The sequence below is a fragment of the Nannobrachium achirus genome, assembly GCF_963921795.1.
Source record: "Nannobrachium achirus genome assembly, chromosome: 5".
Classification (NCBI taxonomy): Eukaryota; Metazoa; Chordata; class Actinopteri; order Myctophiformes; family Myctophidae; genus Nannobrachium; species Nannobrachium achirus.
The window spans coordinates 75,556,607-75,683,088 of NC_137814.1; the positions used below are offsets into that span (position 1 = coordinate 75,556,607).

Genomic DNA, 126,482 nt, shown 5'->3' on the forward strand with positions numbered 1-126,482 from the left:
TTGCTATAATGGCCAAGGGCCATTGTTAACCCTTAAGTTCTGTTCAGATTCACTACACCTTCGTTCTGTTCGGGTCATTTTGACCCGGTGGATATTTGGTTTAAAAAAAACAACACTAATATAAATTTTAACTTAAAAAATCATCATGATACATTGACTTTGACTCAATACCAAACAATTCATATGATATATTTGGTAAATGTTTGCATTTCTGCTTTGCTCTATCACATTAAACACTGAAAGAGCTAGGCGTTTTTACTGATTTAGCTGAAATCCATGTAAAAAAAACTACTTCATTTAATACTGGGCAATATTGCTCATGCTTATAGGAAGGGGGGGAGGGTTCGGAATGGGGCTTCGGAAGGGGGGTGTTAGAAGTGGGGGTGACTGTGTGTCTGTGTTTTGGCATAATACTGTGTATTTCTGTGCTTCCGGGTCAAAATGACCCGAACAGCACTTAAGGTTCAAAAAATATGAGGGGGGTGTAGCATGGGTGTAGTGCAAAAATATTTTTTTTACATGTTCATCTCAGAAGAATCTTTAAGGCCAGTGAGTTTCAGGTGGAAACATTTTTAACTTCTACCTTTTTTTTCCAAATGAAAATGTAAAACGGGTCAAAATGACCCGAACAGCACTTAACACCTTCTAAGCCAAGGGGAGCCCCTTAATGTTAAAACCGTACTATATCGCACATCCCCCCAGGGACTCTCAGTCACGTCGTACATTCCCGGACTTTGTCTTTAAAACCGGAATAAAAGCTTTTGATCCGAAAATCGGCGATCGTCTAACCTTCCCTAGTCACCACTCGTGCACTGATAGCTCATGCAGACCGTGCATGAAGCAGAGGTGACGTCAGCGCCTCTCCTTCTCCAAGGCACCTTCCACCCATCCGTTTACTGTCTACACACTCGAGCTCCTCCTGCAGCCATGCTTGGGGCTATGCTAGCGAAACTTTTCAGTTCTGTTCTTCAGTCACACATGGACTATTTGCGGGGACATTTACGTGAAAGGATCGCGCACGCGAAACGCACGGGGACATCGACGATCGGCCAAAACCCCCATTCTATCCCAACGGAGATCGAGAAAATCATGGTGAGTTACTGGCCTGGGGGGAAAAAAAAAAGAAAAAACAGCGGCGCTGTTCAAGATGGAGGGGCTGCGGGGTCATGTTTATAAACATAATATTATGTCTCAGATCACAATACAATAATAGAAATTTCACGGCTAATCTACCAACCACCATTCTATTTCGGATTGCAACGTGTTAAGGGTTAAAGGATATTTTTTTTCTATTGGCACTCACTAATGTTCATCATAAGATCTAATTATTTCGGTCTACTGGTGAGCGGGGACATCAAAGCCATCAAAGCAGCGGTTTAGTGGTTTGAAAAAGGGATGAAAAGTGATGAGTCATCACTTTTCACACATTTGAGGGGGCCGTTTTAGCCCAAGGAATGTTTTTGTGCAAAACAGATGCTTGCAATGGATTCAGAATCATGAAAAAAAACCCTAGTTTGACCCCTCATATGCTACTTAAAGCATATTATTTTTTACCTTTTTTTCCCTGTAATGTAAAGTTAATGGGACATCGACTCTAGCGGGTGATAACATCAATTAAGCTACTTCTCAGAAAGGGTTATCATACCAAAACGTAAACTAGAGACATGTAGGAAGACAAAAATTTAAAAAACGTACGTTCACCTTGGGTGGTACCAATTTGTGAAAATATCAGTATTTTCCACGGTCTAAATGATGTCCGGGTGTCTCTTCAAAAAGACCTTATGTGGTACAATGTTTTATTGTATGATTCATGTGGGATATTATTCTAATAACTCCTCATTGCAGCCTCACTGAAGCTTGTTTTAGATATTTAGGCTTTTAAGTTTTCATGTTTAAATTTTATATTGTATTCAGATTGTATTCAGGCATCAAGTCAATATTTGTAGACACAATCAACTGTAGATTTAGTTGACTAAAATCTTGATGATATTCAGTCAACTAAAATATGGAAAGTAAATGGAAAGTTATTCAAAAGACAAACAATCAAAACGTATTGTCAAAATCATCGCTGTTTTGAAGTCTTACTAGACTGTCATAAACACATTAACTCATTTGATGCCCACGTGGTGTCAACACATCAATCTCTTTGATGTCTACGTGTGCCCATCGATGCGTTTGACGCGTTGTACAGTAAACTATACTGTACTGTAGCTACTGTACTTGGCTACCGCGGTGATGAAACAAACTCCATTTCCAAAAATGCAGCGCGAAATCACGTGACCAGGAAGTGCTGTTTGCCTCGTTCACTGCCCTGTAAAGCTGCTGCACAAACATGCAGTTTCCCCTGGATCTTTTCTTTTTTTTTCTTTTTACGTTCAAAACGCGGCCTTCTCTACCGGCCGTCACACAAACGCTGTGGCGCAGGATTGTTAAAAACCGGTCCTGACTGAAAGAAAAGGGACACACGAAATAAACAGGACATGTTTGGATTACATTTACTCGGATTACTTTTCTCGCCAGGACCTCGAAGGTAGGCAAAATTGCGGGTTGCCATGGGCACCAGCAAATTAACCCTTGCATTCATCGCAGGCACCCGCTGTGTTACTTAAAGAATTCAATACCACAATGCAGAAGGCTGGTATTCAGGATTTACTCAAGTAAAAGTACAAAAGCATTCGCGTCAAAATGTACTTAAAGTACCAAAAGTAAAAGCACTCGTTATGCAGAACATCTTCCATTTCATGTTTTCAAAATGTATCAAATCTTCTGTGCGTTGTGAGCTTGTAGATCGTCTATTTTCAAATAGCTGAAGGGGTTAATGTATGTTTTATAATAATAATCTAAATCTACAAAGTAACTAAAGTTGTCAAATACTGTTAGTAGATGTAATGGAGTAAAAGTACTAAAATATGAAAATGCTCCAGTAAAGTTTAAAAAAATACCTCAAAATTGTACATTAGTAATTGAGTAAATGTACCTAAGCCCCTTTTCCACTGGCCCAACTCCACACCACACCACTCCACACCACACCGCCCACTTGTGCCAGGTTTTCCACTACAAGGACCTGGGTAGAGTGGTGTGAAAGTGGTACTAAACGTGGTACTAAGAAGTATCCAATCCAGAGTAGGTCTGAGCTAGGCCAAACAGGGCCAAACACTTCATAATGACTGATCACTCACTGACTTTTCATTTAGACCACCAGGATATAGTTGGAATACATGATAATAGATTCTATTGTGTTATAACCACTGTTATAATCTATTATAGTGTATTATAATTATTATAGTAATACATTAATACTTTATAGTGTATTATAATCACAGTTATAATCCATTATAGTGTATTATAATTTAGCATAGTTGCAATACAAATTTATATTTTATTATAATCACAGTTAAAAGGGTAAATTTGTTTCTTACCGATAGGGGTACTTTTGTGTAATGGAAAATGTATTTTTATGTGGTGTGGTGTAGTGTGGTGTGGTGTGGTGTGGTGTGGTCTGGTGTGGTGCCAAAGCTGCAGTCGAAAAGGGGCTTTAGTTACTTCACATCACTGCTGGCAGATACTGTTGTCCTGTGAAGCAATTAGTTTAGAAAACACAATTTTACTTTTCATCTAAATGTTTTATTTTGTTTCAATAACATCATTGCATTAATTGACGTAACATTGAAGTCTCAACGTAAACACAAGATGCATTGGTTTAATTTCCGTGAAGATAAAAACAATACTTTTGAAATGAACTTTCATAGGATATAAAATAAATGGGAAATTACATTTCATAAGATATAAAATGATAAGATAAACAGTTTTTACAATGTTTTCAACATGCTACCATTGTAGTCCATGATCAATAATGTGTTAGGGCATTAACGAAAAAGTCGACAAGTCGACTCAGTCGACTTCATTACACAAGTCGAAGTTAAAAAATATATATATTGTGAAAATAGCCGATCTACATGCTCACAACGCCTCGCGATGCGAGGCCTTGTGAGCATGTAGATCTGCTATTTTAGAGGTATTAAAAAGTCCTTAAATTGTCACTTAAATGTGAAGATACCCTCTATACACTTAAACTTTATGTTGGTTTGTTTACAGTTGAGTGAATCATCTGGGGACCCCCCAACATAATTGGGGGGTCGTGTGTGATGTGATGACGTCATCAAACGACAAAATCAACTTCAACTCGACTTTTTACTGAGTCGAGTCGACTTGCAAAAATCACAAGTCGTTAATGCCCTAACTGAAATATAAATAATAAGGGTAATAATAATAATCTGTTAATACTTTGTGCTTGTAGATCGGCTATTTTCAAATGGTCAATATATAAGTATTAATGGTTACAGTGGCTACAGTGAATTTGATGTACATGAATGTTGCCCGGACCCCACTTTGAGAACCACTGTATTCATGATCTATGAACCTGTACAATATTCATGTTTAAATGTGTTAGACACACAGAGTCCCCCCCCCCCCCCCCCCCCCATCGCTATGGAAACCTAACCATATTGATTCTGTAAACACCCCCCCACCCCCGACCCGTTCTTGATTATTACTTTATGATACAACACCCTGTCTGTCTGTCTGTCTGTCTGTCTGTCTGTCTGTCTGTCCTCACACAGACACACAGAGGAGTCAGTGTCAAACATAAACCCAGCATAGAGAGGTTCAGTGAATGTGTTCTGGAAGGTGTACAGGTGTGTCAGTGTGTCTGAGGACACTGTGTAGAAGGACAGAGTCCCAGCAGGACAGTCCACATACACTGCTGCTCTGTTGACCTCCTGACCCCTGTGACCCCCTGCTGCTCTGTTGTAGTCAGAGGGACGGAATGGGGGGGCAGTGATCCTACTATTGTGTTGGACACCGTAAAAGTCTCCATGGTGAACATCACTACAGAACAGACCCCAGGACTGCTCATTCCTTCCAAGCTCACAGTCCTCACCGTTTCCTTTCCTGTTGATTCCTCTATAGGTCAGTGCTATCTGAAGCTGTCCACTCCACTCTACCTCAAAGTATGACCGTCCAGTCAGACCCTCTGTACACAGAACCTGGATCTTTATATCAAACCTGTCATGATGATCAGGATATGATTGATCCTGTTCCACCCGCATCACCTTCCTGTTGTTGTCAGACAGAGAGAGGAGCCTGTGTGCTGTGTTTGTGTCCAGAGTGAGACGATGGGAATCTGATGAGAAAACAACAAACATTAAACACACGCGCACACACACGCACGCACGCACGCACGCACACACACACACACACACACAATGCAATAACTGATGTGCTGTGAGCTTGTAGATCTGCTATCTTTAAATAGACAACATGTAAAATATGGATGAAGACGTTAAAATGAGAGTGATGCTGTTTCACCACATTTTGCTGGGGACCCCCTGGAACCCCCGAAGACCCCTGGAACCCCTCAAGTACCCCCTGGAACCCCCCAAGGACGCCCTAAAGTTTTAACCACTTTAACCCTTCATTGACTGGTGTCTCCCAGGGCTCTATACTTGGTCTGTTCAGTTTTTTCCTCCACACTCCAAATCTTTGTTGAAAATAGCTGATCTACAAGCTCACAGCGCGTCGCAGCATAATGCGTTGTGAGCTTGTAGATCTGCTGTTTTAATGTTCATGTATTAAGACATGTCCAACATTGGGATGCAGGGTTTAAATGGTTTAAAGAAGGTTCTTTGGGGAATCATTTGTGGTTGAGAGCTTGTAGATCTGATATTTGGCGTAGAGGGAAACAGAGCCCTGAGGAACTCCAGTCAGTGACGTGGGTTTAAGTGTTTAAAATACACACTAAAATCATTAAGATAATGTTTTATTCATTATAAATCAGTTCCAGATTGTAGCTTTAATTAACCACTTGAACCCTAGTGACCCTATTCTGGAATAATGATTCTAAAATAGCAGATCTTCAAGCTCACAACACATTGTGAGCTTGTAGATTAGCTATTTTATCCCTTCCCTAAAACACCCTGAACGATGCTCCACACGTCCCAGACTCTTCTCCCTTCCCTAAAACACCCTGGACGACGCTCCACACGTCCCAGACTCTTCTCCCTTCCCTAAAACACCCTGGACGACGCTCCACACGTCCCAGACTCTTCTCCCTTCCCTAAAACACCCTGGACGACGCTCCACGCGTCCCAGACTCTTCTCCCTTCCCTAAAACACCCTGGACGACGCTCCACACGTCCCAGACTCTTCTCCCTTCCCTAAAACGCCCTGGACGACGCTCCACACGTCCCAGACTCTTCTCCCTTCCCTAAAACGCCCTGGACGACGCTCCACGCGTCCCAGACTTTTCTCCTGAATGTATTAATGGACACCTTTACAATGTCACAGGTTCCATAGGGGAGATCAACTTACTACACCTTTAAAAAGACATCGTTGAAGGTTTTTATAATATACCTTGACTACAGGGAGGGAGGGGCCAACAGAGTATACAACAGTGTATGACAGACAGACAGACAGACAGACAGACAGACAGACAGACAGACAGACAGACAGACAGATACTCACAGAGTTGAGGTTTAATCCAGTCTTCTCCTGAATGATTCACACTGTAGAAAATAGAACAATGTTAAACACAACACCTACCTAACACTATTATCTCACACACACACACACACACACACACACACACACACACACACACACTCACACACACACACACACACACACACACACACACACACACACACACACACACACACACCAGTGTCTCCAGTTCAACATTGTAAGGAAACGCTGCACTAACCAACATGGACACAGTCCAAGTCTACTCACTTCAGAGTCTCCAGTTCAAAATAGTAAGGAAACACTGCAATAACCAACATGGACACAGTCCAAGTCTACTCACTTCAGAGTCTCCAGTTCAACATTGTAAGGAAAACACTGCACTAACCAACATGGACACAGTCCAAGTCTACTCACTTCAGAGTCTCCAGTGCAGCAGAGAGCTTCTTCAAACCAGAGCCTCCTAAGTGGCTGAAGTTCAAGTCCAGCTGTTTCAGATGGGAGGGGTTGAAGGTCAGAGCTGAAGCCAGAGAAGAACAGCCTTCCTCTGTGAGCCCACAGCCTGACATCCTGCAGAGAAATCCATATTTAACAAAGTGCTGTTGATGTTCAAGAAGAGATCCACACAGAGAGAAAACACACTATTTATTTACCTCAGGATCTGCAGTCTACACTCTTCACTCTTCAGTAGAGCAGAGAGTTGGTCCAGCTGTGTACCCGACAGGCAGTTGAAACTGATGTCCAATTCTCTCAAATGGGAAAGATTAGAGCTGAGAGCTGAGACCAGGATGTTGAATCTTGTCTGTGTGATGTTACAGCCAGCAAGTCTGAAATGACAGATTATAGATCTGGATGAGTTTTGGAGTAGAGACCAAAGAGATGGAAAAAGAAAGCAGGCAGGAATAATGTGAAGTTAATCATCGTAATCGTAAACTTCCAAAAGGCAGAAGCAAGTTAACAACAGATGATCTAGCAAACTGACATAGAGGACAGACAGACAGACAGACAGACAGACAGACAGACAGACAGACAGACAGACAGACAGACAGACAGACAGACAGACAGACAGACCTGGTTAATTATCAGGTGAATCACAAGTTTCAAGTTTTAGATCTCAGCATGGCTCTAATAACTGTACCTTATATTTATTTCTAGTCAGAGTGGGTTACCATGATATCAACCTTATTGACTAAACTAAACACAAGAAGAGTGATTAAAATGACTCTGACTGCTGTGTTTACACCAGTTTGACAGTCAGTGATTGTTTAAGTGGATGTGATAATTCCCTAGCAGCCATGATGGATCACTTGTTGTGATGAAACTTGGACCGTTTCATGATTCTGGTCAGTGTGGAAGACCATCAAGTGAGCTTTATTCACACTCTTCTAATTATAATTAAACAATAAATAATAAAACAGAACTAATCAAAATAATGCTGGTTATTCAATCTGACCTCAGTATCTCCAGTTCACAATGTGGACTCTTTAATCCAGCAGAGATGATCTCCACGATTGAATCATTCACGTTGTTATAACTGATGTCCAATTCTCTCAGATGTGAAGGATTAGAGCTGAGAGCTGAAGCGACAATTTCAAAGTCTGGCTTACGGAGGTCAACACCAACAAGTCTGTAAATGTAGATTATGTCAAATCAGAGATTATCATAACATATTAGATCACGTTCATTAAGGAGATTAACTATGAGAATGTAAATCTAGTTGTCCAGATATTAACAGGTCATGTAAGAACAGGGAACCAGAAAACGAAAAAGTGAAAGACTAGCCGTGAGTCACGGCTAGTCATCTCGGGTGGATTCATTATTCACTAGAGCTTTTATTACGTTTTGTTTTGTTTTTTGTCTAAAATGTAATAAAGCCACAAAAGCATCTCAAAATATCTAGGCTACATTTCACTTAAACGCCAGAGCTTAACTCTGCATGTAAATAAGACTTTTTTAAATTAATGTGAGAGATCGGGAGATAATTTTGTTGGTCCTCCCAGAATATGGCTAAAATGCTAGTCCTAGCCAGCCTGTGTTAGCCCTTTGTAGCCAAATGCGGTAATATCGAGACTCCATTACTTAGCGATATTTATTCCGGTATTTATTCCGTTCATTTAATGCCACGTATGTTCCAAATTAACCATGTTATGTTGTTATAATGATTTAATCTATTATTTATCTATTATTTATTTAATTATTATCCGGTTTTCTTCTTCTCTGGTGTGGAAAACATTTATGTTTCCTGCCTGCAGGCGTCTGTGATTGGCTTCGACTCGTGACGTATGTGTTTTACTTCCGCAAACGGTGCAGTCCTTTGTCGTTGAGTTAGCTTAGCATTGAATAGAACAGTGTCATCGTAAAACATCTAGTTTTAACGTTCAGAGCGTTTTTTTTTTTTGGACAATAAAACATTGACAGGAATGACAGCCAGGGGAAAAATCCATCAGAAGGACACATGGAATGTAATCATTCCCTCTGTTACGACCCATGGCTCGAAAGAGTCGAACATGACGCACTCAGATACCAGTTTGCAAAATATAGATTGAATTTATTTACAGTGAGGTGAGTCTAGGTGAACAATTACAAGGTATTATTTTCTTAACAATGATAAAATACAGTAGCAAAAATAGACGTCTAGAACTACTACAAGCTCATTAGGTTAAGGCGAATATTGTAATAAGTTAGATAATGTGTCTAGGAGTATAGGGAAGCGGCCGAGCCGTTCCCTAGGCGTTGGCTTTTAGCCCAAACAAAAGATAACAAGGAAACAAACTACTTACAGAACCAAAAATAAATAACCAAAGCAAAACAGTGGAAACGAAAACAGGGTCTAACAGAACTAAAGAGAACGTTGACTTTCCTAAGGCCAATAACACAATATTAACCTAACAAAAGAAACAAAGATAATAATAACAATAATAATAATCACGGCCAACGATCGTGACACCCTCGACGTCGGAAAGTTGACTTATTAGACTATTCTGGATGACTGTATATTAGTGGCTAACGGCTAACGCTAACGTTAGCTAGCACTAGCTGCAGGCTAACGCAGGCATCGTATACCCAACTCTATTGTTGCTCTTCTACAAGCTCACAACGCAAGGCGGTTAAGCCTGTAGATTGTGGTTTATTATCAGATCAGATCCTTCTGACTGAAGTTACACAAACACACTTTTTAGCACATTTAGCTGACCAATTTCGATGGTCACAAGTTATGGTGTTGCGCACGTAGCTTCCCTTAGAGCAACGTGGACTGATGAAAACGGGTGCCCCATAGAACTTTGTGCCACTATAGGAAGAAATACTTTACTTTTCTTATTTACTTAAGTAAAAGTATATGCCCACTGCAATTTGGATATAATCTGTTACAAGTAGAAGTCCGGTATTAAATAAATATATTTTTAAAATAGCAGATCTACAAGCTCACAATGTGAGCTATTTTCAAATGGCCCAAATGTGTATAGGCTACAATAACAGCTGAAGTGGTTAATGTATGTTTTGGGCTATTAAAATCAAAATCTACAAAGCAATAACTAAAGTTTAAAACATTCATAAACCACTTTAGCCCTATGTTATACCAAGGCTATTTGAAAATAGCCGATCTACAAGCTCACAACGCATTGCGGTGCGACGCGTTGTGAGCTTGTAGATCTGCTATTTTCAAACATTTTGTACTTTTACTTTTGGTACTTTAAGTACATTTGGATACCAATACTTTTGTACTTTTACTCAAGTACATTTTTAATTCTGGACTTTTACTTGTAACAGAGTGATTCTACATTGCAGTATTGATACTTTTACTTAATTATAAAATGTAGGTACTTTTTCCACCACTGTGTAAACGTTTGTGTTCTCATGCCAATAAAGCTTCTTTGAATTGAAGATTGGCTCTCTACTTCCCCATGTGGTGGAGTCAGGTCATTGCAGGTTAGAAATGTATTTAAAACTTGAATATCTCAAAAGTACTATTTCAGCATGGCATCATTCTATAAGCCATATCTTCAAAACTGTTGGGTCAATCTCCACAACCAATATATCATTTTGTAGCTATGATCCCCAGCTTTCAAATGAAATGAAAAAATGAAAATGAAAAAAAGCTATGAACTTGTTCTGTGATGTAATTTAGTAATTCCTCATAAAAATCTAAACCTAGGCATTGACAAAGCTGTTTTAATTTTGGTAGCAAATTGTGATGTAGTTTTAAGTCATATCTAGTCATCTAGAATATTTTAGTTGATTTACTATCATAAGACTAAATATACAGTCTATAGTCGACTAAAATGTATTTTGGCAGGCTGTGATGGCTTCGTAATGCCCGATTTGCTGCATGCCAAAACTAGCTAATTTACAAACTCATCTACAAGCTGACATGTCTGTAACATGTTGTGAACACATTTATAAAGGTTTGCTGTCTGCCTCCATTTGCTTCAATTCTTTTTTTTTATTTTTTATTTTTTTTTCATTCACCATAAAGAAATGTTGTACACACTCATAGCTTTTATGCTAGAGTGAGTTGTTAATGTGTGTATCTTCACATTTAAATGTTTATTTTACATACATTGGAGCAACCCTACAGTATAATATTTTAATTTAATAAAATTTTAGTGTAATTTTCATGTGATGACTATAATATTTTCATTCTTAATAATAGTATTGTTTTTATATATTATAAATGACAGTCATCATGTGATTAAACATGTTAAAGGGACCACAATGGAAATAAATCTGGACTTCATTGTGCCTCCTCCTCAGATGGTTTTAACTGTACTGTTATTGATTTTAAAACAAACTAAACTAAATTAAACGCATTGTTTATAAGGCCATGTACACCCCTCCACTAATGGGATGGTCCATTTCTCAGGTGGTATGGTCCATTGTCATTGTGAATAAGGCAGTAAACTTGACCCTGGCAACTACAGGGCAATCTCAATCCTTAGTTCCATCTCTAAGGTAATGGAAATCAATGTCTATGAACAGGTGGCTAAATATCTTGAAGAGAATAAACTGATCTACGAGTTCCAGTCTGGCTTCAGAGAGTCCCATTCCACAGATACATGCCTCATCTATTTGAATGATTACATCAAATGTGAAATTCACGATTGCAATTATTGCGGCATGAAGGCATTTGACACCGTCGATCATTCTATTCTGATTGAAAACTCAAAGCTATTGGTCTTGACAGCACAGCAGTGAGATGGATGCACTCTTACTTGGTGGGGAGGGAACAGATGGTGGAAGTCAACGGAACCCCCCTCTCAGTAAACTGTGGAGTACCTCAAGGGAGTATACTTGGACCACTTGTTGTTCTTAATGTACGTAAACGACATGTCATCTGCTGGTGACTGCAATCTGTTTCTGTTTGTGGATGACTCGACTCTCCTAGTCTCAGGCAGAGACATATGTGACTGAGGCTGGTGGAAACGTCCAAATGTCGGCAATTTTAAAAGTCAGAAAATGCGAAAATAAGATTGATTTAAAATTTTCTTTGTTTTTCGTTTTTGTATATAATTAACAGTTTGAATATAGAAGAGGGTTTTCATTCCATAAGATATCTTTGTTAAGGTCGGTATATGAAAACATTAGTGTAGCAAAGTTGCCTTGCTTTGGGAGAGCTTTACTGCTGAGGCGGAGAATGGAGCTCTTTAGACTTGCATAGCGATTTCACGGGAGCACGATTGGTTTAAGGAATGCATTGTCTCGTATTTCAGCATGCCCATACAGCGTGCTATCTGCTTGTAAACAGTCTACACACAGTAACTAACTTCATCTCGCTAATGTTAACGGTTTGCTGAAGACAGTATTCTGGAAGGATGTATTTTTTTATGTATACATCGTGATCTCAGTCGCTCTCGGACGCACAAAGAAAACGTGGGGAAAAAAGAAAAGAAAAGCTGCCTTCTCTGTCCTGCGGGAAAAACCACAGATCTTCTCGTAATGGACAGCGTATCTCACATCTCAGCCTCTCGTCTGTGGTAAAAAATAAAACCCCGCCGCTCACGAACGCTTCTTACCTTTTGTGAACATTCTGTCCAAAAAGTAAAGGTCCTATACACTTCTCTCAACTGTTTACCTTTCAAGCGTGGAAGAAAATCCAATCAGCGTGTTGAAATAAAGAGTTTATATCGCTCGTTTGGTCAGCCGGTGCATTATTTTCCCCACTATTATTCGTTGTGTCTATACCACGTGACCAGGGGAGGTAGCGTCTCTAAAAACAAAGGACCGGCTGACAAAATGAGCGATATAAACTTTATTTCAACAAGCTGCTTCGATTTTCTTCCACGCTTATGAAGTAAACAGATGAGAGACCGGCATAGAGATACGCTATCTATAGCGTTAGCTTCACGCTAGCGCTGGCTGTTTGTTTATTATGAGAAGCAGTGGCTAACGGCTAACGTTAGCTAGCGCTAGCTGCAGGCTAACGCAGGCATCGTATACACATCTTCTACAAGCTCACAACGCGAGGCGGTTAAGCCTGTCAGAACCGTCAGATTATCCTTCTGACTGAAGTTACACAAACACTGATGATGTTACATGTAGCACAGTTAGCCGACCAATTTCGATAGGTCACGAGTTACGGTGTTGCGCACGTGCATTCCCGTAGAGCAACGTGGACTGACGAAAACTGGTGCCCCATAGAACTTTGTGCCTTTGTGGTTAATGTATGTTTTGGACTATTAAAATCAAAATCTACAAAGCAATAACTAAAGTTTAAAACATACATAAACCACTTTAGCCCTATGTTATACCAAGGCTATTTGAAAATAGCCGATCTACAAGCTCACAACGCATTGCGGTGCGACGCGTTGTGAGCTTGTAGATCTACTATTTTCAAACATTTTGTACTTTTACTTTTGGTAATTTAAGTACATTTGGATACCAATACTTTTGTACTTTTACTCAAGTACATTTTTAATTCTGGACTTTTACTTGCAACAGAGTGATTCTACATTGCAGTATTGATACTTTTACTTAATTATAAAATGTAGGTAGGCCTACTTTTGTAATACACTATTTTAGTGAAAAATAAAAACTACAAAAAGAAGAAAATGACAGGATGAGCATATAAGGAGGGAAGGAGGTAGAAAAGACCACTGGCCACTATTTCTGACATGGCTGCAAGCACTATAGCACAATATATTACCACAGGTCTACTACTAAATAGTAGTTTTAAATAATTGTAGTGGAATAAAAGTACATTTGAAGTTGACAGCTATACCACTGTGGGTGTGGTTTGACTTGGGGGGAGTGATTTAGGGGTGTAGGTAAGTACCTATTGTCCCTCCCATTGTCACACCCACTTCTGGCTACCTAGAGGTGTCAAAATGTTCCTTGCATTCAAATGGCTTTTTAAGCACTTTGGGTTTTATGGTGCAACAAGTTTAAAATGTCCATAACTTCTTCAAATATGCTCCAATTTCAACAAATGATACATCATATGAAAGCTTAGATTCTGTACTTGGATAATATGTACAAAAAGAAATAATAAGAATAAGAAAAATAACCAATGCAGACATAAGGAACAAAGTACCAGACCTAGTCACATATTGCAGGTTGAAAAGGCCCTTAACTGTGAACTAAACATGATCTGCACCTGGCTCAATGACAACAGACTCTCAATTCACCTAGGTAAAACTGAATGTATCCTCTTTGGATCTAGTCAGAAACGTAGCCTAGTTGAGAACTTCACAATTAAAGTAGTTGACACTGTGATAGAAAGAAAAAAAACAAAACACATCTGCTACCTGGGTTGCATCCTGGAGGCTAACCTATCCAGTGAAAAAATTACTACCAAGGTAATCAATAAAGTCAACCAACAAATTTGTTTCTTGCAAAGGGTTGCCCCGCTGATCAATATTAAATCCCGAAAGACACTAGGAGGTGCTCTTATTGGCCCCTCATTGATTAGTCCTTGTCTGGTATCGCGACGCCCCAGCTGCCTTAAAGTTAAAGCTCCAAACAGCCCAAAACAAACTAATTAGGGTTGTGCTTGGACCCACCTTACCGATCATCACCACGAAAGCGTGGGGTGGCTCAAAGTAGCTGACAGAGTACAGCATCTTGCAATGGGCCTGGTGTACAAGATACACTACACCTCCAAGATACCCATGTACCTGACAAACTACTTCTTAAAGGTCAAGGATGTTCACGATCACAACACCAGAGGCAGCTCCACTAATCATCATAAACGTAGATTTAACACTAAACAAGGCTCTAACTCGTTCTCCTGCTATACCATCAACATGTGGTTGAAAGCCTTAAAGGAGAGCAAATCCCTAGCCTCCTTCAAAATTGGTATGAAAAGTCACCTTCAGACAGCTGCTACCCGTGACTTGTAAATAGACTAAGCCCCCATGCTCCCCCCCCCATTTTCTTTTTTCTGCCTTTGTATTTGATGTTATGCTTTTGAAACTGATATTATCCTAGATAAAGTACTATGTTCTATCCGTCTGTCTTTCAATGTTATCTGCGATACATAAAGTGTGGTTCCTGTGGAAATAAGCCTCGGCTTTCTAGGATCTCCTTTTAGTTGACCTTGTACCAGTGATTTGTACTGTCATGAAACTGTACTTTTTTCTATTGCAAACTTCTAATAAATCAATCCAATCAATCAATCAATAGTACAGAGGACTTGAGTTGTCCTGTTCTGTGTGGCACCATGTTCCTTGTTCCCTGTTGGTGTGTATTTTACACTCTGTTTTACCTGGCTTTAAGACTAGCCTTTATTTATACATTCACAGGATACCACCTGTCACTATTTTAACTGAGACCTGATTATTATTGGATATTTTACGTTAACTAGCACTCTCCACTGGGTGAAAAGAGAGATTATCGGACGGGTATACTGCATTCTATGACAGGTATATTCAGTAAATAAACCGGCATAAACATGAGATAATCAGCCAGATAATCAGTCATATTCAGCTCGGTATATAGCCGAATTGTACCACTACTTAAGTATTCGTGAAACCCTGCTGTGGCTGCTGTCAGAAATCTCACCTCAGAAGTCCCAGGATTTCTCACTGGTGGGAGGGAATTTTTCCCCCTCCCTATACCTGAATTTCCATTGAGCATGTGCACTAAGCCAGCTGTGATTGGATGTGATCTGTGGGTGGTGTGTGTGTGTGCGCGCGTGTGTGTGTGTGTGTGTGTGTGTGTGTGTGTGTGGGGGGGGGGGGGGGGGGGGGGGGGGGTATTCATGGACCCCCCTCCACATTGGGTCCATTATATATTATATATATTATATATTATTGTATATTTGTATTCCAGTTAATCATTATTCAGTATCCCAATTTTAAAAAAATAGCAAAATAGCAGATCTACAAGCTCAAAGTGATATTCTAGTTAATCATTATTCAGTATTCCAATTTAAAAAAAAAATAGCAGATCTACAAGCTCAAAATGGGTTGCACTCACTGTGTCACATAGAATTAATTTATGAACAAATAGGCATCAGTCAGGTAAATTGTTTTTATTGAGAGAAACACAACAGAAAAGCATAAAGTTACAAAATATTTAGATGGTGCATACATGGTGTCAGTTTTCAATTACAATTGTGGGGATCCTTGACATGAAAACGCATGTATATCAAAAAACTAAATAACAGCAAACCACATCTAAAAATAATAATAATAATAATAATCTAAAAAGGTGTAAATAGTAGTAAGACGTAAAAAAGATGAAAAAATAAAGGAGTGCAAAAGGCAAAAGAGCAACAGGAAAAGAAAAGAGCATCCTCAGATGTACATGTGCAAAAAGTTTGACATATTCTATACGCCAACAGCATATTTTTCCAGTAGTTGCTACTGTACTGTAGGCTACTGCCCACTGAGCAAGTTGGGGGTTAAAACGCGTTCAAATGACGTCTTCGCCGTAACCGGACGTCTAGCTAGATCCGGTCTGTGACGAGTTTAAATTTTAAAGTTTTTTCAACGGCTATACATAGACTAGACATTGTATCACCGTCATTTAAACACGGTTAGCGGCCGCCGAAAGTAGTGAAAATGTAGTGAAAATGATGGCAGCCAGCAGGGTTTAAAATCATTATTCCTTGGTTCTGAGAGCCATATGCTACCCGAACCACCGCAGCTGATCGTATTTGTAATGATTTCTTACACTGTTATTATTTGACACTGGGAGTTGACGGGGTTCGAACTCTGGACCTTCTGTTAATGAAACCTGTGCGCTACCGCTAGACCACGGCACAGCTTGTTACTTATGTGTATTCCAGCAGCTATTAGTAGTTGACATATCGCCTCCCGCTGTTCGTTTGAGGTCGGTGCATTTTGTTTGACAACACAAACTAACTTTATATTGATGCATAGCTATAAAACGATTTTATTTAATCATTATCGTATGGTGGGGGTGGGGAGACATGCAGTCTTGTGTGTTTGTGTCTGTTGGTGTCAGAATGAATTATGTAACTCAGAGAAGTAATAGTATGCTGTCATAGCAGCACCACGGCATTATGCCATTATTTATTACACTTTTAGAATTTTTCAAAGGTATTGCCCAGCACGTCTTTTAGACGGCTATAAGATGTGCAATGGCTCAGTGGATGCAATCAACTATTAAGGTAGAACCGGGAGATACTGTTAGCATCCGATAATGAACAACTTGATAAAAATGTATTAAAAAAAAAGATGGTCTAACACACGTTTGTCCTAAACGGTGATATATCGTTTAAATGGAAGCGTTCAGATGACGGCTACAACTAAACTAGACTATATAGTGAAATTGGCTCTTAAAATTACTTTAGTCCAATATTTGAAAACCAGGTGTGGATATTAAAGCTGTTTTTTTAATCAACAAGTATGGAATAATGGATTAAATGTAATCAGCTACAATCGGTCTATAGACAGACTGACGATAGACGGTTCAAATGAGGGCTAACCATAACCATTGGTCTAAATGACGGCTAGTGTTTACTGGGTGTACTTAACTTTTGTAAACATCTTCACAGTGTGTTCTATGTGCAACAGATTAATATTCAACTTCACAGTATGCAGCATTCAGAAAACATTTGTAGAAGAAACAACAAATTGTAAAAAAGGGAAAAAAATGGTAAAATGGTGGCGTAAAAAATGTTCAATTTCTAAATTAAAATGTAACAGCGACTGACAACAGTTCTACTCCCACAAATGGGACAATAATTACAAAAATGAGCAGTTCTGTGCAGTGTATCGCTGGCTGAACAGTATCCCCATTTCCTCACCGTCCAAACTGGACAACATAACCATTTAAGTCATGGTACTGTTTAAGAGAGCCATGAATGGGCGGTGCTCTCCCAGTGCTTCTCGGTGCATGCACGTTGCAGAGAGCGGAGAGTTGAGCATCTCTTTCCGGAGGAGGTGAGACGATCCACACCGCGCGCCCATCAACTTCAGCATCCTCCTCGTCTGACATCAGCTCCCAGCATGCATGCGACCACACAGCTCTTTCTTCATCTGTCTCCAGATATGCACTCCTGGTGGTCAGCAACAGCTCTTTCTTCATCTGTCTCCAGATATGCACTCCTGGTGGTCAGCAACTGTAAAACATAGAATAGCAATTAATTGTATGTATTTAATTACCATTATTACATTGATACAACATATAAAACATAATAACAACTTAGCTAATGTGTCTTTTTACTACAATATGTGATATTATTTAATTGGTTTAATTACACAGTGATACAGCAAAGAACAACAAAGAACAAATAGTTATCTTTCTTGTGGGGATAGTTTGTGTTTGTTGTTTTCCGAGTTGTGCAAACGTCTTACAGATTCCTATAACAAAGAGAATGATTCACAAAGTTAGTTAAGAATAAAGGCCTCCTCGTATTTGGTGGACACATACATGTCCAGACATGCAAACAGCCCCAAGGTGAAAAAGGTGACACATTTTCCAGGGGATAAAATGTGCGCGAAATTTTGGACCTTTCTTTACTGAATTTGCACGTTTCTAACTCGGTTAAACAATGACTTACTCATACATATCATACATATGCAGCAAAATTGGACTTGTTGCCTACCACCACCAATTGTTCTAGATATAATAAAGAAAATTAAATCTACAATAATATAGCCTACAGATATACCGGTAGTTATAGGAATATCCTAATATTTAGGGACTATCCTAATATTTAGGGAATTATTTAGGTGACAACTTTTTTTGGTGCAAAATTGTTTGCCGCGCGGAGCAAAATTTCTGACCTTTTTTGGGTCAGTAGGTTGAATTTGCACGATTCTAACTGGGTAAAACAGTGACTTACTCATATACAATACATGCAGCAAAATTGGACTTGTTGCCTACCGATTGTTATATCTAGATATAATGAAGAAAATTATAAATATAATATAGCCTACAGATATAGTTATAGGAATATCCTATAATATTTAGGGACTTGTCTTTAATAGACAGGCATAGACAGAGACACAATGCACGCTGTGAGCTTGTAGATCAGCTATGTTCTATCTTACTTCTTAAATAGGCCAGTGTTTTCTAAGATAATTTCTTGGATTTTTATTTTATTTATTCATGAAATTAGAAGGGGAAAAAAAACATTTATTTATTTTAAATCATTAAATGTTATTCTTTTTGGGGGAGAATGTTTTTTGAATGTTTTTAAATGATACAAAACTAAATGTAGGAAACCAAACATTAAGGGACCCATAAAAATGTTTTCGCGACCCACAAATGGGTCCCAACCCAGTGCTTGGGAAACAGTGTTGTAAAACCACAGATGATTGTTGTATTCTCCGCTTTGAGAACTGTCTGTGACTCTGCCTCATTTTTCTCTCACCCTCTCTCTGCCACATCTTAAAATAAAAGCGAGAAATCTCTGTTCTGTCTAATAAGAGGCAGATGGAACGGCATGATAGCGTTGATTTAGCGTTAGCTCTGCTCTGGTCCAAAGCGACAGTGGAGTTCTCCACTAACGCTATGGACCACAGCTAATTTAGCGTTAGCATGTAGCAAAACTATCGCATCGCCGTTGAGGAAAATCAACAAACGTAGGCTATAATCGATTATGTCACGTCACCGCATCGATGTAGAATAGCGACCGCATCGTGACACAAGCGAAATAAAAAGTCCAATCCACAACTACACCACACTATCAATCTCAACGACAACCTAGCCAAGTTTATTTACTGTTCTCCGTTTGAGCTCTCCGCTCCGTCTGACTGGCTGCTGAGCGCTCCGCTCAGCTGCACTGTGTTGACGTCACAGGCAAGAGAAAGCGAGCGCTTGATTTGTTCAAAAATAAAACGACCATATCCCCCATCCACCTTCACTACTACTGCACTGACACACCGGACGGAGCCAAGAAGAGAAAAAAGCGCTCCTCTTCTCACTGCTGCTCAACGCAGCCTAGATGACATGACACCCCCCCACCCCCCCAAAATATTTTTACATCGAATCTAAACGAATCACACAAACGATCAATTTGGATTCAAAATGGCAATTTTCGCCGAAAAGCTACAAGTTTGCATGCCTGCATGTCATGTGGAGAACAGACAGACACTGTTAATGAGAACCATGTTAGTTGACTGGCCCAGTAAAGTCACCCCACCCCCACCTAGCAGTGGTCATTTACATTTACAGTGACAAAGGGGACGGTCACTATCTGCTAACTGTCTAAAAGAGCTTAAGTGAGTTCTGTCTCTGATGCCAGTGTCTCACAACTGTAAAATAATAGCAATTAAACAATTTGATGAATTAGAATTATTACTGGAACACAAAGGTCTTACAAACAGTTCCTTTTAACTTACTCTCATTCTTTTTGGCTTGGCTTCTTGGCGTTAATCTTACGGCCTCCTGCAAACAACATAAAAATACAATATAATAGTACAATGGTATAGTACAATGGTACTAGGCTGACATTTGTCAAAAAAGTGCAGAGGCTCACAACAATTGTGATGCATTGTGAGCTTGTAGATTGGCTATTTTGTTGAAGAGATTTGGTGCAGAGAGACAAAAAAATTGACCCACAATGCATGCAATGCACTGTTTAAGTGGTTAAAACCCATAAAAGTAGTTAAAAAGGGCTCCAGTCCACGGTTTGAAAGAAATGGTCACTGATAAATACAGACAATATGATGTGAGAACAACAAGCAATACAACCTAATTTAATCTAATCTAATCAACAATGTTTGTCCCCCTTAATTTGGCAGAAAACAAAACCCTATTTTATTTAGCTGCTATGCTTTGAGAAATGGTTACATGTCTCTACTATTACCTTTCTCTAACATAGACTACTTACATAGAATTACATTTGTTGCAACTTACCGAACAGTTTGAAAATGATCCATTAATTTAAGTAACACTTCTCCTCTCTGTCTTCTTCAGCAAGCAGTTACTACTGTCTGCCAGAGAGCCAGACTGCAAGGCAGTTTGAATTCAAATGTTGTAGCAAGAAACCTGATTGGTCACATTTTCACACTGATAAGGAAAGTGATTGGTTAAGACAGAATAAAGGAAGTGCCTGGTCTGAGCTACTGTACTTGGTGTTGGTCATGGTGTCGTCTGAACCCAGATCAGAAACAGCTTCTGTTTTATGTACAGTAGACTTTGAAATAAATAGCTGATCTACAAGCTCACAATGCGTCATGATGCAACACATTGTGAGTGTGTAGATCGGCTATTTTCAGCAAAGAGGTGTGTTGTAGAGGGGAAAAAGAACGAACTAAGTACAGAGTATAAGGTCAAATCTATTAAGTATTGATGGTTCAAGTGGTTAAATAACAGGGACGCGATAGGCACGAAGAACGTTGAAGACCCCTGACTTAGACCAAATGAGGTTCCAGTCAATTTGCATGCCAATCCTGTACTGTACAATACTATACTGTACCTCTTATGATGTTCAAAAATAAAGACGTATTGTATCATACAACTGTTTCTAATTAGTCATCATTGAATGTCATTATAGTACATGAGATTGCAAGTTTCTACTTTTTACAACATTGTAATTAATTGAAAATGTGAGTTAAGGCAAATTACGCCCTATACTTTATACTCGGGATATACAAGGCAAACTAAAATGTGTCTTTTTGGGAGGGGGGCTGTTTGCCCTCCTCCCCTTTCTTTAAACAAATAGTCAATTTGTAGGTCAAAGGAATGAACCAGACCCCCTGGTGTGCCTTTGTCTAGCTGGGGGCAGGATATCACCTATAATGACCGAATACAGAGGAATATGCCAGAATATCTCTCCAAAAGTATATATCCAATAATGTGGGTATATGCCCAGTATACCTGTAAAATAACAGTCATATAATCTGCCAGTATATGTCAGATAATCTCTCTTTTCACCCAGTGCTCGTATCAATCTAGTTTTAGATGTGATGGTAGATTGATTCTCTTCTAATACGTTTTCTATTCTCATGACTACTAACCGAGCCTTTCTGGTGTTCCTCACAGCTGGGATCAGGTTGATTTTCACCCCAGTTGTTGTGTTGTATTTGTCCAGGTCCAACTCATCCAGAACCTCCTCTGACGTCAGCAGCATGAAGGCCAGGGCTGAACACTGGCTCTCAGACAGTTTTGTCTTTGATCTGTCCCCTGACTCCAGGTACTGTTGGATCTCCTGATGAACTGAGTGGTCGTTCATCTCCATCAAACAGTGGAAGATGTTGATATATCTGTCAGGAGAGAGATTTGCATCATCACGTTTTATCTCCTTCAGATTGTTGATGGCTCTCTGGATCTCATCTTGTCTGTTGTTCTCTATCTGACCCCGCAGACATCCTAACAGACTCTGGTTGGACTCCATTAAGAGGCCATGGAGGAAGCGGACAAAGAGGTCCAGGTGGCCATTTTTACTCTTCAGGGATTCTTCAAAGGCTCTCTTTAGGAAGTCAGACAAGGAACTGACATCATCTCCCAGGAATGTCTTCAATACCTCTGTGCTCTTCTGTGTGTAACAGTGGAACAGGTAGACTGCAGCCAGAAACTCCTGGATGCTCAGATGAACAAAGCTGTAGACCTTTCTCTCAGATTGAACAGTCTCTTCTTTGAAAATCTCTGTGCACACTCCAGAGTACAGCGAGGCGTCTTTCACATCAAGGTCACACTCTTCCAGGTCTTCTTGGTAGAACATCATGCTACTTTTCTCCAGATGTTCAAACGCCAGCCTGCCCAGCTTCAGAAGTAACTCCTTGTCAGCTTCCAAGAGCTGCTGTTGATTTTCTCTCTGCTGTTGCTTCTTTCTCTGTCTCTTGTTTGGTTTTGTTTTCTTGGTCTTGTCATACTTCAGATTCTTCCTCTTGGTCTGGACCCACAGGAAGTGGCCGTACATCTTAGTCAGGGTCTTGGGCAGCTCTTCTGTCTCGTCTGTCTTCAACATGTCCTCCAGAACGGTAGCGGTGATCCAACAGAAGACTGGGATGTGACACATGATGTGGAGGCTCTTTGATGTCTTCACGTGTGAGATGATTTTGCTGGCCAGCTTCTCGTCACTGAATCTCTTCCTGAAGAACTCCTCCTTCTGGGGGTCTGTGAACCCTCGTACTTCTGTCACCAGGTCAACATATGCAGGAGGGATCTGATTGGCTGCTGCAGGTCTGGTGGTTATCCAGAGGAGGGCTGAGGGGAGCAGATTCCCCTTGATGAGGTTTGTCAACAGCAAGTCCACTGATGATGTCACTGTGACATCAGAAACAATGGCATTGATGTCAAAGTGCAGTGAAATCCTGCTTTCATCCAGACCATCAAAGATGAAGCCAACCTTCCAGACAGCGAGCTGCTCTGCTGTGACCTTCTTTAACTCTGGGTGGAAATGATGGATCAGTGAGAGAAGACTGTGCTGCTCATCTCTGACCAAGTTCAGCTCTCGGAATGAGAAGGGAACCAGAAGAATGACATCTTGATTTTCCAAACCCTTCGCCCAGTCCAGAGTGAACTTACGCACAGAGAAGGTTTTTCCAATGCCAGCGATGCCCTTGGTCAGAACTCTTCTGTTGGGTTTATCTCTGCCAAGGAGGAGGGGCTTAAAGATGTCACAGCATTTGATTGGTTTGTCATGGAGGGTTTTCTTCTTGGAAAGTGTCTCAAGCTGCCAGACCTCATGTTGGGTATTAACCCCTTCACTCTCTCCCGCTGAGAGGTAGAGGTCTGTGTAGATGCTGCTGAGGGAGGGCACTTCAGTGACGTATGTCACACGATCAAGTCGGTTCAAACCGACCTTATAAACATTTAAATCCTCCTGCGGACTGACACCTGCTATGAGAAGACAATGAAGACATTTTAAACATTCAGCCTAATTCATAACTTTACATTGAAAATACCATATTGTTACAACTATGTATTAAATACCCTCAGAAATGTACACTTTTTAAAATAAAAACTATATATCTTTAATAACAATAACAATAATAACTAGAAATACTTTTCCTACGAAACAGTGTGGGCTCACATGAAACACCATATATGGGCACAATGTCTATATATTTTTTTTCTATATGTTTAGCATCAGTATTTGGACATTGATACAAGAATACAATGTGGACATTGAGTCCGATGTTGTTTTCTGCTTATTAAACATTTCATTCATTAATATGAAATGTTAATTAGTGTAAAATGTGTACAGTCTTACTTTGTTCACTTGTGGTTTGACTGGATGTCTTCTGTTCAGGTGTGGTTCTGAGTCTCTCTCTGTGGAGATGAAGACAATATGATATAGATAATAGATAGTTTAATATTATATATGTGTCCCAATTTGGCTGGGAGCCAGTCATTGGATTTTTATTCATTTTCATTTTTTCATTTCATTTGAAAGCTGGGGATCATAGCTACAAAAATGATATATTGGTTGTGGAGATTGACCCAACAGTTTTGAAGATATGGCTTATAGAATGATGCCATGCTGAAATACTACTTTTGAGATATTCAAGTTCTAAATAAATTTCTAACCTGCAAATGACCTGACGATCTCTCACATTAATTAAAAAAAGTCTTATTTACATGCAGAGTTAAGCTCTGGCGTTTAAGTGAAATGTAGCCTGAAATGTATGAAATGCTTTAGTGGCTTTATCACATTTTAGTGAGAAAAAAAAAAAGGGTATTTTCAGTCCCTGTCTAAAGCTGTACTTTCCAAGATGACTGGCCCTCAGTGAGATTGGGACACATATATATATATATATATATATATATATATATATATATATATATATATATATATTATTTAACCAGTGAGACACCCTAAGGTGGAGAAGCGTCGCTGCAAATGGGCCTGGGTGGAGGCAGAATGCTGGGCGAGTGCTGGCGCTTTGGCATGGGTGCAAAAAAGTGCAGAAACAAAGGCCTGGTTGGTTGTTTCAAGTTGGCATTCCCAGATATGGGCTTAATATTGATGACATCAGGGATCTCCATATATGGGCATAAAGGGATTGTATTAGTGTGGGCATCATCTGGGAATGTCATATGTACTTAATATTGACGTTTTGGGGCTGGGTAGGGCTAAAAAGTAAGGCCAGACATAGCCTGGTTAATAAACCAGACTGCACAACACCACCCCCTGTTGGTAGTGGTGGTGTTGTGTAGTCTGGCCCTTCACATTAAATAAGCTTTTTCCACCAGCCCTCAGAAAGGGCGAGCCAATCAGGGCTGTAGGCTTGGGGCACGTGGTGGGTGGTGGCCTGGTTCAAAACCATTCAGCCAATCAGGCGAGTCTGTGTGTATTCAAACACATTCCCCCCTCCACTCTTATTACAGACATCAAACAGATTGTAGTCTTTGATGCTTTCAGTGACTAACGAGACACTTGTGTGGCTCAATCAATTACAGCAGCTCACAAGCCCTATGAAGTTCAGAGGGAGCAATTAAGAGCAAATCAACTTAACATTTTTTTAAACCACCCCTTGGAAATGAAAATTCTGCTCCCGAGTCCAGACTAATATCCGACACGCAGTGAGGAATTAGTATGAGCAACGCCAGGCTAGGCCAGACACAGTTAGGACCTTCATTTTCGGGGAACGCTGAGCTTGTCGAGTCATCATTGTGATGTCAACAGACAACAGGTCAGTGAAAATTTATTCTGTCTTGGCCATACCGGTATATGGAGTGTGACATCACACCATATATGGAGCGCGACATGAATGTGTGACAGACATGATCTGCAGGTTTTTGTAATAAATGAGACCTACTGTCGCAAATAACCACTAAGATACTTTGTCCTTCAATGAACGGTGCCGATATACTTTGTACAAGCTCGTAGAGTGCTGTGATGCCATGTGTTGTGAGGTCGTAGATCTACACGTTTGGCTATGTTTTTTCTAGTTGTATATCCAGTATATAGTGTTCTTATAGACTAGACCTAAATGTTAGTGTTGTATAAGTGTTCTTATAGTCTAGACCTAATAGTGTTGTATATACAGTATATAGTGTTCTATAGACCCAATAGTTAGTGTTGTATATACAGTATATAGTGTTCTATAGACCTAATAGTTAGTGTTGTATATACAGTATATAGTGTTCTTATAGACCTAATAGTTAGTGTTGTATATACAGTATATAGTGTTCTATAGACCCCTAATAGTTAGTGTTATACAGTATATAGTGTTCTATAAACCTAATAGTTAGTGTTGTATATACAGTATATAGTGTTCTATAGACTTATAGACCTAATAGTTAGTGTTGTATATACAGTATATAGTGTTCTATAGACGTATAGACCTAATAGTTAGTGTTGTATATACAGTATATAGTGTTCTATAGACCTAATAGTTAGAGTTGTATATACAGTATATAGTGTTCTTATAGACTAGACCTAATAGTTAGTGTTGTATATACAGTATATAGTGTTCTTATAGACTAGACCTAATAGTTAGTGTTGTTGTATATACAGTATATAGTGTTCTATAGACCTAATAAAATGTGAGGTGAGATGGTATAGCGCCACCATGAGGCTGAATCAAGCTCAGTAGACTGGCTGTAACTTAGCATGACATCACATTGATGTGTATAGTGTATAGTAAGGGTGTAACGATACATTTTAACAGCGATACGATACGCGTCACAATACATGGTTAACGATGCGATACATGAACGATATTGGTTCATTCGTGGCAATACGATACGATTTGATTCAATGATTTAAAAGCGATATAGTAACTATTTAGCAAAGAAATGAAATCTGTGTAAAACGTGTACAAAATCTATTATTATGGAAACGCTATGATTCTCTTGCAAATACATGGACATTATATTTCAACACATATGGACAAACTCACCTTGACACAAACACAGAGATTAGCCTACACACATTTATCGATAGACCAAGAGTAGGCCTAGCTATATGGAATGGAAAGGTAATTAGATCCCTCTTTCTAAATTCCCTCTTAAAATTGCCAAATACAAGGCACAAATACTTACTTTCCATACAATCAATTATTTGTATTGCAACACGATTCGATACCGATTACCGCATTTTAAAACGATACGATACGATACAAAGTCAAAACGGTACGATAGTTTGCTTTTGCAAACGATATAGTAGAACATTGCAAATTAAAAAAGATTTTTCGATTCAGTTACAATTAGGCCTGGGACAAAATATCGATATTTCGATATACCGCGGTATTATCGCCCGCGATAATTATCGGTAACATGCCGGGCAAATATCGATAATTTATTAGAACGTCCATGAGCTCTATGAATTCGCCTGGTTGCCACAGAGTGCAGTACTTTGCTGCTGCTGGTCCTCCGGTGGCGCTAATCAAATAAACAAGGCTCAAATCGGCCGGGCGGAAGTACACAGTCTACTACAGCTTCTGCCTTGGTGAACAGTAAACACAACAGCGTGGTAGTAGTAGGCTACTAGTAGCAAGCTAACTGAATGAACGAGCGAACACACACACAGAATGGCGGCGAACAGCGAGAGGGAGAGGCAAATAAAAGATCCACCGGCAAAGTTCCATAGTAAAGTCTGGACCCACTTTGGCTTTTATGAGAATGATGACGGAACACTGGACAAAACACATGCAATCTGCAAGAACTGCCATCACAAGGTAAAATACACCAGCAACACTTCGAATCTGCAGAGCCACCTTGACCATCATCATCCCGATCTAGCGACGGGGGTCAAAATAGTTAGCCCAAATGAGCCTACGATCACTGACTCTTTTAAAGCGAAAGCAAAGCTCCCCTTTGGGTCTCCAAGGCATCAAGATATAACCAGAGCTATCGGCGTGTTCATCTGTAAGGACCTACGTCCGTACAGTGTCGTGGAATGCGACGGTTTTGTCAACATGATGAAGGTACTCGAGCCAAGATATGAGATCCCGTCTCGTAGACACTTCACTGAAACCGTCATCCCCGCATTGTATGCAGAAACCAAAGCAAAGGTGGAAGAAGAAATGACGTCTGCTGAGCGAGTTTCACTAACCTGCGATGGTTGGACTTCAAGAGCCACTGAGTCTTTTCTAACCCTTACTGGTCACTTTATTGATGTGGACTGGCAGCTACAAAACTACGTCCTTCAAACTCGGGAGATGGACGAGTCTCATTCTGGCGTCAACTTGGCAAGAGAGCTAAAGAAGGCTACAGAAGAATGGAAGCTCACAGACAAAGACCCAGCCGTGGTTACCGACAACGCGTCAAATATGTGCCTCGCAGTTGAGATTACTGGTTATCAACACATTCGGTGCTTTGCTCATGTGTTGAATCTTGCCGTCCAGCGTGCCCTAAAGCTGCCTAACATTGCTCAACTGCTTGGGAAAGTTCGGAGGATTACAGCCTTCTTCCACAGAAGCCCCCCAGCAGGTAAAAAAGGCCTAATATATTTAACATTTTTCTTAATATTGTATGAATGAATGAATGAATGAATGATTTTATTTTGTCTGGCTGCCTCGCAGCTCAATCCTTATTATTCAGACACAATTTACATAACGAATAAATACACAAAATAAAGTAATACTGCATACTTACGAGTGGAGTGGCACACTATGTCTATCATTTTATGTATGTATAAAAAACGTTTTGTATTTTATCATTTTAAAAATGGAAAAAAAGGAGGTGTTGTGTGCTTGTAGATCTGCTATTTTCACTAGTTTTGTGTGACAGTCTTGTGTGATGAAGCAGGGCTTTACTGAACTGTACTGTCAGGTATTTTCCTATGCAAACTAGTACTAATACAGTATTCAATCAATCAGCTGCAGCCCTGAAGAAGAACCAGACCTGTCTTGGCCTTAAACACAACAAGCTCATCACTGATGTTGTTGTCCGCTGGAACAGTGCCTATGAGATGCTCCAGAGGTTCCTTGAGCAACAGCCTGCTGTCACTGCTGCCCTCTTGTCTCCAGAGGTAAGTTGCTTAATTCTATATTGTGAATGAATTGTATGAATCATCCATAATGTGTGATGTTTGTTGTTTAGAACATTGTGATAATTAGGTTACAGCCTAACATATTAATAAATAGATAAATAAATAAATAGTAACAGCCTACTATATGTATACATACTAATTTACATGAATTTAGAATACATAATAAAATGTTAATACTGTATTTTATTTTTCTTTAACAATGGTTTTAAAGGAGGTTCCATTGGGTTCTGTCCTGTTCTTTATTTTTATTAACAATGGTTTTAATGGAAGTTCTATTCTGTTCTGCTCTGTCCTGTTCTTTCTTTAAAGGTCAGAAAGAATGCTACTGACGTCTGCAACCTGACTGAAGGAGACCTGAGCAATGCTGAAGCAGTTGTTGAAGCCCTGGAGCCAATGCTGGTGGCAACCAACAGTATGTGTGAGGAGAAGAGCGCCACAGTCTCCATCATCGCTCCTCTTCTGAACTGCGGAGTGACATGGCCAGCTCTGGTGCGGATCCCCCTGTTGTCAGAGGGCTGAAGAATGCCATCCATGGAGATCTAGCAAAGCGCTACACGTCTGCCAGGGACAAAAGCTTCCTCTACGTGGCAAGTGCCTTAGACCCCAGGTTCAAGGATATGCCTTTCTTGCCACCTCGAGAGGTGGAGGAGACCTATGCCATGGTGGTGTCAAAGGCTGCTGCCATTATGGTAATTACAACAGTGGCAACACTAAACAGCAGGTCATTTAAATTGTATTGTGCCATTAAACCAACTACTGTTGGATATACATCCAATACAATATTTGAAAATTAATAAAAAATGTTTGATTTTATGTGATGATGTTTTCATTGTGTGATATACAGTAATAATGAAGGTGTGCCACTCTGTGCCAATGTTTTTTTGTCTTACAGGAGGAGGATGCAGAACGCGAGCGAGGATGTGCAGACTCGGAGGTGACTGCTGCGGCTGAGGGGAGTGCTTCTGCTGCTGCTGTGGGCAGTGCTGCTGCTGAGGGGAGTGCTTCTGCTATGGAGGAGGATGCGCCACCACCACCAAAGAAGCAATCTGCGCTAGATCGCCTTCTTGGAAAAACTTTCAAGACTGTCAGTTCTCCCCCCTCCAGGTTGACACCTACAGCCACTGCTGAAGAGGAGGTCAAGCTGTACAGGGAAGCTAAATCCCTCGAACTGGATGGTGATCCGTTTGCTTGGTGGAGAAAGGAGGCACACAGGTACCCACTCCTGGCAAAGATGGCCAAAAGGTATCTGTGTGTCCCTGGAACTAGCGTTCCATCGGAGAGAGTATTTTCCACTGCTGGTGACATCATCACCGCTAAGAGGAGTGCAATCACTCCTGAGCACACTGATCAGCTGGTGTTCCTTAAAAAAAAGATTGTCATTAAAAAATAAGGAATTTGGCTTAATGTGTGCAGGTTAGACAAAAGGGAGGTCTGGTTTAGTATGTCCTCAGACTTTCATTTAATTGTATTCTTGTTTCTTTATTGTTATACTTTACTTGCAATAAGAACTGAGATGGATCCAAGTTTACGTAGAGCAAGGTGTTGAAAATACTTGCAAAGCACTGAAATGGGTCCAGTCCAGGTTTACATAAACAGTTGATAGTGCTACTGTTCAGAAAGCACTGTGTCCAGGTTAACTTGGCATTTAATTGCCAGCACTTTTTAGTGTCAAGTTTATTATTTATATATTTTTCTCTTATCTTTGTTCTTATCTTGCACTGAAGACTGTAAATAACTAAAAGTTTAAAAGAAGTTACTGATGTTACTTGATAATCTTTACTTATTATCTTTCATCTTGATGTGAAGAACTACAATAGGCCCACATTTAAAACAATGTGTGATCCTTGCCTGCTAAGCATTGAAATCTGTCCAGGTTTACAGTATGCTATGCTCATTGCTCAGCGCTTTCTGTCCATCTTATTTTATGTTTCTTTTCAATTACATTGTTACTACATTTTTAGTTATGGATAGTACGCATTGTTTGTTATGGACAGACAAATTGTGGGCAAGTTGCAATGTTGCAGTCAGTGTTTGTTTAGGGTTCTGTTGACTCTGTAAGGAGGCAAGATGTAAGGAGGCAAGATGCACTGACATATGTTTGTTGGTACAATAATGTGTACGATTATGGAATAAATGTGTAATTCCAGATTTTTGCCTTTATACTTATTTTTTTCATTTTCAGTTACAGATATCGTGATATATCATTGATGACATTTCTTGCAATATATCGAATACCGCAATATATCGAATACCGTGATAATATTGTTATCGAGAGCCTAATATCGTGATAGATATCGTATCGTGAGATACCAATATCGTCCCACCCCTAGTTACAATATCATTACACTACTAGTGTATAGTGTTGTGTATAATATGTAGGAGGATTGACATACTGTGTGTGTGGAGGTCCAGGTTCACTGAAGACAGGAGGATTTTCCATAGACCGGTCACTCACACAGCTGGCTGTTGGAGACTCTGCTCTGTGGTGACTTCTGGAATCATAGAATCATCATGATGTCTATGTGTGCACCTGCCTGTATTGTATATGAGGATTCATACTGTGTATCTGGAGGTCCAGGTCATTACTGAAGGAAGGGGGGTTTCATGTTCATGTACATAACAGTTCTCCAGACAGATTCAGATACATGTACAGACAGAAAGACAGCCATGTATAGTAGTACAGCTTCACCACTGAACAGCACATAGTATAATCTATCCACAAGTTTCCAACATCCCATCGTGCATTGCGCAGAAGGGAGCGGCATTTCCGGCGTCGCAGCCGAGTGTGATCTACAAGCTCACAGCCGTTGCGTCTGCGACGCGATGTGAGCTTGTATGTCTGCTGTTAACTGGAAGTGTCCCGCAAATAATTCTACAGTAAATTCTCACGGAAACAGGTGGATAGGTAAGCAATGGACAAGGAGGACTGACTCTTGACTGTTAGTCTTTTTATATATGCACATCAGCACATGTAACTTAGCACAAGAACAGATTGTCATGTTGTAGTGTTTTTTGATTGATTGAAAAATGTATTAGAAGTTTGCAATAGAAAAAAGTACAGTTTCATGACAGTACAAATCACTGGTACAAGGTCAACTAAAAGGAGATCCTAGAAAGCCGAGGCTTATTTCCACAGGAACCACACTTTAAGTATCTCATATAACATTGAAAGACAGACGGATAGAACATAGTACTTTATCTAGGATAATATCAGTTTCAAAAGCATAACATCAAATACAAAGGCAGAACGGCGGGTAGCAGCTGTCTGAAGGTGACTTTTCACACCAATTTTGAAGGAGGCTAGGGATTTGCTCTCCTTTAAGGCTTGTGGAAGGGCGTTCCACATGTTGATGGTATAGCAGGAGAACGAGTTAGCGCCTTGTTTAGTGTTAAATCTACGTTGATGATGATTAGTGGAGATGCCTCTGGTGTGTGTTGTGATCGTGAACATCCTTGACCTTTAAGAAGTAGTTTGCCAGGTACATGGGTATCTTGGAGGTGTAGTGAATCTTGTACACCAGGCCCATTGCAAGATGCTGTACTCTGTCAGCTACTTTGAGCCACCCCACTCTTTTGTGGTGATGATCGGTAAGGTGGGTCTGAGGTGGAAGACCAAGCACAACCCTAATTAGTTTGTTCTGGGCTGTTTGGAGCTTTAACTTTAAGGCAGCTGGGGCGTCGCAATACCAGACAAGGACTCCGTAATCAATGAGGGGCCCAATAAGAGCACCTCCTAGTGTCTTTCGAGATTTAATATTGATCAGCGGGGCAACCCTTTGCAGAAACAAATTCGTTGGTTGACTTTTTTGATTACCTTGGTAGTCATCCAGTTTTCACTGGATAGGTTAGCCTCCAGGATGCAACCCAGGTAGCAGATGTGTTTTTTTCTTTCAATCACAGTGTCACCTACTTTAATTGTGAAGTTCTCAACTAGGCTAAGTTTCTGACTAGATCCAAAGAGGATACATTCAGTTTTACCTAGGTGAATTGAGAGTCTGTTGTCATTGAGCCAGGTGCAGATCATGTTTATTTCACAGTTAAGGGCCTTTTCAACCTGCAATATGTCTCTGCCTGAGACTAGGAGAGCCGAGTCATCCGCGAACAGAAACAGATTGCAGTCACAAGCAGATGACATCTCGTTCACATATATTAAGAACAACAGCGGTCCTAGTATACTCCCTTGAGGTATTCCACAATTTACAGGGAGGGGGGGGGGGACAGGGTTCCGTTGACTTCCACCATCTGTTCCCTCCCCACCAAGTAAGAGTGCATCCATCTCACTGCTGTGCTGTCAAGACCAATAGCTTTGAGTTTTTCAATTAGAATAGAATGATCTGGAGGTCCAGCATGACCATGCCGCAATATTTGCCATCGTGAATTTCACGTTTGATGTAATCAATCAAATATATGAGGCATGTATCTGTGGAATGGGACTCTCTGAATCCAGACTGGAACTCGTAGATCAGTTTATTCTCTTCAAGATATTTACCTACCTGTTCATAGACAATTTTTTCCATTACCTTAGAGATGGAACTAAGGATTGAGATTGGCCTGTAGTTACCAGGGTCAAGTTTACTGCCTTTTTTGTGCAGGGGGGTTACCTTAGCTAATTTGAAGTCCTGGGGGACACAACCCTGCTTGATAGATAGATTAATAATGTGGGTAATGATTGGGGCAATGGTGGCAGCTGAGTCTATGAGAAATTTGGGCCGATTTTGTCATGGCCAGCGGCCTTGTATTGAGATAGGGTGCGCAGTTTTTTAAACACTTCATCAGTTGTCACCGTGGCAAGTTTAAAGTTGTCTTTGCATACCCCAAGGTTCCTGTAGAATTTCAAGATGTGCCTAACACCAAACAGCCCAGCGGGCAGTTTATTGACCAGATTTTTGGCCATGGAGGTGAAGTAGATGTTGAAGTTTTTGGCTACATCAAGACTGTCAGTGAGGAGGGTGATGGGAGTTTGGATGGATATGTTGCTGGCTTATGGATCTAAGTTTAGCGCCACAGCCTAGCTGGGTTTTAAATAGCTTCCATAGGTCTCGTGGTTTGTGGATGTTTTCCTTGACTTTCTCATCCAAGTAGTTTTCTTTTTGTCCGGTTTCTCAGTTTATTAGCCTCTAAACTGACTATTTGGAGTTTGGCTTCACCCCCACCCGTTCACTTAGATCAGCCAACACAGGGATGCTGACAGAACCCTCGCTAAAAACTCCTGGCCCCCAAGTTGTGGAATAAACTCCCTGTCGCACTTAGAACAACGGACTCACTCGCTAGCTTTCGCCGTGGACTGAAGACTCACCTTTTCAGACTCCACCTAAACCCTTAGCACTACAGAAAAATCAATGACCATACATGAAGCTAGTTAGCATTTGTTTTGTTTTTAGGTTTTTTAGAACTTTGATTATACTGTGTTTTTGTTATATTGTTGATGATGTACGGACATATTATCTTGTTTATTATTGTGATGTTATCTGCTTATTGTAAGTCGCTTTGGATTAAAAGCGTCTGCTAAATGCCTAAACTGTAAACTGTAAACTGTAAGGTGTTTATTGGGGCCTTTTTTTAGTTAAGTGTTTATTGTAATCCGCCATACTTAAGTCAGTCAGTCAGTAATTAATGTTCTTGCAAATTTCGGCATGTGATAACTGCCGAACGATTTACGCCACCGCCGCAATATATACATCAAAACGTGCGGCTCGGCCGGGAATGGGGTGCTATTACTTTTCTTTCCGATTCGCGTTACCATTGAGACGTAATTCGCCAAAAACTACGCCAAAAAACCCCATTGAATTAGAATGGGGGAAATTTCGGCACGTAATAACTGCCGCACGATTTACGCCACCCCCGCAATATATACATCAAAATGTGCGGCTCGGCCGGGAATGGTGTGCTATTACTTTTCTTTCCGATCCGCGTTACCATGGCAACGTAATTCGTAAAAAACTACGCGCAAAAACCCCCATTGACTTTGAATGGGGGACTCCGAAAAAAAAACCAGAAACTTTGGCACCACATAACTCTGCCATACTTTTGCCTAGCAACGTCACTTAAACTTTATAATGCATACACAACTTTGGTCTTTTTCCGGCCAATAGGGAAGGGCTGTATTTGATTAAGCCCCGCCCCCTCTGTAACAGGAAGTGCCCTTTGCCAAACAGGAAGTGACCCTTCATCTCGTGAACCGTTTGTCGTACAGGCGTGTGGTTGGCGTCAAATGACTTGATTAAGAGTCCTTAACCTTAATTGGGGCCCATTTCGCCAAACAGGAAGTGCCCCTCACCAAACAGGAAGTGACCCTTCATCTCGTGAACCGTTTGTTGTACAGACGCGTGGGTGGCGTCAAATGACTTGATTAAGAGTCCTTAACCTTAATTCGGGCATATTTCGCCAAACAGGAAGTGCCCCTCACCAAACAGGAAGTGACCCTTCATCTCGTGATCCGTTTGTCGTACAGACGCATGGGTGGCGTCAAATGACTTGATTAAGAGTCCTTAACCTTAATTGGGGCCTATCTTGCCAAACAGGAAGTGCCCCTCACCAAACAGGAAGTGACCCTATATCTCGTGAACCGTTTGTCATACAGACGCGTGGTTGGCGTCAAATGACTTGATTAAGAGTCCATAACCTTAATTGGGGCCCATTTCGCCAAACAGGAAGTGCCCCTCACCAAACAGGAAGTGACCCTATATCTCTTGAACCATTTGTCGTACAGACGCGTGGTTGGCGTCAAATGACTTGATTAAGAGTCCTTAACCTTAATTGGGGCCTATTTTGCCAAACAGGAAGTGCCCCTCACCAAACATGAAGTGACCCTATATCTCGTGAACCGTTTGTCGTACAGACGCGTGGTTGGCGTCAAATGACTTGATTAAGAGTCCTTAACCTTAATTGGGGCCTATTTCGCCAAACAGGAAGTGCCCCTCACCAAACAGGAAGTGACCCTTTATCTTGTGAACCGTTTGTCGTACAGACGTGTGGGTGGGGCCATATGACTTGATTAAGAGTCCTTAACCTTAATCGGGGCCTATTTCACCAAACAGGAAGTGCCCCTCACCAAACAGGAAGTGACCCTTGATCTCGTGAACCATTTGTCGTACCGACATGTGGGTGGTGTCATATGAAAAACAATAATGTTAAAGCTTATGCAAAAAATGTTAATGTTAAAAAATTAAACGCGAATGCTAACACCAACCGCTACACAAGGTTGCACAGACTTAGCGAGCTGCAGGCACACTTAAAATTTCTTAGAAATTTTCTTTTCTAGTTTGTTATTACATTTGCGCTTCTCAGAGTATTTTTTGTCTCTGAGTTTTATTGATTCACATATATCCGAATTCCACCATGGCTGTGAAGGGGCTTTAACCCTGACCCTACGCAAAGGAGCCACTTCGTCTAGGGTAGTGTTGAAAACGGATTTAAAGCCCAGCCAGGCTTCATCGACCTGAGTGCTAGCTAGTACTGGGGACCACTCTGATTTCTTCAGTTTGAGATTAAAGGCTTCGCTAGAGTAGGTTTTGCGGTTTCTAGCTTCAACTGTTTTGTGGCCGTCAGCTTTGGACTTATGTATTTTACGGGTGCAGTAAATTATATCATGATCGCTTAGACCACCACATTCAATAGTCCCACTCGCGGTGACTTTAGATTTGTCTGTGGTTACAATGAGATCTATGGTGGTTTGAGAGTTATCTGTAACCCTAGTTGGCTTGGTGATGAGCTGAGTGAAACCCTGTTGATTACATAGTTTATTGAACTTTTTAAAGAGAGGAGCTTCTTTACGAAGCATGTCTATGTTCCAATCCCCAATAATGTATTTTTCAACATTGTCCACTGGTGCTAGGCTCTCCTCCAGTAACTCACAGAAATCATTTTGGTCAGGTGGTCTATTAATGGCACCGATTAGTATGTTTTTAGCTTTCTTAAGAATCACTTCCACCCATACAGTTTCTAGAGAGCTGTGTTGTAGGTCAGGGCGGGGGATAAACTTAATACTGTTATGAACAAACATGCATACACCACCACCAAATCTGTTTCTATCATTTATAATGACGAGTAGTTGTCAATTTCGATCTCAGAGTCAGATATAGAGTCATCAAGTTTGGTCTCTGAGAGGGTTAGAAAATGGACCTTACCTCCGAGAAACATTTGCTTGATTTGTTCAGATTTAGCAAACAAACTGTTAATGTTTAACAACGAATTAATTTCTACTGGCAAAAAGAAAATGAAAAAAAAAAAAAAAAAAAAAATCAGATGGTGTTGTAGTAGTCCTAATCACAGGAAAATGTAATGTTAAAAAATTAATAATGTTTTTGTAAGGTTTTATAGCCCTAAATCATAAATCATAAATCATGCTCAAATTTGCATTTTGGGGATATTTTTCACAATAATAACACATGTACATGTTCTAGACATTCTAATGATCACGAAAAACAATATTACAGGCATTTTACTTTACTTTTTGTGAGGAATAGCTTCAGTTAAAAAGTGAGATTTGTTCGTCCAGACGCTGGAATTTCAACTTCTCTGGGAAGTGTGAATGTCAGCCTCTGTGGGGCGTATTTATATGCAAATATCGTGGCCAATGGCATTGTAATACTAAACAATAGGATTTAACTAGAAAATACATTTTAAGTGTGCCTGCAGCTCGCTAAGTCTGTGCAACCTTGTGTAGCGGTTGGTGTTAGCATTAGCGTTTAATTTTTTAACATTAACCTTTTTTGCATAAGCTTTAACATTATCGTTTTTCATATGACACCACCCACATGTCGGTACAACAAACGGTTCACGAGATCAAGGGTCACTTCCTGTTTGGTGAGGGGCACTTCCTGTTTGGTGAAATAGGCCCCGATTAAGGTTAAGGACTCTTAATCAAGTCATATGGTGCCACCCACGCGTCTGTACGACAAACGGTTCACGAGATAAAGGGTCACTTCCTGTTTGGTGAGGGACACTTCCTGTTTGGCGAAATAGGCCCCAATTAAGGTTAAGGACTCTTAATCAAGTCATTTGATGCCAACCACGTGTCTGTACGACACACGGTTCACGATATATAGGGTCACTTCCTGTTTTGTGAGGGGCACTTCCTGTTTGGCGAAATGGGCCCCAATTAAGGTTAAGGACTCTTAATCAAGTCATTTGACGCCAACCACGCATCTGTACGACAAACGGTTCACGAGATGAAGGGTCACTTCCTGTTTGGTGAGGAGCACTTCCTGTTACAGAGGGGGCGGGGCTTATTCAATTACAGCTCATCCCTATTGGCTGGAAAAAGACCAAAGTTGTGTGTGCATTTTGTGACGTTGCTAGGCAAAAGTATGTCAGAGTAATGTTGGCCCAAAGTTTCTGGGGTTTTTTCAGAGTCCCCAATTCAAAGTCAATGGGGGTTTTTGGGCGTCGTTTTTTGCGAATTACGTCGCCATGGTAACGCGGATCGGAAAGAAAAGTAATAGCAACCTATTCCCGGCCGAGCCGCACGTTTTGATGTATATATTGCGTGGGTGGCGTAAATTGTGCGGCAGTTATTACGTGCAGAAATTTGCAAGAACATTACCGACCGACCGACCGACTTACTTAAGTATGGCGGATTACAATAAGTGTTTTGCCATTGCATTGCATGGCAGGCACACTTAATGATGATGTTAATGTGAAAAAAGAACAGGAAAACTAATTATAACATTTTTTAAAAAATGATTTAAAAAATGTTGCCAAAAAGCAACGCTGGGCCTTGCAGGGTTAAGTGCAAAATATGAATTCCTCTTTTCATGTGTGTATACTGTATACAGCAGGGTTCCCCAATTAGTTTTCCCCAAGGGCCGAATTATGTCTAGGGTACCAAGCCGAGGGCCACAACATTGAAATATGTCTAGGGTACCAAGCCGAGGGCCACAACATTGAATTATGTCTAGGGTACCAAGCCGAGGGCCACAATATTGAACTAGAAAAGAAAATTCAGGGTTCATATTTTAGATTGTAATTAAAGAATATAAAAGATGAGTGTTAAAAACTATTTAATTTACTTCTTTCTATTGTTTTTGAGATTCTTATTTCAGTGGTTGGGGGCATGCGTACCAGTGGCTAAATATGTCATTTTACACAGAATAAAGAATAAGCCCATTCCCAAGATAAAACGCAACCTTTCATGGTTGGATGTAACTCATGGGGGCTAGAAGTGTTACAATAAGCAAGCAGTTTTTTATTGCTATTTACATTGTCTAAAAATACATATTTAGCCACTTGTACGCATGCCCCCATGCATACGCATGCCCCACATTTTAGCACGGTAAAAGCGATAAACAATAGGAAATAGGAAACGAAGCAAATGAAAACATTTTAAAGGGATCCCTGGCTAATACGACAAATATGCCTTAATACATTATAATTGTCCTCTATAACTACAATATAACATTAAAAACACCTTAATTATTTTATTTCTTCTAGAAATAGTTAATCTTTCACTCAACAGGGGAAATGCCTGTCGCAATTGATGATGTCATAAATGTCATGTGTGATCTATTTATGGCATGCATGTGCAAATAAAAACAAACATAATACTTCCTATGGTTAATATGAGCATCAAATCAATATTTCAAATGTGTTTGTGTTTTTCTTTTTGCACATGCATGCCATAAATTCCATAGGGATAGACCACACATGACATTTATGACATCATCAACTTGCGACAGGCATTTCCCCTATTGAGTGAAAGATTAGCTATTTCTAGGAGAAATACAATATTTAAGGTGTTTTTAATTTTATATTGTAGTTATAGAGGACAATTATAATGTATTAAGGCCTATTTGTCATATTAGCCAGGGATCCTTTTAACACTCACTTTTTCTTTTCTCTAATTACAATCTAAACTATGAACCCTTGTTGTAAAAAAACAATGTTGTCCTTTAACATGCGAATACTCTGTTTGTTATAGTGTTTATGTTCTATAGTTGCGACCGTCAGGGAACAATTTACTATAGAAACGTGAAGCAGTTGGCCGTCACACTTGTTTTCCCGTCACACTCATGAGCTTATGAGTGTCACACTTATGAACATGTTCTGACATCACATTGTTGACTGTCATGCAGGGGTCTGGTGCAACTGATATACATCACTGGCCCTGAGGTGTCTTACTAGTAGTGTAATACGTTTAATAGGGCAATAAGTGTATAAGTGTCGTAGTCTCATAGTGTAATAAGTGTAATAGTGTCATAGTGTAATAGGCCAATAAGTGTAATAGTGTAATAGGGAAATAAGTGTAATAGTGTAATAAGTGTAATAGTATAATTGTGTAATAGGGCAATACATGTAATAGTGTAATAAGTGTTTTAGGGCAATAAGTGCAATAGTGTAATATAGGGCAATAAGTGTAATAGTGTAATAGGGCATATAGTGTGTATATTGTATAGTGTTATAGTTTGTATATTGTATAGTGTTATAGTGTGTATATTGTATAGTGTTATAGTGTGTACATTGTATAGTGTTATAGTGTGTATATTGTATAGTGTTATAGTGTGTATATTGTAGGCCTGTCACGATTCACTCAACTCACGATACAATTCGAATCACGATTCAAGGTTCACGATTCACGATGTCACGATTTTTTCAACACAAATTTATTTTCCAGAAAAATTACCCCCGAAAAATCCACAATTCTTACAATTCCAGTATTTTCTTTTCTTTTAACAATACTGTTCTCTTATGCTCTTTTCAATACAGTAGAACTATCAAATGACAAAAAACAACAATTACATTTCAGTTCACTTGTCTTAGTCTGGGGCCCCAGGGCAATAAAAGGACCGTTTGGTTCAGATTCTCGCAAATTCGCCAAATTTGGCACGTATGTTGTCCATACCATACTTAATCATTTCAAGATGGGTGCCAAGAGGGGCGCCCCATGGTACTGCCATATTGTGCAATCCAATATGGCTGCCACCCGAAAAAAAAAAAAAAAAAAGGCCTAGAATCATAAATTATACCACTTTTTAGGGGTTTTCTGGGTCGTAGAATCTGATTCTGGTGTTATTTCAATGATTTGAGGTCAAGATTACCCATCAAAGTTAGTATATAAAGGTAATATCGGGGTAGAAACCAGTATTTCTAGTGCGCCATGCCAGATTCTACCCCCAAAAAAGTTTTTTTTTTCATTATAAGCTATACTTGTATAATGTAGCAATGTTTCACAATTCAAAACAATATTGTCAAAACTGTTGATTGTTTATTATAAACAATAAACTAATACAAACAATTTTCAATTAAAACTGATATGTGCCAACAAAATCGAAAAAGAAAAAAAAATGTCAAGGGACACACAGCACAACATGTCCACAAGTCCAACTTCAACTGTAAGTAAACAACTGACAGTAGGGGACAATGTAATCAGAATAGTCTGTTTTTCCGTAAAACTTGATAAAATCAAAAGTTAGATCACAATGTCATTCACATTCTTTATTGTGTCTATCTTCTACGACAAGTCCTTTCAATGGTATGTGCAGGCCAGTGCAGCAGCAGTTGGTTCGGCCAAGTCATTCCCGGCACACCGTGTAGCCTGGGCACAGTTCATGAGGTGTTCCATTGTCTGGGGTTCCCCACACGTACACGCATCAGAGGTTAAGTTCCATTCCTTCATGGAAGCCTTGCACCTTCCTTCACCGACGCAAAGTCGGTTCAGTGTCTTCCAGACAGCCCAAGGTTGGTCATGACCAGTGGTGAGGCATTTGTCTGGGGCGGGTGGGGTGGTCTCCAGAGCCACACTGGTGTCCAGGAAACTGCTCCTAGAATGGAGCCGTTTCTGGGCAGAAGAGTATCTATGGAGTAGATGCTGGGTGACGATGGCCTGCTTTGTGCGTTCAACTTCTGTAGTGACTGTTCTGCGGAGGTCAGGGGGGAGGATGCCAGAGAGGCCATAAAGGCAGTGTGTAGGTGTGGCTTTGAGGCGACCACTCACTATGCTGCAGGTCTCATTGAGGATAGGATCTTTCATCCACATGAAACACCTTGTAAGGTGTGGAGTTACTGGCTGTCATCTCCGTTATTAAGGCACCCACCTTCGCATTTGCAGAGGATTGTGCATCGGACACCGATACAGTTGCATTTGCACCTTCCCATGCATCCCTTGAGGCAGCCGCAGCGCACAAGAAGGTCACATGCTGCTGATGCATCACTAAGAGTGGTCCACAGTGGTTGCCATGTGCCAGTGCCATCTTTGTGCCAGCCCCACTCACTGAAGTCAGGAATTTCCTGCTGGACCGAGGTTGCCTGATTCCAGTAGAAACTTGCCTGCAGTAGCGCTTGCTTGACATGCTGGAACAGTGCAGCTTGGGTAGGTGGGATGGTTTCCAGTGATTTACTTCCAGTGGTGAAGAGGCGATGTCTGGCCTCATATACACCAGCTGCACCACACCCCTTGTTTGAGAGCCACTAGTGTGTTGGTGAGGTCTGGTATGCTTCTCCAGGCTGCCCAAGCTGTCTTCTTGCCACATCCGAGAAACTGGGAAGTTGTGTCACACCCAGTTAAGCTGTCACTGGAAACCATCCCACCTACCCAAGCTGCGCTGGTCAAGCGAGCGCTACTGCAGGCAAGTTTCTACTGGAATCAGGCAACCTCGGTCCAGCAGGAAATTCCTGACTTCAGTGTGAGGGGCTGGCACAAAGATGGTACTGGCACATAGCAACCACTGTGGACCACTCTTAGTGATGCATGAGCAGCATGTGACCTTCTTGTGCGTTGCGGCTGCCTCAAGGGATGCATGGGAAGGTGCAAATGCAACCGTATCGGTGTCCTAGGCACAATCCTCTGCAAATGCGAAGGTGGGTGCCTTGATAACGGAGATGACAGCCAGTAACTCCACACCTTGCAAGGTGTTTCATGTGGATGAAAGATCCTATCCTCAATGAGACCTGCAGCATAGTGAGTGGTCACCTCAAAGCCACTCCTACACACTGCCTTTATGGCCTCTCTGGCATCCTCCCTCCCTGACCTCCGCAGAACAGTCACTACAGAAGTTGAACGCACAAAGCAAGCCATCGTCACCCAGCATCTACTCCATAGATAATCTTCTGCCCAGAAACGGCTCCATTCTAGGAGCAGTTTCCTGGACACCAGTGTGCCGCTGGAGACCACCCCACCCGCCCCAGACAAATCCCTCGCCACCGGTCATGACCAACCTTGGGCTGTCTGGAAGACACTGAACCGACTTCGCGTCGGTGAAGGAAGGTGCAAGGCTTCCATGAAGAAATGGAACTTAACCTCCGATGCGTGTGCGTGTTGGGAACCCCAGACAATGGAACACCTCATGAACTGTGCCCAGGCTACACGGTGTGCCGGGAATGACCTGGCCGAACCAACTGCTGCTGCGCTGGCCTGCGCATACCATTGAAAGGACTTGTCATAGAAGATAAACAGACACAATAAAGAATGTGAATGACATTATGATCTAACTTTTTGATTTTATCAAGTTTTACGGAAAAACAGACTATTCTGATTACATTGTCCCCTACTGTCAGTTGTTAACTTACAGTTGAAGTTGGACATTTTGTGCTGTGTGTCCCTAGACATTTTTTTTTCTTTTTCCTTTTTGATTTTGTTGGCACACATTGTTTGTATTAGTTTATTGTTTATAATAAACTATCAACTGTTTTGACAACAGTGTTTTGAATTGTGAAACATTGCTACATTATACAAGTATAGCTTATAATGAGAAAAAACTTTTTGGGGGGTAGAATCTAGAAATACTGGATTTTACCCCGATATTACCTTTATATACTAACTTTGATGAGTAAACTTGACCTTGAGGGGTAATCTTGACCTCAAATCATTGAAATACCACCAGAATCAGATTCTACGAAGCAGAAAACCCCTAAAAAGTGGTATCATTTATGATTCTAGACCTTTTCGTTTTTTTTTTCTTTTTTTTTTTCTTTTTTTTTTGGGTGGCAGCCATATTGGATTGCGCAATATGGCAGTACCATGGGGCACCCATCTTGGCACCCATCTTAAAATGATTAAGTATGTTATGGACAAGATCTGTGCCAAATTTGGCGAATTTGCGAGAATCTGAACCAAAATATCCCTGGGGCCCCTGACTATCTTCTCTTACAAGGAATCCTGTATGATTTAGATGTTCAATTCTTAAATGTCAAATCCTGTTCTTTTTTTAAACAACACTCTTACACTCTTTTCAATACTGTATCAAAGAATGCATTTTTTTGTGGTACATAGCAAGCCAACTGTACTGTAAACCAGGCACAAACTAAGGCATAATAACAACTCTTACCCTCTTTTCAAAATCAATAATTCATCAAAGTCAAGACCTAGTGTCTCATTGTGGATAGACTGTTCAAAGTCCCTGACTTTCTAACACACCATTCCACCTGCTTATATATTGAATGTGTCAATTCTTGTCTACCAGTAAGACTCCCTAATCGGGAGATAAGCGACCGTAGGTCTCGCTAGAAGAGGGCCATGTGAGAAATGAGGGGTGGGGTCTCCGCGTTGCCTTGGCGGACGAATAGGTACCGGCCCCAGCTCTCCCGGACGCTCCTAGGCCGAGTTAGGGCATTTTATGTGAGCTGCAGTGGAGGGGGTCCTCCACTGGGGGCGCCACCACTTTTGCATCCGTTCTGGAGTAGCAGGAGTGGGTGGTCCCCGGGAATTCCCCGTGAGCAGCCCCGTGGGGGTGGTCATTTTTGCACATTTGGTATTTTTTTTACACCTGGGGGTCCCCCAGGGACCTGGGGGTCCCTGGAACTCCGGGGGTCCTTGGAGGTTGTAGTTTGGCAGGTAAGGAGTGTGTGTGCAAAATCTGGCATGGATCGGGGCAACGGTTGCGGAGATATGAGCAGGGCAAAAGTGTGACGTCTGACGTGTGACGGACGGACGGACGGACGGACTGACTGACTGACTGACGCACGGACACCTGGTGGAGCTTTCTGTAGTAAGTGCGACCTACGGTCGCAACCATTCCACCTGCTTATATATTGAATGTGTCAATTCTTATTTTCACTAGAAACATTGTTTCCACATTGTAACCAGTGGCAGAGACAAGCATCTGTACGTAGCATTGTTGTTGTTAGCCCTTAGCACTGATTAGTGCTATGCTCTGTAGTAGCAAAGTAATGACACAGCACTCAACTAACTGCTCTCTTTGTCAATCGAAATTGCGGAACTCTGCTCTGTAGCTGAACGGAGGCACGCTGGCAGCTGTGAGTGGGTGAGCCTTCCTACTGTAGCTGCCTGACGTTAGACGTTGAACACGCAGAGACGTTGAAGAAGGAATGAAGTTTAACTCGAGTGCGCCCTCTGTTGGTCGAATCGCGATTCGTTTTTTAAAAGACAGATTTTTACCGTCCCCGAATTAAATCGATTTAAATCGATTTTTTCGTGAATCGTGACAGGCCTAGTATATTGTATAGATACATACTTTTTAGATGGAGGTCCAGGTTCATTACTGAAGTCTGGAGGTGTAGGTAGAGACCGGTCACTCTTCATAGACACACAGCTGGCTGTTGGACACTCTGCTCTGTGGTAAGAACGTCTGGAAACAAAATATTACAATTATCATGTGACTGAAAAAGTCACTTTGTTCAAAAATGTTACATCAAAAGTTTAGTTGCTATAACAGGGCCCTTAGTATGTATATTGTATAGTGTTATAGGACCTGATTCACTAACCTGGCCGTAAATAACGTGTAAATAAAGTGACTTCGGTGCTGGCTACACAAATATGAATCTTTTTCCAAATGCTATTTGTTTTGGGTTAGGGTTAGGGTTAACCCTTTCAGCCACACACAAACAGTGATTTCAGCTGTAAAAAAGATTATTATTTTACAGATTTTCAATAGAAGTTTCCATCTGAACAGAGCTTTAGTAATGTGTACATGTGACTTAACATGCGAATACTCTGTTTCGTTATAGTGTTTATGTTCTATAGTTGCAACCGTCAGGGAGCAATTTACTATGTGTGGCAGAGAGAGTCGCAGCCCCAGCCTGAAGGCTCAAAAGTCTGCCCTCTTTCCATAGTTAAATCCCTTTGGAGTAATGGTTAAGATATTGGACTTTCACGCGGGAGACCCGGGTTCGAAGCCGGGTGGGGAGGTTCGGTGCACCTCCGTTACATTGTTGCCGTGACCCGGATCCGGACTTCCCCGTAGGAGGAGGTCAAAGGGGGTGAGTGTGGCGGAGAGAGTCGCAGCCCCAGCCTTGAAGCCTCAAAAGTCTAGTAAATGCCCCCGTTTCATAGGGATATCACTTTGGACTAATGGTTAAGACATTGGACTTTCACGCGGGAGACCTGGGTTCGAAGCCAGGTGGGGAGGTTTGGATCACCTCCGTTACATATAGAAACGTGAAGCAGTTGGCTGTCACACTTGTTTTCCCGTCACACTTATGAGCTTATGAGTGTCACACTTATGAACATGAACTGGGAAGTTAACAAGTATTGATAATTATAGACCTATTGCACTGGCAAGCATCCTGTCCAAGGTACTAGAAGGTATCCTTATGGAGAGGCTCAATGAATATATAGATACTACTGACAACCAGTTTGGTTTTAAGAAAAAGCATGGAACAGATTTATGTATTTATACACTTAAGGAAATTGTCAGTCAGTACAGAAGATGCAACAGTACGATATTTATGTGTTTTCTTGATGCGTCCTAGGCATTTGATCGCATCAATCATGGTAAACTGTTTTTAAAACTAAAAGAGCGTGGTGTCCCCTTATATTTAATTAGGATCCTACAGTTTTGGTATACACACCAAACTATGCAAGCCAAGTGGGGAATGAGTACGTCAACTCCATTTCTGGTGACCAATGGCGTTCGCCAGGGAGGAATTCTGTCACCGGTACTCTTTAATTTGTACATGGACGATCTTTCTAAACAGTTAAATGAGTGTAAAACTGGTTGCATGGTGGGTGATAACCTTATTAATCATATGATTTACGCAGATGATTTGGTAGTACTGTCTCCATACAGTGCTGGCCTACAGCAGCTACTCAGGGTCTGCTCTAAATATGGAATGAGTTTTGACATAAAGTTTAATTCAAAAAAGAGTGTGGTGATGATCTCTAGAACTAAGGATGATCAGAAGCTTAGTGGTGGGAACGAATCATCGTTCGTTCGTTCACAAGATAGATTCGGTCATGATCGTTCAATCGGTCGTTCACAACTTACGGGAAGCGGGGGCGGGGGTATTGGAGCCGGCGTTGAGCCGGTCGTCACATCATTCTCGTTCAGAGCCGTGACCGATAATCAGTCGAGTTCAGTCAGTCAGTCAGTCAGTCAAGCACAAGCAGTCAAAAACACACCTCTTTCCTCTCTGCCTGACTGTTTCGGTCAGATGACAGACTCTGCATGCCTGGCCTGCCTGCTGCCTATATTGTGAACGTGACCTGACGAAGATGATGTATTGACATCGAAACGTCGCTTTTCCCTGCAGTGCCCTGAAAGAATAAAAATTGGAGTAGGCTTTTTCCACGACTGGTGCACGCACGCATATCAATCAAAAACATTCACACCGTCGCCGCACGCTCTATCATTATAAAACGGCCAACATCACTCAAAAGCGCAAATTAACATTTCACCCGTTCAGAGAATGAACGATTATCCCTTACCATTAGCATTACGTTCACACTTCATGAATTAACATGACACTGGCTCAATGGTCCATTGTATGAGATGAGATGTGTTACTGTAGGCTACAGTAGGATAGATTAATGCCATAGTGTTTTCTATGGCTTATCTTCTAGCATTCTTTTGTATAGAACTGTACCGCTTTTTTTGCAAACTTAATACAGTAGTCAGTCAGTCAGTCAGTCAGTCAGTCAGTCAGTCTGTAGTCTCGTAGGGTAGGCTAGTAATCAGGCTAGTAATTGAAACATCCCGTTCAAAGAATGAACGATAACACCCTTTTCACTCGCAGGCAGTCAGTTGGTCTCGTTCAATCAATCATCAGTCACAACTCTTCTCGCGGTCGGAGGCACTCTGTTGCTCAGTAACTGTAGGTCCCTGATTTCTGTTCCACACCCCCACGCACACACAGTCCTGCTTCTCTGAGGGAGAGCCCGCCTCCAGCCCACTACAGTGTCCAATAAGGAAAGAGGAACGGTGGAAAGGAGGGACGGAACGGTCGGTTGGGTCTGTCTTGTGTCTTCTCCGATACGTTGAATGAACCGTCTCTCTCTCTTTCTCGTCGCATTTGCAACTGAACGCCGTGAACGGTTGACCGGGTCTTTTCCGAATGGTGACCCGTTCGATTTCGTTCACCATAAAGATCCGTTCATTTGAACGGGTCATTCATGACCGACACATCACTACAGAAGCTCACCTTTCCCTCTTTCTCTTTAGCTGGTGAGGTGCTGGAGGTGGTTAAAAAGTTTAAATACCTGGGTCATGTTATCAGAGATGATCTCTGCGATGACGAAGATGTTCAGTGCCAGTGTTGTAAATTGTATGGACAAGCCAACATGCTGGCTCGAAAGTTTCATATGTGTACAGATGATGTAAAAATAGCTCTTTTTAAGACATATTGTACTCCATTATATACAGCCAACTTGTGTTGCCGATATAGCAGTGGAAAAATTAAGAAACTTCAGGTGGCATATAATGATGCTTTTAGAATTTTTCTGAAACTCCCAAGATGGACGAGTGCTAGTGAAATAACATACCAACCTTTCATGCGGTACTGAGGAATTTCATGTTTAAATTTATGTGTAGACTCATTGATTCAAAGAATGAATTAATTATGGTCTTGACGGATATCACACAGAGTGATATAAGATACACATCCTGCTTCTGGAAACACTGGAGGCAATGTTTATATGTTTTTTTTTAATGAATGTAAACAGTCTGGAACTGTATATATATATATACGTATTGTTTGTCTGTTTTTTGTATATATGTTTTTTATGGACCATGTGTCTGAAATAAAGTTAATCATCATCATCAACATGCCCATATATGGGCATGTTCTGACATCACATTGTGATGTGTAATAGTGTGTGTGTGATGTGTAATAAGTGTAATAGTGTCATAGTGTAATAGGCCAATTAGTGAAATAAGTGTAATAGGGCAATACTTGTAATAGTCTAATAGTGTAATAAGTTTATTAGTGTAATAGGGCAATAAGTGTAATAGTATAATTGTGTAATAAGGCAATATGTGTAATAGTGTAATAAGTGTCATAGTATAATTGTGTAATAAGGCAATAAGTGTAATAGTGTAATAGTGTAATAGGGCAATACTTGTAATAGTCTAATAGTGTAATAAGTTTATTAGTGTAATAAGTGTATTAGTGTAATAGGGCAGTAAGTGTAAAAGTGTAATAAGTGTAATAGTATAATTATGTAATAAGGCAATACGTGTAATAGTGTAATAAGTGTCATAGTATAATTGTGTAATAAGGCAATAAGTGTAATAGTGTAATACGTGTATTAGGGCAATAAATGCAATAGTGTATGTAATAGGGAAACCAGTAAGACTCCCTAATCGGGAGATAAGCGACCGTTGGTCGCTTATCTCCACAAATAGGCCAAAAAAATTGTTTTACCAATTATCAAGACATACGGGCAGTTGACAGTTTGCCATGGTTACTCATTGAAGTTGAATCTCCATATGGAGATAACCTACGCATCACACTAAGTCTGACCTCACCAGCCAATATTTGGGCATGAGCAACTTATGTCTCCATATATGGAGATATGATGACATCACACAGTCCTCAGCCGATGATGTGGCGTGATGTCATACAATACACAAACGAGCCCTACAGTATAAAGGGGCAATTCTTGCCAGGAAAGAAGCATTTCTTCGACTCAGACCTTATCGCCAGGGTTGGCTTATAGCAGCTGTCGGTAGGACCATATATGGATTCTGTTAGTGTGGATCTCCTAACAGGGCATCATCTGGGATACAATCCCTTTTATGCCCATATATGGAGATCCCTAACAGAATCCCTTTCATGCCCATATATGGAGATCCCTAACAGAATCCCTTTTATGCCCATATATGGAGATCCCTAACAGCATCCCTTTTATGCCCATATATGGAGATCACTAACAGCTAACAGAATCCCTTTTATGCCCATATATGGAGATCCCTAACAGAATCCCTTTTATGCCCATATATGGAGATCCCTAACAGAATCCCTTTTATGCCCATATATGGAGATCCCTAACAGAATCCCTTTTATGCCCATATATGGAGATCCCTAACAGAATCCCTTTTATGCCCATATATGGAGATCCCTAACAGAATCCCTTGTATGCCCATATATGGAGATCCCTAACAGAATCCCTTTTATGCCCATATATGGAGATCCCTAACAGAATCCCTTTTATGCCCATATATTATGGAGAAATCCCTGCTCTGAGTATCTGACATCAGTGTGATGTCACCTGTTTATGCCCATATATGGAGATCCCTGCTCTGCGTATCTGGTTGCTATGGTAAACAGTTGGTTGCTAGGGTAAAAAAACATGGTTGCTATGGTAAACAGTTTGTTGCTAGGGTAAACAGTTGGTTGCTAGGGTAAAACCATGGTTGCTAAGGTGGTTGCTAACGTACACTAACAAACCAGCAACAACAGACTGTTGCCACAGCAATGTACACAAAGGTTTGTGTACACATGTGGTGTGATGTCATACTGATGCGGAGATATGAGCAGGGCAAAGGTGTGACGTGTGACGTGTGACCGACCGACCGACCGACCGACGGACGGCCGGTGGAGGTTTTCATAGTAAACTGCTCCCTGACGGTCGCAATAAGTGTAATAGTGTAATAGGGCAATAATGCGCGCCCTAACGGTCGCCTCTCGCCCTTAGGGCATATAGTGTATATAGTGTTATAGTGTGTATATTGTAGGCTATAGTGTTATAGTGTGTATATTGTATAGTGTTATAGTGTGTATATTGCATAGTGTTATAGTGTGTATATTGTATAGTGTTATAGTGTGTATATTGTATAGTGTTATAGTGTGTATATTGTATAGTGTTATAGTGTGTATATTGTATAGTGTTATAGTGTGTATATTGTATAGTGTTATAGTGTATATATTGTATATATACATACTTTTTAGATGGAGGTCCAGGTTCATTACTGAAGTCTGGAGGTGTAGGTAGAGACCGGTCACTCTTCATAGACACACAGCTGGCTGTTGGAGACTCTGCTCTGTGGTGAAGACTTCTGGAATCATAAAATGTTACAGTTGGTTATCATGTGACTGAAAAAGTCAGTTTGTGGGGCGCCCGCTGGCCTAGCGGTCCAGGTGCATAACACATAGGCTCTGATGCCTGACAGCATGTTGCGGGTTCGAGTCCCGATCCCGACAGCTTTTGCTGCATGTCTCTCCCTGTGTCTCTCTCCATCTTTCCTGACTATCTTCACTTGATCTAGTAGACTGGTCTAAGACTGTCTGTAACTAGCAGTCTCTGCAATGAATGGCTTTAGCCTTCTTTGGCTGAATTTACTTTAAGTATACTAATAAGACACCTCAGGGTGACATGCGACCTCGCCCTAAAGGGCGTGGTTGCGCCAATTCTTGGCCATCTGGCCAGTGATGTATACCAGTGACCAGTGACCAGTTACTCATATATGGAGACCCCTGCATGATAGTCAACAAATGTCAAAACATGTCCATATATGTGACCGCTCGTGGCGTTTTCAGACACAACGGGGCCATGGTCATTTTTCTATTTTTTTACATATGGAGATCCCTAACAGAATCCCTTGTATGCCCATATATGGAGATCCCTAACAGAATCCCTTTTATGCCCATATATGGAGATCCCTAACAGAATCCCTTTTGTGCCCATATATTATGGAGAAATCCCTGCTCTGAGTATCTGACATCAGTGTGATGTCACCTGTTTATGCCCATATATGGAGATCCCTGCTCTGCATATCTGGTTGCTATGGTAAACAGTTGGTTGCTAGGGTAAAAAAACATGGTTGCTATGGTAAACAGTTTGTTGCTAGGGTAAACAGTTGGTTGCTAGGGTAAAACCATGGTTGCTAAGGTGGTTGCTAACGTACACTAACAAACCAGCAACAACAGACTGTTGCCACAGCAATGTACACAAAGGTTTGTGTACACATGTGGTGTGATGTCATACTGATGCGGAGATATGAGCAGGGCAAAGGTGTGACGTGTGACGTGTGACCGACCGACCGACCGACCGACCGACCGACGGACGGCCGGTGGAGGTTTTCATAGTAAACTGCTCCCTGACGGTCGCAATAAGTGTAATAGTGTAATAGGGCAATAATGCACGCCCTAACGGTCGCCTCTCGCCCTTAGGGCATATAGTGTATATAGTGTTATTGCGACCGTCAGGGAGCAGTTTACTATGAAAACCTCCACCGGCCGTCCGTCCGTCGGTCGGTCGGTCGGTCACACGTCACACGTCACACCTTTGCCCTGCTCATATCTCCGCATCAGTATATAGGGCTTGTTTGTTTATTGTATGACATCACGCCACATCATCAGCTGTGGACTCTGTGATGTCATCGTATCGCATCAGTATATAGGGCTTGTTTGTTTATTGTATGACATCACGCCACATCATCAGCTGTGGACTCTGTGATGTCATCGTATCTCCATATATGGCCATCTCCGTATATGGAGATATAAGTCGTCCATGCCCAAGTATGGGCTGGTGAGGTCAGACTTTGTGTGATGCGTAGGTTATCTCCATATATGGAGATTCAACATTCCAGGCAATGCTCTCTTCCCTGGTGAGAATTGCCCCTTTATATAGGGCTTGTTTGTGTATTGTATGACATCACGCCACATCATCAGCTGTGGACTCTGTGATGTCATCGTATCTCCATATATGGCCATCTCCGTATATGGAGATATAAGTCGTCCATGCCCAAGTATGGGCTGGTGAGGTCAGACTTTGTGTGATGCGTAGGTTATCTCCATATATGGAGATTCAACATTCCAGGTGTAACTATGGCTACCCGTATGACGTGAGAGGTGGAGGTTGTCTCCCGATTAGGGAGTCTTACTGGTAGTGTGTATATTGTAGGCTATAGTGTTATAGTGTGTATATTGTATAGTGTTATAGTGTGTATATTGCATAGTGTTATAGTGTGTATATTGTATAGTGTTATAGTGTGTATATTGTATAGTGTTATAGTGTGTATATTGTATAGTGTTATAGTGTGTATATTGTATAGTGTTATAGTGTATATATTGTATATATACATACTTTTTAGATGGAGGTCCAGGTTCATTACTGAAGTCTGGAGGTGTAGGTAGAGACCGGTCACTCTTCATAGACACACAGCTGGCTGTTGGAGACTCTGCTCTGTGGTGAAGACTTCTGGAATCATAAAATGTTACAGTTGGTTATCATGTGACTGAAAAAGTCAGTTTGTGGGGCGCCCGCTGGCCTAGCGGTCCAGGTGCATAACACATAGGCTCTGATGCCTGACAGCATGTTGTGGGTTCGAGTCCCGATCCCGACAGCTTTTGCTGCATGTCTCTCCCTGTGTCTCTCTCCATCTTTCCTGACTATCTTCACTTGATCTAGTAGACTGGTCTAAGACTGTCTGTAACTTAGCAGTCTCTGCAATGAATGGCTTTAGCCTTCTTTGGCTGAATTTACTTTAAGTATACTAATAAGACACCTCAGGGTGACATGCGACCTCGCCCTAAAGGGCGTGGTTGCGCCAATTCTTGGCCATCTGGCCAGTGATGTATACCAGTGACCAGTGACCAGTTACTCATATATGGAGACCCCTGCATGATAGTCAACAAATGTCAAAACATGTCCATATATGTGACCGCTCGTGGCGTTTTCAGACACAACAGGGCCATGGTCATTTTTCTATTTTTTACATTTTATGAAAGTACAGACTGTAAGCTTTCATATGATGTATCATTCATTGCAATTGGACAGTATTTGAAGAAGATATGATCAATTGAAACTTGTTGATCCAGAAACAGCAAAGGAGAGAAAATGCCCTTCAAAGAATTCTCATTTTAACACCTTTCCCTGGCCCAGAAAATGGGAGTGACATAGTAGTTAACCCCACCTCTAACCACTCCCCCACTAGCTGTCAACTGTCTGTCAATACTTGAAACACATTTCACAAGACAGGCCTTCAAGCCAGTAGATCAAATAATACTCATGAATGGTATAAAGTAATTAAGTAAATGTACTTAAGAAATCTACTTAAGTATAATTTTGAGGTAGGTATTTGTTCTTACTTATTATTAGTATTTCCAGTTTACAATACTTAGACTCTACTACACTGTGAGGTTGTAGATCTGCTATTTTCAAATTAGTATTTTATACTTTTTGAAAACAATTTGAAATGAAAGATGGCTACTTCATGATGTATTAATAGGCTACTTTAAGTACATTTTGAAGGAAATAGTTTTATACTTTTTCTCAAGTATTCTGAATACCAGACTTTTACTAGTAACACATATTTCTGCATTATAGTATTGATACTTTTACTTGAGTAAAGATCTGAGTACTTTTCCCACCACTACTCTCTTATTTCTTTGCCCAAAAATGCGCTATCCTCTCTCTCTCTCTAAGTGATGCTCACTTTACCAGTCGCTCTAATTCACCTGTCATCTCTCTCTCTCTCTCTCTCTCTCTCTCTCTCTCTCTCTCTCTCTCTCTCGCTCTCTTTCTCTCTCTCTCTCTCTCTCTCTCTCTCACGGGGAAGCTCGATCTTAGCCGTTGTTTTGTAACATGATGGAGACGGAGGGAAGGCGTAGGGCGTTGATTTTAAACCAATTGAACCCCGGATCCTTTGAGCTTAAACCCACCAAGCCATGACAAAGAAAGAGAGAGGGGGAGGGGGGAGAGAAAGATAAAGAGAAAGAAAGAAAGAAAGAAAGAAAGAAAGAAAGAAAGAAAGAAAGAAAGAAAGAAAGAAAAAGAAAGAAAGAAACGTTCCTCCTCGCAAACAAGCGACTCCTCTACAACTCAGTGAAGCCGGACTTTAACTTCGCCGTACGACATGTTGCATTCTGAAACTAGTTGATCTATACAACACGTTGCATTCGCGATGCGTTGTGAGCTTGTAGATCAGCTCTTTTCACCACGCTAAAACTTGCAGATCGAGTCACCGCCGCTGTGATTCAGGCAAGGTGTCCTGTTGTATTCCTGGTAGGCCTACATTCACAGCATTGTAACCCACCACTGATTCTCCCCTGTGTCACTGTTTTATTTTGCGTCGGGGAGCGCTCTAATCAGCGCATCGCCTGATTTTCGCCTCCGTTTACTGGCTGTCCTGTACATTAAGCTTTAAGCAAGCCTGTGTCACTGTTTTATTTTACGTCGGGGAGCGCTCTAATCAGCGCATCGCCTGATTTTCGCCTCCGTTTACTGGCTGTCCTGTACTGTACATTAAGCTTTAAGCAAGCGTGCTGATACAAAGTGAGTTGCAAACTAGCTATTATAAGAAGAAGATACATTGATACTGTTGTGTTTACTGTTTAGAAACACGTGTGCTTATGGGCGGTGCCGCGGTGCTCAGCCAGGAGGGAGAACAATAGGCAAGACCAATCGCAAGCACTATGTAAATATGCAGAGTAATGTTACACCCCCAAATAACTACGGAAAATGTCTTAAAACAGAGCCATGTTTCAGACTATAAAACGATGACTGTATGAATGTAAAACGCCTATCTCTTGTTATTAAAACCTTCATCAACATTCAAACTGTTTTATTATGCCTAGAAACGAAAAAGACAAAAAAATTAAATCTAATGCATTTAGTTCTATTGTAGAAATCCATTACCGCCGAGTTGTGTCTGAAAGCGCCATGAGCGGTCACATATGGGCATTACCAAATTTGGACATTCCCAGATATGTCCTTAATATTAATAACACTAGAAGCTGGGCCGCCCTTCGGGCGGCCCAGCGTCTAGTCGGCGACCTGGCCAACTCGGATCAATGTAAATAGGGAATGAATGCCCCGCCCTTTAATGCAAACCCCATTATACCTGTTTTCATAGGACCCGTTTTGACCATCTGTCTGCCTGTGTCCATTTATGCCCATATATGGCGATATCTGTATATATAGCGCAGGAAGAATGACGTAGCCAGTTCAGGGGGTGAGAGCTTAGGGGTTGACGGCGCGCCCCAGGTGGGCGGGGTCTTATACTCCGGCCCCTCACCCAGAGTACTTCAGGAGAGCTAACCTGCTTAGTGTCAGTTGCTAAACTCAACGCTGCAGGATGCACACAGTTGCCACACTTGTTGCTGCAGGTAGCTGTGCTGCTGCCCACCGCTCGGAGAGGGTGCCTAGCTGGCTGAGTATTTCTGGCTGTTTCTGCTACTTACTATCGCCTAATTCATGTTCTTAGCTGCCAAGCCATGAAGCTGTGATCTTGGCCAGGTTGTATGGGAAGTTGAGATTGTTATTCTGGTAATCGCTGAATTCTAAACTACTGTTCAAGGTTCATATTGTCTTGCTAACGTTGCTGGTGCCCAGCTGAATTCTGTACTTCAGTCGTTTGTTGCTAAAGCTAATTTAAAGGTGCTTACGGGCTTTGCTAACGTTGCTAAAGTTAAACTCAGGGTCATAGAAAGTTGGCTGTGGCTACGGGCTAATGCTAACTTATTTGTGCCCTGGTGGGCCTTTGCTGGGCTACCATGCGTTAAGGTAAACTCAGTCATTGGGTTTGTCGATAATAGCGACTGTGCTTTGCGACCGCGCGGGCCGTATCGGCTAGCGTGGAGCAATAGGTTTTATGTATAGTCAGCTAGGAGCTAGCTGGTGACTATTGTTAGCCGGCTACTTCGGTAAGGATGCTGTTAGCTGGTAAAACAACGTGCTAGCCATGTCAAGGCATAGAGCGGCGGCCCGCGTGAAAACGTGGCCCCCGTAGCAAGTTATGAATCACGCCAGGAGGATTCAGTTTGTAGGTTGCGGGTGTCTGTAAACGGCAGCATTCACCTAGCATCCGAGCTAGCCGAGTTCACGTCAAGCGGTGGTTTACGGCATGACGCTCGTCAGCGCATACTAAGCACTGGGGATGGGATATGTAGTTCTCTAGCATGTCAAGCTTCGGGGACATAGCGGGGAGAGAGTAGGCTATGAACTACAACTGGTGCGCGGGAGGGCTGCGTCCGCAGCGGGCTTAATTGTTTGGTATTGGGGCTGTTTTGCTTCAGCCTCTCCTTGGGTAACGTGTATATTGTGTGTATGGTCTGTTTAATATACATATGGCCTCTTCACTCGCGCACGGCTGGCCATCGCGGCAGCTGCTTGTCATGTGAATGAATACATTGCACGTACAAATGTGTGTGTCTCTTAAGAGACGGGTCTGTATAGAGCGGTGCACACACCGGACGCATTAGTGGGTTGCACATACTCAATATGTAGGCAACATGTGTTTAGAGGAGCGTTAATAAACGTGAGTCGCCTCTCTCGAGAAGCTGATAAAGGGTGTGTCTCGGCTCGGCCGGCGGGTAATCGCGAGGCTGGAAAACGTTTTCACTGGTACATAGTTTGTTCTGATTGTAGCATATTGGGCACACTTCTGCTGTGGCAATGGAGCAGCCACGTGTTGATACTGGAATTTGTTTGTCACTCAGCCCCTTGCTGGGGCGCTCTGGTCCGCGGCTACACCATCAGGGTGTGGTTACTGAATCAGGCTGGGCCTGCTTCCATGTTTCGGAGTTTCATGTATAATTGAATATTTGCTTCAAGCTAAGGCTATATAGTTGGGTCACCGCACGGCACATTGTATGTTCTAGCGGTGTTCCCGTAGCTGCTGCACTGGTTTATTTGCAGCTCAGGCTAGAGCGGCTACAGGTCTGTTGATGACATCAGGGTGTATTTCCAGGCGTCTTTCTTTGTCATGTTGCGCCAGCTGCAGCTGCTGCTAAGCATGGCTGTCTCGGAGGGGTTACTGGTTACTTGTACTGCTGACTTCTGCTTAAATCATGTCTTTCGCGTCTTTAGCTGCTGTCTACGCTAGGATCAAGGCAAGGTTGTAGGGAAACTTGGGATTGTGGATTCTGGTAAACTTTGCGGTGTTCTAGTACTGCTTCAACAAAGGTTGTGGGTCTCCGTTTATGTTGCTAATTCCCAGCTGATTTCTGCAGTGCAGTGCTGCTGATCCAATGCGACAGTTGTTGTTGCTAAGCTTATTTAATGTGTTTGTGCCGTTGTTGTTGTTGCTAAGCTAACTTAATTGTGCCTTCGCGGGCCATTGCTTGCTACCGTTCCGGCCAGCGTATGACTTCTTTACTAGTAGCAATTAGCTGGTAAAACAGCTTGCTATTCATGTTCAAGGCACAAAGTAATGGCAGAGCGGCGGAGGCTGCATGCGTGCAGCTAGCATCTTATTTTGCCTTTCCAGCTTGGGGCCGGAGCCGTCGCACAGCTGCCGTTTCAGCAGTTTGCCATTGCAGCATCGCAGCTGCTGAGTGTTTTCTGCTAACATGTTTGTCATTACTGCTCCAGTGTTGCAGCTTCAGGCTAAAGCGGCTAGGTTCAGCTAAATCGCGTTTTCTTAACAGGGTCCTGCTGCGGCAGCTACAAGGGCGCGGCTAACATCATGTTTATTTTTCAGGTTTCCTAACCCTAATATTATGTTTATTTTTCAGGTTTCCTAACCCTAACATGGGAACGGCAGTTCTAGCGCCAGCGGCGGGAGCCAGTTCTCTCGCCAACGACGGCTGCCCTGGAAGCACGGCGGAGCCAGACTCTAGCAGGTAAATAGCAGCGCATTTGCTTGTTCGGTTCCGTCAGGGTGCAGTCGCTCTAAGCTGGGGAAATTATGTATATCGGTTGGGCCACGCTTTGGCATTGCTTGACTTTAAAAGTCAAGAGGTGGGTTGTAGAGTTTCTTATGTGTGCGTCAGCAGACTCTGCAGCAGAACTAACTCACTTTTCCGTCCTTTATTTCCATGCTGAAACACCTGGCTGTCCGCCCGATGTCTGCCCCAACGACCCTCTGTTCCATGACGCACGCCTGGTTCGCCGCGAGACTGAGGGAGCAGGGCCAGAGTGAAGGTGTCGCGCCATCTCTCCACACGTCGCATTCCCTGCGGAGTGGAGTAGCTTCGGCAGCGGCGCTCCTGGCGCGGAGCAGCTTCGGCGGCGGCGCTCCTGGCGCGGAGCAGCTTCGGCGGCGGCGCTCTGGCGCGGAGCACCTTCGGCGGCGGCGCTCCGGGCGCCCTCGGGCCTCAGCTGGTCGTCAGCAGCAGGCGTCCGCTGCATCGGGTTCAGCAGGCTGGGATCCTCCGTGTGCAGCGGCGGAGGAGCAATCAAGCGGCGTGGGAACGATATGAAGCAGCCCCGTGGTTAATGGACTGATGGGGCCGAGGTACTCAATCAGACACGCGTCCCGTGGAGGATGCTCAGGTTCAGAAGGTTACATTATGCGGTTCTGCTTCGGTCGTGTGTTTTATTGCTGCCTCTCACATGTATTTTAATATGCAAGGCAAGGTGTCTTTAAGGTTATACCAGTATAGTTTGCTGTTCTGTTTCGGCGTATACCCGATATATTTGTGTGTTTTACGTGCTGCCTCTGCTGCGCTTCACAGGTCTTTTAATTAGTGTTATATTTAGTTGCTCCTGCCCACTATAGCATCGCTAAAAGTACACTAGAGCTACCTTTCTTATCATTGGTTGGCTTTAGGCAAGCTGCTAATATTTAATACTTCTGGTACTACTGCGTATTTCCTTGCTTGCTCGTTCTAGTATACAATAGCGCTCTAGAGTACTAGAGTTAGTCAGTATATATTTTAATTGCTTCGGCCCAGCAGTAATCGCTAAAATTACAGCAGAGCAACCTTCTCCGCCGTTGGTTGATTACGTGTCTGTAGAAGCTGTTCTCTTAGCGGTGTCCCTCGTATAATTGTGTTTCGCTTTTGCAAAAGCAAGGTGTGTTGGGGAGGGTGAGAATTAAATAGAATTAATAGGATGCTGTATAAGTCAGATTAATTAAAAGAGCTTTATTCTGGGTGCTGGGGTTTATAGTAAATGTATGCTTATAGTTGTTAGTTTAGTTATATGCGCTTCTGTTCACAGCTGTGTTCAGGCTGTTAGGCCCGCGGAAATAAATCATCTTCACTGATGGTTAGGATTAGTCATGGATTCTGAGCGTTGCGTGTTTTGGGGGGGAGGACTCGGGTCCTTCCTTTGGGAGTCTCGGATCATGTGACCGCGGAGAGCTTCATTCACGATATAGCTTAAACATTTATCGTGGCCGCGGTACATTGATCCGAGGGCCGAATCCATGGCCACTCTTAAGTTCCGCTATAGTTTAGTTATGCTGTATATATTCATGCTGCTGCTTAGGCTATAGGATGCTTCTTATATTGCTTATCTGTATGTGCTGCCTTTGTCATATGTATGCTGCCATTCTTGTCAATAAAGCTCATTCAACCTAAATGGTCTTGCCCCCTGAAATATAGCGCAGGAAGAATGACGTAGCCAGTTCAGGGGGTGAGAGCTTAGGGGTTGACGGCGCGCCCCAGGTGGGCGGGGTCTTATACTCCGGCCCCTCACCCAGAGTACTTCAGGAGAGCTAACCTGCTTAGTGTCAGTTGCTAAACTCAACGCTGCCCCACCTCCTTCCCCAACTCCACCTCAGGATTAGGCTTATCCCTTGCTGGGGGTCTCGGATCATGTGGCCGCGGAGAGCTTCATTCACGATATAGCTTAAACATTTATCGTGGCCGCGGTACATTGATCCGAGGGCCGAATCCATGGCCACTCTTAAGTTCCGCTATAGTTTAGTTATGCTGTATATATTCATGCTGCTGCTTAGGCTAAATGGTCTTGCCCCCTGAACTGTCTGTCTGTCGGCGTCCATTTTATGTCCATATGGAGATCACTGCAGTTATAGTTCTGGGTCCATTTTATGCCCATATATGCCCATATATGGATATATCTGTCTATCTGTGTCCATTTATGCCCATATATGGAGATATCTGTATCTGTCTGTCTGCATCCACTTTATGCCCATATATGGAGATCTTTGACCATCTGTTTGCCTGTGTCCATTTATGCCCATATATGGAGATATCTGTATCTGTCTGTCTGCATCCATTTTATGCCCATATATGGAGATCTATGCAGACACAGTGCCAGTTCCGGAAAATCCTGATGTCAGACATCAGAATCCGAACCTTTCGTGATGGTTCCAGAAAATCGTGTATCGGGTCGGGTCGAGGCCGAGCACTGCACTACCTGCTGCGGTGGGGAACGCGCGTGCCGAATTTGAAATGGGGAATGAATGCCCCACCCTTTAATGCAAACCCCATGAATGCCCCACCCTTTAATGCAAACCCCAATATACCTGTTGTCATAGGACCCGTTTTGACCATCTGTTTGTCTTTGTCCACTTATGCCCATATATGAAGATCTCTGCACACACAGTACCGGTTGCGGAAAACTCAGATGTCAGACATCAGCTCCGCATACGGGCATTCATTTTATTCCCATATATGGAGAACGCGCGTGCCGGTGGGACGAACGGTTCTCGAGATACGCGGATTACATACATACATACACACTCACAGAGATTTTTTGTTGACTCATGTGGCGTACGTGATGTCAGAGCCTTTTATGAAGTGATGTCACAATGAGTCAGCGCTTGCGCCGATTTCCTCAGAAATATACGCATACGGATTCCGAACGTTTCGCTCCGGTTCGGGAAAACCGCGCATCGGGTCGGGTCGAGGTCCGGAACTGCACTCCGCACCGCGGCGGGGAACGCGCGTGCCGAATCTGAAGCCGGTGGGACGAACGGTTCTCGAGATACTCACATACTCACAGAGATTTGTCGCATTTATAGATAGATAATATCCTTAATAATGTCCTTAATATTGGTAATATAGTAATCTCCATATATGGGCATAAAATATATGTTAATTAGTAAAGCCAAGCAGGGCCTTGGCAAGTTACTGGGGGGTTTGATGCCTGGGGATCTCCATATATGGGATTAAGGGGGTACCCTAACAGGGCATCATCTGGGAATGCCCATGCTGTATATGGATTTTTTTTTATTGTATCCTTTATTAATATTTATACATATACATATACATATACATATACATATACATATATTGTACATATATTGTACACATGGACTTAATATTAACGTTTTCAGCCTGGGATTGATGACATCAGAAATCTCCATATATGGGCATAAAAGGGATTTGGTTTCTGGGAATGACCATATATGGACTTTTTATTTTTTGCCTTTGCCATCTGGCCAGTGATATATATCAATGACATCAGGGATACCCATACAGTATATGGACTGTCACTGTGATATCACCTGTTATGTCATAGTGACAGTATGAATCTCCAGGGTTTGATCTTTGATGAGGTGATGTCACGTGACATCACTTCCTGTACGGAAAGACACGTGACATCACTTCCTGTACTGAAAGACGGACAAGCTACGACATTTATACTGCGAACTTCGGTCGCAATAAAGTATAGTTTCATACATGGGCAACTGGCGGCCCGGGGGCCACATGCGGCCCGCACCTTCACTTAATGTGGCCCACAGGTTAAAGGTGTATTCAGTGATAATGAAAGTGGCCTGGGGTCATCTTGTCACAGTGTGGAAATGTTTAGTTTTTTGTAGATTTTTTACCCCATTATAATGTTCTCGTTTTGATCATTAGACCCAATCACTGAATATCGGTAGGCCTACGTCTCCAGCTTCAGGATATGATACTGATTTACTACCAGACTGTGGCATTTTATGAGTTCAGTAGTTTACAATCTGGGCATTTAGCAGATGTTCTTAAATCAGAGCGACTGTGGTTCTCAAAACATTTATTTTGACCATCATAACTAAACATCATAACATAACTACGGCCATACTCTACCCTGATTGGTCAAGGACTGGCTGGCCACCCCTGAAAACAGAATCTAGCTATGCTCGTAACACAGGCCATGGTGGAAGTCCTTATATGGTCAGCACACATTCTAGTGAGGAGAATGCATGGAAAATGTACCAATTATATTTTTATTTGAACGGAATACAATCACTGAATATACCTTTAATATCAGAATCCTGATATATTACTGATTTCATCTGTTATAATTCCAAACATGCAAACATGACCCGCTTTAATTACTTCAGTCTGTATGCGATGCGCTCGCAACCAAGTCCTTACAGGGCTCTGGTTTCCAGAGCCGGAGTGGAGGTCCATGCTGTCTGATGAACATTAGAGCCGATCACGTTCTGTATGCAGTAGTGAACGGAGTGATGTTATTATTAGGTTCATCAAACTAAAGCCGCGCTCGCATTCTGCCGAGCTGCATGGGATGAGCATATTACGACGTGACTCATGTCCATTCTAGAAGCTGCCCGCCAACAATGAACTATTATGACCAAAACAAGCAGTAGCAGAAGCTTTGCTCCATTTTATTTTAGTGTTTAACTGTTCTGCTGCTGTAGACGGCGCTCACCGTCATTGAAAGGGTTAATACCATGGCGCCGTTGACGGTGAGGACTGTGAATCTTACTGTATATACAGTAAAGATATTATTACTTACTTAACTGTTCTGCTGCTGTAGACGGCGCTCACCGTCATTGAAAGGGTTAATACCATGGCGCCGTTGACGGTGAGGACTGTGAATCTTACTGTATATACAGTAAAGATATTATTACTTACTTAATGTCGCTCCGGTCCCGACCGCATCGGTAATGTCGGCGATTTGTTTACAACGCACGTTGGGCGTGCACGCGAAGTGAAGCTCCTCAATGTTAAGTCAATGGAGAGGCCCATAAAGAAACGTCATTTAAACAAAATAGCCATTTTGAGACATTTTGCAGCAGATCTAAATGTAAACAAGGCACAAGGCAGGGCGCAGCCATCTTTCCTCTTCTTGTCCCACACTGTCATGTGACTAGATGACGTAATCGTTGCCGTCAAGTGATAATCCAAAAAAAAAAAAACAACCCCCTTCCAGCCCTTCAAAATAATAGCGGCGGCCTATGGAGGAAACTGTGTGGCACCGAGGCACCAAGCAACCTTCAGATTAAGAGGCACTAATTGTGTTAATGTCGCTCCGGTCCTGCCCGCATCGGTAATGTCGGCGATTTGTTTACAACGCACGTTGGGCGTGCACGCGAAGTGAAGCTCCTCAATGTTAAGTCAATGGAGAGGCCCATAAAGAAACGTCATTTAAACAAAATAGCCATTTTGAGACATTTTGCAGCAGATCTAAATGTAAACAAGGCACAAGGCAGGGCGCAGCCATCTTTCCTCTTCTTGTCCCACACTGTCATGTGACTAGATGACGTAATCGTTGCCGTCAAGTGATAATCCAAAAAAAAAAACAACCCCCTTCCAGCCCTTCAAAATAATAGCGGCGGCCTATGGAGGAAACTGCGTGGCACCGAGGCACCAAGCAACCTTCAGATTAAGAGGCACTAATTGTGTTAATGTCGCTCCGGTCCTGCCCGCATCGGTAATGTCGGCGATTTGTTTACAACGCACGTTGGGCGTGCACGCGAAGTGAAGCTCCTCAATGTTAAGTCAATGGAGAGGCCCATAAAGAAACGTCATTTAAACAAAATAGCCATTTTGAGACATTTTGCAGCAGATCTAAATGTAAACAAGGCACAAGGCAGGGCGCAGCCATCTTCATCTTCTTGTCCCACACTGTCATGTGACTAGATGACGTAATCGTTGCCGTCAAGTGATAATCCAAAAAAACAAAAACAACCCCCTTCCAGCCCTTCAAAATAATAGCGACGGCCTATGGAGGAAACTGCGTGGCACCGAGGCACCAAGCAACCTTCAGATTAAGAGGCACTAATTGTGTTAAGGTAAATGGTATGAGAAGAAGTGTGGAATACGTTGGCGACAAGGCAGAGGTAAGGGACACTGTTTTTATATTCATCAATTTGTCCATGGTTTCATTCATTTCAAGTTAGCTGGGTCAATATCAAATTGCGGGAGTTTTCCAGTCCGAGGGATATATCTAGCATGTGTTTGCATTAAAAGTAAAAAAAAAACAAAAGCTTGTTATGTTCATTATGATCTTGTCTTTCCAAATAACCTAATCATTTACTGTGGAAACAATCACCTAATAATACAAAATAGCTGAATATCCCTAAAATGTCAACTAAATAATCGTCCCAATTTAACAACCACCACCTTCTAATTAGTTAAACAACAATAAAATTAGTTGAATCAAAATTAGTTTTGATCATTTTATGTTTATGAAGTTAAGATAATCATGTTACAATATGATTCTTTTTTGGAATATATCAAATATAATATGGAAAATAACAAATTTTGTCTGTGTCCGAGACATCACTGTCAACTAAGTTACCCATTACAAAAACCCCTCCCAAGGAGGTGTGTTATTTCCAAATCACATGACCTGCTCCACCTGATGTCATTTACTACTTTTCTTTTTTATATATTTTATTTTTGTTTGTTTTTTTCATTTTTTGACACACAAACACAGAAGACAATATACAAACAATACACATAGTAAACATTGACATACATGTAACATACACTTAAAAGTAGGGAAAAATAAAAATTCAAATCATGAAATAAATTAAATTAACTTGATTACATTACATACAGAACTAAAAACAAAACAAAACAAAAATAATAATAAATTGTTGAAAAGAAAAACGTGTTATTCTTTTTATTTTTATTTTTTATTTTTTGAGAGAGAGAGAGAGAGATACCGTCTTTGCCATTGTGGCACTTTATCTGTTTCGTGGTAATATAGAATATTATTAAGAATATTATAAGGGTGGGGAAAGGCATACTACAAGTGGTCAATCATATGGGGTGGTAAATTCTCCAGGTAGGTGAGGAAGGGTTGCCAGATCCTGTAGAACATGAATATATTGTTTCTTGAGGAGTAAGTTATTTTCTCTAAGGGTATACAGCTATTTACTTGTGTAAGCCACAGCCCGATTGGCAAGGGTTGTTCAGATTTCCATTTCATTGTTATGCATTTTTTGGCAATGGCCAATAAAATTTCTGTGAGCTTAGTAGCATATATTGAAAGATTGATATTTGAAAAGTTTCCCAGCAGGCATACCTCTGGCTCTGCTGGTACATCACATATTTTCTGCCAAAAGGGCTGTAATTTATGGCAGTGCCAGGTGGAGTGCAAAAAAGTGCCCTCTGCTGTCCCGCATCTGAAGCAGAGATGTGAAATGGTGGGGTTGTACCTGTGTAATTTTGACGGGGTCAGATATGTTTGGTGTATAAAATTGAACTGAGTTAGTCTATATCTAGAGTTAAGTGTACATGTGGCACCCTTTTTACATAGACTTCTCCATACTTCTGGGTCGATCTCTTTATCCAAGTCCCTCTCCCATCTATTTCTTGACCTATCCAGTCCTATAATTGGCTGGGACGCTAACAGAGCACTGTACACCTTAGAAATGGTTCCAATCATTATTTGAGCGTTGTGAAAGAAGGCCTCGATTGGTGACATCTCCGGGAGTTTCCATTGTTCTTGACAATTGGTTCTTATAAAATTTCGTAATTGTAGGTATTTAACTTCTTCGGTGCCATATTTAAAGTGGGACCTCTTATATTGCCGGTTCGCCAACAAAGGGTTAAAAAAATAGTGTGCACGCTGGTGCACACATTCGTGCACAGATCATGCACTATGCATGTGCATGCTTTTCACAGCTTTCAAACAAAAAAATCCGCTTGGAAATCCGTTCAGGCATTCAGGAGAAGGCAGCCCTTATGTTTTCTTCAAATGTAAACAAACATGGCTGCCATGTTTGAAAGATGGGGTTGGTATGGGGGTTAAACATGCAATTTCGCGATCGCGATCATGGCTAGTACACTGTTGGAGGTCCAATTTAAAAAAAAAAAAAAAAAAAAAAAAAAAATGTATTCTTTTTTTAAAAAAGACGTCCAGAAGACGTCTGGCAGGGAGGTCCATAGTTAAAAAGACGTTTTTATTATAGAAAACGTATTTTTTGGCAGGGTATGAGTTAAAAAAGTCTCTATCGGGCAGATTATATTTCTGTTTTAATTGTTGTAAAGTCATAAATGTTCCGTCTAAGTAACAATGTTCCAAATGAGTAATGCCCTGTTGGGGCCAGGATTCAAAGTGTCTATTTTGGTATAGAATAGGGATGAATCTATTTCCCCATAAGGGGGTTTTGTGTAGCAAATTTTTGTATTTTCTTTTTTTGTATTTTAGACCAGATTTGAAGCGTATGGATTATGAAGGGGTTTTTTGTGGTAGTTTTGATGTTTTTTTCATCCCATTTGTATACAATCTCAGATAAATTTTCTTCATTGAGATCCCATTTCTCCATGCTCAGCCATGAAACTGAAGGGTCATTATTGAACATTTGGGCCAAATATCTTGTTTGAGCCGCCAAATAATACAATCTGAAATTCGGAAGTTTCAGTCCTCCTGCGTATTCTAGAGTAAGTTTATCTAAAGCTACTCTTGGAGATTTACCTTGCCAAATGTAGCGTCTGATCAATTTATCTAATGAAGAAAAGAAAGCAGAAGGAACATGAATTGGGAGAGATTGGAAAATATACATAAACTTTGGTAATATATTCATTTTAATGGCGTTAATTCGGCCTAGTAAGGTAAGGGGGAGATTCATCCATCTTTTTAGGTCTTCCTCTACTTTATGAAAAAGTGGCTGTATATTTAATTTATATAGGTTCCCCAGATCCTTGTTCACCAATATTCCCAAGTATTTAATCCCTGTAGGTGACCACCTAAAAGGAAAACTCTGTTGAATAGTATCGTAGTTAGAGTCTGATAAGGGTAACATTTCACTCTTTTCCAGATTAATCTTATATCCGGAGATGGAACTATATATATCTAGCGTTTGTACTAAATGGGAGAGTGAGCTTTCCATATTTGTTAAAAAAAGGAGAATGTCGTCTGCAAAGAGTGATATTTTGTGCGTATGAGGACCTATTTCAAAACCACATATATTTGGATTAGCTCTTATAGCTTCTGCCAATGGCTCGAGAGCGAGCGTGAAGAGGGCTGGACTAGCCGCGCAGCCCTGTCTATTACCTCTGAATATTGAAAAGGAGTCTGAAGTAGTCCCATTAACTGTAATCTTGGCCTTAGGAGATCTATACAGTGATTTTATCAAGTCAACAAATAAGCTATCGAAACCAAATTTTTCCAGTACTTTAAAGAGATAAGGCCATTCTAGCCTATCAAACGCTTTTTCCGCATCAAGTGCTAGTGCAATACTGGGTATATTGCGCTTTTGGGCAAAATGCAAGACATTGAAGAAACGTCTGAAGTTAGTAGAAGAGAGCCTATTAGGAATAAATCCTGTTTGATCTGGGTTAATAAGACATGGAAGAATTTTCTCGAGTCGCTTACAGGTCATTTTTGTTACTATTTTATAATCTGTATTCAGAAGGGAAATTGGCCTGTAGGAAGCGCATTTCAATGGGTCTTTCCCAGGTTTATGAATGACTGATATAATAGCTTGTGAGAATGAGTCAGGAAACCGTTTCTCTTCCCTAGCCAAGTTAAGAACATCCAATAATGGTGAAATTAAAAGGTCTTGAAATTCTTTATAGAACTCGGGGGGGAAACCATCTTCTCCTGGAGATTTATTTGAAGGTAGGGAGTTAATGGCTTTGATTATTTCATTGCTTGAGAAAGGACTACTCATAAACTCTCTCTCTCTATCAGATAAACATGGAAGATTAAGAGGGGAAAGAAACGAGTCTATTTCCGGTATATCACCATTTGGTTGAGCTGTGTATAGGTCTGTATATAAATTTTTAAAGGCTTGATTAATCTCATCAGGGTTGTTTGATATTCTGCCGGTTGTTAACTCAATTTCGTTGATTAATCTCTTGCTTTCTTCCCTTTTTAACTGCCAAGCCAGCACTTTACCGGCTTTTTCCCCTAGTTCATAATATCTTTGTTTTGATTTTATCATAGATTTTTCAATTTGGTATGTATTCAAATTGTTATATTTAACCTTTTCGTTTACCAATTTTCTATACAAGTCTTTACTTGGAGTTCTCTGGTAAATTTTCTCAAGTTTTTGAATTTCTGATTCAATGGAATTTAGTTCAGCACCGCTTTTTTTCTTCAATGCCTTTGTATAGGAAATGATTTGCCCCCGTAGGTAGGCCTTAAGCGCGTCCCAAAAAATTAAACTATTAGGGGCAGTGTCTTTATTTGTTAATGTAAAGAAGGTTATTTGTTCCTTAATAAAATCTTTAAGGTCTGGTTGCTTAAGAAGTGTGGCATTAAATCTCCATCTATAAGATATTTTAACCTTGTTGGGCATAGAGATGGACAAAATCAAAGGGGAGTGGTCGCTCAGTAATCGGGGAAGGTACTGAGCATCTAACACTCTGTGGCATTGGAGGGAAGATAGCAAAAAAATATCGATACGTGAATGAGTGCCATGAGGTGGTGAGTAATAAGAGTAATCCCTATCACCTGGGTGTAACCTTCTCCAAATGTCAATCAGATTAAAGTCACTCATAAAGGAAATTGTTGATTTAGCGGCTTTAGTGAGGGGTAGTGGCTTATCAGAGGAACGGTCCAGTACATTATCCAAACAGAAATTCCAATCTCCTCCAATTAAGAGGACGCCAGATGCTTGTGCTATATGAAGAAAAATATTTTGGATAAAAGAGGGGTCATCGAAGTTAGGGGCGTAAATGTTCAATAATGACCAGTGTTCAGAGTACATTTGTCCCTCCACAAACACAAATCTGCCTGTGGGGTCAAGTATCTGTTTTGTGATCGTAAATGGAACATTTTTATTTATAAGGATTGCAGTTCCCCGTGATCTTGTATTAAAGGAGGATGCAACCACTTGACCCACCCATTCTCTCTTGAGTTTTTTGTGCTCTGCATCAGAAAGGTGTGTTTCTTGTAAGAATACAATATCCGCATTAATTTTTTTCAAATAAGAGTAGATCCTTTTTCTTTTTATTGGACTGTTTAGGCCCTTGACATTGAATGTAACAAATTTAACCGAATTCATAGTTGGAAACGTTTATGGTTGCGTAGTAGTCGTCTAAACCCCACTCTTTATCTATAGCTAAACAGATTTCCAGTATCACACGGCATTGGCATCTCTCAAAATAGGAAAAAAGGCTAAAGAAAACATTAATCAAAGTACACATAAAACACATAAAAACATTTACCCCACAACATGGCTCCCCTACTGAGCCAGGTTGTAAAAACCCATATCTATGTGGCATTCCGGTAATGCGACTTCTCCCTCTGACCTCCGTGCTGAGGTTCCTGTTTCTATTTATTATATATGAGTCTAATATCTAACCTACTTTGCTCTAGAGCTTAATAAGAAAAAGTTTAAGAAAAAGAATTAACAAGGGAGAGTTAAGGGTTCTAATTATTCAGGCCTATAGTAACCAATTCCAAAACATGGGGTAAGTATAGACATTTGGCCATTCTTGTACAATATTAAACAATAAGAATCACATGGTCTAGATACCCAAACCAACCTAAAAATAACTCTAATTAACTCCAATAACGTAACAACAAAATTTTTTTCTTTCTCCTTTAGTGTTTCTTTTCTCTTTTAATTTCTTATAAAGAGACAAAAAATAATAATAACAATAGTTAAGCCGTACACGATAGGGAGTTCCAATAGAAAAATATAAGCCTCGTGTACAATATAGGCTCGAAGTACACGCGAGCGTACACGCCCCCATAGTTATAATGGGGCGTGTACGCTTGCAACAGGGTGTCGTGTACGGCACCTGTGCCGACTACAATTTCCCAATGGAGGGCAGCAGAGAGCCATTTGTTGAGATCTAATAGGCCCATCCACATGTTTTACAGATCTAATTGGCCCATCCACATGATTTGTAGATCTAATTCCATCAGCAGTTCCATACCATGATTTGTAGCTCTAAATCCATCACCTGTCACATCCACATGATTTGTAGATCTAATTCCATCAGCAGTTCCATACCATGATTTGTAGCTCTAAATCCATCACAAATCATGTGGCTCTAAATCCACATGATTTGTAGATCTAATTCTAAAACCAGTCACATCCACATGATTTGTAGATCTAATTCTAAAACCAGTCACATCCACATGATTTGTAGATCTAAACCATACCACAATTTGTAGCTCTAAATCTATCACCTGTCACATCCACATGATTTGTAGATCTAATTCTAAAACTAGTCGCATCCCCATGATTTGTAGATCTAATTCCATCGGCAGTTCCATACCATAATTTGTAGCTCTAAATCCATCACCTGTCACATCCACATGATTTGTAGCTCTAAATCCATCACCTGTCACATCCACATGATTTGTAGATCTAATTCTAAAACCAGTCACATCCACATGATTTGTAGATCTAATTCTAAAACCAGTCACATCCACATGATTTGTAGATCTAAACCATACCACAATTTGTAGCTCTAAATCTATCACCTGTCACATCCACATGATTTGTAGATCTAATTCTAAAACTAGTCGCATCCCCATGATTTGTAGATCTAATTCCATCGGCAGTTCCATACCATAATTTGTAGCTCTAAATCCATCACCTGTCACATCCACATGATTTGCAGATCTAATTCTAAAACCAGTCACATCCACATGATTTGTAGATCTAATTCTAAAACCATTCACATCCCCATGATTTGTAGATCTAATTCCATCGGCAGTTCCATACCATAATTTGTAGCTCTAAATCCATCACCTGTCACATCCACATGATTTGCAGATCTAATTCTAAAACCAGTCACATCCACATGATTTGTAGATCTAATTCTAAAACCATTCACATCCCCATGATTTTTAGATCTAATTCCATCGGCAGTTCCATACCATAATTTGTAGCTCTAAATCCATCACCTGTCACATCCACATGATTTGCAGATGTAATTCTAAAACCAGTCACATCCACATGATTTGTAGATCTAATTCTAAAACCATTCACATCCCCATGATTTGTAGATCTAATTCCATCGGCAGTTCCATACCATAATTTGTAGCTCTAAATCCATCACCTGTCACATCCACATGATTTGTAGATCTAATTCTAAAACCAGTCACATCCACATGATTTGTAGATCTAATTCTAAAACCATTCACATCCATATGATTTGTAGATCTAATCCATACCATAATTTGTAGCTCTAAATCTATCACCTGTCACATCCACATGATTTGTAGATCTAATTCTAAAACTAGTCGCATCCCCATGATTTGTAGATCTAATTCCATCGGCAGTTCCATACCATAATTTGTAGCTCTAAATCTATCACCTGTCACATCCACATGATTTGTAGATCTAATTCTAAAACCATTCGCATCCACATGATTTGTAGATCTAAATCCAACGGCAGTTCCATACCATAATTTGTAGCCTTAAATCCATCACTTAATCCACATGATTTGTAGATCTAATTCTCAAACCAGTCACATCCACATGATTTGTAGATCTAATTCTAAAACCATTCCAATCCCCATGATTTGTAGATCTAATCCATACCATAATTTGTAGCTCTAAATCTATCACCTTTCACATCCACATGATTTGTAGATCTAATTCTAAAACTAGTCGCATCCCCATGATTTGTAGATCTAATTCCATCGGCAGTTCCATACCATAACTTGTAGCTCTAAATCTATCACCTGTCACAAAGGCTCTGGTGGGCTGTTTTGGGCTCTGGTGGGCTGTGCTGGGCTCTGGTAGGCTATACAGGGCAGTACTGTAGTATAGCCTAGATATGTTCATGTAAAACTATTGGCCGTGTACACTAAGGCATGTAGAAACTAGGGCCCGTGTACACAGTGGATAATCCCATCAACGAGGAGCTACAGGACTGGCGGGAGCCTTGAGCAGCCCGGTGGAGACTGCTGGAGTCTGGTGCAGTCCTGTGCACCCTGGTCTGGCCTATAACAGCCGGATCCAGCCTACTGTAGGCTAGTGAAGCCATCTAAGCTCTCCACTTCCCTAATCTATTCTCCCACTGTGCTGGACTTGGATGTGCTGGGCTGTGTTGGACTCTATCAGGCTCTGGTGGGCTGTTTTGGGCTCTGGTGGGCTGTGCTGGGCTCTGGAAGGCTATAATAATGGGCTCTGGTGGGAATTAGATCTACAAATCATGGGGATGTGAATGGTTTTAGAATTAGATCTACAAATCATGTGGATGTGACTGGTTTTAGAATTAGATCTGCAAATCATGTGGATGTGACAGGTGATGGATTTAGAGCTACAAATTATGGTATGGAACTGCCGATGGAATTAGATCTACAAATCATGGGGATGCGACTAGTTTTAGAATTAGATCTACAAATCATGTGGATGTGACAGGTGATAGATTTAGAGCTACAAATTGTGGTATGGTTTAGATCTACAAATCATGTGGATGTGACTGGTTTTAGAATTAGATCTACAAATCATGTGGATGTGACTGGTTTTAGAATTAGATCTACAAATCATGTGGATGTGACAGGTGATGGATTTAGAGCTACAAATCATGTGGATGTGACAGGTGATGGATTTAGAGCTACAAATTATGGTATGGAACTGCCGATGGAATTAGATCTACAAATCATGGGGATGCGACTAGTTTTAGAATTAGATCTACAAATCATGTGGATGTGACAGGTGATAGATTTAGAGCTACAAATTGTGGTATGGTTTAGATCTACAAATCATGTGGATGTGACTGGTTTTAGAATTAGATCTACAAATCATGTGGATGTGACTGGTTTTAGAATTAGATCTACAAATCATGTGGATGTGACAGGTGATGGATTTAGAGCTACAAATCATGGTATGGAACTGCTGATGGAATTAGATCTACAAATCATGTGGATGGGCCAATTAGATCTGTAAAACATGTGGATGGGCCTATTAGATCTCAACAAATGGCTCTCTGCTGCCCTCCATTGGGAAATTGTAATCGGCACAGGTGCCGTACACGACACCCTGTTGCAAGCGTACACGCCCCATTATAACTATGGGGGTGTGTACGCTCGCGTGTACTTCGAGCCTATATTGTACACAAGGCTTATATTTTTCTATTGGAACTCCCTATCGTGTACGGCTTAACTATTGTTATTATCACAGTGGCTTTTTCCTTGACCTTTCGAGTTAGGAGTGTCGTAGAGACACGAGACCGGGTTTGTTGGATTCAGCGTCAAAAAGTAAGTCAGAATAAGTGTATTTTATCCGAAAGAATGTGTAATCGTGTTGGTGGCGTGCAAATTTCGTGTCTTTTTCGCAATCGTAAAGGGTTCAAATTGTCGGAGAGACACGAAACCCATTCCATCGGATCAGGCATCCTTCAAATATGAAAAGTGTTTCCTGCGTGAAACAAACGTTTTTTTTTTGATTTTTTTATTGATTTTAAGGACAAAAATCCGGGTTTCGGTGTCTTTTTCGCAATCGTAAAGGGTTCAAAGTGTCGGAGAGACACGAAACCCATTCCATCGGATCAGGCATGCTTCAAATATGAAAAGTGTGTCCGGCCTAAAACAAAACATATTTTTTAGATTTTTTTATTCATTTTAAGGACAAAGGGCCCGTTTTGACGCCTAAAACGACCCTTTCCCTTGACCGTTCGAGTTAGGAGTGCCGTGTACACAGGATCTACAGAGCTGGCTGGAGTATGGAGCAGCCTGGTGGAGTCTGGTGCAGTCCTGTGCACCCTGGTCTGGCCTATTCAAGCCGGATCCAGCCTACTGTAGGCTAGTGAAGCCATCCAACCTCTCCACTTCCCTAATCTATTCTCCCACTGTGCTGGACTTGGATGTGCTGGGCTGTGCTGGACTGGACTCTATCAGGCTCTGGTGGGCTGTTTTGGGCTCTGGTGGGCTGTTTTGGGCTCTGGTGGGCTGGGCTGGGCTCTGGTAGGCTATACAGGGCAGTACTGTAGTATAGCCTAGGCATGTTCATGTAAAACTATTGGCCGTGTACACTAAGGCATGACTTCTATGTAAACCATACTATATGGACAGTTTTTTTCTGCATGTCACTATGATGGAAAGCATCTTCAGCCTCACAATAACCATATTGAGTTACCACATGATTTTGTGTGCACGCCACAGCCAATAGTTTTACATGAATATTTCTAAGCTATAGTACAGTACTGCCCCATACAGCCTAACAGAGCCCAGCAAAGCACAGCACAGCCCACCAGAGCCCAATACAGCCCACAGGAGCCCAATAGAGCTCCAGCACACCTAAGTCCAGCCCAGTCCTGCCAAGTAGGAGTATAGACCAGGGAAGGGGGGTAGTTAGATGTCTCCACCAGGCCATTACAGGCTGGACCTGGCTTGAATAGGCCAGACCAGGGTGCACAGCACTACACCAGACACATCACTGTGACATCACAGGTGATATCATAGGTGACATCACCTATGTAAAAGTCCATATATGGGTATTCCCAGAATCCCTTTTATGCCCATGTATGAAGATCCCTGATGTCATTGATATATACTATATCACTGGCCAGATGGCCAAGACATGGCCCATATCTGTGTGGCTGGTTCAGACAGGGATCTCCATGTATGGGCATAAAAGGGATGTACTATATACAGTACGTGGATCTCCATATATGGGTAACTGGTCCGATATACATCACTGGCCAAATGGCCAAGAATTGGCGCGACCTTTGCAAGGTCGCATGTCGCCCTGAGGCGTCTTACTAGTAATAAACATTATTTGTAGAGCACCTTTCATGACATGAAATGCTTAACAAGGCTGTACTTGGTCTCCACTTATGTTTTACTTCTACATCAAACCTCTTTGCCTAAAATAGCCGGACTGCAAGCTCAAGCTTGTAGATCTGCTATTTCCCTCAGAATAGGGGTGTAATGTACACCGTTCCCGTCACACAAAGATTCTGTTACAACAGAACTAAAGACGTTCCTATCACACATTCTGTTACAACAGGGCCCCCTGCAGTAGCTCTGAGGACCCCCTAGGGGTGCCGGACCCCCTATTGAAGACCCCTGACCTATCCCATAAATGGTAAATGGTGCATTTATATAGCACTTTTATCCAAGGCACTTTACATAGATTGTGCACTACATTCACCCATTCACACACACATTCATTACATTCACCCATTCACACACACACATTCATACAGCGATGGCAGAGGAAACCATCTTGGCACCAACCTGCTCATCAGGAGCAGTTAGGGGTTCAGAGTCTTGCTCAAGGACTCTTCGACATTAACTCAGGGGGAGCCCGGGATCGAACTGGGAACCCTTCGTGTTCTAAAGACGGACCAACATACTATTATGAGTGTGGGCAGATGTAAACAGGCATACAAGACAACACTATGTGATGTTTCTAGTTCATGGCAGGGCCGCTCCATTTGGTTCCATTAGTACACTCTGAGTTACATATACCCATATTAGGGTCCATTTGGTTCCATTAGTACACTCTGAGTTACATATACCCATATTAGGGTCCACTTGGTTCCATTAGTAGGGTCCATTTGGTTCCATTAGTACACTCTGAGTTACTTATACCCATATTAGTGTCCATCTACACCAGAACATGCCTAGGCTATACTACAGTACTGCCCTGTATAGCCTACCAGAGCCCAGCCCAGCAGAGCCAAAAACAGCCCACCAGAGCCTGATAGAGTCCAGCACAGCCCAGCACATCCAAGTCCAGCACAGTGGGAGAATAGATTAGGGAAGTGGAGAGTTTAGATGGCTTCACTAGCCTACAGTAGGCTGGATCCGGAGCAATAGCTTGTAGATCGGCTAATTGAGTATTTTCGCTGGGGTCCCTGGGGGTCCCTGGAGCTCCAGAGCTCCAGGGGTCCCTCGGGGCCCAGGCGGTGGCCCTGCCGCCGGGGACCCCCTGGGTGCCGTCCCCGTCTCTCCCGGTCGCTCCGGGGCCGAGTTAAAGCCTTTTTAGCGGACTGCAGTTGCAGGGGTCTGCCACTAGGTGGCGCTCTATGAACGGCCGTCTCCGGGCCGCCGAGGCGGACGCGTGGGTACCGGCCCCAGCTCTCCCGGTCGTTCCTAGATCGAGTTACAGCATTTTATTTGCGCTGCAGTGGCGGGGGGTCCTCCACTAGGGGCGCGACGGTGCGTCGTTCCGGAGCACCAGGAGTCGTGGTCCCCGGGAATTCCCTGTGAGCAGCCCCTTTGGGGGGATCATTTGGTCATTTTTTAGCTTTTTGGCGGTGGTCCCCGGGGGTCCCCGGAACTCCAGGGGGTCCCTGGCTACTCTGCAGTCCCAGGCCGAGGCCCCAAAGTCGGACAGGAGCGGAGGTGGTCCCTGATCGGTAGTCCCCGGACTCTGCAGTCCGAGGCCAAGGCCCCAGAAACCCCTCAGGGACCCAGAGAGGTCCCCGAACCACACTTTGGGAACCAGCCAAGGACCCCTTTGAAACCCTGTAGGGCCCCCCAGAGGTCCCCGAACCACACTTTGGGAACCAGCCATGAATGTACTAGGCAGTTGTGAACCAGCCATGGAAACCCTGGGGGTCCCCAAACCACACTTTGGGAACCAGCCAGGGACCCCCTGGAAACCCGGGGTCCCCACCAGGCTGCTCAAGGCTCCCGCCAGTCCTGTAGCTCCTCGTTGATGGGATTATCCACTGTGTACACGGGCCCTAGTTTTTAGTCATGAACATGCCTAGGCTATACTACAGTACTGCCCTGTAAGTTAGGCGATGAGCATATGCTATTCCTTTGGTCTTGGTTGCAAACACACCAACAAAACACAGTAAGTCCAAATGGAAAACAAACACACTTTGCTCTGAGCTCAAACATGCTTCTCTCCTAGTGAACTCCAAAGAAAGACTGAGGCCACTTGGCAGGAGGCACTGATCAAAAGACAGGCACTAATTGACCACACCTGGCTTGGTGACCTGATTGGTAGGCAGGTGATGGTTGGTGTAGTAGTGTGTTGACAGCAAGGCTTATACAGGCCAACCAAACTGTGTCCCTGGCAGGTGCTTGTAGATCTGCGAGGTGCTTGTAGATCTGCTGTATTGGGTTGAGCCCCCCTCACCCAAAAAATATTTATGGAATAAATACATTAAATATATATGAATACGTGAAGGACAACTGCCTACATGCGGCTTACTTTGAATATGGATGGACAGAAGTTTTAGATTTTTACAATATGTTTGGAGCAATTTATTACAGATTTTATGCCCCTCACAAGTTTGGATCATGCACTGTACACGGGCAATAGATTGTGATTCTGTCTGTACACGGTGGGCTGTTCCAATAGCTTTGAAAATAGCCTGCCACACTGTGGAAATGTGCTTGAACTGCAAGATTCCTAGCAGTTATAATAAGGAACACATAAAAAGGAATAAAAGATCATCCAGACGGCTGATGGGCGATCAAGTGGCGTCCATACGTAGATGGGGTCCCAGAGAACATGCAAAGTCCACCCCCTTATTTTTCACGCCCACAGGATCCATATGGTGGGCCATGGAAATTTGGTGCCGTACACCAGCAATAGCACTGGTTGTCGTGTACGCAAATAACGATAGGGGTAATAATAATAAAAAAAAGAAGAGAAAAAAAAATACATTGTAATATAAAGCCAAAGAGTAATACTTAGTAGAACATCTCAGATTTATTTTCTTCTATTTTCTCTCTTTTTTTTTTTTTTTTCCGTTATCCTTTAATTATAATTTTTTTTTGTTCTTCTTTCCTTGTCCTTTAATTTTTTTTTGTTTTTTTTAATTAAGTATTAATATAAGGGCAGTAAATGTTAGTAAATAGGACAACTCACACTCTAGAGTTGGAGAAATAATAGTAATATTGAGTCTGCATTTAAGTCAAGTATATATCTACACATATACATACAAATATACATACACGCATACAGGTTGGCTACATACATACATACATACATACATACATACATACATACATACATACTACAATAATCCCAAACAATTCTGGAACAAAATGAATAGCATATTAAATAAAGGCAATAAAAGTCCTAATCATATCAGAGTAAATAATGATTTAACTGATGATCCCTCTACAATTTGTAATGCGTTTAGCCAGCACTTCTCTTCTGTCTGCAGCTCACTACTATCAGACCCACCTTATTCTCATGCTCCTCCTAACATCCCCAGACGTGACAACTCTTTCTCCTTTAGAACAATCTATCCACGTGATGTTGAACGGGCTATTCGTGACTTGAAGTCAGGAAGTGGTGTTGGGCCAGATGGCTTGGATATGAGGTTCATTAAAATGGCACCTCATATTTTGGCATATCCTCTATCTGATTTATTTAACTTATCCTTGTCCACAGGAGAAGTCCCATCATCCTGGAAATGTGCCAGAGTCACCCCATTACATAAAGGCAGTGATCCTCACGATCTGAATAACTACAGACCCATTTCGATTATCAATAGCATAGTAAAAATATTTGAAAAATTGATCTTTAACCAATTATCCAATTACCTCAATGACTTCAATATCTTATCTCCATCCCAGTCCGGTTTCAGACCCAATTTCTCCACAATCACTACTCTTCTGAAATTTACGAACGATTTATTTTCATCATTTGGTGATAGCATGTCAACGGGTGCAATATTTATAGACCTTTCTAAGGCCTTTGATATGGTCGATCACTATCTCCTCTTGGATAAGTTATACGCTATTGGTCTTTCAAGACAAGCTTTATTATGGTTCAACTCTTATCTCCATCATAGACGTCAGTGTGTCTCATATCAGGGCTCTCAGTCAGACTTTGTCATCATGGATAAAGGCGTACCCCAAGGTTCATCATTAGGGCCACTGCTCTTCTCCATTTTTATTAATGACTTGCCTACAATTTGCTCTAACAGTCACATTCAATTATATGCTGATGACACAGTCATCTACTGCTCAAACCCAAATATCGCACAAATTCAGCAGACACTACAGGCAGACTTCAATTCTGTTCAGGAATGGTTCTATTTCAACAGACTGCTGCTGAACAGAAAAAAGTCAGTCAGTATGCTTTTCTCCCTAAGACCTGACTCCCTTTCCCTATCTTTCAAATTCTCAGATGGGACACCACTTGAGATGGTTGAGGAATTCAAATACCTGGGCCTCTGGCTTGATCCTCAGCTCTCCTTTAAGAATCATATTAATTCGACTATTCAGAAAATAAATTACAGCCTGAAAATATTATACCGCTCTATTCACTGCTTCACCCTTCAGACTAGAACAAGAATTATATCACAGCTGATTTTACCTATATTAGACTACGGAGATATAGTATATCAAAATACCACAGATACAATCCTTTACCCTCTTAATGTAACATATCACAATCTATGTAGATTTATCCTGAGATGCCCTTACAGAACGCATCATTGCTCAATGTACGAGTCCCTTAACTGGTTAAGTCCTAAATCTCGTAGACATTTTCACTGGATGCAGTTCATCTTTAAATGTATTTTCTCTAACTATCCTCCTTATTTGAAACAATATTTAGACCCATACACAGCCCCATACAACTTAAGGCATACAGTCCACCCATACTTTAAGGTACCCAGCAACACCACCCTGGTATGTGGCCGACGCGCATTTAAATTCAAAGCCCCGGCTGATTGGAATGACCTACCAAGCTCTCTAAGATCAATTTCCTCCCTTAACCTGTTCAAAGAATCTCTTTTCACTCACCTTCAAACACCATGCTCATGTTTCTAATTTTGTTTTGTTTTCTGCTTTTGCCATAGTTTTCTTTTGCTGATGTGGAATACATATTAATTTCACTATTTACGGGTTGAATTGGTGGGGTGGGAGCGGCTAACCTCTGGGAGAGACCCTGTCTTGTGTGTATGCATGGATGTATTATGTAACTGTGTTACTGTATGTAATGTAATGTCATGTAATGTATTGTTCTGTGTTTGCTCAATATGGACCCTCTCTAAAATGAGATGCTACATCTCAAGGGGTTTATCCTTCAATAAAGGTCATAATAATACATACATACATACATACATACATACAGCCATATACATACACGCATACATACAGGTTACATGAGACGTACATACATACTTGGTCACATGCATACACACATGCACACATGCATGCATGCACGCACTCCTGCACGCACACATGCACGCACACATGCACATACACACACGCATGCACGCATGCATGCACTAATGCAAGCATGGATGCATACACACATACATACAGGTAGTCCCCAAAATAAAATAATAGGTCTTAACAGCTCCAATGAGATTTTTTTTTTTTTTTTTTCCTTCCTTAATAATGTAAACTATAAATAAATAGATAAATCAGTGTCCTGGCCATACGCCTTGTTAAACTACATTCATTCATTTATTTTCAAACTATTTGGCTATACCAGGAACTGTTATTTAAGAAGAAAAAAAAAGAAGAAAAACTATACCAGAAAATAAATAAACCGTAATAAGTAAGCGCTGAAAGTGTCCAAAAATATTTTTTTTTTAACCTGTTAACAATCCTGTATAATTTGCAAAAAACGCCTATACACAACGTACCCAAAGTAAATTGATTGTTGTTTTTAAACCATTTGGAGTAATGCATTGGGCATGGTCTCATTTGGAAGGAAACATTTTGAAGTTTTACCCAGAAATAAATAATCACTCTGTGTGCAACTGACATTGAGTAATGCAAGTTTTAACTTACTGGAATAGCAGGTTTTTAATCCTCGCCTAAATATTTTCAGTAAATAGATGCCTGCATAACACTGCTATTATCATATAGGAGCTGAAAAACACAATGTGGACACATTTTGAAGCCTTACCTAGCCCAATTTCAAAGGACATGATAAAACTACAGAATATGAATATTTTACACGTGTTTTACTAAGTATAATTATGTTTATGCGTTTTCATTTGGATACATTTGCATATCATATAAAGAGGTAAAAAAAGGGCTAATAGACTGGATTTTTTTTATTTTAATTTTTTATTATTTGTATTTATTTATTATTATTATTATTTTATTTATTTATTTTACTGACAGCCCTAACACTCTTGGTCTGACATTCGGCGCGCTGCTGCGTATTTACGCACGTCCAGTGGTGCTGTTACGCAGGGGTTTTTGGGTATATAGTTCACTTCAGCCAAAACAAATTAGGCATCATTTTTCTATGAATTCTATTGGCTATAAGATGTGCCAGTCATCAGAACAACCTGTTGCCACTGGCTGAATCTATGGCACAGGAAACATGGCCATGCACCGCCTCTGAACACAGACCATTGGTTGCTATTGGGGGGATGGGACAGGACTAGAAGCTCCAATTGGGTGAAATGAAGTGTCAATCGTTTGGGGGCCATTTTGAGCTATGATTTTGAGAGAAAAAAAGGGGTTATACTGAAAATGTGGACTGGATTTAAATGCAAAACACCGTGAAGAGTTGTCTTTCGTCGTCATCATGTTTGTATGTCTGCCAATCCAGAACAGTGATGGCATGAAGGAAAACATGGTTTGGACTATTTTCAATCAATGGCTTGGATTATGTGTACTTTACACGAACTAAGAACATCATTATTGTGGAAATAGATCATGTTGGTGGACTAGAAACCATCTCTGAACGTGAGTTACAACTTTATCAACATTTGTTTGTTTATGTATGTCGGACTTCAACGTTGATAGTAGCGCGAGTTTTGATGCTACACACACGTGGTTTGCAGCTCTGTAATCACAAGACTTGTGGCTTTCTATAGATATGCGGCATGCCTGTGTAGGTGAAACACACGCTTGCGTGGACGTGAATGTTTGTCAAAGTACGGCCGTTGGGCCCGCCGGCGGGCCGAGAACTGATAACAGGACTAAAACTTTGTATTGTCAGGGCTTGATCCATTTTGATTCTAAACTCTAGTGTTCACTGTAAGCTTTGTGCATAGTCAGCATAGAACCTTCACGTTGTAGCCTGTGGCTGAGATTGGATGCTTCTGTATGGACGCAAGTGTCCATGTCTCCTCTTGTTGCTGAATTTGTTCTTAGCTAAGCAGATTAATGAGGGAATCGTTCACTTTGTGATGCAAGCATGAAACTTGGTACATATACACTTCGAATCCCACTCTTTTCAAAAATAGCGGTAGCCAAGCAAAATTTCAAGATGGCGGCCCCCGAAATCCAAGATGTCCGTCCAAAAATGTTGTTTTTCCTTTATAACTCAAATTGCATTGATTTTAAGACCCATACATGTATTGAAGTTGAATATAAAGATGGGCATTGCGGATGTTTCGGTACCAAAGACATGTCTGTATCTATTACGGATATTGAGATACAGCATATAGTTGAAGTAGATTAATAGCTAATTTCATAAGAATCGTTCACTTTGTGATGCAAGCATGACATTTGCCACAAATGCTCTCTAAGGGACCCTCTTATGGAAAAGGGCGCTGGCCACTCAAAATTCCAAGATGGCGACCGTTTTCTTCAAGATGGCCGCCACCTTAGCGGAGCAGATAGTGATATGATCTATCAGGACGTCATACAAGCATGAAAAGTGCCATGAACCGTATCCATACCTCACTCAGACACATGAAATGTGAAGATGTTCCCAAGATGTTCCCAAGATGTGTGTTTTGCCAAATAGTTTTAATCGCATTTGCAACTGCACAGTGCTGTGCAGACAAAACCCAATTTGAAACATTTGCACCTTCCGCTGCACCCTGATTTGCAGCCACATTTGTTGAGTTCTTGGCAACTCTCTGCAACTGGTGAATTGGCTGCCCAGAAGATCAGCCATTCTTCACCAAACCTCTTCCATCCCCAGTCAGCTGGACTCTGTGATTCTGGCTGATGCAGAGCTTGGTGTTCTACCCACAATACATGCTTATGCCATGAAATATAAGAGTACACACATTGTCTTTGATGTGTACAGTCCATCAAGCCTCAAAATGGAAACAAGATCCAAACGAGGCCAGGGAGGTCGACGCCAAGTGACAAACAAAAATAAAGTTCCTTCAAATTGGCACAATCTTCTCAGACATAATGATAACAAGACAGACCTCTTCCACTTTCTGGCTGACAAGATCACAAAGATGCACAAATGACTGTGCCAAACATGGTTGTTGTAACCAAGGGACCAGATGTCTTGAGCACCTCTGAAACCAGTTTGGTTAGTCTAAACAAATGTTTCCATGAAGTAGCTGATACACAGATCTTTGTACATGCCAGGCATGCCACAGAGGAGGGTAGCAAAGCCATCCTGATCAAATGATACTGACATTCTCGTCATAGGATTAAGCATCTTTCCCTCACTTCAGGTCCTTGGTCTCCAGCAGCTGTGGGTTGCATTTGGTCAGAGTCTAAGGTGGATTGGTGTACATGAACTGTACCGCTGTATTGGACCAGAAAAGACAAAAGGCATACTGTTCTTTCATGCCTTTACTGGTTTCGATACGGTATCCGCCTTTCGCAATAAAGGCAAAAAGTCTGCCTGGCAAACATGGGATATTTGCTCAGAGGTTTCTCCCATCTTCACCAAACTCAGCCAATATCCCATTGAACTTAATGAAGTTGACCTGAAGACACTGGAGCGGTTTGTGGTCCTTATGTATGGTCGATCAAGCACAGCTGTTAGTGTGAATTCAACACACTAAACGTGCTGCGTATCAGGCAAGCTGCATATGGGGTCAGTCCACCCAGCGTCAGCCAGAATCAGAGAGTTCAGCTGACAGGGGATGGAATAGGTTTGGTGAAGAATGGCTGATCTTCTGGACAGTAGGCCTGTCAGAATAGTTTTCGACTATAATTCGAATATTAAAGAAATGGATGAAATTCGAATACATAAATTACTATTCGAATTTAGTAATTGCCATTTATTAATTTAATGTAGGCCTATATTTACACGAAGACGCGGTTACCGTCCTCCCATTTACCGACAGTATTGCGGTAATTACCGCACCCCCGTATCTATTAATTAAGGTTCGGCGATAAGCCAAAATAGTCCTATCATTTGCCCAAAATTCACCGCTCCACGGTCCTATAAGCCCGAGTTATACTTCCCCGTACAGTACAGCACAGCGGCTCTGGCTTTGAAAGTAGCAGATCTACAAGCTTACAACGCGTCGCGTCCACAATGCGTTCTGAGCTTGTAGATCTTTGCAGTGTCGGATTTCACTGTGGCTTCTCAGACACTACACGCTGTGTGTGAACAATCACACGATGAGACGGGTAGAATAGATTGTGTGATTCTGTAAACTCACGTCGCAATTCACATTGATTGAGTGGTGTGGTGTGGTGATATAAACAAGTAGGCAGGTTTAGTTACCAGACTTGACAGAAAAGGTTGTAAAAACAACGACGGAGAACGCGCGCTGCTGCAATTGCAGTCAAAAGTAGTAAGTGACAATCCCTAGCGTCTAACGAGCAGCCCAGCACTAGTTTCGTTTTCGGTTTGAGTCCTCGCGCTCCGCCCCTATGAATGAAAAAGAACATACTTGTCATGTGGATTATGGAGAAAGTTTAACGCTGCTGCTAGGCTATGAGGCTACAGAGCTTCCAAACATGTGGTATGCGGCCCAGAACTGAGCGGCATGGAGCGCTTGCGGTCCTCGCTTCTCCCCCGTTTTAAAACTCGCTTGTTCTCATTAAAAAATAGCCTATTTTTGTCTTTTTTGACCGCGGTAAGGACCCTGACACCGCGGTAGGCCACCACGGTATACATTGAGTCAAAGTGCACTATAGTGCCTTCTACCGTGGTAATAGCAAGCAATCTGTGCTAGCCTGTGCTCAATAAAACACAATGAGCGTTATTCATTTTGTTCCTTTGTTTTATTACACGCAAACCATGGCAGTGATCTGTTGAAACAATAGCTTTGGCGTTTGAATAGGGCGCCCTCTTGGGGGCAGAACACGCATAATCAACGGGATTGATGTTCTGTGGACTGTATAGACTGCATAATAAGCTAAAATAATTAAATAAACTATTCGACTATTTTCGAAAATGAACAATAATGAATGAATGAAATTCGAATGGGATTTTGGAGGCCAACTGACAGGCCTACTGGACAGCCAATTCACCACTTGCAGAGAGTTGCCAAGAACTCACCAAATGTGGCTGCAAATCAGGCTGCAGCGGAAGGTGCAAATGTTTCAAATTGGGTTTTGTCTGCACAGCACTGTGCAGTTGCAAATGCGATTAAAACTATTTGGTAAAACACACATCTTGGGAACATCTTGGGAACATCTTCACATTTCATGTGTCTGAGTGAGGTATGAATACGGTTCATGGCACTTTTCATGCTTGTATGACGTCCTGATAGATCATATCACTATCTGCTCCGCTAAGGTGGCGGCCATCTTGAAGAAAATCTTGGAATTTTGAGTGGCCAGCGCCCTTTTCCATAAGAGGGTCCCTTAGAGAGCATTTGTGGCAAATGTCATGCTTGCATCACAAAGTGAACGATTCTTATGAAATTAGCTATTAATCTACTCCGACTATATGCTGTATCTCAAGATCAGTAATAGATACAGACATGTACTTGGTACCAAAACATTCGCAATGCCCATCTTTATATTCAACATCAATACATTTATGGGTCTTAAAATCAATGCAATTTGAGCTATAAAGGAAAAACAACATTTTTGGACGGACATCTTGGATTTCGGGGGCCGCCATCTTGAAATTTTGCTTGGCTACCGCTATTTTTGAAAAGAGTGGGATTCGAAGTGTATATGTACCAAGTTTCATGCTTGCATCACAAAGTGAACGATTCTTTTGAAATCACCCATTAATCTGCTTAGCTATCTTGAATACAACTCAGTTAATGACGAGTCAGTGGGGGGAAGGGGGGGGGGGGGGTGGTAGTCCTTCCCCCTCCCTGTGTCGTAAAGGAATACTGTCAGGGGAGGTGCTGGATCCAACTGAAGCAAAACAAAAACATAGCAACAAGGAGGAGAAAAGAAAACGTGGTGTCCCAAAGGAAATGCTCAGTGGAAAATAAACGAAAACAGCGTTGAGTTCGGGGGATGGTCAGCTCATGGTTAACTGACTACGACGTGATGGTCGGTTTAATTCGCTCATCGTAGTACGTCTGCGCCTCTTCAGGGGTGTTGAAAGTGATGCTTTTGCCGTCTTCCACAGTCACTTTAAGGCGGGAAGGAAACTGGAGTCTGAAGGGGATTTTTTGGCTCAATAATTCCGCCTTTATTCCTTTATATGCTGCACGCTTCTTCGACAGGGCAGCGCTATAATCGGAATATGCTCTGAGGATTGTGTTCTGATACCGAAACTCGTTTTGTCGAGCCCAGCGTAGAGCCCGCTCCTTGTCCTGGTAACGGAGGAAGCGCACCAGCATGGTTCTGGGAGCTGCGGCGGCATCGTTGCTTTTGGTAAAGCCAGTGCGATGACATCTTTCCAGTTCAGGAGGAGTGGGGAACACATCTGGACCCATTGCATCCATCAGCAGTTTTGACATGAATTTGACCGTATCCTGGCCAGCCTCGCTTTGAAAAGGTATGTTTGTCACTCGCAGGTTGGCCCTTCTTTGTCTGTTCTCGATCTGGTCTATATAATCCAGTAGATATGCGTTGTCTGCTTCAAGTTTACGGATTGCCGTCTCTGCTTTGTTGACCTTCTCGAAGTTGTCTCCTACTATGGCTTCGACTTTGTCCAGTCGGGTCTGCAAGCTGTTGAATGTGTCGTGTAGTCCATCTATTGACGCCTGCAGGGGCTTGATGGATTCTTGAATTAAAGTTGCCATGTCCTCTTTGATGCTTATGCGCTGTTTAGCCATCTCGGCAGTCATCACGGCAAGCAGGGTGCTCATGGAGAATGCGTCGCTGCCCCCACGTTTCTCTGGGCTTTTGTTTGCCGGTGTCATTGCAGTAGCCATTGCATTAGCCATTGCGGCTAGCTTTGAGGTGGTAGCAGCAGATCTTGTGGTTGATGGTGTAACGGTGGTTTTTGGATTAGTACCGCTCATTTCCTTTCCAGGCAATTGTTTGTTTAACTCTACTATGCAGGTTTGCTATAGTTGAGAAAAGAAAAACGTTCTTTGTTAGATATTAGATGAGTTTTAAGTCAGCGTGAAGCAGGAGTCCTCTGTCGCACGTCTGTCTCCTACACCGACATAACCGGAAGTGATTTACTTAATAAGTCATTTACTACTGATGAAAAGTCTGGCAAGACTCCAAGGCATGTTCTTTCTCCCCTGTCTTAGTTTTAATATAAAGTAGTGTGTGAGTCAAGGGTGTATTTATCACATGTCAACAGTGTTACTACAATTTTGTTATAAATAACTTTCAAATAAAAACATATTCGATTGTATATCTAATATTTAGAAGAATCTTTCTGTAAAAATGCCATCTGGTGTATGGTGATAGGCAGCCATGTTGATTTATGACATGAAAACAGCACGTTTTGTCAACTATGTTACCGTCAACTAAATTACCCTGTAAAGTGAAACTTAATGGACAAAGAGTAACATAGTTGACAAAAAGTCAACTAAGTTACGTGTCCAAAAACTCCCGCAATTTGATATTGACCCAGCTGACCTAGCTGTTTAGCAGCTAACTTTGGCTAACGTTGCTAACGTTAACAGATGAGATTAGTTTGAGATTAGATTTTCTATTTAATTGTAGCATGCTACATTCACAGCCGAGATTGAGGAGCGAGCAGCCTCTGTAAAAACATAAAAAAGCTCGGTTTGTCCTTAGCCAAACTGCTCGGTAAAAAGGAGGCTAAACAAAGCTAAACGTTAGCTAGCTGGCTACCGAGGGGTCTGGTCTACTCTGTTCCTTAAGCAGTGTTTCTTAAAGTGGTGTCCGGGGACCCCCAGGGCCGGGGGTCCTTTAGAGCAGTGTTTCCCAAACGTTTCAGCTTAATTGAGACAAAAAAGAAAGAGCGACGTTTGCCCAGCCAAGACCCAAACTAGTGAAAACAGCAGATCTACGAGCTCACAACACGTCGCAAAAGCGACACGTTGTGAGCTTGTAGATCGGCTGTTTTCACTACTTGGGTCTGTAACTCAAAGCATACAAATGGAACCAAATGGACCCTTATGGCTATGTAACTGTGTACAAATAAAACCAAATGGACCCTTAAAGCTATCGTATGTAACTGAGTGTAGAAATGGACCCTTATGATTATTTACCTCCGAGAGGGTACAAATGGAACCAAATGGACCCTTATGGGTTCCATTTTGTACACTGAGTTAAATAAAATTGATTTTACAATACATTTTGGGGTCTGATATAGAAATTCCATTAACTGGGGGTCCATAGCCTAGTGCACGTTAAACTGGGGGTCCTTGAAATCAAAAGGGCTGAGAATCACTGCTAGAGCCATACAAATCCTGGTATCTTTTCAAATGGGGGTCCATGGGCTAAATAAGTGTCAATTTGGGGGGTCTTGACATGAAAGCTGCTCTAGCTGTTTAGACTTTAATATGTTGATTCTACTGTTGCAACATCAACCATTGACAGGCCATACATCCAAACAGAAAAGTCTGATTGTAATAAACAACATTAAACTCACCAACATTTCAGCTATAGGCTATAGAAAGCTTGAATTATCATTGAATTATTCTCTATCTGCAGTGTTTGTTTGATAAAAATCCATTGTAGAGATGTTATGAGTTAGCTCTTAGTCGGTATGTATAAGCTACATTAATATTTATATGTTATGACATTGTGAGGTTAATACTGAAGCATCATGCAGAATATTAACTTGGCCATTGTCAAATAATTAAAGCTGTCTCACAAATGTATTGTAGTAGAATGTACAATATTTCCTTCTACCTTCTCCCTCAGACAAAAGGAAGTCGTTTGTGATCAACCTCACGTCTCCACAATCAGGAAGATGGCCAGCCCTATTCTTAGTGGATCTGGTGAGTTTGTGCAGACTACATTTTGCACTTCTTCTAAATTGCTTTATATTCACACACACACACACACACACACACACGCACACGCACACGCGCACACACACACCAATGACCGAGACAACCACATATGATACAAAGCACCAACCTGTTCAGTGTCTGACACACAAACACTTCAACTTATTGAATCAGATGACTTCCAAATCAAAGACGGCCACTCAACTGCTGTGATGCTAGATTTGTTAAGTTATGATTGCCACACGACCTGTCTTAGGCTGTAAAATAACATCTTGTCTTTTATCTTTATTTTGCTTTCCAGGTGTATGCGGAATCACTGGCGCTGACTTGATATCAACGTTCCTCAACTGTGGATAAGCAAGCCAGAGGCCTGATTCATGTTTACCGTTCCAAGCACACCACCCCAGTCAAGAGAAATGTAAGATAATAAAAAATATTTAGCTTTTATTCTAAGAATCAAGCCATCCAGGATCCTAGTGAATCATGACCATAAAATACTTTTTTTGTTCTGTGAAATTATGTACATTTTAACTCCCTAAAGGGGTATTCATTATTTTTCTTTTTCTCAGAATCAAAGGTGTTATGGTCATGATTCAAAAGGGTCCTGGGTGGCTTGATTCTAGGCTTAAAATAATTGATATGTTTTGGAAATCTCAATGGAAATTTGTTGTGGCAAAAGTAAAGCATGCCTGCTGACATGTCCTATATTCCTTCTTTTTTGTAGACCACAGATCTAGCCAGGCACAGACGAGTGGCGCTCACAGGACTGCAGTTCTTTCTTCGGGAAAATGATCAAGACCTGTCAGGTAAAGCAACATTTCAGGCATCAAGAAAAACACATCTCTCATTGTCATTTGGGGGTATTTCTTAATGTTCATTTGTTTATGTGCTCCAATCTAGAGAGACTATGTGAACAGGCACACCAGTGGCGTCCGTATGCGTATCCTGGAGATCTTCTTAGCTCCATATCCAAAGTCATGGAGAAAATAGTCTACGAACAGATTGCAAGATATCTCGATAAGAATAATCTGATTTACGAGTTCCAATCTGGATTCAGAAAATCCCATTCCACTGACACATGCCTTCTCTATTTGACTGACCAAATCAAACGCGAAGCGGATCAGGGCAAATATAGTGGCATGGTCATGATGGACCTCCAGAAGGCAATTGACACCGTGGATCATGCTATTCTGATTGAGAAACTAAAAGCCATCGGTCTTGACAGCGCAGCAGTGAGCTGGATGCAATCTTACCTGGTGGGGAGGGAACAGGTGGTGGAGATTAACGGAACCCTGTCCCCCCCCCCCTCCCAGTAAGCTGTGGTGTTCCTCAAGGTAGCATACTGGGACCTCTGTTGTTCCTAATATACGTGAACGACATGGCATCTGCTTGCGACTGCAACCTGTTCCTGTTCGCGGATGACTCGGCTCTCCTAGTCTCGGGCAAGGACCACTTGCAGGTTGAAAAGACACTTAACTCTGAACTGAGTAAGATCTGCACATGGCTTAACGACAACAAATTATCAATTCACCTGGGAAAAACCGAGTCCATCCTCTTTGGATCAAATCATAACCTCAAAAAGGTAGATGACTTCACAATCAAAGTGGGTGACAAGGTCATAACACGAAAAAACGAAATCTCTTACTTAGGATGTATCCTTGAAGCTAATCTTTCCAGCGAAAAGATGACTTCAAAAGTAATACAAAAAATCAACCAACGAACTCGTTTCCTACAGAGGATCGCCCCAATGGTCAACTTCAACACACTGAAGACCATAGCTGGTGCAATAATCCAGCCCCTCTTTGACTACGGAGTCCACGTATGGTATCGTGACACCCCACAAGCCCTTGAAACTAAACTCCAAACAGCCCAAAATAAACTAATTAGGGTCCTGCTTAACCTTCCCTATCAGACTCACCTCACCGCTACTCACCAGTTAAGAGTGGGGTGGCTCAGAGTAGATGACAGAGTACAGCAACTTGCAATGGGCCTGGTGTACAAGATACACTACACCACTATGATACCCAAGTACCTGTCAAAATACTTTATAAACGTTAAGGATGTCCATAATTACAACACCAGAGGCAGTGCCACAGATCACGTTCAACCCAGAGTCAACTCAAAGAAAGGGTCGAACTCGTTCTTCTGCTATACCACAAAAATGTGGAATGCCTTACCGAAGGCCATAAAGGAGTGTGGATCACTAGCATCCTTTAAAATTGCCCTGAAAAACCACTTACAGGCAGCAGCCGTTCGCAACTGGTAAAAAACCTAGCCCAACCCTACCCTCCCTGCCCCTTCCTTGTATATACTTGTATACTTGTATATTCCTTGTACATAATTACTGTCTGTTTAGATTTACTGTATATTCCTTGTATATACTTACTGTTTGTTTAGATTTACTGTTTTCTTTTCTTTTTTTTCCCCTTTTTCTTTACATATCTACTGCATAGTACTGTGTTCTATTTGTCTGTCATTCAATGTTATATGAGATACTTAAATGGTTTCCTGTTGAAATAAGCTTAGTCTTTTCATGGATCTCCTTTTAGTAGACCTTGTACCAGTGAACTGTACCGTCATGAATCTGTACATTTTCCTATGCAAACTTCTAATAAAGCCTTCAATCAATCAATCAATCAATCAATCGTGGCGTTTCAAGGAGGCCCAGACTCGGTTCTGAAAGCTGCAGGAAAGCTGGAGGATCAAGTGGTCGTCGTCGGCCATCCAGATGTTCCTAGTGCTTTCGCTGTGCTCTTTGTCCATAATGCTCTCCACATCGAATATCCTCTATCCTCCAGGTTGGAATTACTTCTTTGAGACTGTGCAAAGCTGTTCCTGGATGCTGAAAGATCTTCAGCACACGCTCAGACAATGAGAACCAAATTGTCTCAGTAATAGAGACATTGGGCCTCATTCACCAATAAGTTCTTAACTTTCTTCTTAACTTGTTCTTAAATTTCTTCCTAAGTGAATTCTTAAGTGAAGTCTACTCACATTCATGAAACATTCTTAGGAAGGCAAAATTGTTCTTAACTATGTTCTTATCATGATGAATGCCAATCCTCGTAACTTGAAGGGGTGTGCCAGGTAATCCTAATTATAATAGGTAGACGCCCCACATATCCTAATTTGCATCCCTATTACCATTACATAGGGAGCCACCCAAAACTCCCCATATAAGGCATGACTTCATGACACTCTCTGCAGTCACACCTGTGTTTGATTGCTGTACACAGAACTAACAAGAAATCACTCACAGAAATAAAGTTGAGAGAATGAAGTAAAAACTAGACCAGGTCAACCTGGTTGTGCCAGACCCCGGTTCTGCCAACCCTCTGGGCCTATAAATTTAATGGTACATTTATAGGCTGTCTGTCCCTTTATAGGCTGTCTGTCCCTCCCTCATGTCATCATCATTTGTGACATCATTGTGACCAAATATGGAGAAAAGAGGGAGGGACAGACCGACAGACAAAGCCTTTTGCTTTGTCTGTCGGTCTGTCCCTCCCTCATGTCATTGTGATGAAGGTATTTGTGCCTTGATCATGAAGGCTTTGTCTGTCGGTCTATCCCTCCCTCATGTCATCATCATGTCATCATCATGACCATCTATGGAGAAAAACCGGACAGACCGACATTTGCTTATGTAGGCCTACCCATTTCATGGGTCTGGCAAATAGCCTAACTAAAGTGTAAAGATGGTGGAACACTAGAATCCAAACATTTAAAAATACTTCTGTGGAGGTACTTCTGAAGTGAACAGCTAATTATTTGTATTTAATGAATGAATGTATTTTATTATTTCACTATAGACATCAATGTAAATTTGCTGAAATTAGAATGTTATCCATTATTTCATGTTTGGAAATAGCATTAGTTGTGGATATGAAACATTTTATTACTGAAAGCTGGTAGGTGGGTATAGAGGGGCTTTAAGTTAGCAGCTGCTTGGTATGTAATTGGGTGGAAGTAGGGGTGTGGTGGGTGGGATATGGTGCAAGGGGGGCTTTCAGGTAGGAAGGGGAGGCGTAGGGGGTGAGTATGGGGCTTGGGCTTCAACTCAACCGGCTCATTTTGGGTTGGGATTCAATTTTCAGACCTGTTGAAAACTAGTCAATAAACCAGTTGTTCTAAACATTTTCATGTCAAGGACCCCCAAATTAACATGCATTCTGTAGACCCTCACCTGAAAATATTTTCTACCTGGGAAGATTTTTCAAGATTTATCAAAGTGTTTAAAAAATATCCGATCTACAAGCTCAAAATGGGCTGTAATGGTAATGCGTTCGGTTGTGAGCTTGTAGATCGGCTATTTTCAAACAAATTTTAAAACTGGGATAAAATGGTAAAACTCTTCCTTGTTTTACTGTGGACCCCCTGGAACTTCCTAAAGGACCCCTGGGGGTCCCCAAACCACACTTTGAGAACCAATGCTCTAAAGATATGATACAAATATTTTGATGATTTAAATCATATTATTATACAGCTGTAGAATTGATGAAACTTAAAGAATAAATTATTTTAGCACAGCATGTCACACTTAACTCATCTAGTGCCAAAACCGAACATGTTCGGTTTATTAAAACGTATTAAGAAATACAAAAACCGAACATGTTCGTTTTTTTTTTTTTTTTTTTTTTTTTGAAAAATCACATTTTGATTTTTAATCTGACAAAGATCTGTTGTTTTGCGATGTTTTCCATGTGCCTAGGACATCCAGTGAGCATGTGATCACTTAGAATCCTCTATAAAATCAAGGATAACTGCCCATTTCTCTGCCTTTTATTGTATATTATACAAATGTATGGTTGATTTCCTGGTGCACGCAGCATGGCTTTCGGCTCTGGCAGCCAGAGGCGTCAATTGGGTATGGCAAGCTATAGCAGCTGCCATCCCTTGGCTACAGGGGAAATAATAACATGTACTTTTCATTGTGTCTGTTGCTAAGGTATGGCAACATGACTGGTGTCTTGCATGCGCGTGAGGGCACGCGACCGTGCGTGCAAGACACCAGTCATGTCGCCATACCTTAGCTTTTGCTGAACTGACGCCACTGCTGGCAGCCCCCACCCCTGGGAACTGCGTGTGAACTCAGATTGCTTGTTGAAGAACCAACGGCGTCGTGGTCGCGTTCGCCGGTTACTAGGGGGTTAGGGTTAGTTTTATGTGTCGGAATACCTGCCCGTAGTCGGCTGCGGACCCCCGGAGTTTTGCTCGTCTGTGGATTTCACGATCAGCTCGGATATCATCTACGCTACGGCCGTTGAAGCTGGTGGCGGTGGACCCGCATGCATATGGATACAGGTACACTACTAAACACAAGTGGGTTTCTAACTGACTGAATGTAGAAGGAGGAGGATGGATCGCACAGTGGCAAGAGTTGTTTTTTCTTTATTGTTGCATTTGCATGGATGAGAAACAAACGTTTCGGCTGTAAGCCTTCTTCAGTGTGTGCTTCTTCACTGTGTGCGATCCATTCTCCTCCTTCTACATGTTGATCTAAAGGGATACCGCACCAGTAGTCAGAGCGCGGTGGTAACCAAAAAGTTTACTAACTGACTGAATAGCATAAACATAATAATCATTGTAGCACAGCACTGCACGCTGTTATCGCTAACGCTATGGACCAGAGCTATTGAGACTATTGATCCTGTTGAATTCAATCGCACGTTTTTTTTATACAAACTTGTATAAAAAAAACGCATGGTTGACGCGGGTCAAGTATCGCGTCAACCTAGCTATTCTTTTTCTTCTAACTGTATTAGACAATGACTATAGACTATGAAGGTGATGACATTCATTCAAAGACAAAGTAGATTGTTTGTCATGAGCCTGAGGAGGACATAGAGACGTTGTGACTGAGACGTTGTAATATGTTCATCTGACTGCCAGGTGGCAGCATCGTTGTTTTTTTGCTTTTGTTGTTTTTTGTTTGGTTCAGATTGGTTTTGTTTACACTTCTCAAGGCATGAACATGCAGGCTGTATATGCCGATCATTAGTATATATATATTTTTGTTGAATAGGGGGCAGGTATTTATAAGAATTTATTCTTCTGCTTGCTCCTTTTCGTTCATGTGTGTGTACTGTAAAATATTGAAATTCTGAGTATAAATATAATATAACTGTAATGTACACTACATGTGCGAAACAAAAATAAATGAAATGAAATGAAATGTTCAAAGTGTAGCCTACGTGGTTCACCCGTCCCCTCCCGCCCCTCCCCCCTGGCTGGCAGGGGGGTTTGATTGATTGATTGATTGAAGACTTTATTAGAAGTTTGCATAGGAAAAGGTACAGTTTCATGACGGTACAGTTCACTGGTGATCCATGAAAAGCCTAAGCTTATTTCCACTGGAAACCATTGAAGTATCTCATATAACATTGAATGACAGACAAATAGAACACAGGGGAACGTGAAATGATCCGTTCACTGAAATGAACGAGATTGCCTATCACTAACACAACGTGAGCTTGTAGATCTGCTATTTTGGCTTTGTCAGAACTTCTAAGTAGCAGGGGCGGCATAGCTCAGGGGTGGAGAAACCGTTATTACAACACGAAGGGTTCCCGAAGGGTTCCCAGTTCGAATCCGGGTTCCCCCTGTGTTAATGTCGAAGAGTCCTTGGGCAAGACTCTGAACCCCTAGTTGCTCCTGGTTTTGATTGATTGATTGAAGACTTTATTTGAAGTTTGCCTTGAGTAGGTTGGGCCTTCACTGCCTTGCATGGTTTCCTCTGCCACCGGTGTATGAATGTGTGCGTGAATGGGTGAATGTAATGCACAATCTATGTGTGGCCAGGTCAGGGTACACTGGGGTTGATGACGAGTATTGTGGGTGGGCTCCTGGCGTCAGCGCGAATTTCAGCGCAGCCAGCGGACAGTTGAAACACACTTCCGTGAGAGGCGGCAGCAACAAACTGTTCCCGAGGGACACACGTCTCGAATGCGTGCGGAATTGATATTACGCTGGTGAGTTGGAATTGCAGTTTACTCCCGCACTATCGCTAAAAGACGTGTAGGTTGCCTGTCATCTTTCGCCTAGTTTGACATGTTGATTGCGTTGTATTCTCTAGGGAGAAAAGCCGCCAGCCGATACAGGGACGGGAGAAACGGCTGTGAGAGCTGTGTGTAAAACACAGCGTGCCGTGGCCCATGGTGGCGTGTCGTAACGCCGGGCGTTAAGTCATTTATTGAAACGTAAGTCTCTGTTTTGCTATATGGCTGTGTGGCTACTGGGTTATGGTAACGATATGTACTGTTATTCTGAGTAACTAAATGGGACAACATGTTTGTGGTTCTGTTTAGTGCACAGCACAAGGAAGCGTGAAGCCACGTTGAGTTTCGAGTGTGAATCAGTCAGCTGTTGTGTCTCGGTGAGTCCGTGGCTAATTCATATGCATGTGCTGTGTAACGTATGATAATGAGGGTTCATAAATGGTCATTGTGCTCATGTGCTGTGATGTTTATTATGTTTATTTCTGTGCCATTACAGGTGGTGATCATCCGTGGTCACTGCTTTTAGTTTTGCTTTATTAGATCAGAAACAGGGGTTTGTTAGGTTGAAGTTGATTTATTGTAAAGTTCCATTTGTCTCTATTATTATTGTTGGTATTGTGAATTGTGATTACTGCACTGTGCTTAATCTTATTGTTGAAACATATTCTTGACTCTATATTTTAATATAAAGTCGTTGTATTGCCTGTTACATGTCCGACGCCTCTTGTCACAGTTTGGCGCTGTGAGCAGGGTATTTTAAGTTTTTTTGTGACTTAGGCTAAGGGCATATAACAGTGCATAGAGAGACAGATGGAACTGGCATTTAGGGTGAGTTTAGTTATAGCATAAAAAGCAGTGACCACGCAGCGTCCACAAAGGAAGGCCGGGGAATCAGCCACCAGAAATCTGCTATCACAGTTTCCTGCCAGGCCGGGTGGACGAAGACCGTTGGGGAAGAGATCCATGTACTAAGGTGGAATTGAGACACACAAAAAGAAAAAAACAAGAATTGACACAGTCAATATAAACTCTGGTGTTCTGCCGCTTCCACGCATCGAAAAAGGAAAAAACAAGAATTGACACAGTCAATATAAACTCTGGTGGATTGGTGTAAAAACATGAGTTTGATGGACTTGCAACAGGAAGTGGCTACGCTTAAAGCCAGAGTGCAGGCTGATAAAGAGACTATAAGTCAGTTGAAAGATGAGAATGAAGCCTTATCGCAGAGAGCTGAGTCTGACTCAAGTAAACCTCCTGAGACTGCTCAGTCCTCCACTAATCAGGGGTTGGTGGGGGGGCAGGGTGGGACAGCGGGGGGTGAGAGCTTAGCTGGGGGCGCCAGAGAGCGCATTGTATATTTGCCAAAAGAGAAAAAATGTACAGTGTTCACTGGTGGGTCCAGTGCTATGTTTTATGATTGGCTTGATGAACTTAATGCCACTTTGATTTATCGTTCTTATACTGAAGCTGAAAAAGCCGCCTACATTTACGAGCAGTTGGGAGGGGAAGCAAGGCAAGAGATAAAGTATCGCCCTCATGGTGAACGGTCAAACCCAGTGTGTGTGTTGAATATTCTCAAAGAGATATATGGGCAGCCCCAGTCCCTCACTAAGTTGCAAAAACAGTTCTTTGATAGAAGACAGCGAGAGGGGGAGTCTGTCCGGGAATATTCACATGCATTAATGGCTATTATGGAAGAGATAAATCATTGTAATGTGAAAAACGCATGGTGTGGCGATTTTGCTTTGCGTGACCAATTTGCAGAAAACGTGGGTGAGGTTGGCCTACGTCGAGAGCTAAAGAAAACAATCCGTCAGAAACCAACCATTTCGTTTTTCGAGCTCCGCAGGGAGGCTTTCCAGTGGGGGGAGGAAGCTGATTGTGGGGTGGAACGTAGAAGGCGGGTGGGGGGTTCCTGTGAAGAAGCTGGGGCCACATCGGTTGAAACAAGTGTGGTTACTGCAGCAATGAAGCCTGACCCGACGCTTGCCAAGGTTTTTGAGATGTTACAAAAACAACAGGGTCTAATTGATGACCTATCACAAAAAATGGCCACTACAATGTCGGTATCGGGACCCAAGCGAACAGAGAATCGTAAATGGCAACCTCGGTACGACGCGTCGGGTCAGCCGATTTGCTTTAAGTGCCAAACAGCTGGCCATATTGCGCAGAATTGTGTGGCGCCGCGGCCTAACCAGAGTCGTGAGCGTTCAGCGCATGCAGTGCCCGCCGGGCATGACGGAGCAGTGCAGACGTTAGAGCATCAGGGAAACTGTCCCCCCCTGTGGTGAAGAGTCAAACCACAGGTGGGGTGCAGCCAGGCTCAGTAACTGTCCCTCACATTGACCCACAAGTGTACGAGTGTTTGGTGGGGAAGTGTGACACTGTGGAAGTTTCAATGGGGGGGGTGAAGTTTCATTGCTTAATCGATTCTGGATCAAATGTCTCGTCAGTTACTGAGAGTTTTTTCTTTAAGCAGTTACTGCCAAAATGGGGAAAAAGGTTGTCTGACTGCGGGTGGTTAACATTGAGTGGGGCCCATGGGTTGAATATTCCATATCTGGGCTACTTTACAACCGATGTGGAGGCGGTAGCGCTGGGTAGGACCATACCGCAGAGAGGTATATTAGTGGTTAAAGACCCAATTGGACACGCTGCAAAAGAGCGTAAACAATCAGTGCCGGGCTTGCTCGGGATGAATGTCATTAAGAAATGTTATCAGCTATTGTGTCCTGCGCAGGGTCCTAGCCCACCGCTGCCCCTCCCAGACGCTCCTGGTTGGCAGACTGCCTTGGCAGCCTGTCAAAACGAACAAGCCGTTACATTGGAAAGTAAAATGTTTGCTGCAGCCGTCTCTCCTTTTACGGTGCCTGCGGGCTCTGTGTGTTTTGTTCCAGCGACCGGACCTAATAGTCTGTGCCTGTCGAGGGCATCAGTGTTAGTAGAGCCGTTGGGGTTGGAGGAGGGTAGCTTGCCGGGGGGGTTGCTGGTCTCCAATACTTATGTGGAGGCGAGCAATGGACATTTGGCTGTCCCGGTAATCAATGTGGGCTCCTCAGACATTAGGTTAGAGCCACAGACACGCCTCGCATCGCTGCATCTAGCTGAGGTGGTGGCTGGGGAGGGTGGCGCTGTTCATTTTGAACGGGTGGGTCCACAGGAAGAGCAGGTTATGATTAGGGAGCAGCATGGTTCACAAGGAGACGGGGAGCTGTCCCTTGAGATCGCTGCACTGCGCTTCCCGGGTTTCTCGGAGGATCAGGCAAGACAGGCAAGGCAACTGTTGGGCAAATTCTCTCACGTATTTGCATCCTCAGACAGTGATCTAGGATGCACAAACCTTATTTCTCATGAGATCCCAGTTGTTGATGACGTCCCTGTGAGCCAGAGGTACCGAAGGATCCCGCCCAGCCAGTATGAGGAAGTTAAAAGCCACATTAAGAAGTGGTTGGAGCAGAAAGTGATTAGGGAGAGCAGTAGCCCGTACTCTTCCCCATTGGTGATTGTTCGAAAGAAGGATGGCTCGATGCGACTGTGTGTAGATTATAGGCGGTTGAACGCAAAGACCCGCAAGGATGCATTTCCGCTTCCACGCATCGAAGAGTCTTTAGATTCACTGAGTGGCGCAAGGTGGTTCTCTACGTTAGACTTGGCAAGCGGGTATAATCAGGTGGAGATGTTCGAGGGTGACCGGTCGAAGACGGCTTTCTGTACACCGTTTGGGTTGTACGAGTTCAACCGAATGCCATTTGGGTTGTGCAACGCACCAGGAACTTTTCAAAGGCTTATGGAGCGCATCTTGGGTGATCAGCGATTTCAATCCTTGTTGCTTTACCTGGATGATGTCGTGGTCTTTTCTTCCACCTTTGAAGAGCACCTACGTCGGTTGGAGCTGGTCTTGTTAAGGTTCGAGCAGTGTAACCTGAAGGTGAAATTCAGTAAATGCTCGTTTTTCAAGTCGGAGGTGTCATACCTTGGGCATGTCATCTCGTCGCAAGGGGTGTCGACTGACCCGGCTAAGATACGTGCAGTGGCAGAGTGGAAGATTCCCCGGAACGGGGCGGAATTGGCCTCATTCTTGGGTTTTGCCTCCTTCTACCGCAGGTTCGTAAACAACTTTGCGGATCTGGCAGCGCCCCTTCATGCTCTTTCTGCAATTGGTTCCCCAAAGAAAGGTGGGCGTCCTCTTCCGACGCACGTATTCCAGAGGCACTGGAGCCCAGTGTGCGAAGAGGCATTCCAGAACTTGAAGCAGAAGTTGGTGTCTGCACCAGTCTTGGCATACGCGGACTTTACTAAGCCGTTCACGCTGGAAATAGATGCCAGCCACCAGGGGCTGGGAGCGGTGCTGTCCCAAGAGTCTGGGGGCCGAAGAAGACCAGTGGCGTATGCCAGTAGAGGGTTGCGGTCATCAGAGCGGAATATGGAGAACTATAGTTCAATGAAGTTGGAGTTGCTCGGTCTTAAATGGGCAGTGACAGATAAGTTTCGGGAATATTTGATCGGGAACAAGTTCACCGTGCTGACGGATAACAACCCGCTGAGCCATTTGCAGACGGCACGGTTGGGGGCCGTAGAGCAGCGATGGGTGTCCGAGTTAGCGCGGTTTGATTACGAGATTGTTTATCGGCCTGGTCGGCAGAATGGGGCTGCAGATGCGTTATCGAGGCAGTATTCGAACGTGGTCTCGGAATTAGAGCCTGTACTGAGTTGCCCGGGCTTACACCCGAGGGACGACTCCCCCAGGCCAGAGGAGTTACGCGCTGCATGGAATGAAGAGCAAGCAGTGGTGGACACTCCAGCAAACGTTTCTACGACTACCTTTCCATCGTACAGTATGGATTCTCTGGCTCTGCTTCAACAAGCGGACCCGGATGTGGCGTCGTTCCTCAAGTACTGGCGGCGGGGGGAAAGGCCAGATAAGGGGGCGAGACGGACAGAGTCCACTAGGGTTCTAGAACTGTTGCGTCAGTGGGAAAGAGTGGTAGAACGGGAGGGAGTTCTGTACCGGATGCGGACAAATCCGAGAGAGGGCCAGCAAGAGCAGGTCATCTTGCCGAGGGCTTTGCATAAAGAAGTGTTGGTCCAGATGCACGGTGGGCATGGCCACCAAGGGATTGAGCGAACCTTTAAATTGGTAAGTGGAAGGTGTTATTGGCCCGGGATGTACCGTGATGTAGAGGATTTTTGTAAGTCCTGTGAGCGGTGTATTGTGTCCAAGGCCCCGCAACCAAGGGTGGTGACAGCAATGGGAAGCTTGCTGGCATCCAGGCCACTTGAAGTGGTAGCCATGGATTTCACTGTCCTGGAGTCGTCGTCTGACGGAAGGGAGAACGTGTTAGTCTTAACCGATGTGTTTACGAAGTTTACAGTTGCAGTTCCGACTCGGAACCAACAGGCTGTCACGGTGGCCAAGTGCTTGGTTAAACACTGGATCCAAACTTATGGGGTCCCAGCCCGGCTGCATTCCGACCAAGGCCGGTGTTTCGAAGGTGAGGTGGTGCGGTCGCTTTGTAAGTTGTATGGGATGAAGAAGAGTAGGACGAGCCCTTATCATCCACAGGGCAATGGGCAGTGCGAAAGGTTTAACCGAACCCTCCATGACCTGCTCCGGGCTCTGCCCACGGAGAAGAAGAGGAGGTGGGCGGAATACCTGCCGGAGGTGGTGTATGCTTACAATACGACAGAACACCAGAGCACGGGATATTCCCCATATTTTCTCTTGTTTGGCCGGTCTCCTTGCACTCCCCTAGACCTCATGTTGGGGGGAGCGGATGAGGAGGTGGGAGGTGTGGGAGAATGGGTGCAGAGACATCAAGAGCGACTGCAGGTAGCTTACAAGCAGGCTAGTGGCCAGATGCAAAAGGCAGCAGAGTCTCGCCGTCGGCATTGGGGGCCAGCATCCAAGGATGCAGATTTACAGCCAGGAGAGTTGGTTTATGTGCGGAATCGGAAGGTGGTTGGTAGGAATAAGATTCAGGACTTATGGCTCTCGATTCCTCATATAATAATTAGTCGGTTGAGTCCCAAAAAGCCGGTGTATACTGTGATGCCTGCTGATGCGATGGGACCGCCCAGGACTGTGCACCGCTCGGAGCTCCGGCGGTGTGGTAAGGGCGTAAGGGAAAGTGAAGGTAGGGTGGTACCCCGAGCAGAAAGCCTAGGTGAGGAAAGTGAAGACGACAGCTTGTTGTGCGTAGGTATTGGTAGTGGGTCAGAAGAGGGTCGAATGGTGAACGCCGATCCCGCAGATGAGGGGCCGGAAAGGGAGTCGGACGACTCGGAGGAGGATGAGCGGTCCCGTCAACAAAGTGTCTCAGAGCCCGAGGAGGAGCAGTCCATTCAAGGGGAGCAGGGCGCAGGCTCTGAACCAGTGGAACTGTCTCCACGCCCTGAGGTGCGTCGGACACGGCGATGCAATGCGGGGACGCATTCTAATCCCTATAATCTACCGCGGTCAGCCATCCGTAGCCAAGGTGGAACGAGTACGGGGGTAGGAGTTAGGGCTGTGCAGTTGGAGCAGTGGCATACGGGGGCGGGGTCCTTCGGTGCCAAAGGCAAGCAGGGATATCAGTGGGACACTGATAAGTTCTCTAGGGGGGTGAGTGTGGCCAGGTCAGGGTACACTGGGGTTGATGACGAGTATTGTGGGTGGGCTCCTGGCGTCAGCGCGAATTTCAGCGCAGCCAGCGGACAGTTGAAACACACTTCCGTGAGAGGCGGCAGCAACAAACTGTTCCCGAGGGACACACGTCTCGAATGCGTGCGGAATTGATATTACGCTGGTGAGTTGGAATTGCAGTTTACTCCCGCACTATCGCTAAAAGACGTGTAGGTTGCCTGTCATCTTTCGCCTAGTTTGACATGTTGATTGCGTCGTATTCTCTAAGGAGAAAAGCCGCCAGCCGATACAGGGACGGGAGAAACGGCTGTGAGAGCTGTGTGTAAAACACAGCGTGCCGTGGCCCATGGTGGCGTGTCGTAACGCCGGGCGTTAAGTCATTTATTGAAACGTAAGTCTCTGTTTTGCTATATGGCTGTGTGGCTACTGGGTTATGGTAACGATATGTACTGTTATTCTGAGTAACTAAATGGGACAACATGTTTGTGGTTCTGTTTAGTGCACAGCACAAGGAAGCGTGAAGCCACGTTGAGTTTCGAGTGTGAATCAGTCAGCTGTTGTGTCTCGGTGAGTCCGTGGCTAATTCATATGCATGTGCTGTGTAACGTATGATAATGAGGGTTCATAAATGGTCATTGTGCTCATGTGCTGTGATGTTTATTATGTTTATTTCTGTGCCATTACAGGTGGTGATCATCCGTGGTCACTGCTTTTAGTTTTGCTTTATTAGATCAGAAACAGGGGTTTGTTAGGTTGAAGTTGATTTATTGTAAAGTTCCATTTGTCTCTATTATTATTGTTGGTATTGTGAATTGTGATTACTGCACTGTGCTTAATCTTATTGTTGAAACATATTCTTGACTCTATATTTTAATATAAAGTCGTTGTATTGCCTGTTACATGTCCGACGCCTCTTGTCACATATGTAAAAGCGCTTTGGATAAAAGCGCTATATAAATGCACCATTTACCATTTAGTAGCCTCGCGCAACGCGTTGTGAGCTTGTAGAAAATATCATTGATCAATCTTGTAAAATAGCCGATCTACAAGCTCACAGCGCGCCGCGACGCGTTGTGAGCTTGTAGACCTGAAAATGGTAAATGATAAATTGTGCATTTATACAGCGCGTTTATGTGCTTTTAGCGCTTTACAATGTGCATTTTTTACAATGGGCTATGTCACATTGTGAGTTTTTATATATATATATATATATATATATATGTGTGACGGAGAGAGTCGCAGCCCCAGCCTTGAAGCCTCAAAAGTCTAGTATCTCCCCCAGATCGCAAAAGATGTCTCTTTGGTCTAGTGGTTAAGTTATTGGACTTTCGCGTGGGAGACCCGGGTACGAAGCCGGGTGGGGAAGTTCAGATCATCTCCGTTACATATATATATATATATATATATATATATACAGGGTGCACTTTTCGAACAAATGGTATAATTTTTCTTTTCCTCAAAATGCATTTACACTCAGCAACCACTGTTATTCATACACTGAATTCTCAAAGCCCAGATAGGAAGAGGTGCAGCAGTTTTTACTATTGTGAAATACATGCAAATGTCTGTTCTGCTCTCTTTGCCATCCAAGCTCACAAGAGCTTGGAGCTCAAGAAGGGTCAAGTTCAGGACGGGCCCAGGCAAGGCCAGTCTAATAAGATAATTTTTTTACCAGACTCGAACTTGTAATCTTGCACATGAGAGGTGAGGGCTCTACCAACTAAGCTATTGAATCATAAACATGTGATTGTAATATGTAATAGATACACACATAGATTGCATTATGTGTGTTTATATATACCTGAACATGTGAACGCTATACAAATGTGTTTGTGGTAACTACTTTTTGCAAAGTTGCCAATGTGAGCCCATAATCTCTCTCTCTCTCATTCCCAGTCAAGCTAAGACGATGTAAAGTTTGAGTTCAAGTAGCAATATTGGTAGATACGTGAGCTTTAGATCGCAAGTTTGCGAGTTCAAATCTGGTCTGCAAATAACATTTCAATATTCTTAGTGCTGTAGTAAATGGATGGAGGGCTCGTCTGAGGACAACCTAGATAGAAATACTTTGAATTGATGGTTTGTGTGAACAGTTCAGAGGATAAAATATGTGTCATGACAGGGTCATGATGATATGAGAGTGAACGAAAAAAGTTCTCTCTCATCTCAGAGTTGAACGTATATTGTGTGTGTGTGTGTGTGTGTGTGTGTGTGTGTGTGTGTGTGTGTGTGTGTGTGTGTGTGTGTGTGTGTGTGTGTGTGTGTGTGTGTGTGTGTGTGTGTGTGTGTGTGTGCGTGCGCGCGCGCGTGTGCATGTGACACAGAGTCACAATGTCCCCCTGCTATCTTCTTTGACAGTCAAAACTAAAAATACACCATTTATCATTTTTGTGCATGTGTGTGCACGTGTGTGCACGTGTGTGTGTGTGTGTGTGTGTGTGTGTGTGTGTGTGTGTGTGTGTGTGTGTGCATGTGTGCATGTGTGCATGTGTTTTGTTCCCCTCTGACACGCCCTTTCTGTAATGGAAATGTTGTTTTGTGTGTGTGTGTGTGTGTGTGTGTGTGTGTGTGTGTGTGTGTGTGTGTGTGTGTGTGTGTGTGTGTGTGTGTGTGTGTGCATGTGCATGTGCATGTCACAGTGTCACAGTGAGAGTGAAGTGTTGTGCCCCTGCTGGCCTCCTGACAGACTGCACACAGTGTGATGTTTGTGTTCACTCAGACAGCACTGCCATCTGGTGGGGGCCTTTTAGATGTTATGAATGCAGCCAAGTTGAACTAAAGTCAGCGTGCGTCTCTGCACGTTATCACATACTGTGACAAAAGTAGCCAAGATCCAAACTCCAAATTTTCGGGAGTAAGAGAAAACAACATAAGCTGTCCAATGGTGTGCTGCATGAAGCTGTAACTGACTGCATACAGTCAGTACAGCTTCATACATTTTCTTTTTTTCAAATGGCTCTAACTAGAAAACTAATTCCCAGGGGACATTTTGAGGGAAAACGCGCTTCACTGTGGGGCTTCTAACTAAAAAACTATACAAGATAAAAGCTCAGGGTCTTCGACCCTGAGCTTAGGACTTCCTAATCTATATGTGGAATGACATTCACTCATATCTGAATGTTTTTGGATTCTCTGTGGCTCTGCAAAGTTGGGCCAAAATGGTAAGAAAATGGCAAGAAAATGGCTGGCACAGCAACCCACCCAATTAGAAAAACGGCTGGCACTAAAAGAGTTAAGAACTAAAAGGCCACCCTAAGAGTGCTCTACAGTGTGTGTAGATCTTTTCTTAACATAAGAACAAATCACAGTTAAGAAAACATTGGTGTATGCCAAATCTTCTTAAAAAACGTCTTAAAAGGGTCTAAGAACAAATTTCAAAAAAAGTTAATTTTATATAAATAAATTTAATTTTATATAAATTGTTTCAATTATTTCTTAATGTAAAATAAATAGTTTTAATGGCTAAATAACCAGTCCTAGTTGAATGAACATATTACACAAGTGACGATAACTAATTTGTTTCAATTGGCTGAATATAAGTCAACAGAGTATGTCGTTCACTCAATGTAAAAAATTCAATTGCAATCGGCTGAACTTTAAGTCAACGAAGAGTGTTTCATTCTGTCAATGTTTTGAACTTCAAAATTGAGTCAACTCGAAAACAGACTCGCAACAGGTTGCCGAAAGATAATCATTTGGACCAATTTAATTTGTTTTACTTTTACTGTGTGGACTGGAGTAAACGAGACCAGGAGTACAGGGGAGGAGCTGAAGTTGAACATTGAACCTGGACATGTCATTACAGGCATTTTTGAAATAAAATAGCAGATCTACAAGCATAACATCACAGTGCAAAGTACCGGTATTGTGAGCTTGGGGATTCAGTGGACGCCGAGTGACGTTCGTGGCGTAATTACGTCTCGGCATAACACATTTTGGCACGTAATTATGTGCCAATTTCCCCCACAATGCACCTGGATTAGCTACTTCCGCATGCTTCAAAACACCACTGAGTAACTTTATTGAAATGAACAGCTGGGGGCAGGGCTGTCCGCTCTCTATTTATATATATAACTCTATGGTTGTCACAGTCACTGTTACTGTATGTCAGTCTTTGGACTACGATGGGCTTTGGAATAGCGCACAGTTTAAAGGCGGCCCTACACTAACCGATAATCTGGCCCGACTGAATCGGGTAGAATTAAACACTACAGGATCATTTTTTTCAGATTATCTGACCAGATAATCTAAACGGGCTCACACTAGCCGTTTTGAACAGTCGGGCGCTCCGCACGCTACAGGATTCTATCCCGATTGAGTCGGGCTCGAACACAGCAATAATACTTTACTTTACTTTATTTGTTTATTTAGACGGGACAATGCATATTAATGAACACTACATGAATGCAATGTAAATAAGCCGGAATTAGCAAGAATGCTAAATTTCATCCGTAGTCCCCACATGAAGACAAAACAATACATACCAACAAACAGTAACCCTACATTAGGAGAGGGCGCCTAAGAACATACATACAAATACTATTTTTCCTGAACCAAGAAAAAAAACAACAAAACAACACATATTACTAACAGTACCCTACATTAAAAAAGGATAGTTAAAAATATACGTACATGGCATGAGCTGTACTCTTAGAACTATACATGGTCACAGGTTTGATTGTCAACTAACCATTTTTTTAGATTGAACTTGAAGGATGGAAATGACAAACAGTCTCTTATTGTTAGAGGTAGGTCATTCCAGATTGAACATCCCTGCACTAATAAACAATATAATTAATACAAAATGCCACGGGGGCTGTTCTGAGAGCTGTGCTTTGCAACACGCACGCACGCACAAAGACATGACGTTATCCACTGACTCAACACACAACACCGCCTCACGCAACGAAAAAAAAGCTTCAATGTGGAAGTTGTGTCCTATTTTGATGATAATGAGTTCACTTTGACACGTTTCATGTACATCCAACTCTGACATCCCCTCTCTCTCCTGCGCTAAAGTGCCGCTCCGTCCTTCTCATGCTGCTGCCTGATTTATGATTAGTCGTATGAGTGTGTAGCGCACCCAGAACAAGATCTCCAAGACCAAACTGTGTCTGTCCCGTGCCACGTTGTAGGCTTGTAGATCAGGATGGGCGTGTACTTCTTTGACTCGCAAGTATAAATGAGATTTATGGTTCTTTGAAGTGAGCAGGATCTCGGGGATCCCTTCCTTTCAAAGAGCCGTTCAAAAGACTGGCTCATTAGTTACTTTGTAGATTTTGATTATAATTAACTTCAACCCTATATACATTTATTTCTGCCATACATAGGTAGGCCTACATGCCTGCCATTTGGAAATACAATCTACAGTTGCATTGTGTATGGAAGCATAAACCTGACGTAATTAAAACGAAATGGCAAATGCGAAAATTAAATTGAAATAACAGAATTGCTTTTTAATTTTCAGGAAATGCACGCATTTTTGGAGACAAAAATGAATGTAAAATGCAATGGCGTTTACATTTTCCATGTACAGGTGCTCATTCTATGTCTAAATTATAATTATAAATAAAAGATCATTTCAATTTTAATTTAAAAAAAATTACCGCTAATTTGTTGACAATATTAACTCTCCTACTGCCAGATTATTTATTTATTTATTGGGTCTGGTGCCATCAAAAAGCGGCTTACCTTTGCGACGTTATAGCAGATAGACAGACATTTATTTATTTTATTTTTTTTTATTTTTTTTATTGTGCAATAGTGCACTTTGGTCTGCCAGGCAGCAGAGGGCGGCGTCATGCGAGAATGAATGTGAATTTGCCTGTTATGTGTTGAAGAAGAAGAAGACCAGTCACTGGCCACAGAGCCTTACAGCCAGAGGAAATCAACAAGGAAGTGAATTGTTCTCCGTTGATCTAACGCATAATGGATTTTTTACACCATCACCGCGGAAAATGTGTTTACAGTAAACGGCCGCGCGACCCCTCATCAGCTTACAGTCATCAGACGAACGAACCGAACGAGCGCCGTATTGGCATCGAGGTTCTGTAAAAAATGGGGCGAACGTTAGCGTTCAAAGCGTGGGGAGAGTTAAAATGAAAATGCAATTTTGAAAATGAAAATGAAATAGAGAAATGCTTTTTAATCTTCAGACAATGAAAGCATTCTTTGAGACAAAAATGAATGTATAATGCAATAGCATTTCCATTTAATAAAAGGTCATTTGATTTAACATTTTCAATAAAGGCCACGCTAAATAATTGACAATATTAAAATGAAAAAGCTACTTTGAAAATGTAATTTAAATAAGGGTAATGCTTTTTATTTTTAAGCTAATAGATGCATCTTTTGAGACACAAATGAATGTATAATTCAATAACATTTACATTTCATCTCCATGTGTGCTCATTCTATGAGAGATTGTAAAAGCAAATGCAAATCCCATTTGCGATTTCATTTTCCAATTGTAGCTGCTGAAAACATGACAGAATTCAAATGGTCCTTTGGCTAAAGTGATGGCGCAGGAAAGTGACGTCATAGGAGTAAACCTTCAACACAGTAGGTGGCAGACAGAGACAGTGTAAAAAAAAAAAAAAGGTGGCAGACAGTGTACACACGTGCAGGACTGGCCGAGCTTCACTCAAGCTCACAACGCAACGCAATTGCATTATACATTCATTTTTGTCTAAAAAAATGCTTTCATTGTCTGAAGATTAAAAAGCATTTCTGTATTTCATTTTCATTTTCAAAATTGCATTTTCATTTTAATATTGTCAACAAATTAGCTGTCATTTTTTTAAATTCAAATTCAAATGATCTTTTATTTATAATTTTAATTTAGTCATAGCATGAGCACCTGTATATGGAAAATGTAAACACCATTGCATTTTACATTCATTTTTGTCTCCAAAAATGCGTCCATTTCCTGAAAATTAAAAAGCAATTCTGTTATTTCAATTTAATTTTCGCATTTGCCATTTCGTTTTAAATATGGCAGCTTTATGCTTCCATAATTGTGAGCTTGTAGATCGGCTATTTTCAAATGATTTTTCTACATTTTACTCAGGACATTTACACAGGACATTCTGCATAATGAGTACGTTCTAATATTGGTATTTGATACCAATACTTTTTTTACTTTTACTCAAGTACATTAACATGACAAACTTCTACTTGATTGCAGTATTGATATCTTTACTTAAGTAAAGAAACTGAGTACTTTTCCCACCACTGTTCATTAGAAAGGAACGGCTCCCTACTGTGAACCGAATCCTATCGTTCATTTCAAAGAGCCGTTCAAAAGACTCGATTCGTTCGCGAACGTCCCACCGCTAGAGCGCGTGCTGTTCCCACTCCAGTCTGTGACTGGTAGTGACTATTTCTGCTGATATAAAACAAACTCGCTACCATTGAGTTTTAATTCCCATCGCAAGCAATCATGATACAACCTGGGCGGATGGATGTGGACGGTATGAAAAGTGTGTCTGCGTGCGCGCGCGTGTGCATGTATGTGTGTGAGTGAGAAAGAGTGAGGGAGGGAGGGAGAGATGGAGAGAGAAAAAAAGAGAGAGAGAGATCTGTCGATCAGCTGCAGTTGTCTTTCTCTCGGTCACCCGCTGCTGTTCCAGACGGGATCCCAGAAAAATATCAAACATGTTTGAAAAGAGTCGGGCTGGCCCTGATCGTCCTCCGAGCCACTCGGCTGGGCTCCGAGTGGAGACGACACTCATGCCCGATGGTCGGGCCCGTTTCAGTCGGAGGCAGCCCGATTGTCGGGAGGGTAATTAAATAGCCCGATTATCGGTTAGTGTAGGGCCGCCTTAAGTTGCACATGGACATTGGACAATCAAAACAAGTTGTATTATTAGTTAAAGTACGTTACAGACACTTTGAAACAAGAGGGCACTTTGAGTAAAGTTTGCAAGTTGTCCAGCCACTGCACACACATTTGAAATAAACAACCAACAACAACACAGATGAATGCTCTTCACAACACAACACTGGACTGGGCTGCCCCATCCAGAAAGATGAAACACGTTATCATGTGGACAGTGGACATGTTAAAATGTCACCGTGACTTGAACAGAATATATCTGAGGAGGCACAAGTGCTTTTGTCAACTGAACGGTCCCAAACAGCTGTCCTAAACCAGACGCGGGGACGCCTTTATCTGCAGTAGCTACCAGCTCATGAGTAGCCTATATACTTTATTACCTTAAAGGTCCTACACCATGCATTTAAAAATAATTTATATAACATTGTTGAGGCTAAATTACCACTCCTGAATACAGAGCCCCTGTCATTTCTGCCTGGCTTTCAGAGCATTTTCAGCTGCAGTACCACCTTGTCCTGAGTGGGAGGACTGCGCTATTGAGACAGTTTTGGCCCCACACTCCTGCCCACCTCCTGCTCAGCAGGCCTGCCCACCCCTCCCCTCCCCAACCCTCTCCCAGCTCCTCCTGCCTCCTTCTCAGGCCTGCCCACCCCTCCCCAACCCTCTTCCAGCTCCTCCTGCCTCCTTCTCAGGCCTGCCCACCCCTCCCCAACCCTCTCCCAGCTCCTCCTGCCTACTTCTCAGGCCTGCCCACCCCTCCCCAACCCCCACTAAGCACAGCAGTAGCAGTAGGTCCCGATTGTGATGTCACAATCGGACCAAAAATCAGACAGCCAGTTCTGAGACCTGCTTACATAGATCTGCCCATAAACTGAGAAAGACACAATGGTCAGAAATAGGACTTTGTGAGGATAGAACGTGCTGGTGGGACACCAAAAAAATACATACACATTGGAAAAATGAAAATTCATGGTGTAGCCCTTTAACACCTTCTAAGCCTGGCCGCACTCCCTCGGACTTCCTACTGGGTCCCATCAGCCAATCGTCTATTCCCGTACTTCGCCGTAATTTATGAAATTAATCATAATTTTTTGAAAAATACAGTCGCAGGTCGTGCTCTGTCTCTTTAAGAGACGTTGTGCAATCGGATCACGTCAGAAACGTGATGACGTCATCGGCTGGCTCTGCCACTGGCTCCACGAGCGGCCATTACGTTCCCCTTCACTGTGTGTGCTGCAGCCTGGTTTAGCCCATCCCCCCTAGTATACCGACCAGACGACAGGCGAAATCAAGGCTTCGGAATGAGTGGAATACATGGAATTAGATCGATGTGCGTGCGACGAGGACGTAATGTACTTTCGAACGCTGTTTTTTCTCGCGGATTACCCCATCTCGCTCCATGCAAATGAACGGCAGAAATACAGCCAGCAGCAGCTTCTAAGTAAGTGGCCGCCCAAACACGTAGTGTGTGCACGTCCTGCTGGCTTGCACTGAACGACCCGCGCGCGTTGTTTATCATTTGGTGTGTTTGTTTTTTAAAATATGTTTATAAATAAAACGCTGATTGCACGGCAGTACCGGGGTTCAGGGGGTTCTGCCGCGGCTTAGAAGGTGTTGGATATTTCACTTTCAAAATTCAGTATTTAGATATTTGATATTCATTTCCCCCCATTTTTCCCCTTCCAGGACTTTCCTATACAAACCCATTATAACTGCAAACTCCATTTTCATTTCTCCAGATTCAATGAAAACAACTGTCTTTTTTTCTGGTGACTCCTGACACCCTCCGAATACGTGTTTTTTCTATAGCATTTTTCATTGATTTCTATTAATCTTTTGGGGAAATGAAAATTATTAAATACAATAAAAGATTATGAAAAATAAATGAAAAAAAGTTATCGGAAAAAACACGGCTTGCTCACATATTCGGAGCGTGTCAGGAGTCACCAGAAAAAAGGACAGTTGTTTTTATTGAATCTATCATGTTTAAAATGGAGTTTGAAGTTATAATGGGTTTGTATAGGAAGGTCCCGGAAGGGGGGGAAATGAATATCAAATATCTAAATACTGAATGAAGAAATTCAAAAACTGTCCTGGGTGTTCCCAAAAGCCTGATTAGACGATAAAATGACAAAAAGATTTTTTGAAAGTGAAATATCCTCAGTTCTGTTCAGATTCACTACACCTTCGTTCTGTTCGGGTCATTTTGACCCGGGGGATATTTGGTTTTAAAAAAAACAACACTAATATAAATTTTAACTTAACAAGTCATCATGATACATTGACTTTGACTCAATACCAAACAATTCATATGATATATATGGTAAATGTTTGCATTTCTGCTTTGCTATATCACATTAAACACTGAACGAGCTAGGCGTTTTTACTGATTTAGCTGGAATTCATGTAAAAAACTACTTTATTTAATACTGGGCAATATTGCTCATGCTTATAGGAAAAAATGAAAATCAGACAGGGGGGCTTCGGAAGGGGGTGTTAGAAGGGGGGGGGCTGTGTGTCTGTGTTTTGGCACAATACTGTGTATTTCTGTGCATAATTATGTGCTTCCGGGTCAAAATGACCCGAACAGCACTTAAGGTTCAAAAAATATGAGGGGGGTGTAGCATGGGTGCAGTGCAAAAAATTTTTTTTTACACGTTCATCTCAGAAGAATCTTTAAGGCCAGTGAGTTTCAGGTGGAAAAAATGTAAACTTCTAACTTTTTTTTTCAAATGAAAATGTAAAACGGGTCAAAATGACCCGAACAGAACTTAAGGGTTAACATTATGTTAGCTGAAAGCTGAGCCACATTTTGAAGGATTAATCTGAAGTAGCCTACATATTTCTGATTGTGCAGCAGCAGGCTATGCTTTGTTTCTTATTATGAAGGAAATGTGTTCTCAAATCAATGCAAGATTCAGGTTGTTGAGCAACCATTTACGCACGCCGATGCACAAATGGTAACTTGGTTAATTAATGTATTTGTGCAAGATGGCCCTAACATTTGTGTACTTACTGTACTTATTATGTTCAAACAGTTCAATCAAAAATGTAATGCTTAGGGTTGTGCAGCATTTACCCCACCTGCTTGTCATTAATGCATAAAAATATCTATGACCTTTTTACATTTTGGTAAATCTTTACCATGCCGGTCACGGTGACCGTTAGTTTAAAACTCTAGTGCAGAGATGTCAAACTCAAATGCACAGGGGGCCGGACTGGTTCAATGTTTATTCAAACGTGGGCTTGTGGTCACGGGCCCTTGATACGCGCCAATGCACTAGCAGTGCATTGTGGGACTTGTAGTATTATGGTGGTGCGTGTGTAACAGAGTGACACATTGTCTCAGCCTGATGGCATCAAAAGTCTAATATCTCCGCCAGTCCTTAGAGATATCCCTTTGGTCTGATGGGTAAGATGTTGGACTTTCATGTGGGAGACTTTGGTTTGAATCCCAGGCATTGCATGTGCAATATACCAGTGCCCGGTCACCCACTTTGAAAACCCCTGCAGCGAGTTTAGTTTGATAACAACTAAATGATGTGTTTTACATTCTGACCTGGGATCAGTAGAGTTCATAACAACTAAATGATGTGTTTTACATTCTGACCTGGGATCAGTAGAGTGGTGTCCATCTTTGAAGAGAATAGGTTTATCCATGGACTTGTCACTCTTCATGGAGACACAGCTGGGTACAGGAGACCCTGCTCTCTGCTGGTGGACCCTGACAGAAAGACATCATCAACATCATTTATGTACTGTATGCTCCAGCCTCACCTACAGTCAGGGACGTGCTGGGCCCCTGATTCAGCCCGGGAAAAAGAGTTGTAGAGGCCCTCATTGCGCGCTATAGAGAGAGATATCTCTCTATAGCGCTGCTGCTACTCAAAGATTTGCCATTTCAGATCATGACAAGTGACAAGCCAGTGGGCCAATTACATGAGTTATATTTAGTTGTTGTCGGGTGGAAACCTTGTACAATATGTCCAAAACCGTTTGTTTTGTATTTATCTTTTAAAAAAAAGATTAAACTATTTTTAAACTATATAATATTTAAACTAGTGAAAACAGCCGTTGTAGATCTGCTTGTTTTCACTACTTTTGTGTGACGGCTATGAATGATGAAGCAGGGCTTTGCTTTGCGAAAAAAAATTACAAAATGGAACGAAAGCCGACATTTTATTTTTATTTTTTTTCCTAATGGCCGGCCTGGGCCGGCTCATTCCGGCCGTTCGGGAGTTGTCCCGCTTTTCCCAATCTTTTGCTTTCTCTTTCTTTCCTAAGTCATTATTACTTATTATTTTATCTTTAGATGTGTTGTTTTTCTGTTGTTCTGCTTTATTTTATATATATCGCTGCATTGTCTGTAAGGATGCCGAACAAAAATAAGTTTTACTCTTATGTACCTGTACAAAAGACTTAACAATAGTAAGTACAAAGTACAACCTTGAACCTTTAACCTTTACTATATTTATATTAATTGAATATAAACAAAGTAAAGTAAAGTAAATGTAATATTATTCAATCATTATAATCAATGTGGAATCCACTCAGTCAAATCTCTCTTACAGACAGACAGACAGACAGACAGACAGACAGACAGACAGACCTGTCACTCAGCATGTCTTCTTTAGAGGAGGGGTCCGACTCCTCTCTCTCCGCTGAGCCACTCATGGTCGAGCAAGACCTACACATACGCACACGCATCAGCATGAGAGAGGTAATCATCCACGGAAAAAAGCCCCAACCAGCCCATCTGTTTAGTGCTGTTGAGTAGACCTTCACCCCACACATCATTATGACTACATTACTCATAGGATCATGGAACTTAAGAGGTATACAGTCTAAGATAAATAGAGAAAAGAAACACATTTTTTCATTAGGAACAAACTTTGACATACTATGTATTCAAGAATTAAGGTTGAAAAATAATGTGGATGTAAATGATGTGATTAGACGCTGGGGGAAAGGTATTGCAATTATCTCTACGGGTAATGAACCGGCTGATGGAGTAGGTATTTTATTTAAATCAAAAGATGTTCAGATTCATAAAAGGAGAGACATAATACCAGGTAGACTTCTAATGATTGACTGTGTAATACATGGAATTAAAATTAGAATCATCAATGTATATACATCTCAGAAAGCAATGGAAAAAGTTATTTAGGAAACTACAAGAGATTACCTTTACAGGACATCACGTGATTGTGTGTGGAGATTTTAACTCTATCACTGAAAGCAATGACAGAATTGCAAATACACCCTTTAGACTGAGTTCTGAAGGAAAATGTTTAAAAGAAGTAACAGATAATGTTAGCCTAGTGGACGTATTTAGGAAACTTAAGCCAAACTTGATAAGCTTCACTAGATTTGACAGTATGCGTAAAACAAGAATTGACAGAATTTACACTTAAAAAATGATTGATCCTATTAATTATAACACTGTACTTACAGATACATCAGACCATTTGATAATTATGTCATTGCTTTCTTTTGGGGAGAACGAAAAAAGACGGTACTGGAAATTGAATGTGAAGTGTTTAGAAAATGCTGAACTTATAAGAGATTTGGAAAAGGAAATTAAGAAAATGTATGATTTAAAGTGCTGAACTAAGTCTAATATAGCACTGTGGGAAATAATGAAAAAAAGGATCGGTGACTATTTTAAATTCATGTCCAAAGAGATGAACATAGAACGAAATCACAAATATGACCAGTTAACAAAACATGTCCTAGAACTAAAATTAAAAAAAATATACTGAGTGAGAGTGAACAGAAAGATTTATATGATTTAAAAAAGGAATTGAATAATTACAATAATTAATTTCTGTTCAATATTAAGAAGGAAGCTGGTTTTAATACCATATCCGATTCAGGAGTTCTAGTTTCTAAAGCACTGACACTATGTAAAAAAAAGAAGAGAAAAACGCTTGCTAGAATCAGTTATAGATAAAGAGGGCCGTTTGGTATCCGATGAGAAAGAGAAAAGAAGAGTTATTAAAGAAATGTGTTCCGAAATGTATAAGAATTTTAAACCGAATTTTAATAAAATGTTCGATTTTTTGGAAGACATCCAACCTTTGCCTAGGGAGGAAACAATGTCACTAATAGGTGAGATTACAAAAGAAGAGGTAATAATTGCCATAAAACAACTTAATGTAAATAAAAGTCCAGGCCCTGATGGCATTTCAGCCGAACTCTACAAGCTGTTTTCTGAACCAGTACTCAACACTCTTACAGCGGCTTTCAATGAAGGGATTAAAGAAGGTAGATTGGGTAACTCATTTTATCATGGTGTGATGACAATTTTACATAAAAAAGGAGACAGGAGCAATCTAGATAATTATAGACATTTGACCTTGATGAATACAGATTATAAAATATTGGCTAAAGTAATAATGAATAGATCGATAAATATTTTGGATCAAATCATTGAACAAGAACAAACATGCACCATAAAGGGCAGAGTGATGTGGGACAATTTATGCATATTTAGAGACATTATAACATCAGATGTAGAGAAAGACTTTTATATCATAGGACTTGATAAAAAAAAGGCTTTCGATTATATCTCCAGGGACTACCTGTGGTTGGTGATGAAAGGATATGGCTTTCCAGATAGCTTTATTGATACGGTTAAATTGTTATATGCAAGATCTACGGTTCAAATCAATGTTAATGGAGTCCTAACAGACCCCTTCGAAATTGAGAAGGGAGTCAAGCAGGGCTGTCCAGTCAGCAGCCTTATATATTCTTGCTATTAACCCTTTGTTGAAAAGAATAAACAGCGATGTTAATATACAAGGATTAGTCATCAGTACAGGTCAGAAAGTGCCTTGGCTTATGCAGACGATATTTCCATCATAATTCGAAACCAAGAAGAAATTAATATAGTAAATAAACACTTTGAACTGTATGAAGAAGTAGCTGGAGCAAAATTGAATCAAAATAAAACAGAGGGAGTCTGGATGGGAGTACAAGAAAATAAACCAACAGTAAACGTAATAGTTAAAGATGAAATCAAAGTCTTGGGTCTGTATATTAGCAAGGAGAAATGTTGTGAAAAAAAAACTGGGAGAAGAGAATTACAAAATTACAGGAGGTAATAGAGAAATATGCTACATTAAATATCCCTTACAGGTCCAAAGTGGAAATTCAGAAGTGCTACCTAATATCTACACTCATGTTCCTTGGTTCAATTTTTCCACCTCCCAAAAAATATGTAACAAAAATGAATAAGATGTGTGTGAACTTCATATGGGGAACAAATTATGAAATCACAAAGAGAAAAATATTGTTCCGCAGTAAGAAACATGGTGGCCTTGACGCTGTAGATCTAGAACTAAAATTAAAAATACTTTTTGTTAAAAATATAGTCAATGGAATAGAGAGAAGAGCAATTTGGGTCGGGGATCCAAACTCTTGGAGGAAAAGATACGGTAGAGGACGTAATGGAATTCCCAACTACCAACTGCTATATGGAGACTTAATTAAGAAATACGATTATTTAAATATTGATTGGAATACACTGTCTAGTATAATGATTTATATCCTGATCAATGAGAAAGTACATGGAGGCATGACTCAATACGAAGGTTTAAATGATGAAGAAAATGAAATATGTGTAAAGAATATATATACAGGAAATTTATCAAATGAAATGCAAGATAGAGCTTTTCTCATATCCCAAAATAAACTCCCGGTTAGACACGTCCTGAGATGGTGCAATAGAATTAACACAACGGAATGTCCTGTACCGAGCTGTAGTCAAGCTGAAACTCTGAACCATTTCCTGTTCGAATGCAATAGATCTAAAGCTGTGTGGGCCAGCATGACTGGAATTGGTCTTAACGTAGAGGTGAACGAAAAAGCATGTAGGTATGGGGTCTTCAGAAAGAAAATGGAGAGGGAAAAGCATGAGTTCTTTTGGTGGATTTATGGCGTGGTCATAGCAAAACTATGGAAGACTAGATGTAAAATGTCTTTGGGTCAAGTACAAATAATTCCACGCAACACTGTTTTTAGCCAAATTCTGTCCAGTCTTAGAAGGGCCCGTACTCTAGACAGAAACAGAGGAAAGAGAACACCTTGGCACCTCCTGAATTTTTAATTGTTTAACTGAAAAATAAAAAATAAAATAAAGTTACCTATTACATGGTTTCTTCGTTCACTGAATGTTTTGTATGAAATATATGAGGAACTAGTTTTGTCTATTATGAGATTCTTCTTGTACATTTTGAAAAAGAAAAAAATGTATTTGTGAATACAACATTGTTTAATAAAGTTTTATAAAAAAAGAATACACACACGCACACACACGCGCGCGCACGCGCACACGCACACGCACTCGCACACACACTCGCACACACACACACACACACGCACACGCACACACACACACACACATATAGAGACAGAGAGAGCGGGAGGCAACATGTTGTAATCACAGAGAGTACAGGATGAGGCGTGTGCTTGCGTGGGCATGCGTGTGCGTGTAGAAAAAAAAAGTAGATCTACAAGCTGTAGGACGGTGTCACGTGACAACACACGTGAGCTTGTAGATCTGCTATTTTCAGTACTGTCAGATAACATTTAAGAGGCAAACATTTTCTAAATAGCCGTTCTACAAGATACAAAAGTATATTATATGTGTTATAATGTTAACTTGACATGCATCTGTTAGTGTGGTTTAATAACAGTATATTATGTGTTGTTATAATGTTAACTCTAGTAGTGTGGTTTAATAATAGAAATAAAACTCATTTCTACTCACTCTGGTCACAAGCTTTAACAACAAAATGTCTGTCTTCTGTCTGTGTGCGTCGTGTTCCACATCTCTGTCTGTCTCTATCTCTCTCCCTGCCTCTCTCTCTCTGTCTCTCTCTCTGTCTCTCTGTGTCTGTCTCTCTCTCTCTCTCTCTCTCTCTCTCTCTCTCTCTCTCTCTCTCTCTCTCTCTCTCTCTCTCTCTCTCTCCTTACGGTGAAAACACCCAAAGAACATAAACTTTTCTCTCTCCCTCAAAGGGGGAGGAGTGGTTTGTGCAGAGAGAGAGAGAGAGAGAGAGAGAGAGAGAGAGAGAGAGAGAGAGAGAGAGAGAGAGAGAGAGAGAGAAGACATGTGACTTACAGTAAACGGCATTTCCTGTAGTTACCACACACTCACACTAGGGGTGTAACGATACATTTAACAGCGATACGATACGATACGCATTACAATACATTGTTAACAATACCATAAGTGGACGATATTGGTTCCTTCATACGATGAGATTCAATGATTTAAAAAAATATATAGTAACTATTTAGCAAAGAAATGAAATCTGTGTAATCTAATACGATGGAAGTAAACGCTGTGTTTCTCTAGCAAATACATGGATATTATATTTCAACACATATGGACAAACCCACCTTGACATGAACCCAGAGATTACACACATTTATCAATAGACCAAGAGTAGCTATATGGAATGGAAAGGTAATTAAACCCCACTTTTTCATTTTCCCTCTTACAATTGCCAAATAAAAGGAAAAATACTTTCATACATTCGATTACAATCTGTATTTTTTCAATACCGATACCTGCATTGTAAAAACATACGATACAAAGCCAAAACGGTATGATATTTTGCTTTTGCAAACAATTTAGTTCAAATCGACTTTTCGATTCAGTTTCAATATCGTTACACCCATAACACACACACACACACACACACACACACACACACACACACACACACACACACACACACACACATGGAACAGGAAATATCAGATCTACAAGCTCACCTCGCGTGGCGTCAGAGATGTTCTGTGAACTTGTAGATCTGCTCATTTCAGCGCGACACCGTGTTACCATGAAGTATAGATCTGATCTTAAAGGGATATTCTACTTTCAAAAAACTTTTTGTCATTGTATGGTCTAATCAGCCTCAGTATTTAGATATTTGACGTAAATGTTACCAGGCCCTCCAGGCCCAGGGCCTCTCCCCACACACACTCATTGTAACTTCAAACTCCATTTTAACCATGAGAGATTCATTAAAAACACCCATTATTTTTTTCTGTTGACTCATACTGCCCTCCTAATACGTGAGCAGGCTGTGTTTTTTCTATAACGTTTTTGATTTATTTTTAATAAACTTTTATTGTATTACATTTTTTCCATTTTCCCAAAGAATTATTAAAAATACATGAAAAGCGTTATGGAAAAAACACGGCCTGCTCACGTATTAGTAGGGTAGTATGAGTCACCAGAAAAAAATAATGTGTGTTTTTAATGAATCTTTCATGGTTAAAATGGAGTTTGAAGTTACAATGAGTGTGTGGGGAGAGGCCCTGAGCCTGGAGGGCCAGATAGCATTTACATCAAATATCTAAATACTGAATGAAGAAAATCAAAAACTGTTCAGGGTGTTCATACAAGCCTGATTAGACCATACAATGACAAAAAGTGTTTTTGAAAGTGGAATATCCCTTTAATGTGATCTGTATCATGAATCAATACTAAAGTATTTATACTTTATACTCTTAAAGTATTTATACTTTATACTCTAAACTAAAGTATTTATACTTTATACTCTACAACAAACTAAAGTATTTATACTTTATACTCTTAACACTTATGTTGCTATGATTTTTTTCTCTTCAATGTCTCGCGTTGCCATGGTTACCATAGACTTCCATGTAATTGTGCAAGTGTGTAAAAAGTGCACGCCCATGCCTAGATGATGCACCACGTGTGTAGATGCTGTTCACAGCTTTCAAACAAAAAAATCCGCTTGGAAATCCGTTCAGGCATTCATGATTTATCAGCCATTATGTTTTCTTCAGATGTAAACAAACATGGCTGCCATGTTTGAAAGAATGGGTTGGTATGGTGGTTAAACATGCAATTTCGCGATCGCGATCATGCCTAATACATTTCTGGAGGTCCAAAAAATTTTTTTGAAAAAAAAAATTTTGAAAAGAAAAAACGGCCCAAACTCGGGAAACTCGGGGTTGGCACAGCACTAGTACCAATACAAACTCGGGAAACTCGGGGTTGGCACCATATGTGTTAATGTAGAAAATCCCCTCCCTCCTGCTCCTGCCTGGCCCAGGTGGGAGGAGCCCTAGACTTGACTTCCCATCCACACACCTGAACCTAATGACAATGAACCAGTCCCGGGAGCTCCGCCCCCACCTTTCCCTCCACGTTACTGCTTTGAAGTCCGACAGCCCTCACTCAGTCATTCAACACTGTCAGCACGATGGAAGAGAATGTCACTCACAGACACACTGCATGTCGCGTTTTGGACCCAGAGCCTCGAAATCTCTTCCAAATCCGTCAACAAGACCTGGCATATGAAATTAGAAAAATATGTAGGCCTATTAAAACAAACCAGCAGAGAATACAGAAGCTCTCTGCTGGATTCAGAGCCGTTTTACACTGACTCGAAAAATGTAAATATGAATACACTGTATTGGCTAAATGGCTCATGACTATAACACCTTATTTGTTATGTTAAATAGCTACTGATTATCCCCCTTGGGATAATAAAGATATCTATCTATCTATATATTAAGTGGCCTGCCTAACATCAGCCATAAGCACTACCATCATCAGCACAGACTTTATTTGTTTAGATCGATTCATGCCATTTTAATGATTAGTGTTATTGACCTGGGCGGAATATGAGTTACTTTCATCAGGTCATATGAACTGAGAAAATATGTGTAGGCTACGACTCATTTATACCAACACAAACATTGTATGTGTTTATATCAAGAAGCACCAAGGAATAGGGTACTTCATCTGATATAAAGCAACGTATCACTGGACTGGACAGTTGTGTACATAAGGTAAGAAAGACAACAACCTAATAAATATACCTACCAGTGAATTTGACGCCTAAACGGCGTGTTAATGTATTTATTTGATTTGTGATGTTGGTGTTTAAACAGCCTATATAGCGACGAATGAGGTAGGCAGTATCCTACTCTGTCTATTTCTCTTATTTCACAACAACCAGAATAAACTGCTTCAAATGTAGGCTAGGCCTACGTGTTTCTTATCATACCGATTGCTTATAATCTACAACATTTGATATCTCTGGCGTTAAAACGTCTCGATTCCGAAAAGTTTTAGCCGCCCCAAGTCGCAAATACAAGCAAGGGTGTCGTCGCACCAAATTCTGGGCCCTGGGTACAAGGATTCACTGCGGGCCCACATGAATGTTCTTCATCTGGGGATTTCAAAAATAGCAGATATACAAGCTCGCAGCGCGGCACTCTCGAGTTTATATATATGCTATTTTTCAATAGCTAAAGTATAAAATAATTAAGGCCCCACCTTGGGCCTTAATAACTCAGTCCCTCTCCCCCCTCTTGTGACGCACCTGCACACATGCTGCATGTCAGAAATACAACACTTCGCGTTGTTCATTTATCATTAGGCTACTTTATCAGTAGCTATTTTACATAACAAATAAGGTGTTGTAGTCATGGGTCAATGGCCTTTTAGCCAACAGTGTATTCATATTTAAATCGTCTTTTTTATATGCCTGGTTAGCTCAGTCGGTAGAGCTCTTGCCTTTGAACCGCAAGGTCATGGGTTCGATTCCGGGCACCGCCAACTCAGCGTATGAGTAGCACGGCTTGGCAAGTCGTGTGGCAAGTACTGGGAGCTGATGGTAGGTGTGGCGCTCCACCTCAGCAGTCCATCTCCCAGGGGTCTAGCGCATTTTAACGGGGACAGACTCCCGCGTGTTACCGGCTGATACCGACAATAAGCCACTCCCGACCTACTTGTTTTTTATATAAAAAACGGCGATCTGTGGTCCAGCAGACAGGGGCTTCCTCATTCCTTTTTTTTCTCCAAATATTCCTCCGCGGTTTTGTTCCATTAGCCGTGTAGGCTACTACACCTTCCTCCAACGCATGCCATGACCTGCCGACGGACCAGGAAGAGATTTCGAAGCTCTGGGTCCAACACTGAATTAGTATTTAATGTGTAAAATGTGTGTACAATCCGCCGTATTTCCCATTGAAGTGAATGAAGCCAGTAGCGGCGCGCTGTGATAATGTCGGGCGTAGCTTTTGGAGGGGGCGGAGCCGGTATAGGTCCATTGGCACCAGCTGCATTTGATTGCAGTGGGGCCTTTAAAAGGCAGTCACTTGGCACAACTTGTTTGAGAGACATAACCACTGTTGGAGCGTTTTCCTTTGTTATAGTTTAGTTTCCTGAGTTTCTTATAGTTTGGTTTATTGAGTTGATTCCTGTGTTTGTATATGATGCATTATTTGAGTAAGTATCCCTTGGTTACAGTTTATTTCCTGATTTAGTTTGTTTCCCTTATTGGTTATGTGGATTTGTTATACTGACTGTTTGTTTCCTTTGTACTCTTTCCTAGCATTTAAATCATCATCACTGTCAATCATCTCCAACCATCATGTCCATACCCTGCTGTCTGCCATTGCCTGTTAATAAATACAAACTGTATATTTTATCCATCTGGTCTAATACCCTTTATCTGGTTCTAATATTCTGACCGATATTCTGGTGCCGAGTACTACACACCAATACTAGCATTTTAGCCTACAAACTTTACACTTAAAGTATTTATACTTTATACTCTTAAAGTATTTATACTTTATACTCTAACTAAAGTATTTATACTTTATACTCTAACTAAAGTATTTATACTTTATACTCTACAATAAACTAAAGTATTTAATACTTTATACTCTTAAAGTATTTATACTTTATACTCTTAAAGTATTTATACTTTATACTCTTAAAGTATCTACTCTTAAAGTATTTAAGAGTAGGGTGGGTGGCGTCATATGACTTGATTAAGAGTCCTTAACCTTAATTGGTGCTTCCTTCACCAAACAGGAAGTGCCCTTCGCCAAACAGGAAGTGTCTCTATATCTTATGAACCGTTTGTCGTACAGACACGTGGGTGGCGTCATATGGCTTGATTAACTCATTCTGAGCCCAGGACATTAACGGATTAGGGGGTCCAGAGTGCCCCCTCCCGGCCCCATTAACGGCCGCTGTCTTATTTTGAAGGCCAGAAGTCTAGACCGGAAGTACTTCCGGTCTGACGTCATCGGATCGTGCGCCGGAACCGATGCGTGTCCACGTGGAGTTGTGTAATGGCCGACCGGGAGCTTTTATAACTGTGTAAAATAAGCGAGCATCTGCCTCCATCCTAGCTTCTAAAGTGTAGTTTTGAGATAATGGACATTAAAGATGAGATCGGCCGTCCACCTCAATGTTATGGGATGACTATTGTGTGCTCGTGGAGCCGTGATGATGACAAATCAGCGCGGATTTCGTCTCCGGAGCGTCGGCCATTGTACTAGGTATTTTTACTCGCCGTTACAGTAATATATTACTTTTCCCGCGACATCGCGTGGATGGCACTATAGATACTCTATTACTTTTCCCGCGACATCGCGGGGTTGGCTTTTAATGAGTTAAGAGTCCTTAACCTTAATTGGTGTTTCCTTCGCCAAACAGGAAGTGCCCTTCACCAAACAGGAAGTGCCTCTATATCTCATCAACCGTTTGTCGTACAGACGCGTGGGTGGTGTCATATGAATTGATTAAGAGTCCTTAACCTTAATTGGTGCTTCCTTCACCAAACAGGAAGTCCCCTTCGTCAAACAGGAAGTGCCTCTATATCTCATGAACCGTTTATCGTACAGACGCGTGGGTGGTGTCATATGACTTGATTAAGAGTTTTTAACCTTAATTGGTGCTTTCTTCGCCAAACAGGAAGTGCCCTTCGCCAAACAGGAAGTGCCTCTATATCTCATGAACCGTTTGTCGTACAGACGATAATGTTAAAGCTAATGCAAAAAATGCTAATGTTAAAAAATTGAACGCCAATCTAACGCTAATGCTAACACCAAAAAAAATCTAACGCTGATGCTAACACCAACCGCTACACAAGGTTGAACACACTTAGCGAGCTGCAGGCACACATAACATTTCGTAGAAATGTTCTTTTTTAGTTTATTATTATAATTCTTATTTGCCTTTTTCTATGGGCTATTTTACACACCAAAATAGGTTACTAAGCCAGTTATTCAGCCATTTTCATGTCAAGTAGGTCTAGTAGAGTAGTTGATGTGACTGTTATGGCTACTATTGTATAATTAATTCTATTGTTTGTCTACAATAGAATATACACATACTTTTTACAGATAGGCTATTGATACTATTGAAGTTTTATTATTATTATTATTATTATTGTTCAAAAGTATCGAAACGTGAACCGATACTCGATAGTATCGACATCATGGATCGATACCATTAAAAGTATCGCAGACGATACCCATCCCTAATGCAGGTTAGGAAATGTATATGCAGTGTATGCAATGTATGCAGATTCAAACACTAGGTGAGTTACTACAGCAAGCAACCTTGTAGTAGTTGCTATAGGTTCAACATTGCATCACATTTAATATGCT

The 126,482-nt window shown here is 41.7% G+C and overlaps 2 protein-coding genes across 2 annotated transcripts in view; both read right to left on the bottom strand.

Annotated features, from left to right (window-relative positions):
* Window positions 1–27,808, bottom strand: part of LOC308285307 (protein NLRC3-like) — a gene marked incomplete at both ends in the record, with an annotated part of 57,283 nt that extends 29,475 nt beyond the window's left edge. Inside the window, 7 exons of the mRNA XM_080726022.1 lie at window positions 4,940–5,182; window positions 6,523–6,563; window positions 6,937–7,089; window positions 7,173–7,346; window positions 7,973–8,146; window positions 21,894–23,715; window positions 27,757–27,808. Of these exons, the coding sequence (XP_080582148.1) occupies window positions 4,940–5,182; window positions 6,523–6,563; window positions 6,937–7,089; window positions 7,173–7,346; window positions 7,973–8,146; window positions 21,894–23,715; window positions 27,757–27,808 (2,659 nt within the window). The remainder of the gene's footprint in view (window positions 1–4,939; window positions 5,183–6,522; window positions 6,564–6,936; window positions 7,090–7,172; window positions 7,347–7,972; window positions 8,147–21,893; window positions 23,716–27,756) is intronic.
* Window positions 27,809–48,545: 20,737 nt separating this feature from the next.
* Window positions 48,546–115,694, bottom strand: LOC308285308 (uncharacterized protein; the record flags this gene model as incomplete). Its single annotated transcript, XM_080726023.1, has 5 exons — window positions 48,546–48,552; window positions 50,872–50,985; window positions 53,016–53,129; window positions 114,631–114,744; window positions 115,630–115,694. 5 exons carry the CDS (start codon window positions 115,692–115,694, stop codon window positions 48,546–48,548), a joined length of 414 nt encoding a protein of 137 aa, XP_080582149.1.
* Between the last annotated feature and the right edge of the window lie 10,788 nt (window positions 115,695–126,482).